The sequence below is a fragment of the Engystomops pustulosus genome, chromosome 6, assembly GCF_040894005.1.
Source record: "Engystomops pustulosus chromosome 6, aEngPut4.maternal, whole genome shotgun sequence".
NCBI classification, from domain to species: Eukaryota; Metazoa; Chordata; class Amphibia; order Anura; family Leptodactylidae; genus Engystomops; species Engystomops pustulosus.
Genome location: NC_092416.1, coordinates 186,075,022 through 186,191,331, shown reverse-complemented (window position 1 = coordinate 186,191,331; position 116,310 = coordinate 186,075,022). Strand labels below are relative to the sequence as shown.

Here is a 116,310-nt window from a genome sequence, read left to right as displayed (position 1 = left end):
ACCACTGTACAGAAAAATAGATAAATAAATAAAGCCGAAACGCGTTTCAGGTCTGAAACTGACTCTTCCTCCTTTTTATTTTACTACTTTTCTAAAGTAAGTGTGTCATTTCTTATAATACCATTTATACTATTATATATACGGTACTATAATATATACCATTATATACTTTAATGCACTACTTCAGTGATGGCGAACCTTTTAGAGACCGAGTGCCCAAAGTACAACCAAAATCCACTTATTTACTGTAAAGTGCCAACATGGCATTTTAAGCAGTGACTTATTACTACCTGTTCTTCCACATCTTTCAATTGTATTGCCCCCCCTGAGGCCACTAATAAAGTTGAAAGAAGGTGGGCAAATTCAGACCATTATTGTAGCTTCTCTACAGGTCTCCCTGTACATGAAGAATGAAGGGTCCAGCAGGAGGACCTACATAGATAATGCAGTTCTATCAACACCTTCTCACTTTTCAAGCAGTTCCAAACAGCCAATGAAGTGTCGATGTAATAGCGCTGAGTGCAGCATCTCATAGGTTGCCTGGGACTGCAGCAAGATTTGATGGATTTGGTCCTGTTTGGTGAACTCTGTCCTGGAGTGATGGCCTGAGTGCCTGAAGAAAGGGTTCTGAGTGCCACCTCTGGCACCCGTGCCATAGGTTCGCCACCACTGCACTACTTCAAAGTATGGTATATCCCTTTTTTGGTAAATTTTCAATTTCTTTACACCTTCGAAGTATTTTATACTATTCTTACCAGACATCCCTAAGTATCTCTACCATAGGAAACTGGAAATATTAGTACAGGCGGTCCCCTACTTAAGAACACCTGACTTACAGACGATATATTTGGATATTGATAATTTACAGTACTTTAGCCTTCGGCTACAATCATCAGCTGTAACAGTTATCACTGGTGTCTGTAATGAAGCTTTATTGTTACTCCTGGTTCTTATGACAACCCAACATTTTTAAAATCCAATTGTCACAGAGACCAAAAAAATTTTTGACTGGGGTTACAATTATAAAATATACAGTTCCGACTTACATACAAATTCAACTTAAGAACAAACCTACAGACCCTATCTTGTGTGTAACCCGGGGACTGCCTGTATATATGAAGTACATTTTTTGCAATTTTTTATTTTCTAAGGAAAATAAGATATTTTAGTGTTTTATTATAATAGTATTCTTGACAGAAATATCATAATTTCTCAAAAAGTACCTAATGTGCTCTCAGGTGTGTTCATACACAGATATCTTGCAGAAATTGTTGGCACTTTCCTGTACATCTGTCAGGATCAGTGGATCCTCTGGACCACAGCGGGAGATGGAACTAGCCGACACCTGGGACCGGAGCCCAAGCGGCACCTGGTTTTCACCAGAGCCCGCCGCAAAGCCTCTGGCTCCCACGACTTTTCTTCAGGCCCGAACCCCCTCCAGTCAACCAAGAAGAACGCTTCCTCCTCACCGTCTTCATGTCCAAGATCTCTTTTACCTCATAGGTGTTGGTAGAGTCCGCCACTGGAGTAGGAGGAGGATCTTGCTGGGAGAAGCGATTCAAGATGACAGGCTTGAGCAGGGAGACATGAAAGGAGTTCGGGATGCGCATGGTGGGAGGAAGGCGCAGCTTATAGGCCACAGGGTTAATACGCTTCAGCACCTCAAATGGACCCAGATAGCGAGGGCCAAGCTTGTAGCTGGGAATCTTCAACCGGACATATTTTTAAGACAGCCACACTTTATCCCCTGGAGAGAAGACGGGAGGAGACCTGCGTTTTTTATCGGCCTGAGTCTTGGTGTGGGCAGACGCCCGAAGCAGGGACTGACGAGTCTGTTCCCAAATAGCTTTAAGATCTGCTACCAACTCTTCCACAGCAGGAACATCAGCAGACACGGAGAGAGGTAGGGGTGGACGTGGATGTCTTCCATATAGAACAAAGAAAGGTGATGCACCAGCAGACTCCGAATCCAGGGAGTTATATGAGAACTCTGCCCAAGGTAGCAAAGTGGACCAGTTGTCCTGACAGGCAGAGACAACGTGACGCAGGTAACAGCCCAAAGTCTGGTTAACTCTTTCAACCTGTCCATTAGACTGAGGATGGTACGCAGAAGAGAAGTCCAGTTTTATCTGCAGCTGATTACACAGGGCTCGCCAGAAGCGGGAGACAAACTGGACCCCTCGGTCCGAGACGATGTGCAACGGAAGTCCATGTAGGTGAAAGATGTGGGTGAAGAACTGGCTGGCAAGGTGTGGAGCAGACGGCAGGCCTGGCAGAGGAACAAAATGAGACATTTTCGAAAAACGGTCGGTTACCACCCAGATAACGGTATTGCCAGATGATGGTGGCAGATCTGTAATAAAGTCCATAGCCACGTGAGACCACAGACAGGTAGGCACGGGTAACGGCAACAGAAGACCAGCTGGTTTTTGTCGTGAGGGCTTATTACGAGCACAAGAGGTACAGGACCGCACAAAATCCCGAACGTCCTTGACCAAATCAAGCCACCAATAGAATCGGGAAATTAGGGCCACAGAGCGTTGCACCCCAGGGTGCCCAGCCACACGAGAAGAATGTCCCCAGGTCAGGATCCTCTTTCGAAGTCCAGGTCGCACATAAGTTTTGCCGGGAGGTAATTGCCGGAGGTCCATCGGCGCTGCCAGCACAAGTCTCTCAGGAGGAACGATGTGTCTCGGGGCATAGTCCTCCCCCATAACATCCGAAGCACGGGACAAGGCATCAGCCTTGATGTTTTTCTCGGCAGGACGAAAATGGATTTGGAAGTCAAAACGGGAAAAGAAGAGAGACCACCGGGCTTGACGCGGGTTCAACCGCTGAGCCGACTGTAGGTACTGGAGGTTCTTGTGGTCTGTGTAAATGCTGACTGGAAATCTGGCTCCCTCCAACAGATGACGCCATTCCTCCAAGGCAAGCTTGATGGCCAGAAGCTCACGATCTCCAATAGAATAATTCCTCTCTGCGGTGGAGAAAGTTTTGGAGAAGAAGCCGCAGGATAGAGTTCGGCCCCTAGGCCCCTTCTGAGTAAGGACTGCTCCAGCTCCTACGGAGGAGGCATCAACCTCCACAAAAAATGGCTTCTCGGTATCAGGTCTGGTAAAGACAGATGCAGAAGAAAAAGCAGACTTTAGTCTCGTGAAGGCCTCCTCAGCCGCTGGGGGCCAGACAGGAGAATTGACATCTTTCTTTGTTAGCGCCACCATAGGAGCTACCAGAGTCGAAAAGTGAGGAATGAATTGTCTATAATAATTTGCGTAGCCCAGGAATCTTTGAATAGCCCGCAGTCCCACTGGGCGTGGCCACTGAAGAACCGCAGATAACTTGTCAGGATCCATCTGCAAACCTTTATTGGAAATAATGTAGCCAAGGAATGGAAGGCTTTTTTGATGAAACAAGCACTTCTCCAGTTTGGATGGTTGGCCCTGAGGCGGCTGAGCACTTGCCGTACATGGGAATGGTGGGACTCGAGGTCAGCAGAATACATGAGGATGTCATCCAGGTAAACCACAATACATCTGTACAATAAGTCCCTTAAGATATCGTTGACAAACTCTTGGAAAACGGCTGGCGCATTACAGAGTCCGAAAGGCATAACTAAATATTCAAAATGCCCATCACAGGTGTTAAAGGCGGTCTTCCACTCGTCGCCCCTCCTGATGCGGATAAGATTGTAGGCGAAGATCCAACTTGGTAGAGACTCTCGCACCCCGTAGACGATCAAACAGCTCTGTGATCAGCGGCAGCGGATAGCGATTCTTAACGGTGACTTTGTTAAGACCGCGATACAGGTGCGGAGAGAGCCATCTTTAATGGTGACAAAAAAGAAGCCTGCGCTTGTCGGAGAGGAGGATTTGCGAATGAAGCCTCTTTGCAGATTATCCTGGACATACCCAGACATGGCGGCTGTTTCAGGTACCGAGAGCGGGTACACCCGACCCCGAGGAGAAGATCAAGGCAGCAGGTCGATGGGGCAACCGTAGGGACGATGTGGAGGAAGGGTCTCAGCTTGTATCTTGGAGAACACATCTGCGAAGTCCTGGTACGGAGCGGGAAGCCCCCCCCAAAGGCTTAGAAGACAAGGTAGAAGTCCCGACAGGGAGTGGATGTAGAGCCTTCATACAGTGTGATGAACAATCCGGACCCCAACGGAGAATCTCCCCAGAAGACCAGTCCGGAACAGGGGCATGATGTTGCAACCAGGGGAGGCCCAGCAGGAGAGTGGAAGTGCACTGAGGCAGCACAAAAAAGGACAGTCTTTCTCTATGTACTGCTCCAACTTGCAGGAACAGGGGTTCCGGCGAAATCGGATGGGCAAGGAGAGAATCTGGCCACTGACCGAGGCAATGGACAATGGCTTCTCGAGACGAACCACCGGGAAGTGATGCTGGGAGACCAGGGCAGCATCCACAACGCTCTTGTAGAGAAAGCCGGACTCGGTCCACCTGCATAGTTTCATCAGTAGAAGATTCAGCCGGGGCCTGAAGCGGCTTTTGGAATACAGGTGCCAGGCGAGAAAGACGTCTAACACGGCCTTGGGGGTACTCGGAGCGTAGTTCCTCAGCGCGCTCCTTAAACCGCACGTCAATTTGAGTGGCCAGGGTGATAAGAGTTGACGGCAGGTCCCGCGCTGCCAGCGCGTCCTTGACCTGCGCAGAGAGTCCTTTCTTGAAGGTAGCGATGAGGGCCGCATCGTTCCAGGCAAGTTCGGAAGCCAGGGTGCGGAACTGAACTGCGTACTCTCCCACAGATCAGTTGCAGGTTCAATAATGCAGACTCCGCAGAGGAAGCTCGTGCCGGTTCCTCGAAGACTGCCCGGAACTCTGCCAGAAATTCCTAGAGGGTAGCGATAACCGGGTCATCCCTGTCCCAAAGAGGAGTAGCTCAGGCCAGGGCCTTCCTTTGCGGAAAATTGCGACGGCATGAGTTCTATGTGCAGGGAGCACTGGGTGATGAAGCCCCTGCACATCTTGGGATCCCCATCATACTTGCCGGGCAAAGAGAGACGTAGCCTGGGTTCAGCAGCAGGAAAATAAGCCAGGGTAGCAGGAGTCGCAGCGGCCACCTCAGGAGACAGGTTGCTGATGCTGGGTAGCTAACAGCTGTTGCAGCATGGCGGTGACTTGCTCTAGTTGATTCCGCTGTGCGGCAATCTCCTGGGACTGGTGGATCACTATGGTAGCGATGTCTGGCTGACTGGGAGGCGGAACCTCGGCGGGATCCATGGCCGGATCTTACTGTCAGGATCAGTGGATCCTCTGGACCACCGCGGGAGATGGAAGTAGCCGACACCTGGGACCAGAGCCCAAGCGGCATCTGGTTTTCACCAGAGCCCGCCGCAAAGCGGGTTGGACCTGCTGCGGCAGGATACCACTAGGTCATTCCAGAGGTGCGACCAGCCCGCGGTGGCAGCCGAGGTCGAGGTACCTTAGCGGATGACAATCTCGTAGTCAGGTCCAGGCACAGGGTCAGGGCAGGCGGCAGAGATGCAACGTCAAGTCCAAGGTGCCGCACGCGCGCCCTAGCACAGCGGAGGGGAGCGAGCCAGGAGCCGGGACGGGTGAGATGCGCTGGCGGGGGCAGGGCAGCACAGGTTACCCCGCGACCCGCGATGTGGGTCGCGGGACCACCCGTGACAACATCCCAATAATTTCTGAGATAAATGTGATGTTTTCCAATTTCTCCCGAGGTAAGTTTTATCTCCCTCTACAATTGTGAAGTAAATAAGATCATTCACTAAATTTCTGATATAAACTACATAATTATATGTCCTCCACTTTCTAAATGCTTTATTGAGTTGTGTATAAAAAAACCTTAGGCCGTCTTCACACAATAGGCTCATTTACTAAGGGTCCGCGGACCGCACCAACGGCAGATATTCCGACGTCTTCCAATTTGCACCACATTTAAAAGGGGATTGGGTTGCATGCGATCGGATTTTGGTGCAATCGTGTCGGCTTTCATGTGTCAGAAATCGGGGGGCGGGCCGTCGGACAATCTGACTAATTCGGACTGAGAGCGTGATTTAACTTTAAAATTGTGTCGCAAGACAATGCACTTACATGCACCAGGAAGAAGAAGGTGAACTCCGGGGACCTGAGCGGGGAAGTGACACATGCAGGATATCGGGGCATGATCTTAGTGACTCCCCGCACAGCGCATTATACAAGGACAATGCACTTACATGCACCAGGAAGAAGAAGGTGAACTCCGGGGACCTGAGCGGGGAGCGACACATGCAGGATATCGGGCGCAGGATCTTAGTGACTCCCCGCACAGCGCATTATACATGGACAATGCACTTACATGCACCAGGAAGAAGAAGGTGAACTCCGGGGACCTGAGCGGGGAAGCGACACATGCAGGATATCGGGCGCAGGATCTTAGTGACTCCCCGCACAGCGCATTATACATGGACAATGCACTTACATGCACCAGGAAGAAGAAGGTGAACTCCGGCGGACCTGAGCGGGGAAGCGACACATGCAGGATATCGGGCGCAGGATCTTAGTGACTCTCCGCACAGCGCATTATACACAGACAATGCACTTACATGCACCAGGAAGAAGAAGGTGAACTCCAGGGACCTGAGCGGGGAAGCGACACATGCAGGATATCGGGCGCACGATCTTAGTGACTCCCCGCACAGCGCATTATACACGGACAATGCACTTACATGCACCAGGAAGAAGAAGGTGAACTCCGGCGGACCTGAGCGGGGAAGCGACACATGCAGGATATCGGGCGCAGGATCTTAGTGACTCTCCGCACAGCGCATTATACACAGACAATGCACTTACATGCACCAGGAAGAAGAAGGTGAACTCCAGGGACCTGAGCGGGGAAGCGACACATGCAGGATATCGGGCGCACGATCTTAGTGACTCCCCGCACAGCGCATTATACACGGACAATGCACTTACATGCACCAGGAAGAAGAAGGTGAACTCCGGGGACCTGAGCGGGGAAGCGACACATGCAGGATATCGGGCGCACGATCTTAGTGATTCCCCGCACAGCGCATTATACACGGACAATGCACTTACATGCACTGGGAAGAAGAAGGTGAACTCCGGCGGACCTGAGCGGGGAAGCGACACATGCAGGATATCAGGGCACGATCTGAGTGAATCGCGCCACAATGCATGATCGTCGGACATTCCGGATCAGGGACTGACGTGGACAGGTAAGTAAATGTGCCCAATGTGCTTGAATTGCAATATGTAATTACCAAAAAAAGGTAAAAAGTTTTATCCAAGGTGCTTGAAATAAAAGGCGAAATACACGTTGCTACTTACTGAATGCCAGTGTTTTGGTCCTATGTGTTCAGGGTGGATTTTCTCCTAAGGCGCTTGAGGGTGCGTTCACACGTTCAGTTTTTCAGACGCAGTTTCCAATGTCTAAACCAGGGGTGGAGTAAAAAAAAAAGTGGAGAAGCAGTTTCTCTGAGGGCGCAGTCACACGCTGCAGTTTTGAGGTGGTTTTAGTTGCAGTTTTGTTAACAGGCGAAAGATATTTGTGGAACAGGTTTCCCCATCAAAATCAAATCCACCCGTTCAGTCCATGTCTTTCACCTGTTAAATCGCGCCCTGAAATCTCCCTGCTCTGGAGTTGCCTTCAGTTTTCCAATACCTCCAGCTGGACCATAAGTATTAGTGGTCACAGGACCCACTGACGCAAATCAGTGGCCTTGGCAGGTTTGGTTGATGATGATCTGAGGTCTCTGATTGGCCAAAGTTAGTCCCATGACTGCCAACACTTCAAAGGGTTACTCACTCTTTTACATGAGTTGCCCATGTGCCTTTATTGCCTTGTGGATAATCCCTAAATTTTCAAATGATTCATCAGTCCTCCTTCTTACTTCTGTGCTGTGTGCAGACTCTCAGTGTTTCTTTGTTTACATCATCTTTATAGCACATAGTTCATATCTAGCTGCAGCTGTGAGATACATTTTATTTTATACATTCCAGGTAAATCTGAATTATCAACTGCATTTCTGAGGCAAATCACATTTTTCAGCGACATCTTTGTGGTGAATCTGATAAGTCACAACATTTATAACGTTCATTTTATTTTTTCACATCATTTCTGTGGTAAATTTGGTATTTTTCAATACATTTGTCGGGTGAATTAGATTTTTTAATTATATTTCTCAGGTAAATTTGACATTTCACAGGTAAATCTGAATAAGCAACTACCGTATATACTTGAGTATAAGCCGAGGCCCCTCATTTTAACACAAAAAACTGGGAAAACCTATTTACTTGAACATAAGGCGAGGGTGGAAATGCATTGGTCACAGCCCCCCAATATATAGCCTTCCTTCCAGCCCCTGTAGTATATAACCTGCAAGCCCTGTCCCCCCCAGTATATAGCCTGCAGCCCTGCCCTCCCCAGTATATAGCCTGCAGCCCTGCCCCTCCAGTATATAGCCTGCAGCCCTGCCCCCCAGTATATAGCCTGCAGCCCTGCCCCCCCAGTATATAGCCTGTAGCCCTGCCCTCCCCAGTATATAGCCAGCAGCCCTGCCCTCCCCAGTATATAGCCTGCAGCCCTGCCCTCCCCAGTATATAGCCTGCAGCCCTGCCCCCCAGTATATAGCCTGCAGCCCTGCCCTCCCCAGTATATAGCCTGCAGCCCTGCCCTCCCCAGTATATAGCCTGGAGCCCTGCCCTCCCCAATATATAGCCTGCAGCCCTGTCCTCCCCAGTGTATAGCCTGCAGCCCTGCCCCCCCAGTATATAGCCTGCAGCCCTGCCCCCCCAGTATATAGCCTGCAGCCCTGCCCCCCCAGTATATAGCCTGCAGCCCTGCCCCCCAGTATATAGCCTGCAGCCCTGTCCTCCCCAGTATATAGCCTGCAGCCCTGTCCTCCCCAGTATATAGCCTGCAGCCCTGCCCCCCAGTATATAGCCTGCAGCCCTGTCCTCCCCAGTATATAGCCTGCAGCGCCTGTCCTCCCCAGTATATAGCCTGCAGCCCTGCCCCCCCAGTATATAGCCTGCAGCCCTGTCTTCCCCAGTATATAGCCTGCAGCCCTGTCCTCCCCAGTATATAGCCTGCAGCCCTGTCTCGCCAGTATATAGCCTGCAGCCCTGTCCTCCCCAGTATATAGCCTGCAGCCCTGCCCCCCCCAGTATATAGCCTGCAGCCCTGTCCTCCCCAGTATATAGCCTGCAGCGCCTGTCCTCCCCAGTATATAGCCTGCAGCCCTGCCCCCCCCAGTATATAGCCTGCAGCCCTGTCTTCCCCAGTATATAGCCTGCAGCCCTGCCCTCCCCAGTATATACCCTGCAGCCCTGCCCTCCCCAGTATATACCCTGCAGCCCTGTCCTCCCCAGTATATAGCCTGCAGCCCTGCACCCCCCCCCAGTATATAGCCTGCAGCCTTGCCCTCCCCAGTATATAGCCTGCAGCCCTGCTCTCCCCAGTATATATCCTGCAGCCCTGCCCCCCTAGTATATAGCCTGCAGCCCTGCTCTCCCCAGTATATATCCTGCAGCACCTGCCCTGCCCAGTATATAGCCTGCAACCCTGCCCCCCCCCAGTATATAGCCTGCAGCCCTGCTCTCCCCAGTATATAGCCTGCAGCACTGCCCTCCCCATTATATAGCCTGCAGCACCTGCCCTGCCCAGTATATGGCCTGCAGCCCTGCTCTCCCCAGTATATATCCTGCAGCACCTGCCCTGCCCCCCCAGTATATAGCCTGCAGCCCTGCCCTCCCCATTATATAGCCTGCAGCACCTGCCCTGCCCCCCCCCCCAGTATGTAGCCTGCAGCCCTGCCCCCAATATAATGCCTGTAGGGAAAAAACAAAAAGTGTACCCACCTTCCGACGCCCCCCGGCAGGTCCTCTTCTATCCATCATTAGACGGCCCTGTGTCCCCGCGTGGTCTATTGCAGGCATCATAGTGTGTACCGGTGCTGGTGCACACACAGGAATGTCAGCGGGCGGCTGACGTCACGATGCCTGCCACGGACCATGCAGAGACACGGAACCGATCGAGTATCGATGGATTGAAGGGACTTTTCTTCTTGACTCGAGTATAAGCCGGGTTAGGGTTTTTCAGCAGGCTTATATTCGAGAATACATGGTACATTACTGAGATAAATTTGATATTTTTCACTACATTTCTGAGGTAAATATAATTCTTAGCTACATAGCTCTCTACATTTCTGAGGTAAACTTGACTTTTTTTCTTCATCTTTGAGGTGAATTTGATATTTTACATCACATTTCGGAGATAAAGTTGAATTTTTGAAAATTTCTGAGGTAAATTTGACCTTTTTTCTACACCTCTAGGGTGAATTTGATATTTTACATCACATTTCTGAGATAAATTTAATATTTTGCACATTCCTGAGGTAAATTTGACTTTGTTCTACATCTCGAAGGTGAATTTGATATTTTACATCACATTTCTGAGGTAAATTAGATTTTTCAGCTGCATTTCTGAGGTGAATTTGATATTTTTCACATTTCTGAGGTAAATTTGATATTTTACACTACATTTCTGAGGTGATTGTGCGATTTCAGTGCATCCCTGAGGTAATCGTACATTTATTGTGCATTTCTCATGACACAGGATTACTGTCAGCCATTTCCACCACTGGCTTGGTAAATCATGTCGGATTGCAGCGCTCCCGTGTGCGATGTATTTCCCTGTCAGACCCGCTCCGGGTCACAGCCGGCTCCGGGAGCCTCCTCCTCCTCCTCAGCGGTTTGTTGTTGTTGTTGTGGCCGTGGTTGGTGTGATAGCGGCCCGGCCATGCTACTGCTGTTGATGATAGAATAAACCCCTCCCGTCCACATTGCAGGCCCAGGCCGCTCTCTTCTCTCTATGCCACAACCAACCCCCCAAGTCGTGCTACAACCAAACACGTCCTAGTCCCCGCCCACCGCTGTCATTAACAAGACTCCGGCACGCGTCAACCTATCACTAAGCCCCGCCTTCTTATGACCTCTTCCCAGTCAATGCACGTCTCAACCGAACAGCTACGAGTCCACCCCCTTAGGTGACGTCTAGCAAGCCGGCCCCTCCTATTGGCTGCCGCCCGTCGGCTGCGTGCGCTTCACGTTAGGCTGCGCCTCCCCCTTTCCTTTTCTCTCGCTGGCCGCCGCCGCCGCCGGTCCCCGGAGCTCCTGTCAGCCGCCCCCGGGCGCGCGTCCGTCCGTCCCCTCCCTCCCCTCCGTGTGTGCTGACAAGATGGCGGCGGTGGTGATGAGCGGCGGGGTGTCGGTGGTGGCCCGGCTGGAGGGCCGAGAGTTCGAGTACCTGATGAAGAAGCGCTCGGTGACCATAGGCCGGAACTCGTCGCAGGGCTCCGTGGATGTCAGCATGGGGCACTCCAGCTTCATCTCCCGCCGCCACCTGGAGATCTTCACCGCCGGGGACGAGGAGGAGGGCGGCGGGGAGTTCTACCTCCGCTGCCTGGGCAAGAACGGGGTGTTCGTGGACGGCGTGTTCCAGAGGAGGGGGGCCCCGCCGCTGCAGCTGCCCCGAGTGTGAGTACCCGGGAGGGGGGAGTGACAGCACAATGATCGGCCTGTCACTGGGGGGTGGGGCGGCCATGGCGGCCTACTGCTGGGGGGCTGTAGTCGGGAGACGGAGGGGGAGCAGGGCAGATGTGCTGGGATACATGATGGGGGGGAGATAATGCTGTATTGTGTATGGAGGGAGGGGGAGCAGGGGCACATGTGTGGGGGCTACAAATGTTGGAAGGCTTATGGGGGCAGATTATTAGGGCTATTGTGCAGGGACACAAACATGGGGCAAATGCATGAGGGTAGGTAATTGTGGAAATTGTATTATGACTCTATATGGGGTAGGTCATGGAGGATTATCCCAGGGCAGAGCTTGTACAGTGGCAGATGTACGGGGGTAGGTCATGGGATTGTGCAGGGGCAGATGTACGGGGGTAAGTCATGGGATTGTGCAGGGGCAGATGTATGGGGGTCGGTCATGGGATTGTGCAGGGGCAGATGTATGGGGGTCGGTCATGGGATTGTGCAGGGGCAGATGTATGGGGGTAGGTCATGGGATTGTGCAGGGGCACATGTATGGGGGTCGGTCATGGGATTGTGCAGGGGCAGAGGTATGGGGGTCGGTCATGGGATTGTGCAGGGGCAGATGTACGGGGGTAGGTCATGGGATTGTGAAGGGGCAGATGTACGGGGGTAGGTCATGGGATTGTGCAGGGGCAGATGTGTGGGGGCCGGTCATGGGATTGTGCAGGGGCAGATGTGTGGGGGTCGGGCATGGGATTGTGCAGGGGCAGATGTGTGGGGGTCGGGCATGGGATTGTGCAGGGGCAGATGTGTGGGGGTCGGGCATGGGATTGTGCAGGGGCAGATGTGTGGGGGTCGGGCATGGGATTGTGCAGGGGCAGATGTACGGGGGTCGGGCATGGGATTGTGCAGGGGCAGATGTACGGGGGTCGGGCATGGGATTGTGCAGGGGCAGATGTACGGGGGTCGGGCATGGGATTGTGCAGGGGCAGATGTACGGGGGTCGGGCATGGGGTTGTGCAGGGGCAGATGTACGGGGGTAGGGCATGGGGTTGTGCAGGGGCAGATGTACGGGGGTAGGGCATGGGGTTGTGCAGGGGCAGATGTACGGGGGTAGGTCATGGGGTTGTGCAGGGGCAGATGTACGGGGGTAGGTCATGGGATTGTGCAGGGGCAGATGTATGGGGGTCGGTCATGGGATTGTGCAGGGGCAGATGTATGGGGGTCGGTCATGGGATTGTGCAGGGGCAGATGTATGGGGGTCGGTCATGGGATTGTGCAGGGGCAGATGTATGGGGGTCGGTCATGGGATTGTGCAGGGGCAGATGTATGGGGGTCGGTCATGGGATTGTGCAGGGGCAGATGTATGGGGGTAGGTCATGTACAGTATACGGGGCAGGTAATGGGGGCAGATATATTTGGGGTGTAGATGTATAAATGATGTGGCGCTTCTGTAGGGGAGAAGAGTTTGGGAAATCAAGACAGAAAGGGACCATAGAAATCGGTGTGCTGGGGCAGTTACTGTGACACCCAGAGCTATGGCTGCGGAGGCTGCTGGGAATATTGGGGTGATTAGAGAAGCCGGCTGTGTTGCAGTGATTGGACCCAGATAGAGGAGGCGGGTACTGATATTATTGGCTGGGGGAATGTTTACACCTGGGTTGTTTATAAACACAAGTGTCATTACTGATAATCAGATGTAGGGGGCGCCCCCTGTGTGCGTGTGTAACCCATCAGGTCTCCAGTGACCCCTCCCTCTTCCCCCGGGGCAGTGTCGTTACAATGTACAGAATGTCACATGTGTCACTCGTCTTCTGAACTGTTTGTTTATACTTTTGAATCCTGCAACAATGTAACGTTTACCACCAGGGGGCGGGGCTCGAGGAGGAACCAGGATGTGTGTATAGGATATACTGCACTATGGTATGTGAGGGGATCGGGGATGTTCCCTGCAGAATGACAGTCTGTAAATTAATTCACAGCAATTTTATCATATAGTAACTACATCCCTGCAGAATCACAGATCAGTGACTGATTATTGTGGACTATTACTCTCTGTTATCAGCCATTACATCCCGGGGAGAGGAGACTGTACAGGGGGGATACAATCTATTACTCTCTGTTATCAGCCATTACATCCCGGGGAGAGGAGACTGTACAGGGGGGGGATACAATCTATTACTCTCTGTTATCAGCCATTACATCCCGGGGAGAGGAGACTGTACAGGGGGGGGGGATACAATCTATTACTCTCTGTTATCAGCCATTACATCCTGGGGAGAGGAGACTGTACAGGGGGGGGGATACAATCTATTGCTCTCAATGATCAACCATTGGCTGTGACTGTACAGGGGGTACAATCAATTGCTCATCTGATTTAGGGGATGTACCAGACATTGCAGCTTTGATGAGATCACTTGCTGTATATCGTTCGTTGTTTCCTCACAGTTTATATCCTCGATCTGTCAGGACATGTTGGGAGTTGTAGTTTAGTTGGTCTAGGCCTTGAGTATGGGACTCTACATCCTCCCCATCTGCACCCGCTCCCTGACCTGGTGCCTCCCGGCTCCTTATTCTGCAGTTGCTGGGAATCCTCCTGTTCCGCTGCCTCGAGCTCCTCCATTCATTACTGGCAGCACTTTGTTTACATTCCCATCTCCCATGATGCTTTGTGCTCCTGGTATATCTGCCAGCACATCTATAATCTCGCACACATTGTCTGCTCTTTTTCCTTGTGTTTGAAACTTGTGTGAAAGTTTTATCAGCTTGTAAATATTATTATATGGTTATGCTAAATACATAGCAAGTGCAATGTAGGCGGGGCCTGATTCTTCCTTGCAGAAACTGGTGCATTGGTCGTCCTCTGAAATATTGCCACCTTTTAACTATTATTTCCTTTCTTAATATCTGTTAGTCCATAGCCACCTCAGGCTCGCTGGTCCCGCCTCCTGTGCACTTGCCGGATTCTGTCTTTGCATTACATTATGGCTATGTGGCTGTTGAAGGCTGTTTTTGCTCCTGAAAAGGCCCTACATGATGCTCTTAGTGGGACCTGATGACTGCAGCATTGTAGGATCATCCATGTTGGTGGTGCTGTGAGGGTTAATAGTGTATTCCCCGGTGCCGGATGCAGTTTGGAGACCTGTTTTCCAGCTATTTTTATCCCTCTGGTTTCTTGCTGAGCCTTGATTACAGCATTTACATACGTCTGAGCTGTGTAAATACATGCGTAGTCTGAACAGGGACCACACATCTCTCATGGGCCTTAGATGCAAAGCGGCAAGTCCCCATTGTCAGGCATTGTGCTAGGTGCTGCCCCCACTAGGTTACTGGCTGTAATAACACTGTGACCATAGATCATTACTTGGACAGTGTAATGGGGGGGCTGGGGGGCTTGTGCTGTAGCCCGTTGCCTTACAGACAGGTAGAGGCCTCATGTAACTTATATTCTATGGTTTACTTCACTGCCATGAAATTTCTGATTTATAAGGGGCTCCCTATAGGAGAACGTATGATGGAAGTGGAATGTCCCCTTCTGGTGCCACCCTATTATAAGGCTCGGTGAGCTCATCGGGTCTCATCAATGGGTCACCAACACCTCTAGGCCACAGCCCATAACCCCACACCTAGAGCCGAATTCTGAAGTGTCACTCTAAGAGCGTGTCCATTTACTTCTGTAGCATCGCTTGTTCACAGCTGAAGATTTGCTGCAGTTGTATCCAGTCCAGATTACAGAATGAAGGGACGATTACTATTGCAACAAAGCTGCAGCTGTGCAGAAGGATGCTTCCATTCTATGATTGCAAGAGCTGAGATTACAGGAGGGGGGTCACAATGACTACTCCCCCCACATTGTCTATGCTGCCTTATCTATTTGTGCTAAGGTAATAGTATAAATGCAGCTCTGGATGTGACTAGAGTTATGACATGTCATGAAGTGTTTAGCAGTTATAGTCTGCTTGCTGGAAGTGAATAGAAACTTTGTTCTGCAGTCATAACACTTGTATCCACTCTAAACCGTTCTCTAGGCTTCTGAGCCTCGACTGGATACAACTGTAGCAAAACCTGAGCTGTGGAAAGTCTTGGATCAGGATGGTCCTGCAGTAGTGTGAGATGAAGTGATTAACCTGAGGCCGTGTCGGGCCGGCTCCCCGGATTATCCTCTCCTCTTTGCTCTCTGCCCTTGTAAGTCCCATAAGCGCAGAGCGGGATTATGGGGAGAGGGGCCGGTGTACAGGTAGGGATCAGCAGGGCACAGGCTGTATGATCTCTGCCATGTATTGTACAGGACCATGGTCAGTCCCTATAGAGGTGCTTGGACGCTAGCTATGGATGGATGAAGCACTATATGGCGGCATAGTGCTCTGCCTATGGTGATCCTACAGTGACAGTGTCCCAGTGCCTGGTGACGGAGGGGGCTGTTATTTCATCAGCATCTAATGTTTTATTTTGCATGACATTGTACCAGCAGGAAGCTGTGATTGTTGTGAAGGGCCTTGAAAATCCTCCTCTTCCTCTGAGCTCGGCAGATGAGGAGCACGTGTGCGCTGACATCAGGGCTGGAGGGAGCTGCATGCATCCAGACTGGCCCTGCACCGACACATTGTAACAGACCGCCAGGACAGGAGTTAGGCTTATGTTGCAGATAATGTTCTGAGCTAAATGTATCTTAAATGGAAACTGCAACAAACCCTCAGTTGTGCAAAGATCTGTGCAGATGATCAGTCATTGCATGTAAACCCGAGCAAGTAGAAGGGGATCGCCCCAGATCCGCAATTAAATCTTATTGTTTTATGTGATGAAAAGTCCTACCGTTTTCCAATATACTTTCTGTATCAATTCCTCTCTGTTTTCTGGATCTCTGTTTGTTGTCATTTTATAACTTCTGTGTTTACATCCTGCGGATAAACGCCGGCCCCCGGTCATGTGATGTCACACAGGTGCGCATCACAGACTAATCAGAGCTGTGCGCCTGTGTGACATCACATGACCGGGGGCCGGCGTTTATCCGCAGGATGTAAACACAGAAGTTATAAAATGACAACGAGCAGAGATCTAGAAAGCTGTTATATTGTATATTGGAAAATTATAGAAGTTTTTTGAAGTTGTAGAACTCTAGTTCAACCATCAACATATTGGGCAAGCAAACAATACTGAATGTACACAGTGACTGCACCAGCAGCAGAATAGTGAGTGCAGCTCTGGAGTATAATACTGGATGTAACTCAGGATCAGTACAGGATAAGTAATGTCATGTATGTACACAGTGACTGCCCCAGCAGCAGAATAGTGAGTGCAGCTCTGGGGTATAATACAGGATGTAACTCAGGATCAGTACAGGATAAGTAATGTCATGTATGTACACAGTGACTGCACCAGCAGCAGAATAGTGAGTGCAGCTCTGGGGTATAATACAGGATGTAACTCAGGATCAGTACAGGATAAGTAATGTCATGTATGTACACAGTGACTGCACCAGCAGCAGAATAGTGAGTGCAGCTCTGGGGTATAATAGTGTAATGTATGAATCATTATATATCGCCATCATGGGGCACAGCGCATTACAGATCATGGGGGACATATTGATATAAAATAAGACATTACTTAGTCTTATTTACTTATATTAAACAATGGGAGTGAGGCCCCTGGCTGGAGGAGCTTACACTCTATGGGGAGATGTATATATAGGTGATACCTTTGTTCCTGTATGGGGGGGGGGGGGTTTCTGCGTTTCTCTCCTGTAGTTTGGTTTGTATTTGGTTTCTGTGTCAGATATTACTTCAAATCTATTGAACAACCACAAAGCCGTGTCATGTGTTTGTTCCCCCCGGGCCTCACGTAGGGATATGACCCGGTGGATGTACCTGGTCCGGTCCGGTTGGTGGTCGGGTCCTGTGTAGTGTTTGGCGGCTCATGGGCAGTGACTGGTTGACATTTGCACTATATTTGGGCACATAACATTAGTGTATCTGTACAGTATGTGACCCCATGAGCTGAGGAGTCTTCTCTCCCATGTGGTCAGAGCAGCGCCTCCATTCATCCACTGATGGTACTGCAGTCTGTATATGTGGGGGTCTGTTATGTTGGAGCTCCATCCCCCGCTGGGGTCATGATGGTGTGTAGCAGGGCGTCTTCTCTCCTCTGGGACGGCCCTGGGTCACGTTCTGTTTACAGACATTTTCTGCAAGCTTGTAGCTTCAGGCTGCGGACCCCCGACCTGTTTACTACATGCAGCGGGGAACGGGACCAGAGCAATGGCTGCTGTGGACAGTCCTGTAACTTTCCTGTATCGTCCTGTCTCAAGTCTTCACTCTGCAAGAATATGCAGATGGTAAAAACTAATCCCGACCTGGGGCTTTTTTTTTTTTTTTTGCATGTGTTTGTTACAGTGTGTCAGTATAAGTCCAGAGAGACTTGGGCTTTAAGATGAGAACATCTTCCAATCTAGTAGTTTTTATTTTTGGAGCTGGTAGGTCCCTACTGTTGTATCCAGTCTCTGGCTGACAGGTCCCTCCTATTGTATCCGCTCTCTGGCTGACGGGTCCCTACTGTTGTATCCAGTCTCTGGCTGACGGGTCCCTCCTATTGTGTCCGCTCTCTGGCTGACAGGTCCCTCCTATTGTGTCCGCTCTCTGGCTGACAGGTCCCTCCTATTGTGTCCGCTCTCTGGCTGACAGGTCCCTCCTATTGTGTCCGCTCTCTGGCTGACGGGTCCCTCCTATTGTGTCCGCTCTCTGGCTGACGGGTCCCTCCTATTGTGTCCGCTCTCTGGCTGACGGGTCCCTCCTATTGTGTCCGCTCTCTGGCTGACGGGTCCCTCCTATTGTGTCCGCTCTCTGGCTGACGGGTCCCTCCTATTGTATCTGCTCTCTGGCTGACGGGTCCCTCCTATTGTATCCGCTCTCTGGCTGACAGGCCCCTCCTATTGTATCTGCTCTCTGGCTGACGGGTCCCTCCTATTGTATCTGCTCTCTGGCTGACGGGTCCCTCCTATTGTGTCCGCTCTCTGGCTGACAGGTCCCTCCTATTGTGTCCGCTCTCTGGCTGACGGGTCCCTCCTATTGTGTCCGCTCTCTGGCTGACGGGTCCCTCCTATTGTGTCCGCTCTCTGGCTGACGGGTCCCTCCTATTGTATCTGCTCTCTGGCTGACGGGTCCCTCCTATTGTATCTGCTCTCTGGCTGACGGGTCCCTCCTATTGTATCTGCTCTCTGGCTGACGGGTCCCTCCTATTGTATCTGCTCTCTGGCTGACGGGTCCCTCCTATTGTATCTGCTCTCTGGCTGACGGGTCCCTCCTATTGTGTCCGCTCTCTGGCTGACGGGTCCCTCCTATTGTATCTGCTCTCTGGCTGACGGGTCCCTCCTATTGTATCTGCTCTCTGGCTGACGGGTCCCTCCTATTGTATCTGCTCTCTGGCTGACGGGTCCCTCCTATTGTGTCCGCTCTCTGGCTGACGGGTCCCTCCTATTGTGTCCGCTCTCTGGCTGACGGGTCCCTCCTATTGTGTCCGCTCTCTGGCTGACGGGTCCCTCCTATTGTGTCCGCTCTCTGTATAATTTGCACAGACACTTTAATGAACGGACAATGTTTCATGTTTCTGGATTGTCACCGCTAAGCACAGGAATATTAGGTAGTTCCATGTTGTATCCAATGCTATGGACTTCAGGTTCTGATACTTGTCTGCGCTGACACTTTGTAACAAACCCTCAGCACAGGAGAGACGCGAGTGTTGCACACCCTGTCCCAGTGCCAGGATTACCCCGTGGCCCGTGCCATGTCCACTACATGACGCCTGTTTACACCCATCATTGAGGAAAAGCAGCTGCGGAGGGGAACAATGGGATTGTTTACATCCGCGGCTCTTATCAGGGAGCTGTGCACCGGGGGATTACAGCCGCTGCCTCCATATTTATATCCAGAGATGTTTTCATTCCTGTCCTCCTGGAAGAGTGGAAATTTCCATCCGGGCTCTAAGGAGCTGCGGTATGAACCTTCCACAGGCCCTGTCCAGTAACCATAGAGGCAACACATTCACAAAAATCCGACCCCCACGACTATATGTAACATGGTACAGTCTGATCCGACAATCAATGCTGATCAACTGCAAGTCAGGGATTGATATCCAGGTCCTGTTATCTTCCCTCTGTACTGAATGACTTATTATTATAATGGGCTGTCACCTCCAGGACCCTCTGTGGGCCTTTAGGCTTACGATGCTGCAGTTTCTGCACAATGTTACTATGTGTGGCCGGGCGGCTGTCAGTCATTCTGTGTAAGTCGGACCCCAATGATCATGAATTCAGACTCTCCTTGTCCAGGACTGGTTGTCATATAAGATGATGCTAATAGATGTCAGCTCCTGATCATTGTATAGACACAGTGAGAACCGGTATCTATTGTCAGGACTGGATACATTGTAACAAACATAACATAAACATTTCCTTTCACTGACCACAAACTGAGATGGACGGGAAACGTAGTTCTTCAATAAGTTTCTGCTTGTTTTGGTTTGGAGGGGGAGGTTGCAGGGGGATGGAAGTCTAATTCATTTTTAGCCTCTGCACTCTACAGCGCCCCCTGGCTGCTGTTGTCATGATCGGCTTCTGTATGGACAGCGTGCGCCCTTGCGGTTACCTCCGCTTCTGTTCTGACCTCTCCTGTAACTTCGGGTGTTATGGGTGTCAGAGTCTCCTCTTTTGGGTTGACTCATCGCCCCATAATATTTACTTCCTATACAGTGACTTGGCTCTGACCATAGTCACTCCCCCCCCCCCCCCCTCCTCCTCCTCCTGGTGATTGCTCCATTCATAAAATTGTCACTTGGACTTTGCTCGCTGTGTGTGACCCTGGAGAGGAAGCGTCACCCTCCTCACACTGTAAACACTGTGTATATATATATATATTTTATAGTTTGCTTTGGGTTGTTATCTACAAGACTGCACAGGATTTGTTTGATTTTGGTGTCCTGTTTTGTTTTTGTAGTTTGATGTATTGTTTCCCTTCTTATGTTTTGTATTTTTCTCTACTTAATTTTTTGTATCCATTTTTTTTTTTTTAATCATTTTATAACTTTTTTTTTTCTTCTATCTATATATAATTTCCCCAAATTTGCCTCCCATTTGTTTTAATGGAAGGTAAATACATGTTATTAACCCTGTTCTGTTAAATAAGGCCCAACGTGTCCCGTTTTCAGGTGGATTCTGTGCAGATTACGGGAATGGATTTTTCAATCTGTAATGTCCTTTGATAACATTCGCTCGGGGTATATTCACAGGGTTTGAATCCTAGATATTTGTCTGGACCACAGCGGTCGACCTCCCATTTAAATCGGCATGAGGTGCATTTGTTTTTTTTATAACCCCGCTGTGTGAATGCAGCCCTAATAATCCTTTGTGGGTTAGTTTATAGCTCCCTGGCATCTCCTTGGGAACAGACTACAAACATCCCCACAATGTAGTCGGTGCAGTCATATATGGAGGGAGCTGTTACCAAAGAGACATTCAGCCTTCACGTTCGTAGCGCCCAATTCTCTGCTGTAGTTGTGTAAGTAGCGGAGCGTCGCCCCTGGTGTTAGTAGTTGTAGTCGCTCTCCAGTCTTTGCACTGATGTTGATCCTCTCCCCGTGTTATGTTTGGCGCTGCCAGCTGGTGTATTACATGCCAGTCCCGTGTGGCACCTCCCTTTCCGAGCAGCCGCAGCAGATCTTGTGTTGACAAGCCGGCGGCGGGCTGGTCCGGGCCTGCGCTATTTTCTCCCTTTTTGGCGGCAGTTTCTCGTCTTCTCGTCCTTGTTTCACCCAATGTGCGCGGCAGGTACGGTGCCAGCTGGAGGCGCCAAGACACAAAGTCCAACAGGACTCACAGCCTGAATATTCTCTCCCCTTCTTACCAGTTTTGTCCGCCTGCTGATTGTCGCCCCTTCCTGGCATTGAGCGGAGACAGACCCCAACTCTAAAAGAGGGGCCATTGCTAGATGATTGTGGGTCTGTAAGGTGTAGTAGTAGTCATGGATGTGCACCACCCCTCCATTATACCCCAGGGTAGTGCAGCTTCGTCTCATAACACATCTTCAAGGCTGGGGGGGACGGGGACTAGTTTGGGAATTACTGTCGCCCCTTTCACACCGTACGCGGTATGGTGAGCGCACAAAGTCCCTCCGCCTCTCCAGTCGAACGTGTGTCCGGCCGGGGGGGGGGGGGGGGGTTGAGGGGGCATTTATTTCCTCCTATAGATATCAGATGGTGAAAATGTCCGGAAAGTTCAGAAAACTGACTTGACATCAAAATAAAATATTCTAAATCAAATTACTCAAAAACTCACCACCCGTTTGGTGTATGCAGCACCCGTGCAGAGCTTTTTCTCTCAATAGTAACTGATTACATGCCCCCCCTGTTGTCGGATACTGCAGCTCCCCCCCCCCCCCCCCTAATTATTCACAACCTGTTTGTTTGCAGGACGTACAAGACAGAAGGGAAGATGACGACAGGATCTGACTACAGAGGGGGTGCTTGTAGTCTGATACCATGGGGACCCCATCCCAGCTGGGACTGATAGAGATGGGGGGCAGGGGGGGTTACATGGACTTTAAATGGTGAATGTGGAAACCGCCCAGTCCATGTTATTGGGTGGGCACTCTAATCATACGTTCTGTTCCGTTATCTCTGCTTGCTGTCAGTGAGTTGGAACATTACTTCTCTACAGCAGCATTAAAAAAAACCTGTCCCATTCGCGGCTCCTTGACCAGTGTGAACAGGTCTCCGGGGAGAAACCTTAGAATTCGGTGAAAATAAATTCCAGAATTTCCCGTTCTGCACGGATGAGGCTGTAGATGGCGGAGTCCATCCTAGCCTCCCCCCCCCCCCCCCCCCCCGGCCTCTCAGTAGCGCCCCCTCCCTTCCCGCTGATGACCGGATGGTAACCAGTGACGTAGCACTGGAAATATTCGGCAGGATCCACTGAGATCAGCGTCCGGTCTCTGTGCCGCCCCCGCTCCTTCCACTTCTAGGAACCAGCACCAGGCTCGTAGTGTGTACCCAAAACAGTGACCCCTCCCCCCCCCCCACTACCACTGGGTCTCTAAGACCCCCCTGAAGGAGGTCATAGGACCCCACCATGTGTGTCAGTGTGTACGGAGACTCCCATTCCAGTCCTCCCAGTGTCACTCCAGCATCTAACTTTGTCTTGGTGAAGAAGGTGGCTCTGGATGAACAGAGCTTTAATCCTTTTCCGCTGTCATTCTGTAAGTGAACCCGAAGGCTCTGGATGAACAGAGCTGAAGCTATTCTATCCTCTTTGATTAGATTAGGCAACTATTGTATCGTGCTGGTGAACCAGGTGGCTCAGGATGGGCAGTCCCTTGGGCCCTGTATGAGCTCATGGGAGAAGATGATGGTATAGTGTCCTGTACGTGGCGCCTGCAGTGTAAAGCATGGCGGTTCCTGCTATTGGTGACTTTGAAGAACATTACTGGAAAGCATGAGCGCAGCGCTGCGGTCTCCCCCCTACGCAGAGCCGCGCGCCGCTGTCTGCCATATCCTTCCTGCTGCGGTTTCCCCTAATGTAGAGGTGGGGTGTCGTCACAGTGTGTTTCCCCCCAGCCTGAGAGCAAAGCAAGACAAATAGAAACCAATGATATTAGTCTGCTCATGCACCAGGGAGATCAGGATGAGCTCTCTGGGTCATTCAGTGGTTTCACATTCTGCCAGTGAGTCCAGGAAAAGCGATAGATCTAGAACGGATTATATCCTGCCATGCACCAGGAGGATTAGGATGAGCAGTCCCATACTACACACAGACCTTGTACATGGATGTGATGGATGCTGCACCCTGAAGACCACCTGGACGCTGACCCTCCCTCAGTCACGTACTCCAGGCCCCCAGCATGACCCCTGACCTCCCCACCCCCTATATCAGCAGTCACTGCCTGCACATGGCCGCCATTGCCTCCATCCAGCTGTATGAATGTCTGGGCAGTGTCCACCATTGTCCATGTCAGTGTAAGTGACAGCTCCATGTGCATCGTATTCTACAGAGAGGACGGGGATATTATCCCATAGGAGGAGTAACCTGCGAGTATTTATACTGCACCGTCCTGTGTCATACCACATGTTATTATTTATAGTGATGCAACCAAACGCCACAGGGCGGCATTACATAACTACATCCTCTAATACTGTACCGCACAGCAGCCATAGGGGGCGGTATTATAGTAGTTATATTCCTGTACATAGGGAGCAGTATTATAGTAGTTATATTCTTGTACATAGGGGGCAGTATTATAGTAGTTATATTCCTGTACATAGGGGACAGTATTATAGTAGTTATATTCCTGTACATAGGGGGCAGTATTATAGTAGTTATATTCCTGTACATAGGGGCAGTATTATAGTAGTTATATTCCTGTACATAGGGGGCAGTATTATAGTAGTTATATTCCTATACATAGGGGGCAGTATTATAGTAGTAATATTCCTATACATAGGGGGCAGTATTATAGTAGTTATATTCCTGTACATAGGGGGCAGTATTATAGTAGTTATATTCCTATACATAGGGGCAGTATTATAGTAGTAATATTCTTGTACATAGGGGACAGTATTATAGTAGTTATATTCCTGTACATAGGGGGCAGTATTATAGTAGTTATATTCTTGTACATAGGGAGCAGTATTATAGTAGTTATATTCCTGTACATAGGGGGCAGTATTATAGTAGTTATATTCCTGTACATAGGGGACAGTATTATAGTAGTTATATTCCTGTACATAGGGAGCAGTATTATAGTAGTTATATGCCTGTACATAGGGGGCAGTATTATAGTAGTTATATTCTTGTACATAGGGGGCAGTATTATAGTAGTTATATTCCTGTACATAGGGGGCAGTATTATAGTAGTTATATTCCTGTACATAGGGGGCAGTATTATAGTAGTTATATTCCTGTACATAGGGGGCGGTATTATAGTAGTTATATTCTTGTACATAGGGGGCAGTATTATAGTAGTTATATTCCTGTACATAGGGGGCAGTATTATAGTAGTTATATTCTTGTACATAGGGGGCAGTATTATAGTAGTTATATTCCTGTACATAGGGGGCAGTATTATAGTAGTTATATTCCTGTACATAGGGGGCAGTATTATAGTAGTTATATTCCTGCACATAGGGGGCAGTATTATAGTAGTTATATTCTTGTACATAGGGGGCAGTATTATAGTAGTTATATTCTTGTACATAGGGGGCAGTATTATAGTAGTTATATTCCTGTACATAGGGGACAGTATTATAGTAGTTATATTCCTGTACATAGGGGGCAGTATTATAGTAGTTATATTCCTGTACATAGGGGGCAGTATTATAGTAGTTATATTCCTGTACATAGGGGGCAGTATTATAGTAGTTATATTCCTGTACATAGGGGCAGTATTATAGTAGTTATATTCTTGTACATAGGGGGCAGTATTACAGTAGTTATATTCCTGTACATAGGGGGCAGTATTATAGTAGTTATATTCTTGTACATAGGGGGCAGTATTATAGTAGTTATATTCCTGTACATAGGGGGCAGTATTATAGTAGTTATATTCCTGTACATAGGGGGCAGTATTATAGTAATTATATTCCTGTACATAGGGGGCAGTGTTATAGTAGTTATATTCGTGTACATAGGGGGCAGTATTATAGTAGTTATATCCCTGTACATAGGAGGCAGTATTATAGTAGTTATATCCAGTACATAGGGGGCAGTATTATAGTAGTTATATTCTTGTATAGGGGGCAGTATTATAGTAGTTATATTCCTGTACATAGGGGGCAGTATTATAGTAATTATATTCCTGTACATAGGGGGCAGTGTTATAGTAGTTATATTCGTGTACATAGGGGGCAGTATTATAGTAGTTATATCCCTGTACATAGGAGGCAGTATTATAGTAGTTATATCCAGTACATAGGGGGCAGTATTATAGTAGTTATATTCCTGTATAGGGGGCAGTATTATAGTAGTTATATTCTTGTATATAGGGGGCAGTATTATAGTAGTTATATTCCTGTACATAGGGGGCAGTATTATAGTAGTTATATTCTTGTACATAGGGGGCAGTATTATAGTAGTTATATTCCTGTACATAGGGGGCAGTATTATAGTAGTTATATTCCTGTACATAGGGGGCAGTATTATAGTAGTTATATTCCTGTACATAGGGGGCAGTATTACAGTAGTTATATTCCTGTACATAGGGGGCAGTATTATAGTAGTTATATTCTTGTACATAGGGGGCAGTATTATAGTAGTTATATTCCTGTACATAGGGGGCAGTATTATAGTAGTTATATCCCTGTACATAGGGGGCAGTATTATAGTAGTTATATTCCTGTACATAGGGGGCAGTATTATAGTAGTTATATCCCTGTACATAGGGGGCAGTATTATAGTAGTTATATTCCTGTACACAGGGGGCAGTATTATAGTAGTTATATTCCTGTACATAGGGGGCAGTATTATAGAAGTTATATTCTTGTACATAGGGGGCAGTATTATAGTAGTTATATTCCTGTACATAGGGGGCAGTATTACAGTAGTTATATTCCTGTACATAGGGGGCAGTATTATAGTAGTTATATTCGTGTACATAGGGGCAGTATTATAGTAGTTATATTCGTGTACATAGGGGGCAGTATTATGGTACTTTGTGTAGCTCTGGGTCTCTTTCCGGTTCCGTCTTCCTGACCCACTTTGCTCTCAGTACTAGGCAGTGGATTATCTGTGTTGTCCTGGGGAATGAGATGAGGTCTCGGTGGATGTGGGGGAGGGGGCGGGGGTCCTGGTCCTGGTCGGGGCCGGGGTTGGGGGCTCTGGTTGGGGTACATGTAGGAGCTGCTGTTATCTGCGTCGTCTCCTCGCTGGTTGCTCGGTGAGGCTGTAGAATTAGGAACAATGTCACCATAGAGCCGCAGCGGAGAGAATGAAGTCTCTATAGCAACACTCGGCCTCTTCTGACATTGTGGAAGCAGATTCTTAACCCCTTACAGATCTGTAGCTGCAGCACATAAATTATTGTTACTTTGTCTTTACTGTTTTCAAGTGTGTATATATTATTTATTATTATTATTCTTGATACTCCTGCATCCACTATGATTGCTATATATAGCGACCTGTAACAGATCTGGATCTGCTCCTGTGTAGCGCCCTCTAATGGCTAAGAGGAAGCGTGCACCATTACATCACTGCAGAGCTTATCCTGTGCCTGTACATAGTTTCCTGCTGTGCTCTCTGCAGTCAGTGTTATGTATTGTCCCTGGAGAGATGTGTAATCAGACCTCACACTGCTGTGCTCTCTGCAGCCAGTGTTATGAATTGTCCCTGGAGAGATGTGTAATCAGACCTCACACTGCTGTGCTCTGTGCTCTCTGCAGCCAGTGTTATGTATTGTCCCTGGAGAGATGTATAATCATACCTCACACTGCTGTGCTCTGCGCTCTCTGCAGCCAGTGTTATGTATTGTCCCTGGAGAGATGTGTAATCAGACCTCACACTGCTGTGCTCTGTGCTCTCTGCAGCCAGTGTTATGTATTGTCCCTGGAGAGATGTATAATCATACCTCACACTGCTGTGCTCTGCGCTCTCTGCAGCCAGTGTTATGTATTGTCCCTGGAGAGATGTGTAATCAGACCTCACACTGCTGTGCTCTGTGCTCTCTGCAGCCAGTGTTATGTATTGTCCCTGGAGAGATGTGTAATCATACCTCACACTGCTGTGCTCTGTAATCTCTGCAGCCAGTGTTATGTATTGTCCCTGGAGAGATGTGTAATCAGACCTCACACTGCTGTGCTCTGTGCTCTCTGCAGCCAGTGTTATGTATTGTCCCTGGAGAGATGTGTAATCATACCTCACACTGCTGTGCTCTGTGCTCTCTGCAGCCAGTGTTATGTATTGTCCCTGGAGAGATGTGTAATCATACCTCACACTGCTGTGCTCTGTACTCTCTGCAGCCAGTGTTATGTATTGTCCCTGGAGAGATGTGTAATCATACCTCACACTGCTGTGCTCTGTGCTCTCTGCAGCCAGTGTTATGTATTGTCCCTGGAGAGATGTGTAATCAGACCTCACACTGCTGTGCTCTGTGCTCTCCGCAGCCAGTGTTATGTATTGTCCCTGGAGAGATGTGTAATCAGACCTCACACTGCTGTGCTCTGTGCTCTCTGCAGCCAGTGTTATGTATTGTCCCTGGAGAGATGTGTAATCAGACCTCACACTGCTGTGCTCTGTGCTCTCTGCAGCCAGTGTTATGTATTGTCCCTGGAGAGATGTGTAATCATACCTCACACTGCTGTGCTCTGTTCTCTCTGCAGCCAGTGTTATGTATTGTCCCTGGAGAGATGTGTAATCAGACCTCACACTGCTGTGCTCTGTGCTCTCTGCAGCCAGTGTTATGTATTGTCCCTAGAGAGATGTGTAATCAGACCTCACACTGCTGTGCTCTGTGCTCTCTGCAGCCAGTGTCATGTATTGTCCCTGCAGAGATGTGTAATCAGACCTGTGTGTATGTTGTAAGTAGCAGCAGGGCTGTGGATATGGATTAGTTATAGTATTATCCTGATGTGTCCTCACACTGCTGTGCTCTGTGCTATATCTCACAGCAGTGGTGTTGTCCTCCCCATCTTCTGTATGCTGGGGCCCGGTTTCTGCAGTTTCGGTTGCCCCTGCTGTGCCCCTTCGCCTTTCATTGTGCGTCTCCGGCTCCTTGTGAATTCCTTCACTCTCCAAGTACATTCATTATCTCTCCGCAGCTCTAACGCCTCCTCCTGGGGGATCCTCGCTATTGCAGATGGGGGGGGCAGCTTATTATTGGGGGAGAGATGTAGAACTTATCACTGAAGTGGCTGATAACAGAGAGCAGCAGGTTAAACCCCCTGTGTTGCTCGTTGCTTTCTACAGCACCTCCTGAATACGACTACTTTATCTTCTCCATTCAAGATGCAAGTAATAAGTGATAAATGTGTCTTCTGGTCAGGATATGAGAAAAGCTGGGTGACCAGCTCTAGAGCCATTGTGTAAGGATGGGTCATGGTGGACATGTGCGCAACCGCCAAATGTTTCCCCCAATCACCATCGAGGAGGAAATGAATTATCCAGCAGGAATTCTGCAGAGCGTTGCGGCTCTTCTCTCCCAGGGATGATCCCTGCCGAGGGGGTGACGTCTCCCCTCTACATCTCCTGTGCACATTGTGAATGCAGCTTTAGAGGTGACTGGAGGACTTGGTGTAAGATGCAGTCAGTTTGCAGCAGATTTGTATGTGACTGGAGAAGTGAGTGTCATCAGTGTCTGAGGAGCAGCAGAGGATTATCCGAGGTTTAATCCGGAGTCTTCCGAGGAAGTCATTAAGTTGCTGTTTCCATTCACTAATCCTGTGCTGTGATTGGCCGGAGGGTTTTAATCTTAAAGGAGCCAATCACTACTCGTATCTACTGCTACCTCCATTCTGATGTCTGTAATGACCAACACCGAACATTCCCTACACCCCCGATCCTAACCCCGGGATCACCAACTTGTCATCTTCTGGCCCCTCCCACTTTGGGCCCTGCCATAAAGCGCAGCCCTTCGGTGCACTCACTGTGTACATACATGACATTACTTATCCTGTACTGATCCTGAGTTACATCCTGTATTATACTCCAGAGCTGCACTCACTATTCTGCTGCTGGTGCAGTCACTGTGTACATACATGTCATTACTTATCCTGTACTGATCCTGAGTTACATCCTGTATTATACTCCAGAGCTGCACTCACTATTCTGCTGCTGGTGCAGTCACTGTGTACATACATGACATTACTTATCCTGTACTGATCCTGAGTTACATCCTGTATTATACCCCAGAGCTGCACTCACTATTCTGCTGGTGCACTCACTGTGTACATACATGACATTACTTATCCTGTACTGATCCTGAGTTACATCCTGTATTATACTCCAGAACTGCACTCACTATTCTGCTGCTGGTGCAGTCACTGTACATACATGACATTACTTATCCTGTACTGATCCTGAGTTACATCCTGTATTATACTCCAGAGCTGCACTCACTATTCTGCTGGTGCAGTCACTGTGTACATACATGACATTACTTATCCTGTACTGATCCTGAGTTACATCCTGTATTATACCCAGAGCTGCACTCACTATTCTGCTGATGGTGCAGTCACTGTGTACATACATGACATTACTTATCCTGTACTGATCCTGAGTTACATCCTGTATTATACCCCAGAGCTGCACTCACTATTCTGCTGCTGGTGCAGTCACTGTGTACATACATGACATTACTTATCCTGTACTGATCCTGAGTTACATCCTGTATTATACCCCAGAGCTGCACTCACTATTCTGCTGGTGCAGTCACTGTGTACATACATGACATTACTTATCCTGTACTGATCCTGAGTTACATCCTGTATTATACCCCAGAGCTGCACTCACTATTCTGCTGCTGGTGCAGTCACTGTGTACATACATGACATTACTTATCCTGTGCTGATCCTGAGTTACATCCTGTATTATACCCCAGAGCTGCACTCACTATTCTGCTGCTGGTGCAGTCACTGTGTACATACATGACATTACTTATCCTGTACTGATCCTGAGTTACATCCTGTATTATACCCCAGAGCTGCACTCACTATTCTGCTGCTGGTGCAGTCACTGTGTACATACATGACATTACTTATCCTGTACTGATCCTGAGTTACATCCTGTATTATACCCCAGAGCTGCACTCACTATTCTGCTGCTGGTGCAGTCACTGTGTACATACATGACATTACTTATCCTGTACTGTTCCTGAGTTACATCCTGTATTATACCCCAGAGCTGCACTCACTATTCTGCTGCTGGTGCAGTCACTGTGTACATACATGACATTACTTATCCTGTACTGATCCTGAGTTACATCCTGTATTATACCCCAGAGCTGCACTCACTATACTGCTGCTGGTGCAGTCACTGTGTACATACATGACATTACTTATCCTGTACTGATCCTGAGTTACATCCTGTATTATACCCCAGAGCTGCACTCACTATTCTGCTGCTGGTGCAGTCACTGTGTACATACATGACATTACTTATCCTGTACTGATCCTGAGTTACATCCTGTATTATACTCCAGACTTGCACTCACTATTCTGCTGCTGGTGCAGTCACTGTGTACATACATGACATTACTTATCCTGTACTCATCCTGAGTTACATCCAGTATTATACCCCAGAGCTGCACTCACTATTCTGCTGCTGGTGCAGTCACTGTGTACATACATGACATTACTTATCCTGTACTGATCCTGAGTTACATCCTGTATTATACCCCAGAGCTGCACTCACTATTCTGCTGGTGATGGGTGTTGTACATATATTAGTGGGGGTTGGTTGAGGATCTTCTGTATGGATACACTGTTTCCTTCCATCTTCTGACATTAACCCTTTCCTTTCTCTCTCTCCAGTTGCACCTTCAGGTTTCCCAGCACAAATATTAAGATCACGTTCACTGCTCTCTCATGTGACAAGAAGGAGAAGCAGGAAGCCCCCGAATCCCCCATCAAGCCTGTGCAGCCGCAGATCTCCCCCCTGACCATAAACATTCCAGACAACATGGCGCACCTGATCAGCCCCTGCCCTCCCCTACAGGAACCATCAGGTAAGTGCCACAGGGTGACCTACATAGACTGTGGATGTTTCATCCTACATTCAGCTGTTACTGTATCATAGAAATCTCCCTTCAGCCCCTGCTTGTTCAGTGTCTGCATGTTTCTTGCTCTAGTGCTAGGGATCTCTGGAGTGTTTCCTGCTTGTTCGGTGTCTGCATGTTTCTTGGTCTAGTGTTAGGGATCTCTGGAGTATTTCCTGCTTGTTCAGTGTCTGCATGTTTCTTGCTCTAGTGATAGGGATCTCTGGAGTATTTCCTGCTTGTTCAGTGTCTGCATGTTTCTTGCTCTAGTGCTAGGGATCTCTGGAGTGTTTCCTGCTTGTTCGGTGTCTGCATGTTTCTTGGTCTAGTGTTAGGGATCTCTGGAGTATTTCCTGCTTGTTCAGTGTCTGCATGTTTCTTGCTCTAGTGTAAGGGATCTCTGGAGTATTTCCTGCTTGTTCAGTGTCTGCTTGTTTCTTGCTCTAGTGTTAGGGATCTCTGGGGTATTTCCTGCTTGTTCAGTGTCTGCATGTTTCTTGCTCTAGTGTTAGGGATCTCTGGGGTATTTCCTGCTTGTTCAGTGTCTGCTTGTTTCTTGCTCTAGTGTTAGGGATCTCTGGGGTATTTCCTGCTTGTTCAGTGTCTGCATGCTTCTTGCTCTTGTGTTAGGGATCTCTGGAGTATTTCCTGCTTGTTCAGTGTCTGCATGTTTCTTGCTCTAGTGTTAGGGATCTCTGGGGTATTTCCTGCTTGTTCAGTGTCTGCATGTTTCTTGCTCTAGTGTTAGGGATCTCTGGAGTATTTCCTGCTTGTTCAGTGTCTGCATGTTTCTTGCTCTAGTGTTAGGGATCTCTGGAGTATTTCCTGCTTGTTCAGTGTCTGCATGTTTCTTTCTCTAGTGTTAGGGATCTCTGGGGTATTTCCTGCTTGTTCAGGGTCTGCATGTTTCTTGCTCTAGTGTTAGGGATCTCTGGAGTATTTCCCCCTTGTTCAGTGTCTGCATGTTTCTTGCTCTAGTGTTAGGGATCTCTGGGGTATTTCCTGCTTGTTCAGGGTCTGCATGTTTCTTTCTCTAGTGTTAGGGATCTCTGGGGTATTTCCTGCTTGTTCAGGGTCTGCATGTTTCTTGCTCTAGTGTTAGGGATCTCTGGGGTATTTCCTGCTTGTTCAGGGTCTGCATGTTTCTTGCTCTAGTGTTAGGGATCTCTGGGGTATTTCCTGCTTGTTCAGTGTCTGCATGTTTCTTGCTCTAGTGTTAGGGATCTCTGGAGTATTTCCTGCTTGTTCAGTGTCTGCATGTTTCTTGCTCTAGTCTTAGGATCTCTGGAGTATTTCCTGCTTGTTCAGTGTCTGCATGTTTGGTCTTTGGTTCTATGTGCACTGATCTGTCCATGTTCTCTGGTCCCTAGTGCTGCAAATTCGTGCCCCTCCAGTCCTCGTGGCGCCGGCTCATCAGGGTATAAAATGGGCCGGGTCATCGCTGCGGACCTACACCTCATGGCCGACAACAACCAGCTGGAAAATGACAAAGAAGCCTCTGGTGGAGACAGCCCAAAGGTAGGTGACCCCTGACCCTGAGCCTCCCGTCAGCACGCAGGGTGCACCAGGTAACGACCTCTGCTTTCTGTACATTGCAGGATGACTCTAAGCCCCCCTACTCGTACGCACAGCTCATAGTACAAGCAATCACCATGGCCCCCGACAAGCAGCTCACACTCAACGGTATCTACACTCACATCACCAAGAACTACCCCTACTACAGGACGGCCGACAAAGGCTGGCAGGTGGGTGCCACGGGGGAAGGGGGCGCGGCATCCAGGGGGATGGGAGGTGGATGCCACGGGGGAAGGGGGCGCGGCATCCAGGGGGATGGGAGGTGGATGCCACGGGGGAAGGGGGCGCGGCATCCAGGGGGATGGGAGGTGGGTGCCACGGGGGAAGGGGGCGCGGCATCCAGGGGGATGGGAGGTGGGTGCCACGGGGGAAGGGGGCGCGGCATCCAGGGGGATAGGGATGGGAGGTGGGTGCCACGGGGGAAGGGGGCGCGGCATCCAGGGGGATAGGGATGGGAGGTGGGTGCCACGGGGGAAGGGGGCGCGGCATCCAGGGGGATAGGGATGGGAGGTGGGTGCCACGGGGAAGAGGGCGCGGCATCCAGGGGGATAGGGATGGGAGGTGGGAAGACAGATAGGGATGGAGAAGGGGGCGGGAAGACGGATAGGGTTGGGGAAGGGGGGGGCGGCAATTTGGGACGGATAGGGTTGGGGAAGGGGGGGGCGGTGTGGGACGGATGGGGTTGGGGAAGGGGGGGCGGTGTGGGACGGGTTGGGGAAGGGGGGGCGGTGTGGGACAGGTTGGGGGTCGGTGTGGGACGGGTGGGGAGGGAGGGGGCGTGGTGGGAACAGGTTGGGTGAAGGGGGGTCGGTGTGGCGATGGGGTGGGGAAGGGGGGCGGTGTGGGACGATTGGGGTTGGGGAAGGGGGGTGCGGTGTGGGACGGATTGGGGTGGGGAGGTATGGGGGGCGGTGTGGGACTGGGGTTGGGGAAGGGGGGGCGGTGTGGGACGGGTTGGGGAAGGGGGGCGGTGTGGGACGATTGGGGTTGGGGAAGGGGGGGCGGTGTGGGGACGGATTGGGGTTGGGGAAGGGGGGGCGGTGTGGGACGGATTGGGGTTGGGGAAGGGGGGCGGTGTGGGACGGATTGGGGTTGGGGAAGGGGGGGGCGGTGTGGGACGGATTGGGGTTGGGGAAGGGGGGGCGGTGTGGGACGGATTGGGGTTGGGGAAGGGGGGGGCGGTGTGGGACGGATTGGGGTTGGGGAAGGGGGGGGCGGTGTGGGACGGATTGGGGTTGGGGAAGGGGGGGGCGGTGTGGGACGGATTGGGGTTGGGGAAGGGGGGGGGCGGTGTGGGACGGATTGGGGTTGGGGAAGGGGGGGGCGGTGTGGGACGGATTGGGGTTGGGGAAGGGGGGGGCGGTGTGGGACGGATTGGGGTTGGGGAAGGGGGGGCGGTGTGGGACGGATTGGGGTTGGGGAAGGGGGGGGCGGTGTGGGACGGATTGGGGTTGGGGAAGGGGGGGGGCGGTGTGGGACGGATTGGGGTTGGGGAAGGGGGGGCGGTGTGGGACGGATTGGGGTTGGGGAAGGGGGGGGCGGTGTGGGACGGATTGGGGTTGGGGAAGGGGGGGGGCGGTGTGGGACGGATTGGGGGTTGGGGAAGGGGGGGGGCGGTGTGGGACGGATTGGGGTTGGGGAAGGGGGGGGCGGTGTGGGACGGATTGGGGTTGGGAAGGGGGGGGGCGGTGTGGGACGGATGGGAATGGGGAGCGGTGTGGGACGGATTGGGGTTGGGGAAGGGGGGGCGGTGTGGGACGGATTGGGGTTGGGGAAGGGGGGCGGTGTGGGACGGATGGGGAAGGGGGGGGCGGTGTGGGACGGATTGGGGTTGGGGAAGGGGGGGCGGTGTGGGACGGATTGGGGTTGGGGAAGGGGGGGGCGGTGTGGACAGGTTGGGGAAGGGGGTCGGTGTGGGACGGATTGGGGTTGGGGAAGGGGGGGGCGGTGTGGGACGGATTGGGGTTGGGGAAGGGGGGGGGCGGTGTGGGACGGATTGGGGTTGGGGAAGGGGGGGCGGTGTGGGACGGATTGGGGTTGGGGAAGGGGGGGGCGTGTGGGACGGATTGGGGTTGGGGAAGGGGGGGGCGGTGTGGGACGGATTGGGGTTGGGGAAGGGGGGGCGGTGTGGGACGGATTGGGGTTGGGGAAGGGGGGGGCGGTGTGGGACGGATTGGGGTTGGGGAAGGGGGGGGGGGGGGGCGGTGTGGGACGGATTGGGGTTGGGGAAGGGGGGGGGGCGGTGTGGTACGGATTGGGGTTGGGGAAGGGGGGGCGGTGTGGGACGGATTGGGGTTGGGGAAGGGGGGGGCGGTGTGGACGGATTGGGGTTGGGGAAGGGGGGGGGGCGGTGTGGGACGGATTGGGGTTGGGGAAGGGGGGGGGCGGTGTGGGACGGATTGGGGTTGGGGAAGGGGGGGGCGGTGTGGGACGGATTGGGAATGGGGAGCGGTGTGGGACGGATTGGGGTTGGGGAAGGGGGGGCGGTGTGGGACGGATTTGGGGTTGGGGAAGGGGGGGGCGGTGTGGGACGGATTGGGGTTGGGGAAGGGGGGGGCGGTGTGGGACGGATTGGGGTTGGGGAAGGGGGGGGCGGTGTGGGACGGATTGGGGTTGGGGAAGGGGGGGGGCGGTGTGGGACGGATTGGGGGTTGGGGAAGGGGGGGGCGGTGTGGGACGGATTGGGGTTGGGGAAGGGGGGGGGCGGTGTGGGACGGATTGGGAATGGGAAGGGGGGGGCGGTGTGGTACGGATTGGGGTTGGGGAAGGGGGGGCGGTGTGGGACGGATTGGGGTTGGGGAAGGGGGGGGCGGTGTGGGGACGGGTTGGGGAAGGGGGGGCGGTGTGGGACGGATGGGGAAGGGGGCGGTGTGGGACGGATTGGGGTTGGGGAAGGGGGGGGCGGTGTGGGACGGATTGGGGTTGGGGAAGGGGGGGGCGGTGTGGGACGGATTGGGGTTGGGGAAGGGGGGGCGGTGTGGGACGGATTGGGGTTGGGGAAGGGGGGGCGGTGTGGGACGGATTGGGGTTGGGGAAGGGGGGGCGGTGTGGGACGGATTGGGGTTGGGGAAGGGGGGGCGGTGTGGGACGGATTGGGGTTGGGGAAGGGGGGGCGGTGTGGGACGGGTTGGGGAAGGGGGGGGGGGTGGTATGGTATAGAGTTGGGGGAGAGGGTACATGTATCTTACCCCTTACATTCGCTCTATGCGTTGCCGTGTTTGGTCTCCGTTCACACACTTTCTCTCTATTTCCCTGCAGAATTCTATCCGTCACAACCTTTCTCTAAATCGATATTTCATCAAAGTCCCGCGGTCCCAGGAAGAGCCCGGGAAAGGCTCCTTCTGGAGGATAGACCCGGCCTCCGAGAGCAAACTCATAGAGCAAGCGTTTAGGAAACGAAGGCCCCGGGGCGTCCCCTGCTTCAGGACCCCTCTAGGACCGCTTTCTTCAAGGTACGGACAGAGACCCGTAGTAAGAGGTGCAGGGTCCACCACACCCCGGCCCTGTCCTATCAGCAGCATACTCACTGTGCCCAATGCTCTGCACCCGGCACAGAATATGTGCCGTCCATTCACATGACCACTGATCCGGCTCCCATAGACCCGGCCCCCCGCTGAGGCCAGTGACTGGTGCAGGGGTCACAGCTGCAGGAGCTGCACTCAGTCTTGTGCATGTGACCACTGAGCCTGTCCCACGTCTGAATGTAAAGGCCACATGGCTCAGTGGTCACTAACACAGTCATCACTTCCAGCACCGCGCGCCCCGGTGATCCTACAGGGGGAAGCTTTTATTTTTTTCTATTTTACAAATAATAAACCTTCCCCTTGTGATGTGTAAATGTCCTGTGATATTAGTGGAGAAGCCGCTGCAGATCCTGGAGAGGATTGGGTTGCCTCGTCCTCCATCAGAGCGCTTACACTCCGGCTTTTGTCCGCTCGTCTCCTGTTTCTCTCCAATTATCCCTTCCCAGGCAACCGCTTAGTCATCCGTGCCTGGCATCCAATCCCTCCGCCCCTCACCGGCTCCTCCTGGTGGCAGGAATCGGAATGGCAGAGAACAGATGCAATGTGGTATAGAGGTTGTACCAGGGAGGGGGTGGTAGATGTGACCCTTCCTCCTTCATGGTGTTATTATAAAGCCTTTGGGGTTTCTATGTGAATTCTGTGTCCTGCGGCTATGTGATGTGGTTTATTATCTCCTAGGAGTGCACCAGCGTCTCCCAACCACTCGGGTGTCTTGTCTGCACATTCAAGTGGTGTCCAAACTCCAGAGAGCCTGTCCAGAGAGGGCTCCCCTGTCCCCATGGATCCCGAACCCAGCACCATCCAGCCAAAGCTCGCAGTGATCCAGGAAGCCCGGTTTGCCCAGAGCGCTCCAGGTAGGACTGAATACCCGGATCTGACCCAAACTTACAAGCTGACACCCCCCCCCCCCCCTTAGTACAGGTAGCGGCGCAGCAGCTGGACCCCATGAGAAACACTGCGCTGCTGAGGCGCCGCTCATTTTGCGCTGCTCATTTTGATTAATTTCTTGTATTTTGTGGATTATTTTCCAGGGTCCCCGCTCTCTAGCCAACCGGTCCTCATCACTGTGCAGCGGCAGCTCCCGCAGACTATAAAGCCGGTTACCTACACGGTGGCCACGCCGGTCACCACCTCCACGTCCCAGCAGACGGTAATGCAGACCGTGCACGTGGTCCACCAGATACCGGCTGTGTCGGTCACCAACGTCACGGGCCTGGCTCCCGTCAACACCTACACGGTGGGCGGTCAGGCGGTAGTAGCACAAGCTGCGGTGGTCACCCAACCCAAAATAGAACCTCAAGAGAACGGAGACCACAAGGAGGTCAAAGGTCAGTAAAGATCCCCTCAAAGGACATCTACCACCAGAATGAAAGACTACATGCACATGAGCCTGAGGGGCTTCGGGCTCCATTAACATCTATGGAGCCTGGAGCCCCTCAGACTGATTTTACATACAGACCCTCATCCTGGTGGTAGATGATGCCCTTTATGATGGAGACTGCTTGCTGTCAGTGAATGGCATCAGACTGATCTATTCTGTCTCTCCCTGCAGTAAAAGTAGAAGCAATCCCTGCGATCAGTCACGCCGCCCTCAGCACGGCGAGCCGGATCATCCAGACCTCAGCATCTGCCCCCCTGCAGACCGTCACCATAGTGCAGCAAGCGCCTCTAGGTCAACACCAGCTCCCCATCAAAGCGGTGACACAGAACGGCACCCACGTCGTGCCCATCACCACCGCTATCCAAGGACAGGTCACCACAGGTGAGAGAGGTGCCTGACCCACCAATCGGGTCCCCCCCCAATCTAGTTATATCCCAAACGTTAAAGGGGCATTCCAAATTAAACTCTTAACATCCCCTTTAAGTCTTTGTACACACAGACCCAAAGGTTGCAGCCTGGGACCTGATACCCCTCTTGTCTCAGTATCTTTTGATCCATGTCCCCCCAACTAATCACATGTCTAATCACCTGACCCCGCCCCCCTGACAATATTGATAAGTCTTGCCCGGGACAGTTGATTGGTCCCGTCTTCAGATATGGAACTTGAGCTGGGTGTGTTTTTTCAGCGAACTCCTGCTACTCCCCGATTGACAGCCCCTGGCAATGGAGAGAAAATGGAGCCAGAGGTAGGATCAGCTGTGTCTGTCTTGTGTCCCTGTAGTTGTCACTGCAGCCTGGGGGCGGAGCTATGGTATGACATCAGAGGCCACGCCCCCAAGGAGCATCTTCATCTGACCTATTACTGAAATGGGAGTGTCACTGGTGGATGAATCTTAAGGGTCTGTGGACCCCCTAGGGGCCTAATGGAAGTCACTTTGAATCAGTTTTTAGGGGTGGAGAAATATTTTGTGTGCGCCCCTTTTTTATTCCATAATACTGTTAATATATTATACACGGTCCATTATGGCCGCCTTGACATTCCCTGGTCACCTCCTTCCATGTTTCCCCTTTTGGTGGGGACTTCAGGATCTGACTACATACAGTCACTTTGTAGTCTGTTACCATGGAAGCCGATTAGAATAGTTCAGCATTTGTTACATTTTGATACATTGATAGAATACTCAGTAGTGGTAGAGGGCGTGTCCTTTTAGCTTGGCCCCTTATAAGGAACACATTTTGGGGGTGGGACCATAAACGTTGTGCTGGCTTGTCACATGACTTGTTCTCTTGTCCCCCTCTCGCAGCTGCAGCTAGCCCCCTGCACATGCTGGCCACCCACGCCTCGGCGTCCGCCTCCCTCCCCACCAAGAGGCAGAACGGAGACCAGAACGAGCAGCCGGACTTCAAGAGAAGCAAAACGGAAGAACGCGAGGCGCTAGTCATATCCGTAAACGAGAGAGCCCAAACGGAGGGGACCGCGGCGTCCAATGAACAAGACGGCAACCAAAAATAGGAAAAACCTCCTCCCGCACCCCCCAAAAAATATCCAATTCTTTTTCTTTTCTTCGTTCTTTTCCCCTCGTGGTTTCCGCCCCCCCTCCGATCCTGGAAGTGACAACACACACAATTTCAGAGGTGCCAAAAAAAGTCTCATTAGTACGAAACGGGGGGGAGGGGGGAGACGGGCCCTGAGAAGAGACGCGACTTGGCCGGACAGCACTGAATGGGCGCAGGCGGCCTTACATCATTTGTTACAAGACTAGGAATTTTTTTTTTTTTTTCCAGGCCTCTACCTGTTAAACCTCCTTCAAATGTGCGACGATCTGCAGACCTGGACATGGGTCAGTGGACACGCCCCCTCTGAGCCTCCGCCCAACTTTTTTGTTTATTCCCCGCCTCCTCCCCAGGATATTTATGGTCATCCCAATGTGCTCATTGTGGACCGGATCCCGAAATTCAGCGATTCAGCGCCTGCTCCTTTAAAGGGAAACTGTATTCAACAACTGGCAGCTAGCCCCTCCCTCCTCCCGCCCCTGCGGAGCCGCACAAGACGGAAAGCTTCCCCTCATTGTGAATTATTTTTTGTTTTGCAGTAAAAAAAAACCCAATAATTTACAAAAACATCTACAAAACTACAGCAGGTCAATGGGTCTTACATTTCAGAATTTCCAGCCACTTCAATTATTCTGATAAAAAAAAAAATTCTGCCGTTTTTTAGAAAATTTTGGTTTTTTTTTTTTTCAGACTGAATGTAGTTTGCTTTTTCTGTTTAATTTTTTTTTTTTGGTTTGTACCCTTCTTATGTTGGCAAATTTTTTTTGTTCCTTCAATTTTTAACCTTTTTTTTTTTTTTTTTTTTTTTTTTTCTTACCTCGTGTGGTGATGAAATTTTTTTTTTTTGAGCGTTTGCATGTACCCGAAAGAAGAAAAGAAAAAGAAATTCAGAGACGTTTAACAAATTGTAAAAAAAAACAACAAAAAACTAAAAACTGCTATCAGTTTTGATCAGAGCTGCACTTAACTCCTTATCCTTCCCCCCCCCCCCCCCTTCCCTTCCTCCTTGTTCTGTGCCCTGGCCTAATTTACCCTCCTTAACCCCCCCCCCCCTATCATTCATCCCCCCACCCTCCTCCACCCGAAAAAAACTTAAGGTAAAAAAAAAAAAGAAAAAAAATTAACAAAAATATCTTGCTTAATATTGTGTATGTTTCAATGGCGAAGGCTGCTGTTTAAAAAAAAAAATCCCATTTAGAAAAAGGAAAGAAAAAAAAATCCAAACCTCAAGAAGGAAACAAAAAATAAACAAGAAAAAAAAAATAGCAAAGCAAATTGTGTCGGGGGTTAAATTTTCAGAAAATAATTTACCAAAAAAAAAAAAAACACTGCTCAGAACACTGGAAATATATAAACCCGTTTCTCCCGCAGCGTTTGATTTTGGTTTCCGTTATTGTGGGATTTTTAGTAAAAATTTATTTTTTATTTTTTTTTGGTCCCCTCCTCCCCCCCTTATGTTCCCGTGAAGGCACATAAATCGCTGCTTTAAAGGACAGCGCACACAATTTCCGTAAATTTTTGTAAGTTTTTCCGGTATATTTTTTGTTTCCCGTGGCGCACTGTTCTCGCTTCCACTGCATTTGTTTTTGTTTGTTTTCCGTGTTTATTTTATTTTTCTAGGATATAATCACAATTATTTTCCTTGTAACCAATGACTGGCGGCCATGACGGAGAATGGAGATTGGACGATGGAAAAAAACGGTGGCTTTTATTTATATAAATATATAATTTTTTTTTTTTTTTTTTTTTGTTAAAGGCACCAGGAAAATATTTATAATCTTGACAATTTAATAAACCTCGGAGTATGAGATTTTACATGAAACCAAAGGAAAAATGTTCTGGTTTTTATTTATGTGCAGTTTAAAAAAAAAAAACAAAAAAAACCTTTTCACCTCTTCTGACTCGTATTTTTCTGAATTTTATTTTTTAATTTATTCCTCCTGGAAGTTTTTGGAACTGACTGCCGATTCATTATCTGTGTTTTTTTTGGCATCGGAATCATTTGTACAAAAATCCTCCTATTGTTTACAAAAAAAAAAATTTAAAAGCAAAGAAAAAACATCCCTGAAAAAAACAAAAAATATTAATAATTTGCTGGTTTGTTCACTTGAGTAACAATAATAGATGACTGTTGCTCGGAATCGCTTAAAGTTGTTGCCCCGTGACCTTTCCCTTTTTGCAGGGGTTTCCTTCAGTCTGACTCTTATCCAATCAGACTGGATGTTATCAGACACGCCCCTTTGACAAAATGGATTTGATAACGCCCAGATGTCGATATAGGCCAAAAATTTCCAGGGGGAATAACGAGATCTGACACAAAGTTCTAAGAAAAGATTCTCCAAGTTGTTACTTCACTTTTTTTTCCATTGCTTTATTTTTATTTTATTTTTTGGATAGTTTTTTTATTTTTTGTTTGAGTCTTCAGTAAAACCTTGGTGGAAGCCAAAGACTTTGCGGGTGACTCCTGTGCTGGACGCTTGTGTACAAGGACTGCTGTAGATTTCCTGCTCCGGAGGCCTCTGATCCGTTCGTGGACATCGGAATGTTACAGGAGATGAGATTGGACCCGATCCTCGGCCGCCGCTGGTATTGGATTACATATCGTGTTCTGATCCGTCCCAGTTACACTTCATGCAAAATTTCATACTCCTTGCTGCCCTCGGCCCAAGAATATAAATATTTTTAGTAATGTTTTTGTTGTGTTTTTCGTTGTTTGTGGGGGGTCATTGGTTGAGACAGAAGTCAATAACGGGCCAGTTAGTTCTATGGGAAGTCCTGAGTGGACCTGCTTTGTTCTGTAACGACTTTTGGGTAATTTTTTTTTTTTTTTTGTTTCTTCTTTCCTGCAATAATTGTAGCTCGGAAAATTTTTAAAGGGGTTGTCCATCGGTTGAAAAACAAGGCTACAATCTTCCAAAAAACAGCGCCACACGTGCCCGTGGTCTGTGCCGGTATTGCAGCTCGGTTGTATAGAGATGAATGGAGCTTGGGTTGCATTGCTGGGTCAGGTGTGGAGCTGTTTTTGGAATGTTTTTAACCTCCGCACAACTTGTTTAAGGCCACAAGATGTGACCCCATTAATCTCTCAGCCCCCTTATTTCGGGTGATACAATGTTCTTTCTAGAATTCCCACTTTTACATGAAGTCTCACCAGTCGTAACTAATTAATCTTGTGACAAAGAGCAGATAAGAGTCATGTTTAGAAGCTTCTGGAGGAAAGTCAATTCAGGCTCTTGGGTTCTATAAACGGCTAGAACTCTGGTTCTGGTATCAGATTAAAGATCAGAATCTATTCTTTCAGATGGCATCAGGACTGTGGTTCTGTGAGCTACGGAGCTAGACACACAGGGGTTGTCCCAATTTAGGAAGTTCTCACCAATCCACAGGATAGGGGGTCACTTCCTAGTACAGAAGATTGGGGGCGTCTAAAGTGATCCTCTACATTCTCTAAACTTAACTCATCTGTGGTAAAAATGACTCTTCTCTGCTCAATTTCAATGACATGAATATTTTTTTTTCCCCCAATGGGATAAGATTTCAAATAAAAGATGGAATTCTAAAAAAAAACAAAACTTTTTTTCTCCCTGGTGACTGGTTCTTTCTAACATTCAGCCTTAAAGGACATTTCCACCAGGATGAAGGACTGTATGCAAATGAGCCTGAGGGACTCCAGGCTCCATAGGGTTAATGGAGCTTGGAGCCCCTCAGGCTCATTTGCATACAATCTATCATCCTGGTGATAGGTCTCAATTACAACTTAAAAGGAGATCTATGTGTTTCCCTTGGTAACAGACTACGAGTCCTGGTGTAGTCAGATTCTGCACTCATCTGCCCTATAATTGAGGGGGCGAACGTTACACGCGGCTCTGTGTAAGAGCTGCAGACATTAAACGGGAGCCCTAGAAATAATTATTTATTAAGGGTACATAGAAGCCGTATGACTGGGTTTCAGTTTATCACTACAACATCTGCTTGCTGTCAGTGAATTGGAATATTCTCATTTATAGCTATAGGCTGAGCTGTAATATTTGTTAGAGCTGATGTGTTGCTACAGTGTATCCTGTTGGTTATCTGTCTGATACATTGGAAGAGATTGGACAGGGAATAGTCACACTAGACAGAGTCTTATCCTCTATGCTGCTGAAGGGTGGCCCCAGCCTCTTGTCATTTAATGACTGTGAGCACATGCGCTGTAAGATTTGATGGGTCTAAGAATCGCATAAACCCCCTGCCCCCCCCCCTGATATTATGTGGGTCCCCTGCACAGCTGCTATGCAATGCACAGAGACTGCAGCGCTCACCTGATCTTGACCCCTTAAAGGAAATCTACCAGTGCTTTTTATGCATTATAAACCAAACATATATTGAGAATGCTGTAGCAACACTGCTGCAGAAACATATCTTGTTTAATCCCTTATTTGATTGATTGTTAAAAAAAAAAAAAAAATCAGGACTTTGGGAAAGCTGGGTGCAGCCTGGCTGCATTACACACACACACTGTCCAGACAAGACTAATCAACCTGAGCTTGATGACTCCTACACAGCAGTTCGGGGATGGTGCAGTGATTGATTACTTCTGCCTGTCAGGGACAACACAGTGATTACATCATTTTCTGGAGCAGTGCATAACTAATGTCAGAGGAGAAGCACCAGAGCCTCATTATCATCATTTTGTCATTTATTTTATTTATTTATTTATTTTTTTAGTAAAACCACTCAGGTCAGGGATTAAACAAGATAAGTTTCTGCACCAGTGTAGCTACAGCATTCTCAAGGTATTTGGTTCACAATGCATAAAAGCATTTATCCACACAGAACAATTTCCTTTATTCTACCTACCTGACATCTGCCAGCCTCTTAAAGGGATGGTCTCTGTGTTTCTCCCTTCGTTAGTCACCAGTCACAGCCACTACTAAAGAGAAAGCCGCTGTGTCTGGTAATAAATAATTACTGTTCTCCCAGGAGCAGCTTGGGCCTTTTAATTAGCTGATTGGAAATGGGGACCCCCCCACCCTTACAGCTGCGGGGGCATTATGGGAAGATTGAAGTAGATGTGTTTTTAGGGAAGGTAAAGTCCTAACCAATCCTGCATCATATACAGGAGGGGGATGAAGCAGCAGCATCTTTTCCAATGTGTGAGTAACACTATGCTGTGATAGGGGAGGAGGCGCAGCAGCGTCTACGCTTTGTGTGTTGTCAGGGGGTAGGATTAACGGCAGAAGCTTCTAACAGGCCTATGCAGGAGCAGCATCTATTCTGTGTGTAAGGCAATGCTATGTGAGAGGAGGGGCAGCGGTATGTCTTCACAATTGCTGTGAGAGGGGGAAGGAAAAGCTGCAGTATCAATTACACCATCTATGTGAGAGGACCATCATCTTATTTACTGTCTGTGAGCCAAGAGGAGTAGCAACATCTTTCTCACTATGCTGTGAGAGGGGAGGAGCAGCAGCATGTTATAATAATAATTTCTGTCCTCGAGTCTATGCTGCGAGAGGGGAGGAGGAGCACCAACATATTTGCTTTCTTTGAGTCTCTGCTGTGAGAGGGGAAGATGGAAGAGCATCCGCATAGTCAGTGTCTGAAAATCTATGCTGTGAGAGGGGAGGAGGATCTGCTGCAGCAGTATTTTCTGTCTGTGAGTTTATGTTGTGAGAAGGGAGGAAGAGCAGAATCTTCAACATCTGTGAGACTGCTGTCAGAAAGGAGCAGCAGCATATTTTCCAGTCTGAAACTATGCTTTAAGAAGAGCAGCAGTATCTTCACTGTGTCTAAGGTTATGCTATGTGAGAGGAGGAGCAGCAGCAATATGGCTGTGATAGGGGAAGGAAGAGCTGCAGTATGAATTACACTGTATGTGAGAGGAGCAGCAACAGGATGCTTTCTACACAGAGGGGAGGGAGAGCAGCTGCAGTATCTAGTTCACTGAGGAAGGAGGAGAGCAGTAGCAGTCTCTTGCTTTGAGTCTGTGCTGTGAGAGGGTAGAATGGGCAGCAGAAATAATATTTTTCACTAAGATTTTGCTCTGAGAGTTGGAAGTGTAGCTTTTTCAGTCTGTAAAGTAAGTGGTATCATCTTCACTGTCTGCATCTAAGGTGTGAGAGGGGAAGGAGGAACAACAGCTTCAAATTGTTGTCTGAGTCTGCTGTGAGAGGGGAGGAGGAATAGCAATTTTGATTTTTACTATGTCTATGAGGTTGGAGCACAGTCCCACAGTCAGAGTCTACACTGTGTGAAGGGAGGAGGAGAAGCAATATCTATTTCACCACGCCTCTGAGAAGGGGAGGGAGGGGCATCAAAATCTATTTCCTGTGAGTCTATGCTGTGAGAGGGGAGGAGGAGCTGCAGCCTGTACTTCCCTGTCCAAGAGCAGAGGTGGTAAGGAATATGCAAATCAGTTTCCTAGGATGAGGAAAGGAAATCTGGATCCTCTGGTGCCAATTAGAGGGGAGGAGCAGACACAACCCCCTCCCCAGAGTAGTTCTTCCCCATACACCACTGTATACAAACTTGTGATTTGGTTGTTGATGGGTTGTTTTTTTTTATTAAAAAGCATTAACATATCTTACAAACAGTAGTGCAAAACAAGAAAAAACAAAAAAATATCCATGATTAATTGCACTAAGCCACATGCAGAACCAAAAAACGCCCAAAGGGAAGAAAAATCTACATAAAAAGTTTAGTATTAAAGGTGGGGGTTACAGGAGTGCCCCCTCCCCCACTGTAACAGCACCACAAGTGCCGCTCCAAGATTAGTGGTTGGGTTAGTGTCGCATGGTACCAGAAACAGCGCCACTTAGATGCAGAGGCCGCGTCTGGTACTGCAGCTGCAATACCACACAATGGCCTCCAGTCACAAGTGGCGCTGTGCTGTAATTTGACCCCCCGCTTGTTGATTAACTGAACCAGTAACGACCCAAACGTAGCGTCGCAACCAAAAAACTAAATCACAACCAATCACGGCTCATCCTTCCAGGGGCGTGTAATCGATCGCCCACCAAATTTATTAGAAATAACTGATTAATACTGCAGGGGGCGACGTGGAGCGACTGCTGTCACAACGTCCCGAGTCTATGATAAAACACAGCAGCTGCACAAACCTTCTACGGTCATGGACTGATACACTGTAACGAACCATCAGCAGTGAGAGCAGGACTAGGCCTCCCTCCTATACGTTGCATTACTTCCGCTGTCAATACTGTGACCTGCACCTTATCCGGAACGTTCTGGAACGCGCAGAATCTTCTTCATCTACGAGAGTTACACTTTATATCAATGCAGTCTATGGCAGAAATTAAAAAATAAGGACCGCCCACAAGGCCGGCCCCCGACGTTTCCATTCTGTGGGGGGGCGGAGCAAGTGATGTCATAGATAAAATATGATGAGAACTGAATAGATTGCTAAAAAAAAACAAAAAAAAAAAACACAAGAAGTTTTCCGTCAGTTCTCGGGGTTGAAGCAGCTCCACCCCTCCCCCGCACCTCAGCCCCCAACATGGAGTCCGTTCCCTCCGGGCGGAGACTCAGAGCTTGTCGTCCGTCATTTCTAAAAACTGGGCGTAGACGTCCCTCGTGCACTCCCCCTTCTGGTTGAAGCCGAATTTGTAGTAGCTGCCGTCCGCACAAATAGCTGCAAGAGGGAAAAGGGAGAGATCAGTTGTGCTGTAGTCGTAGTCAGAGCTGCAGGAAGTCCGGCAGAATTGTGTCACGCGCCCAATGGTAAAGGTGAACAAAAGAAATAAAAGTGGTGCCCTCTGCTGGCGATTCATAGAGAACAAGTGCCAGGAATCCCGAATGTGGCGCCCCCTGCACACCACACAGGACACTGCACTGTTCTCCGGAAATGAGCCGCATCTACAGCTGCTCTGAGTAGTAGCTACAGCAAGCTTCTACAACAGCAGTCATTCAGAGCCGAGGGGAGGGGCTGAGGAGTCACACAGTGCCACCAGCAGTGGCCATGGAGGAGCTACAATCCTGGAATATAGATTCATATTTCACAGTCCTGCTGCTACTAAATACATACACATCCCTCCAGGGACAGTACATAACACTGGCTGCACAGAGCACAGCAGTGTGAGGTCTGATTACACATCTCTCCAGGGACAATACATAACACTGGCTGCACAGAGCACAGCAGTGTGAGGTCTGATTACACGTCTCTCCAGGGACAATACATAACACTGGCTGCACAGAGCACAGCAGTGTGAGGTCTGATTACACGTCTCTCCAGGGACAATACATAACACTGGCTGCACAGAGCACAGCAGTGTGAGGTCTGATTACACGTCTCTCCAGGGACAATACATAACACTGGGTGCACAGAGCACAGCAGTGTGAGGTCTGATTACACATCTCTCCAGGGACAATACATAACACTGGCTGCACAGAGCACAGCAGTGTGAGGTCTGATTACACGTCTCTCCAGGGACAATACATAACACTGGCTGCAGAGAGCACAGCAGTGTGAGGTCTGATTACACGTCTCTCCAGGGACAATACATAACACTGGGTGCAGAGAGCACAGAGCACAGCAGTGTGAGGTCTGATTACACATCTCTCCAGGGACAATACATAACACTGGCTGCAGAGAGCACAAAGCAGAGCAGTGTGAGGTCTGATTACACATCTCTCCAGGGACAATACATAACACTGGCTGCAGAGAGCACAGAGCACAGCAGTGTGAGGTCTGATTACACATCTCTCCAGGGACAATACATAACACTGGCTGCAGAGAGCACAGAGCGCAGCAGTGTGAGGTCTGATTACACATCTCTCCAGGGACAATACATAACACTGGCTGCAGAGAGCACAGAGCGCAGGAGTGTGAGGTCTGATTACACATCTCTCCAGGGACATAACACTGGCTGCAGAGAGCACAGAGCACAGCAGTGTGAGGTCTGATTACACATCTCTCCAGGGACAATACATAACACTGGCTGCAGAGAGCACAGAGCACAGCAGTGTGAGGTCTGATTACACATCTCTCCAGGGACAGTACATAACACTGACTGCAGAGAGCACAGAGCGCAGCAGTGTGAGGTCTGATTACACATCTCTCCAGGGACAATACATAACACTGGCTGCAGAGAGCACAGAGCGCAGGAGTGTGAGGTCTGATTACACATCTCTCCAGGGACATAACACTGGCTGCAGAGAGCACAGAGCACAGCAGTGTGAGGTCTGATTACACATCTCTCCAGGGACATAACACTGGCTGCAGTCGGTGTGGTCGTAGTATTGTGCGCCCCCCCCCCCCCTGACACCATGCCAGCTCCTCATCCCCCACTCACCTATGACAGAGTTTGGTTCTGTTCCAAAGGCACAAACACAAGGCGATCCGGAGGGAACCTGAAACTTGGAGAAGCTCCACTTGGAGCTGAAGTACTTGGGGAGGAAACTGGCGGAGGCCAAACTGCAACGAGACAAGAGGTGACGGGGAGAGTGACAGAGAAACATCTGCCGGACAGGAGCCCTCAGCACATGCACCCCCTGTACTGCGCACCCACCCTTACACCTGGTGACCCCAAATCTAATAATGACATCACTAGGGGGAGCTCCCTGCATCCGGCTCATTATGTAGTGGCTCCACCTAGTGGTGTAAATCTATAAATCACTATATATCGTCATACATAGGAGAGATGAGGGCAGAACTGTGAGTGCAGCTCTGGAGGAGGCACAGGATGTTGGATCATGTTCTCCATGTATAATAAGGATACGTGCAGCGCCCCCTACATGAGCGCTATGTGTGCAGGCCCCTCCCCCTCACCTGGACTGTTTGTTTCGCTTGGGATCTTCTGCTGCAAAGATGTGCACCGTCCCGTGATCGCTGGAGACGCAGATCAGAGAGGCGTCCTCATTGAAGTTTATGCTGCAAGATGAGAAGGAAGGATGAGCCGCTTCCACTCCTGCCCCGTTACCCAGCATCCCCCTCTCCCCTCCCTCTCATCATCTCACCAGCTCTCCCCTCCCTCTCATCATCTCACCAGTAAATATTGGCGGCCTGTGACCCTCGCCGAAGCTCCTGGATTAAGTGTCCGGAAGTTGTGTCGAATATTCGGATGAGAGTTCCCTGGAATGACAAGAGCGGAGATAGATTGGTCATGCCTGCCCTGTATGGAATGTGCGGGACACAATGTATCCTGTGTGTGTATCCAGACATTACTAATCGATGGTGCAGGGCAGATTCAGGCATCGGTCACCTTCTCTGATGCGGTGGCGATTCTGGTCCCTTGTAGGTTTAATGCGATGCAGCTCAGGACCCCCTCGTGTGCCGGGATGTCCACGGGGGGCTTCTCCGTGCTGGCCAGGTCCACGATCTGCACGTGGCCGGTGTGAGCCCCCGGGAAGGCCAGGAATGAATTATTGCTGTTTGGACACAAGACGCACAGACCTGCGGGGGAGAAGCGCACAGAGGATGATGGGAGGAGTTGTCCTATTAGGAGGAAGTCCGACTATCAGACCCCTATTCCTCACCTTTAGGGTTGTAGCAGGTCTCAAAGACGTGAAGCTGGTGGGGGTTGTGGGTGAAGGTGAAGACCTTAATCATAGAATCCAGGACCACCACAATCCTACAACACAGAGAGCGTCAGTCACTGACCCAGCCCCCCCCCCCGGGCTGTGTGACACCCCCCTCACACACCCCGAGCCAGGGACATGTGACTACCCCCCTCACACCCAGAGCCCTGACCCTGTGATAACCCCCCCCCCCCAACTCCTGCCCCCCAGACCCTGTGAAAATTCCCCCCCTGCTCCCAGACCCTGTGAAAATTCCCCCCCTCCTGCCCCCCAGACCCTGTGATACCCCCCTGCTCCCAGACCCTGTGAAAATTCCCCCCCTCCTGTCCCCCAGACCCAGTGATAACCCCCCCTCTGCTGCCCCCCAGACCCTGTGGTAATTTCCCCCCACACTCCTGCCCCCGAGACCCTGTGATACCCCCCCCCCTCTCCTGCCCCCCAGACCCTGTGATAATTTCCCCTCACACTCCTGCACCCCAGACCCTGTGATACTCCCCCCTCTCCTGCCCCCCAGACCCTGTGATACCCCCCCCTCGCTCCTGCCCCCCAGACCCTGTGTTAACCCCCCCCGCTCCTGCCCCCCAGACCCTGTGATACCCCCCCTCGCTCCTGCCCCCCAGACCCAGTGATAACCCCCCCTGCTCCTGCCGCCCAGACCCAGTGATAACCCCCCCTGCTCCTGCCCCCCAGACCCAGTGATAACCCCCCCCCCCCCGCTCCTGCCCCCCAGACCCTGTGATAACCCCCCCCCCCCGCTCCTGCCCCCCAGACCCAGTGATAACCCCCCCCTGCTCCTGCCCCCCAGACCCAGTGATAACCCCCCCTCTCCTGCCCCCCCAGACCCTGTGATACCCCCCCCTCTCCTGCCCCCCAGACCCTGTGATAACCCCCCTTCCCCCCTCACCTGTCTCTGCGCAGCTTCACAGCCTTCACCTCGGTGGAGAACTCAATCTCAATCACAGTTTTCTTCTTCAAGTCGTCCCAGATCATCACTGGAAGAGACCGAAACCGGATCAGCGCGGCATCGGGGGTCACAGCGTTACGTCACCTGGGACCCCGCACTAGAGGTGCATGAGGGGGGGGGGGGGGCGCACACTCTCGCTACCCCCAGGGCTGGAAGGATACTACCAGTGTGGGGTCCACATGACCTTTGTGCAGGGGTCACCCCAATAGTTTGAGGGTCTCACCTTTGTTGGGGGGGTATTTGGGCTTCTTCCCTCCCCCGACAAGAGCCAAGTAATTACATCGGAATAACATCTCCACGTATCCAATGCCGCCTTCCATGAACTCTGCCAAAAGATCAAGGGGTTAATATCAGATGAGGTCATGGACAGGAGGGGGGGGGCACACATGCAGAGGGGGGATGGGGGATGGGACACACACACGCATGCAGAGGGCAAGGCAAGGGGGGGACGGACACACGCATGCAGAGGGCAAGGGGGGGGGGACGGACACACGCATGCAGAGGGCAAGGGGGGGGGCACACGCATGCAGAGGGCAAGGGGGGGGGGACACACGCAGAGGGCAAGGGGGGGGGGACACACGCATGCAGAGGGCAAGGGGGGGGGACACACGCATGCAGAGGGCAAGGGGGGGGGGACACACGCATGCAGAGGGCAAGGGGGGGGGACACACGCAGAGGGCAAGGGGGGGGGGACACACGCAGAGGGCAAGGGGGGGGGGACACACGCAGAGGGCAAGGGGGGGGGACACACGCAGAGGGCAAGGGGGGGGGACACACGCAGAGGGCAAGGGGGGGGGACACACGCAGAGGGCAAGGGGGGGGACACACGCAGAGGGCAAGGGGGGGGGACACACACACGCAGAGGGCAAGGGGGGGGCACACACGCAGAGGGCAAGGGGGGGGGGGACACACGCAGAGGGCAGGGGGGGGGGGACACACGCAGAGGGCAGGGGGGGGGGACACACGCAGAGGGCAGGGGGGGGGGACACACGCAGAGGGCAAGGGGGGGGGACACACGCAGAGGGCAAGGGGGGGGGACACACGCAGAGGGCAAGGGGGGGGGACACACGCAGAGGGCAAGGGGGGGGGACACACGCAGAGGGCAAGGGGGGGGGGACACACGCAGAGGGCAAGGGGGGGGGGACACCCGCAGAGGGCAAGGGGGGGGGGACACACGCAGAGGGCAAGGGGGGGGGGGACACACGCAGAGGGCAAGGGGGGGGGGGACACACGCAGAGGGCAAGGGGGGGGGGACACACGCAGAGGGCAAGGGGGGGGGACACACGCAGAGGGCAAGGGGGGGGGACACACGCAGAGGGCAAGGGGGGGGGACACACGCAGAGGGCAAGGGGGGGCGGACACACGCAGAGGGCAAGGGGGGGCGGACACACGCAGAGGGCAAGGGGGGGGCGGACACACGCAGAGGGCAAGGGGGGGGGACACACGCAGAGGGCAAGGGGGGGGGACACACGCAGAGGGCAAGGGGGGGGGACACACGCAGAGGGCAAGGGGGGGGGGACACACGCAGAGGGCAAGGGGGGGGGACACACGCAGAGGGCAAGGGGGGCGGACACACGCAGAGGGCAAGGGGGGGCGGACACACGCAGAGGGCAAGGGGGGCGGACACACGCAGAGGGCAAGGGGGGGCGGACACACGCAGAGGGCAAGGGGGGGCGGACACACGCAGAGGGCAAGGGGGGGCGGACACACGCAGAGGGCAAGGGGGGGGGGTTGTTACCTTGTTTCTCCTTCTCCTTCAGCGGGTCGGTGTTATAGACCCGGAAGCCGTTCTCCATCCCACAGGCGAAGCATCCTGCAGGGAGAGGGGACACGTCATGGGGTGTAAGGAGGAGAGCACCAGGACCCCCACACAGGGTGAGAGACAGAAGGAGCCGGGGGAGGGAGGAGACACGGGGGCAGCAGCAGAGCCCACCAGCTACACCAGGACCGGGGGCTCAATGTAAAGGAGGAACATTTAGATTCATTGTCACTAGAAGTAAGAAAGGAGGAGACCCCCCCAGATTCATTGTCACTAGAAGTAAGAAAGGAGGAGACCCCCCCCCCATCCCCTGTGCCCCCCCCTCCAAAGTCATGACCCCCCCCCCGATACGTGCCCCCCCTCCAGAGACATGACCCCCCCTCCTTCTCCTGATACATGACCCCCCCCATCCCCTGTGCCCCCCCTCCAGAGACATGACCCCCCCATCCCCTGTGCCCCCCCTCCAGAGACATGACCCCCCCATCCCCTGTGCCCCCCCTCCTTCTCCTGATACATGACCCCCATCCCCTGTGCCCCCCTCCTCCCCCTGATACATGACCCCCCCTCCCCTGTGCCCCCCTCCTCCTCCTGATACATGACCCCCCCATCCCCTGTGCACCCCCTCCTCCTCCTGATACATGACCCCCCATCCCCTGTGCCCCCCTCCTCCCCCTGATACATGACCCCCCCACCCCCTGTGCCCCCCTCCTCCCCCTGATACATGACCCCCCCACCCCCTGTGCCCCCCTCCTCCCCCTGATACATGACCCCCCACCCCCTGTGCCCCCTCCTCCCCCTGATACATGACCCCCCCATCCCCTGTGCCCCCCTCCTCCCCCTGATACATGACCCCCCATCCCCTGTGCCCCCTCCTCCTCCTGATACATGACCCCCCCCATCCCCTGTGCCCCCCTCCTCCTCCTGATACATGACCCCCCCATCCCCTGTGCCCCCTCCTCCTCCTGATACATGACCCCCCATCCCCTGTGCCCCTCCTCCCCCTGATACATGACCCCCCCATCCCCTGTGCCCCCTCCTCCTCCTGATACATGACCCCCCATCCCCTGTGCCCCCCTCCTCCCCCTGATACATAACCCCCCCATCCCCTGTGCCCCCCTCCTCCCCCTGATACATGAGCCTCCCATCCACTGTGCCCCCCTCCTCCCCCTGATACATGACCCCCCCATCCCCTGTGCCCCCCTCCTCCCCCTGATACATGACCCCCCCATCCCCTGTGCCCCCCTCCTCCCCCTGATACATGACCCCCCCATCCCCTGTGCCCCCCTCCTCCCCCTGATACATGACCCCCCCCATCCCCTGTGCCCCCCTCCTCCTCCTGATACATGACCCCCCATCCCCTGTGCCCCCCTCCTCCTCCTGATACATGACCCCCCATCCCCTGTGCCCCCTCCTCCTCCTGATACATGACCCCCCATCCCCTGTGCCCCCTCCTCCTCCTGATACATGACCCCCCATCCCCTGTGCCCCCCTCCTCCCCCTGATACATGATCCCCCCATCCCCTGTGCCCCCCTCCTCCCCCTGATACATGACCCCCCCATCCCCTGTGCCCCCCCTCCTCCCCCTGATACATGACCCCCCCATCCCCTGTGCCCCCTCCTCCTCCTGATACATGACCCCCCATCCCCTGTGCCCCCCTCCTCCTCCTGATACATGACCCCCAATCCCCTGTGCCCCCTCCTCCTCCTGATACATGACCCCCCCATCCCCTGTGCCCCCCTCCTCCCCGATACATGACCCCCCCATCCCCTGTGCCCCCCCTCCTCCCCCTGATACATGACCCCCCCATCCCCTGTGCCCCCCCTCCTCCTGATACATGACCCCCCATCCCCTGTGCCCCCCTCCTCCCCCTGATACATGACCCCCCCACCCCCTGTGCCCCCCTCCTCCTCCTGATACATGACCCCCCCACCCCGTGCCCCCCTCCTCCTCCTGATACATGACCCCCCCATCCCCTGTGCCCCCTCCTCCTCCTGATACATGACCCCCCATCCCCTGTGCCCCCCCTCCTCCCCCTGATACATGACCCCCCCATCCCCTGTGCCCCCCTCCTCCTCCTGATACATGACCCCCCATCCCCTGTGCCCTCCTCCTCCCCCTGATACATGACCCCCCCATCCCCTGTGCCCCTCCTCCCCCTGATACATGACCCCCCATCCCCTGATACATGACCCCCCCATCCCCTGTGCCCCCCTCCTCCCCCTGATACATAACCCCCCCATCCCCTGTGCCCCCCCTCCAGATACATGACCCCCCCATCCCCTGTGCCCCCCTCCTCCCCCGGATACATGACCCCCCCATCCCCTGTGCCCCCCTCCTCCCCCTGATACATGACCCCCCCATCCCCTGTGCCCCCCTCCTCCCCCTGATACATGACCCCCCCATCCCCTGTGCCCCCCTCCTCCCCCTGATACATGACCCCCCCATCCCCTGTGCCCCCCTCCTCCCCCTGATACATGACCCCCCCATCCCCTGTGCCCCCCTCCTCCTCCTGATACATGACCCCCCCATCCCCTGTGCCCCCCTCCTCCTCCTGATACATGACCCCCCATCCCCTGTGCCCCCCTCCTCCCCCTGATACATGACCGCCCCACCCCCTGTGCCCCCTCCTCCTCCTGATACATGACCCCCCCATCCCCTGTGCCCCCTCCTCCTCCTGATACATGACCCCCCCATCCCCTGTGCCCCCCTCCTCCCCCTGATACATGACCCCCCCATCCCCTGTGCCCCCCTCCTCCCCCTGATACATGACCCCCCCATCCCCTGTGCCCCCTCCTCCTCCTGATACATGACCCCCCATCCCCTGTGCCCCCTCCTCCTCCCCCTCCCCCTGATACATGACCCCCCATCCCCTGTGCCCCCTCCTCCCCCTGATACATGACCCCCCCATCCCCTGTGCCCCCCCTCCTCCCCCTGATACATGACCCCCCCATCCCCTGTGCCCCCCTCCTCCTCCTGATACATGACCCCCCCATCCCCTGTGCCCCCTCCTCCTCCTGATACATGACCCCCCATCCCCAGTGCCCCCCTCCTCCTCCTGATACATGACCCCCCATCCCCTGTGCCCCCCTCCTCCTCCTGATACATGACCCCCCATCCCCTGTGCCCCCCCTCCTCCCCCTGATACATGACCCCCCCATCCCCTGTGCCCCCCCTCCTCCCCCTGATACATGACCCCCCCATCCCCTGTGCCCCCCCTCCTCCCCCTGATACATGACCCCCCCATCCCCTGTGCCCCCCTCCTCCTCCTGATACATGACCCCCCCATCCCCTGTGCCCCCTCCTCCTCCTGATACATGACCCCCCATCCCCAGTGCCCCCCTCCTCCTCCTGATACATGACCCCCCATCCCCTGTGCCCCCCTCCTCCTCCTGATACATGACCCCCCATCCCCTGTGCCCCCCTCCTCCTCCTGATACATGACCCCCCCATCCCCTGTGCCCCCTCCTCCTCCTGATACATGACCCCCCATCCCCAGTGCCCCCCTCCTCCTCCTGATACATGACCCCCCATCCCCTGTGCCCCCCTCCTCCTCCTGATACATGACACCCCATCCCCTGTGCCCCCCCTCCTCCTCCTGATACATGACCCCCCATCCCCTGTGCCCCTCCTCCCCCTGATACATGACCCCCCCTCCCCCTGATACATGACCCCCCTCCCCCTGTGCCCCTCCTCCCCCTGATACATGACCCCCCATCCCCTGTGCCCCTCCTCCCCCTGATACATGACCCCCCCTCCCCCTGTGCCCCTCACCCCTGATACATGACCCCCCCTCCCCCTGATACATGACCCCCCCTCCCCCTGATACATGACCCCCCTCCCCCTGTGCCCCTCCTCCCCCTGATACATGACCCCCCCTCCCCCTGTGCCCCCCTCCCCCTGATACATGACCCCCCTCCCCCTGATACATGACCCCCCATCCCCTGTGCCCCCCTCCTCCTCCTGATACATGACCCCCCCATCCCCTGTGCCCCCTCCTCCTCCTCCTGATACATGACCCCCCCCATCCCCTGTGCCCCCTCCTCCTCCTGATACATGACCCCCCATCCCCTGTGCCCCCTCCTCCTCCTGATACATGACCCCCCATCCCCTGTGCCCCCCTCCTCCTCCTGATACATGACCCCCCATCCCCTGTGCCCCCCCTCCTCCTCCTGATACATGACCCCCCCATCCCCTGTGCCCCCCTCCTCCCCCTGATACATGACCCCCCATCCCCTGATACATGACCCCCCATCCCCTGTGCCCCCCCTCCTCCTCCTGATACATGACCCCCCCATCCCCTGTGCCCCCCTCCTCCCCCTGATACATGACCCCCCATCCCCTGTGCCCCCCTCCTCCCCCTGATACATGACCCCCCCCATCCCCTGTGCCCCCCTCCTCCCCCTGATACATGACCCCCCCATCCCCTGTGCCCCCTCCTCCTCCTGATACATGACCCCCCCATCCCCTGTGCCCCCTCCTCCTCCTGATACATGACCCCCCCATCCCCTGTGCCCCCCTCCTCCTCCTGATACATGACCCCCCCATCCCCTGTGCCCCCCTCCTCCCCCTGATACATGACCCCCCCCATCCCCTGTGCCCCCCTCCTCCTCCTGATACATGACCCCCCCATCCCCTGTGCCCCCCTCCTCCTCCTGATACATGACCCCCCCATCCCCTGTGCCCCCTCCTCCTCCTCCTGATACATGACCCCCCCCCATCCCCTTTGCCCCCTCCTCCTCCTGATACATGACCCCCCCCATCCCCTTTGCCCCCTCCTCCTCCTGATACATGACCCCCCCATCCCCTGTGCCCTCCTCCTCCTCCTCCTGATACATGACCCCCCCATCCCCTGTGCCCCCCTCCTCCCCCTGATACATGACCCCCCCATCCCCTGTGCCCCCCTCCTCCTCCTGATACATGACCCCCCCATCCCCTGTGCCCCCCTCCTCCTCCTGATACATGACCCCCCATCCCCTGTGCCCCCTCCTCCTCCTGATACATGACCCCCCCATCCCCTGTGCCCCCCTCCTCCCCCTGATACATGACCCCCCCATCCCCTGTGCCCCCCTCCTCCCCCTGATACATGACCCCCCCATCCCCTGTGCCCCCCTCCTCCCCCTGATACATGACCCCCCCATCCCCTGTGCCCCCCTCCTCCCCCTGATACATGACCCCCCCATCCCCTGTGCCCCCCTCCTCCCCCTGATACATGACCCCCCCATCCCCTGTGCCCCTCCTCCTCCCCCTGATACATGACCCCCCCATCCCCTGTGTCCCCCCTCCTCCTCCTGATACATGACCCCCCCATCCCCTGTGCCCCCCCTCCTCCCCCTGATACATGACCCCCCCATCCCCTGTGCCCCCCCTCCTCCTGATACATGACCCCCCCATCCCCTGTGCCCCCCTCCTCCTCCTGATACATGACCCCCCATCCCCTGTGCCCCTCCTCCCCCTGATACATGACCCCCCCATCCCCTGTGCCCCTCCTCCCCCTGATACATGACCCCCCATCCCCTGTGCCCCTCACCCCTGATACATGACCCCCCTCCCCCTGATACATGACCCCCCCTCCCCCTGATACATGACCCCCCCTCCCCCTGATACATGACCCCCCCTCCCCCTGATACATGACCCCCCCTCCCCCTGATACATGACCCCCCCCTCCCCCTGATACATGACCCCCCCTCCCCCTGATACATGACCCCCCCTCCCCCTGATACATGACCCCCCCTCCCCCTGATACATGACCCCCCCTCCCCCTGATACATGACCCCCCCCACCCCCTGTGCCCCCCCTCCTCCCCCTGATACATGACCCCCCATCCCCTGTGCCCCCCCTCCTCCCCCTGATACATGACCCCCCCATCCCCTGTGCCCCCCTCCTCCTGATACATGACCCCCCATCCCCTGTGCCCCCCTCCTCCTCCTGATACATGACCCCCCCATCCCCTGTGCCCCCTCCTCCTCCTGATACATGACCCCCCCCATCCCCTGTGCCCCCCTCCTCCTCCTGATACATGACCCCCCCCCATCCCCTGTGCCCCCCTCCTCCTCCTGATACATGACCCCCCCATCCCCTGTGCCCCCCTCCTCCCCCTGATACATGACCCCCCCTCCCCCTGATACATGACCCCTCCTCCTCCTGATACATGACCCCTCCTCCTCCTGATACATGACCCCCCCATCCCCTGTGCCCCCCTCCTCCTCCTGATACATGACCCCCCCCCATCCCCTGTGCCCCCTCCTCCTCCTGATACATGACCCCCCCATCCCCTGTGCCCCCCTCCTCCTCCTGATACATGACCCCCCCATCCCCTGTGCCCCCCTCCTCCTCCTGATACATGACCCCCCCATCCCCTGTGCCCCCTCCTCCTCCTGATACATGACCCCCCCATCCCCTGTGCCCCCTCCTCCTCCTGATACATGACCCCCCCATCCCCTGTGCCCCCTCCTCCTCCTGATACATGACCCCCCCATCCCCTGTGCCCCCTCCTCCTCCTGATACATGACCCCCCCATCCCCTGTGCCCCCTCCTCCTCCTGATACATGACACCCCCATCCCCTGTGCCCCCTCCTCCTCCTGATACATGACCCCCCCCATCCCCTGTGCCCCCCTCCTCCTCCTGATACATGACCCCCCATCCCCTGTGCCCCCTCCTCCTCCTGATACATGACCCCCCCCATCCCCTGTGCCCCCCTCCTCCTCCTGATACATGACCCCCCCATCCCCTGTGCCCCCCTCCTCCCCCTGATACATGACCCCCCATCCCCTGTGCCCCCCTCCTCCCCCTGATACATGACCCCCCCTCCCCCTGATACATGACCCCTCCTCCCCCTGATACATGACCCCTCCTCCCCCTGATACATGACCCCCCCATCCCCTGTGCCCCCCTCCTCCTCCTGATACATGACCCCCCCCATCCCCTGTGCCCCCTCCTCCTCCTGATACATGACCCCCCCCATCCCCTGTGCCCCCCTCCTCCTCCTGATACATGACCCCCCCATCCCCTGTGCCCCCTCCTCCTCCTGATACATGACCCCCCATCCCCTGTGCCCCCTCCTCCTCCTGATACATGACCCCCCCATCCCCTGTGCCCCCTCCTCCTCCTGATACATGACCCCCCCATCCCCTGTGCCCCCTCCTCCTCCTGATACATGACCCCCCCATCCCCTGTGCCCCCTCCTCCTCCTGATACATGACCCCCCCATCCCCTGTGCCCCCCTCCTCCTCCTGATACATGACCCCCCATCCCCTGTGCCCCCCTCCTCCTCCTGATACATGACCCCCCATCCCCTGTGCCCCCCTCCTCCTCCTGATACATGACCCCCCATCCCCTGTGCCCCCCTCCTCCTCCTGATACATGACCCCCCATCCCCTGTGCCCCCCTCCTCCTCCTGATACATGACCCCCCATCCCCTGTGCCCCTCCTCCCCCTGATACATGACCCCCCCTCCCCCTGTGCCCCTCACCCCTGATACATGACCCCCCTCCCCCTGATACATGACCCCCCCTCCCCCTGATACATGACCCCCCCTCCCCCTGTGCCCCTCCTCCTCCTGATACATGACCCCCCCATCCCCTGTGCCCCCCTCCTCCCCCTGATACATGACCCCCCCATCCCCTGTGCCCCCTCCTCCCCCTGATACATGACCCCCCCATCCCCTGTGCCCCCTCCTCCCCCTGATACATGACCCCCCCATCCCCTGTGCCCCCTCCTCCCCCTGATACATGACCCCCCCATCCACTGTGCCCCCTCCTCCCCCTGATACATGACCCCCCCATCCACTGTGCCCCCTCCTCCCCCTGATACATGACCCCCCCATCCCCAGTGCCCCCTCCTCCCCCTGATACATGACCCCTCATCCCCTGTGCCCCCTCCATCCCCAGTGCCCCCTCCTCCCCCTGATACATGACCCCCCATCCCCAGTGCCCCCCCTCCTCACCCTGATACATGACCCCCCCATCCCCAGTGCCCCCTCCTCCCCCTGATACATGACCCCCCCATCCCCTGTGCCCCCTCCTCCCCCTGATACATGACCCCCCCATCCCCAGTGCCCCCTCCTCCCCCTGATACATGACCCCCCATCCCCAGTGCCCCCCCTCCTCCTCCTGATACATGACCCCCCCCATCCCCAGTGCCCCCCTCCTCCTCCTGATACATGACCCCCCCATCCCCTGTGCCCCCTCCTCCTCCTGATACATGACCCCCCCATCCCCTGTGCCCCCCTCCTCCCCCTGATACATGACCCCCCCCTGATACATGACCCCCCCCAGTACAGGACCCTCCTCCCCTCTCACCGTGGTCCTGGTTGAAGCCGGCGTACAGGAGGCCGTTCCCGTGCGGGTTGGAGGGCAGCAGGTTCATGGCTGCGGTCCCGGTGTCGGTGTTGGGGCCCGGGGCTGCGCCCGTTACATCATCACCGGGAGACACTGACGTCTCTCCGACAGCAGCGGCCACTTCCGGCTTCCGCAGGCCGCACAGCAGAGCGCCGAGCACAGGACGCGCCCAGTCATGTGATGGAGCAGGAGGAGCGCCGAGATATCGATCTCATTATATCATTATCACTGAATAATAAGAACATAATCATAGAAATATAATAATGTGACCAGAGGAGAATCATAGATAGAACATCACCAGGAGAGGAGGGACACACACACACAGAGATAGATGCTGAGCACAGTGCAGAATAGTGAGTGCAGCTCTGGAGTATAATACAGGATGTAACTCAGGATCAGTACATGATAAGTAATGTCATGTATGTACACAGTGACTGCACCAGCAGCAGAATAGTGAGTGCAACTCTGGAGTATAATACAGGATGTAACTCAGGATCAGTACAGGATAAGTAATGTCATGTATGTACACAGTGACTGCACCAGCAGCAGAATAGTGAGTGCAGCTCTGGGGTATAATACAGGATGTAACTCAGGATCAGTACAGGATAAGTAATGTCATTTATGTACACAGTGACTGCACCAGCAGCAGAATAGTGAGTGCAGCTCTGGAGTATAATACAGGATGTAACTCAGGATCAGTACAAGGATAAGTAATGTCATGTATGTACACAGTGACTGCACCAGCAGCAGAATAGTGAGTGCAGCTCTGGAGTGTAATACAGGATGTAACTCAGGATCAGTACAGGATAAGTAATGTCATGTATGTGCACAGTGACTGCACCAGCAGCAGATAGTGAGTGCAGCTCTGGGGTATAATACAGGATGTAACTCAGGATCAGTACAGGGTAAGTAATGTCATGTATGTACACAGTGACTGCACCAGCAGCAGAATAGTGAGTGCAGCTCTGGGGTATAATACAGGATGTAATTCAGGATCAGTACAGGATAAGTAATGTCATGTATGTACAGTGACTGCACCAGCAGCAGAATAGTGAGTGCAGCTCTGGGGTATAATACAGGATGTAACTCAGGATCAGTACAAGATAAGTAATGTCATGTATGTACACAGTGACTGCACCAGCAGCAGAATAGTGAGTGCAGCTCTGGGGTATAATACAGGATGTAACTCAGGATCAGTACAGGATAAGTAATGTCATGTATGTACACAGTGACTGCACCAGCAGCAGAATAGTGAGTGCAGCTCTGGGGTATAATACAGGATGTAACTCAGGATCAGTACAGGATAAGTAATGTCATGTATGTACACAGTGACTGCACCAGCAGCAGAATAGTGAGTGCAGCTCTGGAATATAATACAGGATGTAACTCAGGATCAGTACAGGATAAGTAATGTCATGTATGTACACAGTGACTGCACCAGCAGCAGAATAGTGAGTGCAGCTCTGGGGTATAATACAGGATGTAATTCAGGATCAGTACAGGATAAGTAATGTCATGTATGTACAGTGACTGCACCAGCAGCAGAATAGTGAGTGCAGCTCTGGGGTATAATACAGGATGTAACTCAGGATCAGTACAGGATAAGTAATGTCATGTATGTACACAGTGACTGCACCAGCAGCAGAATAGTGAGTGCAGCTCTGGGGTATAATACAGGATGTAACTCAGGATCAGTACAGGATAAGTAATGTCATGTATGTACACAGTGACTGCACCAGCAGCAGAATAGTGAGTGCAGCTCTGGGGTATAATACAGGATGTAACTCAGGATCAGTACAGGATAAGTAATGTCATGTATGTACACAGTGACTGCACCAGCAGCAGAATAGTGAGTGCAGCTCTGGAGTATAATACAGGATGTAACTCAGGATCAGTACAGGATAAGTAATGTCATGTATGTACACAGTGACTGCACCAGCAGCAGAATAGTGAGTGCAGCTCTGGGGTATAATACAGGATGTAACTCAGGATCAGTACAGGATAAGTAATGTCATGTATGTACACAGTGACTACACCAGCAGCAGAATAGTGAGTGCAGCTCTGGGGTATAATACAGGATGTAACTCAGGATCAGTACAGGATAAGTAATGTCATGTATGTACACAGTGACTGCACCAGCAGCAGAATAGTGAGTGCAGCTCTGGAGTATAATACAGGATGTAACTCAGGATCAGTACAGGATAAGTAATGTCATGTATGTACACAGTGACTGCACCAGCAGCAGAATAGTGAGTGCAGCTCCGGAGTATAATACAGGATGTAGCTCAGGATGAGTAATTAGAGATGTATGTGGTGACGCTCTCTGTATTGTGTGGTGTTGTATTACTCTGCAGTTATCTAGGGGTGGGGGGGGGGCACATACTTTCTGCAGATGTTGCCCCCTCCCATTTCCTCGGATCACTTCTCTCCATTCACCTTTGTTATTATTCTGTCACTTATCTGCATGCGGAGAATAAAACATGTTTTCTGTCCGGTTTTGCAGTTTCCATGGATACTCCTTGTGCCGGAACATTCCTGGATGAGTGGGAAACAAACATTGTAAACCCGTTAGCGCAGCGTCTTACAGCCGCAATCCAGATATCACCAGATGATGTGAGACCCTTCTCCCAGAAACTGCGCCCCCCTAATCCCCCCCCCCTGCTTTGCTTGTGTCTGATCAGCTACATTTCAGCCACGCTGCAGTACCACACACAACCTGAGAGCAGGGGTGGTGCTGTTTCTTGGAAAATCCAGCAGTTTATTTATTTTTAAGGGAGAAACCCTTTAGACAGTTGTGTTCTTTTATTTTTAGTGATCAAACTACAAACTCCATGATAAATTATAGAGATGGATTTCCATACGGGGGGTGGAGTCAGCACTAGAGAACATTGACCCCATAATGTCAACTTTTGTGGTCAAAATTTTGCATAGAAAGTCCCTGAGGCCTCTCTAGATGCAGAACACGTAATAATCCGGCATCCTATGAACTTTAATACATTGTTATATAAAAAAAAAAATAGCAATTTACGTAATGAAAGTTCTGCAGGGGTGGAGCCTATTTAAATCTCTATAGTTCCACCTCCAAAGATCTCACATTACATATAATCCACAGACTAGAGGAGAAGAAGCTGCTGCCGTATACACCAGGACTGCAGCTCCTTCCTCAGAGGATGGGATACAGATTATTATACAGTAATTCACACCCTTGGATGTCCCCTCCACCTTGTAGTCACACCCTTGGATTATAACTCCGTACATTTCCTCCCCCGAGTAGTCACACCCTCGGACATCCCCACCTCCAAGTATTCACCCCCCCCCCCCCCCGACGTCCCCTCCCCCGCGTAGTCACACCCATGGATTATAATTCCGGACATCCCCTCCCCCGAGTATTTACCCCCTTGTACGTCCCTTCCCCCGCATAGTCACACCCTTGGATTATAACCCCGACATCCCCTCCCCCGAGTAGTCACACCCTCGGACATCCCCACCCCCAAGTATTCTAACCCCAGACATCCCCTTTAAGCGGCACACACAGACCTCACAACCTTTATAGACATTTATTTTTCTCCTTAAATATCGTCTCTTCTTCTCTTATAAAACATTTCTTCACATTGAAAGTCACAAAACGCGTCGATGCAGAGAAAACGTCTTCACGATCCAAACACGTCTTTGGCATTTGGGACGGGGGAAACGGGAAGTTTTTTTTTTTAAGTTTTTTTCTTGTGTTTTTTTTTTTTTTAAACTCTGCGACTCTTCTTACATCTGGTACAAAATATTCAGTTTTACAGAAATAGAAGCTCATTTATAATATATATCATTGTCATCACAGAGAAATCCCAAAAAAGTATTAAATAACATAAAAAACAAACAAAAAAAAAAAACAAGTCCTCATACTTTTCCTCACACAAAAATAAAAATCCTGACGCGTTGCGAGTGCGGCTCTGGAGCAGCCTGTGTTGTGGTGGGGGGGGATGGGTGGAAGGGGCGGAGCTTGGTACCTACGGTGCTTTTGCAAGCATAGGGGGCGCTCACCTTGGGGGGGGGGGTTCAATACTTTTTAATAAAAGGAACACAAATTCACATAAGATTCAGCATTGGGGGGTGAAAAGAATGAGGGAATAGTGGGGGAGGGGGTCCTGATGCTTGCAGCACACAAAGGGTTAATAATAATAAGGGGGAGGGGCCATGCAGACAGAACGCAGCGACGTCATGGGATGTCCAAAATCAAATAGAAAGCAGCATCATCTCGGGAGACCTAAACTTCCTGAAGCAAAGAGGCGTTACCAACGTCCAGTCACTTTCCAGCTTCCTCGGGGGGAGGAGTATTGACAGCCCCGCCCCTGAGGATCGCTCCATGGCTCTGGCTTAGGATATCTTGCAGCTGTTCCTTGTGCAGTTCTTGGGGGGCTCTGCGGGGGGCGGATGATCTTGGCTTTTTTCAGGCTGTGCCTCTTGTTGTAGTTGTTGGCGGTGAGCGAGTACGAGCGGCCGTGCATCATCCTGGCGTTCAGGCCGTTCGCCATGGAGAAGGACTTCAGATGGCTTCGTAAGGCAACCGGGAGCGGGAGCTTGTCCACCAGGTGGACGGGGGTGCAGGACACGATGGCGCGGCAGCACAGGTCCTGTAGGCTCAGTACTGGGGGAGATACAAGGGGGGGACAGGTCAACATGAGGTCAGGGCCCAATACTACTGCCAGAGGCTGCAGTGCTACATGGCGGCCACACGGGGGCAGTGCTGCGATATCCTGCACATACTCATGGCTGCTCTTACACACAGTGACCTGCAGGGGGCAGCACAGGTCCTGTAGGCTCAGTACTACAGTGCTACATGGCGGCCACACGGAGGCAGTGCTGCGATATCCTGCACATACTCATGGCTGCTCTTACACACAGTGACCTGCAGGGGGCAGCACAGGTCCTGTAGGCTCAGTACTACAGTGCTACATGGCGGCCACACGGGGGCAGTGCTGCGATATCCTGCACATACTCATGGCTGCTCTTACACACAGTGACCTGCAGGGGGCAGCACAGGTCCTGTAGGCTCAGTACTACAGTGCTACATGGCGGCCACACGGGGGCAGTGCTGCGATATCCTGCACATACTCATGGCTGCTCTTACACACAGTGACCTGCAGGGGGCAGCACCGGACCACCACTCGTTACCCGATTAGTCACAACGAAACGAAGGATTCAAGGCGCAGGAATTATTTCCCGCCATCATAGCGAGGCACCACGTACCCCGTGCCTCAGGGACAGGACTACGCGGGGTGTTACTGCATCTCTACCATCTGTTCCGGGGAAAGCTGGGTGGCCACCACTGTGCTGGAATGGAAGTTCCATTGGTTTTAACCCAGCTTTTCCAGGTTCCTAAATGTAGTAAAGGTTCCTTCACTGTCTTATTGAAGGCAGAGAGACCGTTCCTCCTACGCTATCCATTTTTGGGAAAGCTGGGTGATGGTCTGGGACCTCTGGCTTCTAATATCAGTTCTCTGAAAGCTGGATGGGCAGCCTAGGACACTGACTTCTCTCTCTCTGGGAAAGCTGGGTGGACAGCCCAAGAATGCCTCTGGGAAAGCTGGGTGGGGAGCCTTAGAACACTGACTTCTCTCAGGCTGCCCACCCAGCATTCCCAAAGCCAGAGAGAAGTCGTCATTGTTAGGCTACCCCATTCAGCTATCCCAGAGCTAAAGAATACAGACTTCTCTCCGCCTCTGGGAAAGCTGAGTGGGCAGCCTAAGAACACTGACTTGTCTATGCCTCTAGGAAAGCTGGGTGCGTACCTTTGTTGGGCCTCCAGAGCCGGTCCATGCCGTGCCGCATCAGCACGATCCTCGCCAGCTCGGTGAAGGACTCGGTGATGTTGAAGTTGCAGAGGGGGGAGACCTCGAAGAAGGTCATCCCCAGGCGCTCGGCGTAGCTCTGCGCCTGCTCCGTGGACACCTGACGCTTGAACGCCAAGTGCAGACGGTTCCCCACCAGGATCTTGGGCACCCCCGGGGCATGCTGGGAAAAAAAAAACACAAAAATATCACAATGAGAACATCCATAACTGCGAAATATCTGCACCTGGGAAAGCTGAGTGACCTGCAATATGGCCGCCATTACAGCTTTTTACAGACACCCATCTTTTCCTGCCTCCTGACTGGTAAAATAATAAGGGAACAAGGATCCAGAGAATTTAAAACTTAACAGAGAGATTTCATATTTTTACTTTCCTGTTCAGGACTCTAGAAAAGCTGGGTGACTACCATGCTGGAAACCGTACTGGCAGCCATGTTGGTTGTTACTCAGCTTTCCCAGTCTCCTAAGCATCGGATAGGTAGTCACAAGCTCACAGCTTTATTTGCCTCTTTGACCCCTGGAAAGCTGGGTCACCGCTTCACTGGCAGCCGCTATGATGGTCACCCAGCTTTCCTAGTTCACAGATTGATGGATCTTCCTGGTAAATCTGCGGCTCAGGACTATAGAAAGCTGGGTGGTCCCCTCTATGGGAGCTGTACTGGGATAGTAGTCACTCAGCTTTCAAAGTCTCCTAAGCATCAGATAGAAAGGGGGTGCAGGCATAATGGGACCCAGCTTTACCCGGGCCCTGCACACCTTGATAGATCTGCTGTTCAGGGCTCGGGTAAAGCTGGGTGTAGGTGTAGCGGTAGCGGTGCCCCTAGTGTCTCACCTCATCGATCTCCTTGATCCATCGGTCGATGCCGTCGAATGACCAGCGGTTTGTGATGTCATAGACCAGGATGACGCCCTGAGGGGAGAACACAACATTAGGGGGTCATCGCCCCAAAGACACAGCTCCGCCCACTACAGGGAGACTATGGGTAGACTTCCCCTTTAAATCTGACATAGAACACCAAGTCCCGGGAGCTCGGCCAGCTCTGCTACATCAAAGCGGCCCGGACCCTCACCTGCTCCCTATCCTGCAGCCAGCCCCCCCCCCCTCACCTGCTCCCTATCCTGCAGAACAACCCCCCCCCCCCCCGGACCCTCACCTGCTCCCTATCCTGCAGCCTCACCCCCCGGACCCTCACCTGCTCCCTATCCTGCAGCCTCACCCCCCCGGACCCTCACCTGCTCCCTATCCTGCAGCCTCACCCCCCCGGACCCTCACCTGCTCCCTATCCTGCAGCCCCACCCCCCCTGGACCCTCACCTGCTTCCTATCCTGCAGCCTCACCCCCCCCCCCCCCCGGACCCTCACCTGCTCCCTATCCTGCAGCCTCACCCCCCCCCCCCCCGGACCCTCACCTGCTCCCTATCCTGCAGCCTCACCCCCCCCCCCCCCGGACCCTCACCTGCTCCCTATCCTGCAGCCTCACCCCCCCCCCCGGACCCTCACCTGCTCCCTATCCTGCAGCCCCCCCCCCCGAACCCTCACCTGCTCCCTATCCTGCAGCACCCCCCCCCCCCGGACCCTCACCTGCTCCCTATCCTGCAGCACCCCCCCCCCCGGACCCTCACCTGCTCCCTATCCTGCAGCCTCACCCCCCCCCGGACCCTCACCTGCTCCCTATCCTGCAGCCCCCCCCCCCCCGAACCGTCACCTGCAGCCCCCCCCCCGAACCCTCACCCGCTCCCTATCCTGCAGCTCCCCCCCCCGAACCCTCACCTGCAGCCCCCCCCCCGAACCCTCACCCGCTCCCTATCCTGCAGCTCCCCCCCCCCGAACCCTCACCTGCACCCTATCCTGCAGCCCCCCCCCCCGAACCCTCACCTGCACCCTATCCTGCAGCCCCCCCCCGAACCCTCACCTGCTCCCTATCCTGCAGCCCCCCCCCCCCTGGACCCTCACCTGCTCCCTATCCTGCAGCCCCCCCCCCCCGGACCCTCACCCGCTCCCTATCCTGCAGCCCCCCCCCCCTGGACCCTCACCTGCTCCCTATCCTGCAGCCCCCCCCCCTGGACCCTCACCTGCTCCCTATCCTGCAGCCCCCCCCCCCGGACCCTCACCTGCTCCCTATCCTGCAGCCCCCCCCCCCCCTGGACCCTCACCTGCTCCCTATCCTGCAGCACCCCCCCCCCCCGGACCCTCACCCGCTCCCTATCCTGCAGCCCCCCCCCCGAACCCTCACCCGAACCCTCACCTGCACCCTATCCTGCAGCCCCCCCCCCCCCCGAACCCTCACCTGCTCCCTATCCTGCAGCCCCTCCCCCGAACCCTCACCTGCTCCCTATCCTGCAGCCTCACCCCCCCGGACCCTCACCTGCTCCCTATCCTGCAGCCCCCACCCCCCCCCCTGGACCCTCACCTGCTCCCTATCCTGCAGCCCCCCCCCCCTGGACCCTCACCTGCTCCCTATCCTGCAGCCCCCCCCCCCCCCCCGAACCCTCACCTGCACCCTATCCTGCAGCCCCCCCCGGACCCTCACCTGCACCCTATCCTGCAGCCCCCCCCGGACCCTCACCTGCACCCTATCCTGCAGCCCCCCCCCCCCCGGACCCTCACCTGCACCCTATCCTGCAGCCCCCCCCCCCCGGACCCTCACCTGCACCCTATCCTGCAGTACCCCCCCCCCCCAACCCTCACCTGCTCCCTATCCTGCAGCCCCCCCCCCCCCGGACCATCACCTGCTCCCTATCCTGCAGCCTCACCCCCCCGGACCCTCACCTGCTCCCTATCCTGCAGCCCCCCCCCCCCCGGACCCTCACCTGCTCCCTATCCTACAGCCTCACCCCCCCGGACCCTCACCTGCTCCCTATCCTGCAGCCTCACCTCCCCGGACCCTCACCTGCTCCCTATCCTGCAGCCTCACCCCCCCGGACCCTCACCTGCTCCCTATCCTGCAGCCTCACCCCCCCCCCGGACCCTCACCTGCTCCCTATCCTGCAGCCTCACCCCCCCCCCCCCGGACCCTCACCTGCAGCCCCCCCCCCCCGAACCGTCACCTGCAGCCCCCCCCCCCGAACCCTCAACTGCTCCCTATCCTGCAGCCCCCCCCCCCTGGACCCTCACCTGCTCCCTATCCTGCAGCCCCCCCCCCCCCCCGGACCCTCACCTGCAGCCCCCCCCCCCCGAACCCTCACCCGCTCCCTATCCTGCAGCCCCCCCCCCGAACCCTCACCTGCTCCCTATCCTGCAGCCCCCCCCCCGGGCCCTAACCTGCTCCCTATCCTGCAGCCCCCCAGGACCCTCACCCTGAGGAAACGCTGTATCCCGCATGTATAAATCAGCGCGTTATCGGACCCCGAGGACCCCCTCAACACCCCCCCCTCCTCCTCTATGTGTGCACCTGCCATATAAACACATGATATCCGGGACACTCCGCCCCCTCTAACAATGGCTCAGAGCCCCGCCCCCTCTAACAATGGCTCAGAGCCCCGCCCCCTCTAACAATGGCTCAGAGCCCCGCCCCCTGCCTGTCATGTGACCTCACCTGAGCTCCTCTGGAATATGAACGAAAAATAGTGCAAAATCGTCCTTGTCCTGAAGTGTCCCTGCAAGACAAGAGGCAGAGGGTGGGGTTGTGCTCCTCCGTGTTGTGCTGCGCTCCTGTGTCCCCCTTTATCCTGATCCGCTCCATGTGAGGGGATTACACCCGCAGGAGGACTACACGTCCCAGAATGCCCAACAGGGAGGAGTGCAGGGAATTATGGGATATTAACATTCCAGGGAGATTTCTGGGATTATTACCGGATACAGCGCCTGTGATGTGGTAGCAGAGCCCAATCACCCGCTCTTAAAGGGATAGTCCTGCAAAACTCCCGGGGTCACGGCCCGTATTCACTTCCTGCTTCCTCTCGACACACAGGAAATGACGGCTCAGCCAATCACTGGCCGCAGAGGAGAACAGTCTCAGCCTGTGATTGGCTGAGCGGTAACTTCCTGTGCCTCAAGAGGAAACAGGAAGTGAAGCTGAGCAGGAAGCGGGAAGTGTCCAGGGAGGGGTCGGGGAGGAGGCAGGGAGGAGCCAGGGAGGGGCCGGGGGCCAAGACACATAAAAATAAAGAATTTCAACGTTTTATTTACTTTATGTATTTTTCCTTTCTCACACTAATTGGGGTAAATAATAATTGGTTATTTTATCCTTTTTTCTCCCCATTTGTTTACAATTATTTGGTGTAAAAATGTGATTATGGATTATTATACTTTTTCCCCTGCAGTTACATACATTCTTCCTGTTATTATATACTTTCTTCACATTTCCCTTCTGCTTTGGCCCCACCCCCTGCCAGAGGCTCAGACCCCTATAATTACAGGCTGCAGGGGGCGCTGCACACAGTGGTGCGGGATGGTCACATCACAGCAGGAAGAATTCCCACTAAAATACAGCCGCCCCTTTAATAGGGTAATGATGGCCTGGCCTGAGGACATGGGGGTCCTGTGTTATTAGCAGGTGGGGGGGGGGGGGGGTCACACTGATGCATGGGGGTCCTGTGTTATTAGCAGGTGTGGGTGGGCCGGGGGTCACACTGATGCATGGGGGTCCTGTGTTATTAGCAGGTGAGGGTGGGCCGGGGGTCACACTGATGCATGGGGGTCCTGTGTTATTAGCAGGTGAGGGTGGGCCGGGGGTCACACTGATGCATGGGGGTCCTGTGTTATTAGCAGGTGTGGGTGGGCCGGGGGTCACACTGATGCATGGGGGTCCTGTGTTAGTAGCAGGTGTGCGGGGGCCGGGGGTCACACTGATGCATGGGGGTCCTGTGTTAGTAGCAGGTGTGCGGGGGCCGGGGGTCACAATGATGCATGGGGGTCCTGTGTTATTAGCAGGTGTGGGTGGGGGGGGGGGGGGGTCACACTGATGCATGGGGGTCCTGTGTTATTAGCAGGTGTGGGTGGGCCGGGGGTCACACTGATGCATGGGGGTCCTGTGTTATTAGCAGGTGTGGGTGGGCCGGGGGTCACACTGATGCATGGGGGTCCTGTGTTATTAGCAGGTGTGGGTGGGGGGGGGGTCACACTGATGCATGGGGGTCCTGTGTTATTAGCAGGTGTGGGTGGGCCGGGGGTCACACTGATGCATGGGGGTCCTGTGTTATTAGCAGGTGAGGGTGGGCCGGGGGTCACACTGATGCATGGGGGTCCTGTGTTATTAGCAGGTGTGGGTGGGCCGGGGGTCACACTGATGCATGGGGGTCCTGTGTTATTAGCAGGTGTGGGTGGGGGGGGGGGTCACACTGATGCATGGGGGTCCTGTGTTATTAGCAGGTGAGGGTGGGCTGGGGGTCACACTGATGCATGGGGGTCCTGTGTTATTAGCAGGTGAGGGTGGGCTGGGGGTCACACTGATGCATGGGGGTCCTGTGTTATTAGCAGGTGAGGGTGGGCCAGGGGTCACACTGATGCATGGGGGTCCTGTGTTATTAGCAGGTGAGGGTGGGCTGGGGGTCACACTGATGCATGGGGGTCCTGTGTTATTAGCAGGTGTGGGTGGGCCGGGGGTCACACTGATGCATGGGGGTCCTGTGTTATTAGCAGGTGTGGGGGGGCCGGGGGCGACACTGATGCATGGGGGTCCTGTGTTATTAGCAGGTGTGGGGGGGCCGGGGGTGACACTGATGCATGGGGGTCCTGTGTTATTAGCAGGTGTGGGGGGGTCGGGGGTCACACTGATGCCTGAGGACATGGGGGTCCTGTGTTATTAGCAGGTGTGGGTGGGCCGGGGGTCACACTGATGCATGGGGGTCCTGTGTTATTAGCAGGTGTGGGTGGGCCGGGGGTCACACTGATGCATGGGGGTCCTGTGTTATTAGCTGGTGTGGGTGGGCTGGGGGTCACACTGATGCATGGGGGTCCTGTGTTATTAGCAGGTGTGGGGGGGCCGGGGGTCACACTGATGCATGGGGGTCCTGTGTTATTAGCTGGTGTGGGTGGGCTGGGGGTCACACTGATGCATGGGGGTCCTGTGTTATTAGCAGGTGTGGGGGGGCCGGGTGTCGTGTGGACATGGGGGTCCTGTGTTATTAGCTGGTGTGGGTGGGCCGGGGGTCACACTGATGCATGGGGGTCCTGTGTTATTAGCTGGTGTGGGTGGGCCGGGGGTCACACTGATGCATGGGGGTCCTGTGTTATTAGCAGGTGTGGGTGGGCCGGGGGTCACACTGATGCGTGTGGACATGGGGGTCCTGTGTTATTAGCAGGTGTGGGGGGGCCGGGTGTCGTGTGGACATAGGGGTCCTGTGTGATGCGGTGCAGGGGTCTCACCAGAGCTGGAGCTTTATGCGGCGTCCGTCCAGCAGGATGGTCGTCGTCTTGTAGTCGATGCCTGAGGGAGAAGAGAGAAGACGACGGTTATTTACAGAATGTCTGAGCGCTGCATGCTGGGAGTTGTAGTCCCATCCCATGGGGGGGGGGCACACAGGGGAGTAGCGGAGGGGTGTGTTACCAGTAAACTCTGTACACGGCTGCTAATTTTATCCTCCGCAGGAAGGTAACGCAGCAATTCCCTGCTCTCCTCTGCGTGTGACAGGAGTGCGGGGGCGGAGGGGGCGCTGCAAGACATCATGGGGGGGCCCACACCTGACATAAGGGGCGCAGCATGACATCATGGGGGGGGGGGGCCACACCTGACATAATGGGCGCAGCATGACATCATGGGGGGGCCCACACCTGACATGGGGGCGCTGCATGACATCATGGGGGGGCCACACCTGACATAAGGGGCGCAGCATGACATCATGGGGGGGGGCACACCTGACATAGGGGACACTGCATGATATCACAGGGGGTACTAGATAATATGGGGGGCCCCACACCTGACATAGGGGGTGTCATCACAGATGATACACCCCCGGATGTTCTGTCCCAGGGACATGAATCATTGCATTTATTATCAGGCAGTGGTTATTTATACCGGCCCCCGGGTGCAATGTGCTGCAGAATCCCAACAAACATCCCTGCAGGGGGATGGGGAGGGGAGCCGGGCGAGGGCTGCAGTGGAGGAGTTCCCCCTTTTTCACCAATAATCTGTGCTCCTTGCAGTACCATTTTCCACCACTGGTGGTGTCAGGAAGACGAACTGCCCCTTTAAATCCTGATGCCATGGCCTCACTGCAGAACTTTTGGGGCTCTGCAGACCGTCCCATTCATGGCCCCATCAGCCTCACACACTACACAAGCTGCAAGCAGATTTTTTTTTTTTTTTCGCCTCCTCGATGCGACTTCTCCCACAATGCCACACAGCAGAGATCACTCTACAAGACGCCGAGGGCATGAAAGACCAGCATAGAATTGTGAAAGCTGCTTTGGATGTGACTAGAGTAGTCATCTGGACGTATGGAGATGATCAGGGCAGAGGGCATGCTGGGTAACACGAGGGCCATCGCTTATCCAATCCAATCAGACACAGCAGAGCGCGGTGGGGTAGATTCTGTTATGAATGCAGCTTTAGATGTGACTAGAGTAGTCATCTGGACGTATGGAGATGATCAGGGCAGAGGGCATGCTGGGTAACACGAGGGCCATCGCTTATCCATCCAATCAGACACAGCAGAGCGCGGTGGGGTAGATCCTGTTATGAATGCAGCTTTAGATGTGACTAGAGTACCAAACTCTTCATTGTTGTCAGATGGCATTCTGGGTAACAACTATTGTCCGTGGCCATGGGAAACGAGTCGGCTCCTCTGCGTGAGAACCCGGCTCCAACCCTTAGGGACAGTGATCCGATCCCACTAGAGAGACCTCCAGAGTCGCTGGAAGGCAGATTCATAACTCTGTCCTTGGGAAAGCTGGGTGACAATGATTACAACAGCTATTACAGCTCCCCAAAGTGTTACCCAACTTTCCCAGTCCACTGAAAAAAAAAAAAAATGAATTTGCCACATCCAGGAAAGTAGAGTGCGACACCATAAAGAAGTTTCATCGGTGGCCATGTTGTTCAGCACCCAGCTTTCCTAGCACCCTAACTGAAAGTCTACCTGCAGTAATACAGGAAGAAAGGAAAAAAAGTATGGATGCTTAGATGTGCTCTTCAGGGGCCTTGGACAGCTGGGTGGTAGCCATGGACTTGCCCTTCTAGAAAGGGAAAACAAAACTAATTTCAACTGCGAATAGGTTTTTGGAAAAGCTGGGTGAGAACCATAGGGGGGCCATTGTTACTTGAGTTGAAGATACTTTATGGTATCTGGAAAAGCTGAGTGACAAGTATTTGGCAGCCATTATGGCTGCTATGTGGGTGTCACCCAGCTTTCCTGGAGCCCTGTAATGAAAATCTGTTCATTTATCTAGTAATACAGGACAGAGAAATGACACATAAGATGTGCCATTCAGTAGCCTTGGACAGCTGGGGCCACCCTAGGTTTTTCACCCAGTTTTTCCATAAATTCATATTCCCATAAAAAAGACAAGCTGTATCTATTCCTGGAAAAGCTGGGTGAAAACCATGTGGCTCTAAAAACCCCTCCCCAGCTTTCCTATAGGAGCCACATCTCTCGGCTTCTCACCCAGCTTTCCCACTTACAGTTACAACACTGGATGATCAGACACTTGGATTGGGCTGTACCCCCTTTCCCTTTAAGGGGGCGTATCGGTCCGGGAGCATCTCCCCGGCCTCAGCTGTGGCAGCAGAGTTAGTATTCCCCTCAGGTCACCGTCAGCGTCGTCTTCTTGTTTCCCAGTTATTCTAGAAGTGACACTGGACATGAGCCGAATATTTTAGGTCCGGGGGTCTTGTCGTACATACGGAGCAGGGTTATCCAATCATGCGCCGCCATCCCTTTAAAGATGACGCCATCAAGTGACCCACCAAACCTACCTCCATGATGGGAGGGAGGCTTCTGCCCCATTGTTTGGATTTGTTTATTAATAATAAGAAAATGGAGTATAACCTGACTACACCGGCTCTGCTCGTAGTCTGTAACCATGGCGTCACACTGTTCTGCGCAGAATGGTAACTTGTTTTTTTAAAGGGGTTTCCATGAATGACCTATACAGAAGGTAAGTGATGAGTTTCTGACCGCTTGGACCACCACCACTCATGAGAACAGGGTTCCTAATTTAAAAAAAAATTTTTTTGACGCGCTGCTGATCTATTTAAAGTCCACAGAACCGATGACAAGAACTTGGCGATTCCGCTTCTATACACTAACATATCACAGCGCCCACAACTCATGATCAGTCTGGAGGTTCTCCCTTATCCCGTGTATAGGTAACAATTTCAGGACATCCCCTTTAAGCAGGACTAGCTGCAATTTTTAAAGGATATTGGTTGCAAAATTCTCCACGCCCCCTTAAGAACAGCCTTAACCGCTCCGGATTCAGACAAGAAGGGGACATTTCATGTCTGAGCCGTAAGATCTGTGATTAGCCGGAGCAGGACACGGCCGCCGGGGGCTTAGCCGGGGTTAGAGGTCAAGAACGTGCGGTCCGGGGGAAAATCGGGAGGAGGGTAAACAAATCCTCCAGCCCTGGTCAGGAATAGAAAGCTGGATGCGCAGTGGAGACTGACACCTGCACAGACAGAGGAGAATGGCGCTGCAGGGCTATAGTGATGACAGGAGCCGCTCTCCCTCGGCTCCAGGGCTCATGAAATATTCAGCGTCTGCCTCACTCACAGATCTATTATTAATGGCGCAAACTGCGCTCACACATGTCCGTGTCTTCACCGCCGCCTTCGCCAGGGCTCATCACGGCGTTTCCTAAACGCCAACAAGGCTTCGGTAGCTCTTCTTAAAGGGATATTCTACTAGGGTTAGCAGCAGTATTGTCACACGGCTTTTCCAGTACCCCGAATGGAAGCAGGTCTGCCAACCGCCATATCGATAGCTTCCGGGGAAAGCTGGGTGACTATGACTCAATGATTTGGGGTGTGATAAATCCCAGATGCCCCCGTTCCTTGGCGCTCACCCGCATTGGGGTTGCAGGTGCCCGTCTGCCGCCCACATTCCTCTTCCTCAGAAATCAAAACACTTTTAAGATGGTTCTCATTCCAGAGCAGCAAGAAAAACACACACGGACGTCTCCAGACATTCCTGCAGAGGAGGGACGATCCTTAAAAGGATCCCTGTGCCGCCATTTTGGTTTTAGACTCCTCCCCACACACACAAAACAACAGGGATTTTATTCATCGACTGCAATCCGATTGGCTGATATGATCTACCGAAGCGCCGCCATTTTGTGTTGTGCTCCTCGCGACAGATCCGATTAGATCAGTGGCGATTGGTTGCAATAGAGAAATCGCTTACTTAAAGGGGCTGTCCACTTAGAATGGCTGGAGTAAGGAAAAGTTATACAATTTTACAACATACTTTCTACATCAATTCCTCACAGTTCTCAAGATCTCTGCTTGCTGTCCTGCTATAGAATCTTCTATGTTACTTCCAGTGATGGACAGGTGGGTGATTATTCAAACTATAAATCAAATTGTTTGCTGAAAGTGGACGACCCCTTTAAGGCCTACACAAACTGGTTGAGTCAACTGATTGGCCAACCAATCAGAGTACTGCTATCATTTTCCCGCTCCAGCTAGAAAAGTGAAAGCTGAAACCTGATTGGATGGTCGCTATGCACACCGGGGCCTGTCACTTCTGTCACAAGGGTCACCTTTGCCACCATTTTGTTCTCTACCCACACTGTTCCCTAGTGACCAATTTAAATCAGTTATTTCATTATCTAAATAAATCCTGGTTGTAATTTAGTTAGTGGATCCTCTATAGCAACCAATCAGGAGACCTCTTCTATTTTTAAACTTGACCTGGAAAAATGACAGCTGGGACCTGATTGGTTGCTGTGCTCAGGGCTCTCCAGGGCCGCCATTTTGTCCCCTTCCCCCTAGCAACTGATGTTATACTGTGCATTCATCCGTGTTACCTCAGATAATCTGATAATCAGGCCTCATAGATACCGAAATTAAAGGCATTTTACTGTTTATATAAAACATGGGAATCCATTATTCTTGGATCCGGGGTGGGATGATGGATCGCAGCTTTCAGGGTCCAAACGCTGAGGTGTAGGAGGATAGGATCACTTACCACCATGACAGGGCTCTGGAAGCCATCTTATTAGCGCCACCGTATTGACCTATCACCTCAGGAGGCCTTGGAGCAAGCTCCGTGATGCTCCTCCACATCCTTCCATGTGTTACCAGCACAAAATGGTTAACTACCACGCGTGGGTGCTTAGGAGGACCCCCCATTACTCCCATAATCATCATCATGGCTGCCCCCGCTCCTGTCACACATAATTACTGCAGCGGCCATCTGTGGAGAAAACGCGCACACAATCTGCTGGAAATCCTCCTGCTCCTGCCAGGGGGGCATCTACTTAAATTGATCACTACAAAAAACATATAGGACATCTGCTTGCTGTCAGTGAATGGACGCATTCGTGTTTGTACTTCCTTGGGGCGGTGCACAAAGCGAAAGACGCTTCAGCTGAATATAAAGGAATGTGGGGGAGCAATAGAAAAATTCTGTATGTCCTATTAGGGGTTAATAAATCTGCTTATCAATATAATTAGGCAATCAGTAGCGATCGCCAGGCTGTAATTATCCGGAGCGGGGGGGGGGGGGGGGGAAATGCGTGTCAGCGTTACCCGGGGAGGCTGCTGCGAATATATAATCACCCCACCACCCCCTGACTGCAGCCACCGCCCCCATTACCACTGCGGGGGCCTACGTGTGTGTGAATAGAGGGCCACGTTACCCCAGAACATGTGAATCACGTGCACAACAAGGCGAGGAGGAATAAAACGAAGACACTTGGTGGCAGGGTGAGAGGAGTTCATCAAAACGTTATGTAAGAACTGCAGGAGGAGGCGAGCGACACGAGATGGAAAGACGGAGGGGACAATGAGGGGGCGGATAATGGAGAGAACAAGCGCGGTGATGGCGACAAAAAAAAAAAAAAAAAGTACAGGTAATTTTATCTGTCAAAAATGCGGGAAATAATCAGCAAGCAATTAGTCAGGTCTTAAAAGTTCACGCATTAGAAACAAAACACACGGGCGGTCGCAAGGACATTTGTGACTAACAAGGCGCTAATTGTGAGGGTAACGACCCTCAGAGATACGGACCGATGTTACAGAAGAGAAACTGCCATGATAGAAAGGTGTCAGGACACACAGGACATGGCAGCTCGCTGTGTATGGGGGGTGTAGTCACAGAGGTGTCAGAGCGCCCATGCTGACCCCTGACCACTGCTGGCTATGATAGAAAGGTGTCAGGACACAGGACATGGCAGCTCGCTGTGTATGGGGGGTGTAGTCACAGAGCGGTCAGAGCGCCCATGCTGACCCCTGACCACTGCTGGCTATGATAGAAAGGTGTCAGGACACACAGGACATGGCAGCTCGCTGTGTATGGGGGGTGTAGTCACAGAGCGGTCAGAGCGCCCATGCTGACCCCTGACCACTGCTGGCTATGATAGAAAGGTGTCAGGACACAGGACATGGCAGCTCGCTGTGTATGGGGGGTGTAGTCACAGAGGGGTCAGAGCGCCCATGCTGACCCCTGACCACTGCTGGCTATGATAGAAAGGTGTCAGGACACACAAGACATGGCAGCTCGCTGTGTATGGGGGTGTAGTCACAGAGGGGTCAGAGCGCCCATGCTGACTCCTGACCACTGCTGGCTATGATAGAAAGGTGTCAGGACACACAGGACATGGCAGCTCGCTGTGTATGGGGGGTGTAGTCACAGAGGGGTCAGAGCACCCATGCTGACCCCTGACCCCTGCTGGCTATGATAGAAAGGTGTCAGGACACACAGGACATGGCAGCTCGCTGTGTATGGGGGGTGTAGTCACAGAGGTCAGAGCGCCCATGCTGACCCCTGACCACTGCTGGCTATGATAGAAAGGTGTCAGGACACACAGGACATGGCAGCTCGCTGTGTATGGGGGGTGTAGTCACAGAGAGGTCAGAGCGCCCATGCTGACCCCTGACCACTGCTGGCTATGATAGAAAGGTGTCAGGACACACAGGACATGGCAGCTCGCTGTGTATGGGGGGTGTAGTCACAGAGGGGTCAGAGCACCCATGCTGAACCCTGACCACTGCTGGCTATGATAGAAAGGTGTCAGGACACACAGGACATGGCAGCTCGCTGTGTATGGGGGGTGTAGTCACAGAGGGGTCAGAGCGTCCATGCTGACCCCTGACCACTGCTGGCTATGATAGAAAGGTGTCAGGACACACAGGACATGGCAGCTCGCTGTGTATGGGGGGTGTAGTCACAGAGAGGTCAGAGCGCCCATGCTGACCACTGCTGGCTATGATAGAAAGGTGTCAGGACACACAGGACATGGCAGCTCGCTGTGTATGGGGGGTGTAGTCACAGAGGGGTCAGAGCTCCCATGCTGACCCCTGACCACTGCTGGCTATGATAGAAAGGTGTCAGGACACACAGGACATGGCAGCTCGCTGTGTATGGGGGGTGTAGTCACAGAGAGGTCAGAGCACCCATGCTGACCCCTGACCACTGCTGGCTATGATAGAAAGGTGTCAGGACACACAGGACATGGCAGCTCGCTGTGTATGGGGGGTGTAGTCACAGAGGGGTCAGAGCACCCATGCTGACCCCTGACCCCTGCTGGCTATGATAGAAAGGTGTCAGGAACGCCAGAAACTTTTCCTGTGCTTGTGGTTGCACTGGAGGGAACATTATATTTTGCAGTAATCTCCATCTTCCCGGATGATCCCATCAGATCTTCACCGCATAAACTCCGCGTTTCGTCACCATCTGCACAACGTGATCCCGGCTCGTCCTCCAGAGATGAATCCTCCATCCAAGTGCAAAGTGGATAATTGTCCCAGAAACCGAGGAATATTGGAAGCAGCCGGAGTATCACGTCTGCAAACAAACTAAGGAAAGCAGAAAACACGGAGGATCCGGATCCAGCGCCTGGCGAGCCCAGAACATGGTGGACCGCGCTCAGGTCTGTACTGTGCTGCAGCTCTCTCCTACTCCAGGAGAAATTCTTCTAATGATGTTATATACCGGTGGCTGTCAGGGATTTGGAGGGGGCAGCTTTGGGTGTAACTAGAGAAGGATAAAATGGGGATCCGTTTATGTAGATGGCGCTGGAGTCATACGGATCTACGTGTTGTCGCACTTCTCCTACGGCTCTGGATTTAGCTGCCACCTCCACACAGATCTACATTATTCCTCAATGTCACGCACCTCCGAGGAAGAAAATGGGGCTGCGGAGGGTGAGGGGTTAATCCTCTAGGCTGACTAGTAATATCCTGATATATCGGGTCTCACCTGGGCCGGCAGGTTCTGGGGAGCACCGGATCCTGTACACACATTGCAGCACAAATACCAGAAAACTTATAATCGGGGGCCACAGGGACCATAAATGTCCTCAGGGCCCAGCACCAGGTACAAGGCAATGACCGACCCAGTTCCAACAGATGGGGGGCTCAGCAGTCCCAAAGTGCCAGCATACAGGGGGGGCTCAGCAGTACCAACAGATGGGGGAGGGTCAGCAGCCCCAAAGTGCCTACAGATGGGGGCACAGAATGCAAATTGTTGGCACCAGAGGGATTTAGATTTCTTGCGTTCCTGTGGGGTGGGGGCTGCTGTTTTGGGGTGCATACGGTTTGTAGCACCCTGGAGGACACAGATATTGGGGTACACGAGGTGCAGGGTCCTGGAATACACTGGTCACGTTCCCTGGAATCTGCTTTATCCGTCCTGGCCCCCGACCAAGTTCTATCTTAGGGAAGTATTTCCATGTAAATAACACCGCCCCGGTGCATCCTGGGATAGCGAGGCCGCTCACTGCACTTAAAGGGACGGCTCCACAGCGAGCGACTCTATGTAATACAAAGGCTAAGATCTCTGCTTGCTGTTAGTGAATAGGAACTCTTAACTATTCATATGCTAAAGGATGAAGACTTGTGCAGCCCTAAGAGTTGCAGCAATCGGTCCCTCCCAGTAATGCGGCTCCCAAGTATTCCGGATTACGGGAATCTGCCTGAACAAGTGTGAAGCTTCTGGATTTTCGGGCATTGGATGTGGCGATCCGGATCCAAACTCCCGGAACCACTAATGTATAAAAGACACCAACCTCTGGAATCAGGGGTCTGTAGCGCCCCCTTAACACCGTTTATTGCTATAACAACCCCCCTATATGATTACAAATTCCTCTGGTGATCCGGCCCGCCCCTTTAAGTCCCATTAATAACGCGCTGGTATATTCCTTGGTGGTGGGTGATGAAAGGCGGATGACAGCTCCGGAGCGGTGAGGACCGGCTAATTATTCCGTGTGAGCTCCCGCTCCGCAGAAATCTCTCTCTTTGTGCCAATGTGGCAGGAACAGAGGTAGGTGGGCGAGCGGGACGGAACGTGCAATTTCACAAATTACTTTCTTGGCAGCTGCCGCGGCTTAAAGGGGAAGGGTTCCAGCATGTTGAGGAAGCGCAAGCTGAGCGATTGCTGGGCGACAGGTAGCGGAGGGGGAGGGGGCGCTCCTGGCAAAACTGCAACCTCTAATATTGGATTCCTCACAAGATCTCCGCTTGCTGTAATTCAATAGAAACCGTGTTTACCTGAGCTGCAGCCATATGTCACCAGATACAGGAGAAGGGAAACTAGTGACACCCCACACTACAACCCGCTGCCTGCGGCGCCTCACCCGCTGCAACCACCACACAACGTGTTACACCCCACCCCGGGGCAGGCGGCCGGGGGGCGCAGCACGTCACACACCGGGGCAGGCGGCCGGGGGGCGCAGCACGTCACACACCGGGGCAGGCGGCCGGGGGGGCGCAGCACGTCACACCCCGGGGCAGGCGGCCGGGGGGGCGCAGCACGTCACACCCCGGGGCAGGCGGCCGGGGGGGCGCAGCACGTCACACCCCGGGGCAGGCGGCCGGGGGGGCGCAGCACGTCACACCCCGGGGCAGGCGGCCGGAGCGACGCAGCACGTCACACCCCGGGGCAGGCGGCCGGAGCGACGCAGCACGTCACACCCCGGGGCAGGCGGCCGGAGCGACGCAGCACGTCACACCCCGGGGCAGGCGGCCGGAGCGACGCAGCACGTCACACCCCGGGGCAGGCGGCCGGAGCGACGCAGCACGTCACACCCCGGGGCAGGCGGCCGGAGCGACGCAGCACGTCACACCCCGGGGCAGGCGGCCGGAGCGACGCAGCACGTCACACCCCGGGGCAGGCGGCCGGAGCGACGCAGCACGTCACACCCCGGGGCAGGCGGCCGGAGCGACGCAGCACGTCACACCCCGGGGCAGGCGGCCGGAGCGACGCAGCACGTCACACCCCGGGGCAGGCGGCCGGAGCGACGCAGCACGTCACACCCCGGGGCAGGCGGCCGGAGCGACGCAGCACGTCACACCCCGGGGCAGGCGGCCGGAGCGACGCAGCACGTCACACCCCGGGGCTGGCGGCCGGGGGGCGCAGCACGTCACACCCCGGGGCAGGCGGCCGGGGGGCGCAGCACGTCACACCCCGGGGCAGGCGGCCGGGGGGCGCAGCACGTCACACCCCGGGGCAGGCGGCCGGGGGGCGCAGCACGTCACACCCCGGGGCAGGCGGCCGGGGGGCGCAGCACGTCACACCCCGGGGCAGGCGGCCGGGGGGCGCAGCACGTCACACACCGGGGCAGGCGGCCGGAGCGCGCAGCACGTCACACACCGGGGCAGGCGGCCGGAGCGCGCAGCACATTACACACCGGGGCAGGCGGCCGGGGGGCGCAGCACGTTACACACCGGGGCAGGCAGCCGGGGGGCGCAGCACGTTACACACCGGGGCAGGCGGCCGGAAACGTGCGTTGGTGCTGATAGTAAAGTGTAAACACGAGACAAGATCTGGATTATCTAAACTCGGCGTCCAAAGTCTTCTGGCCGGGGGGAGGGCTCAGGACGTGGGCGGGTGTAGTGTGCACTGCCCGACGTGCCAAGAGCCGCCAGATACAAGTTATCACAGCGCTGCCTCCCTCTCCACAGCACTGCCTCCCTCTGCACAGCGCTGCAACCTGCAGGAAACCAACATATCATGAATATACTCCCTGCAGACTGCAGCCAGTGCTATGTATGGTGCCTGCAACGCTGTATAGGCCGTACAGGTAGGGGGCAGCATTCTGGAGTGGACATAATTTGTATCTCCAGATCTTCCCGTTTCCTCCTCAGTAATTGCCCATTTCCCGTCTTGCTCTCGGATTGTTTCCTTTTCCCATTTCCACGTTCCTGCCGCACACATGCGCCGCACACTCCGTCCTGAAACTTTGTTACAATGTCTCAGTACATGTAACATGCATCGTCCCGGACCAAACGCTCCAAAGTATAAGGATTGTTCAGGTGTCTGGCCGATGATCCCTGAGGTTTCTATTCACTGACATCAAGCGCCTGGCGAGGAAAGTGAATCACACCAGAGACTAGAAAGTCACAGAACCTTTTGTTCTGCTCTTGAGTCATAGGACAGAAGTAAAGATAGTGAATAAGTGTCTATGCTGGTACTTGTAGTTCACCACCCGCCCCCAAGGAAGAATCAGGAGCGTGAACGAGGAGGAGGAACGAGGAGTGGGGCCGGCACCAAGGGAAGAACGCCAGAAACCGGACATAAAAAGCGGAAAGAACAGGATGAGCAGACATTACTAATCAATCCTGCATCATGGCACCGTGATCCCTGTATATGAAGTATCCATAGGTGGCAGACACGGCTAATCAATCCCACATGGTTTCAGTATGATCCTTGTAGATGAAGTATCCATAGGGAGCAGGCATGACTAATCAATCCAGCAGGGGAGTCTCAATATGAGGCTTGTATAGCTCCATCTATAGGGGACGGCACTGAGCGCGCTCAGCTCAATCTCAGACCTCCCCTTTAATTCTATCAGGCCGGCGTGATTTATAGGGAATCTCATGGGAGAAGAACAATCCCGTCTGTTCCCACGGAGGTGACGGCAACAAGTCCGGGCAGGTAAAAGTCAGAGGAGACGGAGGTGACATCATGGAGTCTGGAACCGGTAGAGCAGGTTCTGTGTGGGGTGCAGTGTGAATAGCGGCCAGGACGATGCTCTGCTGATAAGCTGGGAGCGCCGACATATCACCAAACACTCCGGGACCATCACCCCCATCATCACCTCCAACACCAAGATACTGCCGCCAGGGGAGAGCTTATAACACATGAGCCCTGTATGATGTGTGAGCCATCACGTGTGCTGAGAGATGTGTGACATGATGTGTAATGGAAGTTATCATATATACTCTCACCGGCCACTTTATTAGGTGCACCATGCTAGTAACGGGTTGGACCCCCTTTTGCCTTCAGAACTGCCTCAATTCTTCGTGGCATAGATACAACAAGGTGCTGGAAGCTCCTCAGAGATTTTGGTCCATAGTGACATGATGGCATCACACAGTTGCTGCAGATTTGTCGGCTGCACATTCATGATGCGAATCTCCCGTTCCACCACATCCCAAAGATGCTCTATTGGATTGAGATCTGGTGACTGTGGAGGCCATTTGTGTCCAGTGACCTCATTGTCATGTTCAAGAAACCAGTCTGAGATGCTTCCAGCTTTATGACATGGCGCATTATCCTGCTGAAAGTAGCCATCAGATGTTACAGGGTACATTGTGCTCATAAAGGGGTGGACATGGTCAGCAGCAATACTCAGGTAGGCTGTGGGGTTACCAAGGGGCCCAAAGACACCATGACACCACCACCACCAGCCTGACCCGCTGATACAAGGCAGGATGGATCCATGACACCACCACCACCAGCCTGACCCGCTGATACAAGGCAGGATGGATCCATGACACCACCACCACCAGCCTGAGCCGCTGATACAAGGCAGGATGGATCCATGACACCACCACCACCAGCCTGAGCCGCTGATACAAGGCAGGATGGATCCATGACACCACCACCACCAGCCTGACCCGCTGATACAAGGCAGGATGGATCCATGACACCACCACCACCAGCCTGACCCGCTGATACAAGGCAGGATGGATCCATGACACCACCACCACCAGCCTGAGCCGCTGATACAAGGCAGGATGGATCCATGACACCACCACCACCAGCCTGAGCCGCTGATACAAGGCAGGATGGATCCATGACACCACCACCACCAGCCTGAGCCGCTGATACAAGGCAGGATGGATCCATGACACCACCACCACCAGCCTGAGCCGCTGATACAAGGCAGGATGGATCCATGACACCACCACCACCAGCCTGAGCCGCTGATACAAGGCAGGATGGATCCATGACACCACCACCACCAGCCTGACCCGCTGATACAAGGCAGGATGGATCCATGACACCACCACCACCAGCCTGAGCCGCTGATACAAGGCAGGATGAATCCATGCTTTCATGTTGTTGACGCCAAATTCTGACCCTACCATCCGAATGTCGCAGCAGAAATCGAGACTCATCAGACCAGGCAACGTTTTTCCAATCTTCTACTGTCCAATTCCGATGAGCGTCCTCATCCCGGCCAATCCAGCGCGATGGCGGATCCGCACCCGCTGTGTGACAGGAGGATGATGGTGGTGGTGGAGCCTCCGGCCTTGTAGGATGACACCGCACACCCGAATGCAGGATTGAAGAACGGTAGGACAACCCTGGTAATCCGGCAAATATAATCCCGGATTTACCGGCATTCAGCAAATCCTGGAGGACGATCCTTAAAGATTAGGATACTGGAAGGATGGAAAGTGGAGGGACGTCAGCGACTCCAAGACGTGTGAAGATCAGGAATATCCTCCCTGGGGCCGGATTATCAGAGATTATATATGGGATTATAGAGGGGGATCTCTGTAATAATCCTTCTGGTGGAGACATCAGGTGGTCTAATGTTTACCTCCGACACCAGACGACAATGTAATACCTCGTATGATCAACGTGGCGCCACCCCCGGCTCTATAGAGCGGTGACTCTCTGGGCTAGGTTTCTTTTAGGGCAAACAAGCCCGGGCATGGAAACAGATGTAGTCCTACAAGAGGCCCCCATATCTGCAGAATGTGACTCCCCCAGACGCCCCCCCTAGGGTGCATCAGAGGGATCCACCCCCTCAAGAGACACCCGAGGACACTGCACCTTGACCTCTGACCTGCAGAGCTGACACTCAGAAACCTGACCCACTAAGTGGTGACCCAACATTACATAACAGCAGCTGATACCAGACTGTGCAGGAATTGGGTTACCTGTGCGGCACCACGCCTCGTGCGCTGGCGGCTCAGGGTGTCGCCCTCCATGGGATCACTTGTGGGAATGTTACTGCGGCCAAGAAGCTCGCGGCAGGTACACAATACAGCCCTGTTCACACGGCTGAGGGTTTGTTACATTGTATCAGTCTAATTGATCAGAGATTAAACAGAATTACAACAAATCTCTTCTCTGCTTCAGACTGATACATTGTAGCAAACCTCCCAGCTGTGAGATCAGGACTAGAGGCCGGGATGGATCATTATCACATGCATGGTCTGCAGATTACTGACTACAACTCCCAGCATGTCCTGACCATGTGTGGCATCAGGGAGGAGGCCGAAGATAGGAGAAGGTATTTGTATCTATAGCAAAGCCTGAACCATACAGCATTACACAGAGAGGATCGCCCAAACATTAACCCCCCGCTGCCTGGAGGACTGTCACTCATCCCCAACATGACAAGACAGGGAGGAGCTCAACCCCGTCCACCGCAAATACCTCAATACTACAAGACACAACAACAGCAGCACCAGAGTGACCCGAAGACGTCACAAGAATCCAACCATCTGCTGAGTAATAACCCCAGAGGAGGAGATGTACAAGAGAATAACTACTGTAATACTGCCCCCTATGTACAAGAATATAACTACTATAATACTGCCCCCTATGTACAGGGATATAACTACTATAATACTGCCCCTATGTACAAGAATATAACTACTATAATACTGCCCCCTATGTACAAGAATATAACTACTATAATACTGCCCCCTATGTACAGGAATATAACTACTATAATACTGCCCCCTATGTACAAGAATATAACTCCTATAATACTGCCCCCTATGTACAAGAATATAACTACTATAATACTGCCCCCTATGTACAGGAATATAACTACTATAATACTGCCCCCTGTGTACAGGAATATAACTACTATAATACTGCCCCCTATGTACAGGGATATAACTACTATAATACTGCCCCCTATGTACAGGAATATAACTACTATAATACTGCCCCCTATGTACAAGAATATAACTACTATAATACTGCCTCCTATGTACAAGAATATAACTACTATAATACTGCCCCCTATGTACAGGAATATAACTACTATAATACTGCCCCCTATGTACAGGAATATAACTACTATAATACTGCCCCCTATGTACAAGAATATAACTACTATAATACTGCCCCCTATGTACAGGAATATAACTACTATAATACTGCCCCCTATGTACAGGAATATAACTACTATAATACTGCCCCCTATGTACAGGAATATAACTACTATAATACTGCCCCCTATGTACAGGAATATAACTACTATAATACTGCCCCCTATGTACAAGAATATAACTACTATAATACTGCCCCCTATGTACAGGGATATAACTACTATAATACTGCCCCCTATGTACAGGAATATAACTACTATAATACTGCCCCCTATGTACAAGAATATAACTACTATAATACTGCCCCCTATGTACAAGAATATAACTAGTATAATACTGCCCCCTATGTACAAGAATATAACTACTATAATACTGCCCCCTATGTACAGGAATATAACTACTATAACACTGCCCCCTATGTACAAGAATATAACTACTATAATACTGCCCCCTATGTACAGGGATATAACTACTATAATACTGCCCCCTATGTACAGGAATATAACTACTATAATACTGCCCCCTATGTACAAGAATATAACTACTATAATACTGCCCCCTATGTACAAGAATATAACTACTATAATACTGCCCCCTATGTACAGGGATATAACTACTATAATACTGCCCCCTATGTCCAGGAATATAACTACTATAATACTGCCCCCTATGTCCAGGAATATAACTACTATAATACTGCCCCCTATGTACAAGAATATAACTGCTATAATACTGCCTCCTATGTACAAGAATATAACTACTATAATACTGCCCCCTATGTACAAGAATATAACTACTATAATACTGCCCCCTATGTACAAGAATATAACTACTATAATACTGCCCCCTATGTACAGGAATATAACTACTATAATACTGCCCCCTATGTACAAGAATATAACTACTATAATACTGCCCCCTATGTACAGGAATATAACTACTATAATACTGCCCCCTATGTACAGGAATATAACTACTATAATACTGCCCCCTATGTACAGGAATATAACTACTATAATACTGCCCCCTATGTACAAGAATATAACTACTATAATACTGCCCCCTATGTACAGGAATATAACTACTATAATACTGCCCCCTATGTACAGGAATATAACTACTATAATACTGCCCCCTATGTACAGGAATATAACTACTATAATACTGCCCCCTATGTACAAGAATATAACTACTATAATACTGCCCCCTATGTACAGGAATATAACTACTATAATACTGCCCCCTATGTACAGGAATATAACTACTATAATACTGCCCCCTATGTACAGGAATATAACTACTATAATACTGCCCCTATGTACAGGAATATAACTACTATAATACTGCCCCCTATGTACAGGGATATAACTACTATAATACTGCCCCCTATGTACAGGAATATAACTACTATAATACTGCCCACTATGTACAGGAATATAACTACTATAATACTGCCCCCTATGTACAGGAATATAACTACTATAACACTGCCCCCTATGTACAGGAATATAACTACTATAATACTGCCCACTATGTACAGGAATATAACTACTATAATACTGCCCCCTATGTACAAGAATATAACTACTATAATACTGCCCCTATGTACAGGAATATAACTACTATAATACTCCCCCTATGTACAGGAATATAACTACTATAATACTCCCCCTATGTACAGGAATATAACTACTATAATACTACCCCCTATGTACAGGAATATAACTACTATAATACTGCCCCTATGTACAAGAATATAACTACTATAATACTACCCCCTATGTACAAGAATATAACTACTATAATACTGCCCCCTATGTACAGGAATATAACTACTATAATACTGCCCCCTGTGTACAGGAATATAACTACTATAATACTGCCCCCTATGTACAGGAATATAACTACTATAATACTGCCCCATATGTACAGGAATATAACTACTATAATACTGCCCCCTGTGTACAGGAATATAACTACTATAATACTGCCCCCTGTGTACAGGAATATAACTACTATAATACAGCCCCCTATGTACAGGAATATAACTACTATAATACTGCCCCCTATGTACAGGAATATAACTACTATAATACTGCCCCCTGTGTACAGGAATATAACTACTATAATACAGCCCCCTATGTACAGGAATATAACTACTATAATACTGCCCCCTATGTACAGGAATATAACTACTATAATACTGCCCCCTATGTACAGGAATATAACTACTATATAGATAGTTATACTATAGATAACGGGATTACATGCCGTTGCTGTGCTGTATAGGACTTACCCATATTGTATCCATACGGTGACTCGGTGGCGCCGTCCTGCAGGCTGGCCAGGATCTCCCCTTTCCCAACATCACTGTCCCCAACGAGCAGAAACTTGAGCAGGAAGTCGTAGGCTTTTACCGGGCTGGCTCTGTGGGTCATTCTCATTTCCTATAGACCATATAGGTGGGGGCCCCCCTAGCCCATCATGAGGTGCGGGATGTGGGGGTCACAGTGATGCGGCCGGTGGGAGACTCATCACCAGGATCCAGAAAAAAGTCTGAGAGACCAAAGAAGAGAAAGTGTGAGCCCAGAACATACAGAACCAGAACCACATCACCTACAGATCCAAAGACATAGGGGCCCGGTACATACAGACACCATATACAGTATATACCCCCCCCTCTCCCCTCCATACACTGTATATACCCCCCTCCCCTCCATACACTGCATATACCCCCCTCCCCTCCATACACTGCATATACCCCCCCTCCATACACTGCATATACCCCCCCTCTCCCCTCCATACACTGTATATACCCCCCTCTCCCCTCCATACACTGCATATACCCCCCTCCCCTCCATACACTGTATATACCCCCCTCCCCTCCATACACTGCATATACCCCCCCTCTCCCCTCCATACACTGTATATACCCCCCTCTCCCCTCCATACACTGCATATACCCCCCCTCCATACACTGCATATACCCCCCCTCCATACACTGCATATACCCCCCCTCTCCTCCATACACTGCATATACCCCCCCTCCCCTCCATACACTGCATATACCCCCCCTCTCCCCTCCATACACTGCATATACCCCCCCTCTCCCCTCCATACACTGCATATACCCCCCCTCTCCCCTCCATACACTGTATATACCCCCCCTCCATACACTGTATATACCCCCCTCCCCTCCATACACTGCATATACCCCCCCTCTCCTCCATACACTGCATATACCCCCCCTCTCCCCTCCATACACTGCATATACCCCCCTCCCCTCCATACACTGCATATACCCTCCCTCTCCCCTCCATACACTGCATATACCCCCCCTCTCCCCTCCATACACTGCATATACCCCCCCTCTCCCCTCCATACACTGCATATACCCCCCCTCCCTTCCATACACTGCATATACCCCCCCTCTCCCCTCCATACACTGCATATACCCCCCCTCTCCCCTCCATACACTGCATATACCCCCCCTCTCCCCTCCATACACTGCATATACCCCCCCTCTCCCCTCCATACACTGCATATACCCCCCCTCCCCTCCATACACTGCATATACCCCCCCTCTCCCCTCCATACACTGCATATACCCCCCCTCTCCCCTCCATACACTGCATATACCCCCCCTCTCCCCTCCATACACTGCATATACCCCCCTCTCCCCTCCATACACTGCATATACCCCCCCTCTCCCCTCCATACACTGCATATACCCCCCCTCTCCCCTCCATACACTGCATATACCCCCCCTCTCCCCTCCATACACTGCATATACCCCCCCTCTCCCCTCCATACACTGCATATACCCCCCTCCCCTCCATACACTGCATATACCCCCCCTCCATACACTGCATATACCCCCCCTCTCCCCTCCATACACTGCATATACCCCCCTCCCCTCCATACACTGCATATACCCCCCTCCCCTCCATACACTGCATATACCCCCCCTCCATACACTGCATATACCCCCCCTCCATACACTGCATATACCCCCCCTCTCCCCTCCATACACTGCATATACCCCCCTCCATACACTGCATATACCCCCCCTCTCCCCTCCATACACTGCATATACCCCCCCTCTCCCCTCCATACACTGCATATACCCCCCCTCTCCCCTCCATACACTGCATATACCCCCCCTCTCCCCTCCATACACTGCATATACCCCCCTCTCCCCTCCATACACTGCATATACCCCCCCTCTCCCCTCCATACACTGCATATACCCCCCTCCATACACTGCATATACCCCCCTCCATACACTGCATATACCCCCCTCTCCCCTCCATACACTGCATATACCCCCCCTCTCCCCTCCATACACTGCATATACCCCCCTCTCCCCTCCATACACTGCATATACCCCCCCTCTCCCCTCCATACACTGCATATACCCCCCTCCATACACTGCATATACCCCCCTCCATACACTGCATATACCCCCCTCCATACACTGCATATACCCCCCCCTCCCCTCCATACACTGCATATACCCCCCCTCCCCTCCATACACTGCATATACACCCCCCTCTCCCCTCCATACACTGCATATACCCCCCCTCTCCCCTCCATACACTGCATATACCCCCCCTCTCCCCTCCATACACTGCATATACCCCCCTCCATACACTGCATATACCCCCCTCCATACACTGCATATACCCCCCTCCATACACTGCATATACCCCCCTCCATACACTGCATATACCCCCCTCCCCCCCATACACTGCATATACCCCCCCTCCCCTCCATACACTGCATATACCCCCCCTCTCCCCTCCATACACTGCATATACCCCCCCTCTCCCCTCCATACACTTCATATACCCCCCCCTCTCCCCTCCATACACTGCATATACCCCCCTCCATACACTGCATATACCCCCCCTCTCCCCTCCATACACTGCATATACCCCCCCCTCTCCCCTCCATACACTGCATATACCCCCCCCTCTCCCCTCCATACACTGCATATACCCCCCCTCTCCCCTCCATACACTGCATATACCCCCCCTCTCCCCTCCATACACTGCATATACCCCCCCTCTCCCCTCCATACACTGCATATACCCCCCCTCTCCCCTCCATACACTGCATATACCCCCCCTCTCCCCTCCATACACTGCATATACCCCCCTCCATACACTGCATATACCCCCCTCCCCTCCATACACTGCATATACCCCCCTCCCCTCCATACACTGTATATACCCCCCCTCCATACACTGTATATACCCCCCCCTCCATACACTGTATATACCCCCCCTCCATACACTGTATATACCCCCCCCCTCCATACACTGTATATACCCCCCCCTCCATACACTGTATATACCCCCCCCTCCATACACTGTATATACCCCCCCTCCATACACTGTATATACCCCCCCCTCCATACACTGTATATACCCCCCCCTCCATACACTGTATATACCCCCCCCCCCTCCATACACTGTATATACCCCCCCCCCTCCATACACTGTATATACCCCCCCCCTCCATACACTGTATATACCCCCCCCTCCATACACTGTATATACCCCCCCCCTCCATACACTGTATATACCCCCCCTCCATACACTGTATATACCCCCCCCCTCCATACACTGTATATACCCCCCCCTCCATACACTGTATATACCCCCCCCTCCATACACTGTATATACCCCCCCCCTCCATACACTGTATATACCCCCCCCTCCATACACTGTATATACCCCCCTCCCCTCCATACACTGTATATACCCCCCCTCCCCTCCATACACTGCATATACCCCCCTCCCCTCCATACACTGTATATACCCCCCCTCCATACACTGTATATACCCCCCCTCCCCTCCATACACTGTATATACCCCCCCCCCCTCCATACACTGCATATACCCCCCTCCCCTCCATACACTGTATATACCCCACTTCCATAGACTGTATATACCCCCCTCCCCTCCATACACTGTATATACCCCCCCTCTCCCCGCCATACACTGTATATAACCTCTCTCTCACCTTTCTCGTCTTCCCGGTGTCTCGGGGCCGCGCTCCGTTCTCTCTCCTCTTCTCAGTGTCCCCGGGCTCCGCTCCTCTCTCACCTCTCTCGTCTCCAGCTGCAGCCGTTCTGCCAGACGTGGAGAAGTCCTCTCAGGATGACAGCTCGCGCCCGGCCTTCCCGCGCCTCTGATTGGCCGAGCTGACAGTTGCTATGGGATCAGTCTTCCCTCACTGGCCCTTTCGGCCATCCATCACTGTGTGGGCGGAGCCTTCTCCCACTCTTCATTTCGCCTCCAGGTAAGGGAAAAAGAGGGCGTGAGCATGGAGAGAGGAGGGCGGGGAATGGGAGGGGTTTTCCTTGTTTACAAACGCGCGTTGAGCTGTTGGCGCATGCGCCGTGGGTGGATTGCCGCATTCGCGACCCCGCTGGTACACTGTACCGGAATGTCAGCTGACTGTCCTAACACATACATGATGTGAATGTGTCAGCAGTGATACCTGGTGGTGTGTATCACTACTCTGCTCACAGACCCTTCTTATAGCCTCCAGTCATGGCTTCTATAGCGCCATCATATGCCGCAGCGCTGTACAGATCATGGGGGAAAAACTATGAGGATGAGGGAGTGACACAAGATCTTACAGTCTATGAGGATGAGGGGGTGACACAAGAGCTTACAGTCTATGGGGATGAGGGGGACACAAGAGCTTACAGTCTATGAGGATGAGGAGGTGACACAAGAGCTTACAGTCTATGAGGATGAGGGGGGACACAAGAGCTTACAGTCTACGAGGATGAGGGGGGACACAAGAGCTTACAGTCTATGAGGATGAGGGGGTGACACAAGAGCTTACAGTCTATGGGGATGAGGGGGGGACAAGAGCTTACAGTCTATGAGGATGAAGGGGTGACACAAGAGCTTACAGTCTATGAGGATGAGGGGGTGACACAAGAGCTTACAGTCTATGAGGATGAGGGGGGACACAAGAGCTTACAGTCTATGAGGATGAGGGGGTGACACAAGAGCTTACAGTCTATGAGGATGAGGGGGTGACACAAGAGCTTACAGTCTATGAGGATGAGGGGGTGACACAAGAGCTTACAGTCTATGAGGATGAGGGGGGACACAAGAGCTTACAGTCTATGAGGATGAGGGGGTGACACAAGAGCTTACAGTCTATGGGGATGAGGGGGGGACACAAGATCTTACAGTCTATGGGGATGAGGGGGTGACAACAGCTTACAGTCTATGAGGATGAGGGGGTGACACAAGAGCTTACAGTCTATGACGATGAGGGGTGACACAAGAGCTTACAGTCTATGGGGATGAGGGGGTGACACAAGAGCTTACAGTCTATGAGGATGAGGGGGTGACACAAGAGCTTACAGTCTATGAGGATGAGGGAGGACACAAGAGCTTACAGTCTATGAGGATGAGGGGGTGACACAAGAGCTTACAGTCTATGAGGATGAGGAGGTGACACAAGAGCTTACAGTCTATGAGGATGAGGGGGGGACACAAGAGCTTACAGTCTATGAGGATGAGGGGGTGACACAAGAGCTTACAGTCTATGAGGATGAGGAGGTGACACAAGAGCTTACAGTCTATGAGGATGAGGGGGTGACACAAGAGCTTACAGTCTATGAGGGTGAGAGGGGGACACAAGAGCTTACAGTCTATGAGGATGAGGGGTGACACAAGAGCTTACAGTCTATGAGGATGAGGGGGTGACACAAGAGCTTACAGTCTATGAGGATGAGGGGGTGACACAAGAGCTTACAGTCTATGAGGATGAGGGGGTGACACAAGAGCTTACAGTCTATGAGGATGAGGGGGGGACACAAGAGCTTATAGTCTATGAGGGTGAGAGGGGGACACAAGAGCTTACAGTCTATGGGGATGAGGGGGTGACAAGAGCTTACAGTCTATGAGGATGAGGGGGTGACACAAGAGCTTACAGTCTATGAGGATGAGGGGGTGACACAAGAGCTTACAGTCTATGAGGATGAGGGGGACACAAGAGCTTACAGTCTATGAGGATGAGGAGGAGACACAAGAGCTTACAGTCTATGAGGATGAGGAGGGGACACAAGAGCTTACAGTCTATGAGGATGAGGAGGGGACCCAAGAGCTTATATTCCATGAGGATGAGGGGGTGACACAAGAGCTTACAGTCTATGAGGATGAGGGGGTGACACAAGAGCTTACAATCTATGAGGATGAGGTGGTGACACAAGAGCTTACAGTCTATGAGGATGAGGGGGGGACACAAGAGCTTACAGTCTATGAGGATGAGGGGATGACACAAGAGCTTACGGTCTATGAGGATGAGGGGTGACACAAGAGCTTACAGTCTATGAGGATGAGGGAGGACACAAGAGCTTACAGTCTATGAGGATGAGGGGTGACACAAGAGCTTACAGTCTATGAGGATGGGGGGGTGACACAAGAGCTTACAGTCTATGAGGATGAGGGGGGGACACAAGAGCTTACAGTCTATAAGGATGAGGGGGGACACAAGAGCTTACAGTCTATGAGGATGAGGGGGTGACACAAGAGCTTACAGTCTATAAGGATGAGGGGGGACACAAGAGCTTACAGTCTATGAGGATGAGGGGGGGACACAAGAGCTTACAGTCTATGAGGATGAGGGAGGACACAAGAGCTTACAGTCTATGAGGATGAGGGAGGACACAAGAGCTTACAGTCTATGAGGATGAGGGGGGACACAAGAGCTTACAGTCTATGAGGATGAGGGGTGACACAAGAGCTTACAGTCTATGAGGATGAGGGGTGACACAAGAGCTTACAGTCTATGAGGATGAGGGGGTAACACAAGAGCTTACAGTCTATGAGGATGAGGGGGGGACACAAGAGCTTACAGTCTATGAGGATGAGGGAAGGACACAAGAGCCACAATATGAGGGGGAAATGGGAGGCCACAATATAAGGGGGAGATGAGAGTCCAAATACTAGGGGGAGATGGTTCAGAATATGAGCAGGAGATGAGGGGCCACAATATAAGAGGGAAATGAGAGGGACCCAAATATCTGAACACAATATGAGGAGGAAACTTGGGACCACAATATAAGGCTAATATGAGATGGGCCACAATATGAGGCCGAGATGAGAAGGGCCACAACATGAGGAGGAGATGAGAGGCCACAATATTAGGGTAAGATGAGAGGTGCAAGACCAAAAAACAAAGAGCTTAAAGAATAATAGATGTGCTTTATTTACATACAAATAATGATACAAGTAAACAACTTCCAGTGAATATGGAGCCACAATATGAGGGGGAGAGGAGCCACAATATGAGGGGGAGAGGAGCCACAATATGAGGGGGAGATGAGAGGCCACAATATGAGGGGGAGATGAGAGGCCACAATATGAGGGGGAGATGAGAGGCCACAATATGAGGGGGAGATGAGAGGCCACAATATGAGGGGGAGATGAGAGGCCACAATATGAGGGGGAGATGAGAGGCCACAATATGAGGGGGAGATGAGAGGCCACAATATGAGGGGGAGATGAGAGGCCACAATATGAGGGGGAGATGAGAGGCCACAATATGAGGGGGAGATGAGAGGCCACAATATGAGGGGGAGATGAGAGGCCACAATATGAGGGGGAGATGAGGGGGCACAATATGAGGAGGAGATGAGAGGCCACAATATTAGGGGGAAGATGAGAGGCCACAATATTAGGGGGGAGGTTAGAGGCCACAATATGAATATATGAGAGGCCACAATATGAGGAGAATATTAGATGGGCCACAATATGAGAAGGAGATGAGTTAAAAGGGCCACAATATGAGGGGGGGGGTGAGAGCCACAATATGAGGATATGAGAGGCCACAATATAAGGGGGAGATGAGAGGCCACAATATGAGGAGAATATTAGATGGGCCACAATATGAGAAGGAGATGAGAGGGGCCACAATATGAGGATATGAGAGGCCACAATATTAGGGGGAGATGAGAAGGGCCAGAATATGTGGGGAGAGCGAGAGCCCACAATATAAGGAAATGAGAGGCCACAAAATTAGGGGGAGGTAAGAGGGGGCAGAATATGTGGGGGGAGTGAGAGGCAGCAATATGAGTGGGATATGAGAGGGGACACAATATGAGGAGAATATAAGATGGACCACAATATGAGGAGGAGATGAGAGGCCACTATATTAGGGGGAGATGAGGGGCCACTATATTAGGGGGAGGTGAGGGGCCACTATATTAGGGGGAGGTGAGGGGCCACAATATTAGGGGGAGATGAGAGGCCACAATATGAGGAGGAGATGAGAGGCCACAATATTAGGGGGAGGTGAGAGGCCACTATATTAGGGGGAGATGAGGGGCCACTATATTAGGGGGAGGTGAGGGGCCACAATATTAGGGGGAGATGAGAGGCCACAATATGAGGAGGAGATGAGAGGCCACAATATGAGGGGGAGATGAGGGGCCACAACATAAGGCGGAGATGAGAGGCCACAATATTAGGGGGAGGTGAGAGGCCACTATATTAGGGGGAGATGAGGGGCCACTATATTAGGGGGAGGTGAGGGGCCACAATATTAGGGGGAGATGAGAGGCCACAATATGAGGAGGAGATGAGAGGCCACAATATGAGGGGGAGATGAGGGGCCACAACATAAGGCGGAGATGAGAGGCCACAATATTAGGGGGAGGTGAGGTGCCACAATATTAGGGGGAGATGAGAGGTCACAATATGAGGAGGAGATGAGAGGCCACAATATTAGGGGGAGGTGAGGTGCCCCAATATTAGGGGGAGATGAGAGGTCACAGTATTAGGGGGAGATAAGAGGCCACAATATGAGGGGGAAATGGGAGGCCACAATATGAGGGGGAGATGACACTTGTTGCTACTTACTAGATGCAAGTGTTTAGTACACCTGCGTCTCCTGATGCGGTGGAAATGTTCTTTAAAACGCAATCCAATCTTGTGGACATTGCCTCGGGCTGCGTTCACACTACGGCCCAGAAATATTAGTAGTGGGGCACCACGTGAACGCTCCAATCTGGCTTCAACTAAGTGCAGCAGCTATTCCCTGGTGCAATCAGTTAATCTAGCGACCTCCACATTTCTGTCGGATCAGCACCAGAACCCCCCTTTAGGCAGACAGTGTGCAGCCGCGACAAGAAACTGGTGCAAACACTTATACATGTGTAGTGCATGGCAGAAACCTGGCGCAGCCGCTATAATAAATGTGGCGCCGTGTGTCCAGCATTTATGTGTGTCATGCGTTTTGTTATAAAACACAATGGGGCTCATTTACTAAGGGTCCGAATCGCACATTTTCGCCGGGTTTACCGAATATTTCTGTTTTGCGCCGAATTGCCCCGGGATTTTGGCGCACACAATCGGATTGTGGCGCATCGACGCCGGCTTTCACGCGACGGAAATCAGGGGGGCGTGGCCGGATTCAGAAAAAACGCTGAATTTTTAAAAAAAAATTAAGGTCGTGCGCCTGATATCCACCAGGTGTCGCTGCTGTGCTGAAGTCCACCGGAGTTCATCTTCCTCGTCCCGGTGCATGTGAGTGCTATTCTTGCAACACAATTTTTTTTAAAAATTCCGCATTTTTTTCCGAATCCGTTGGGTTTTCCGACGGCCACGCCCCCCTGATTTCCGTCGCGTGAAAGCCGGCCTCGATGCGCCACAATCCGATCACGTGCGCCAAAATCCCAGGGCAATTTGGCGCAAAACGGAAATATTCGGTAAACCCGGCGAAAATGTGAGATTCGGACCATTAGTAAATGAGCCCCAATGAAAACGCTTGGTGTGAATGCGGGTAATATTTGCGTGCAGCAGTAGGTGGGCGCTGAGCCCTCAGTCTGACCCTGTGCGGGGGGCCGCGGTGATTAGTCAGGAGTCAGACGCTCGTTCTGTGGTCACCACCGGATCAGTTCCCGGAGACCCCTCAGATTATCCGGATATTTCCAGCCCCCCCATACATGGAATTTACAAGGGCAGACAAATATTTTTGTTTGCAGATTGGAGCGGCGGCCCCCGGGCTCAGCTGGTACAGCAGGTGGGGGCACATTTATAAGTGGGGGCATCAGCCGGACTCTCATTTTAAGACGCTGTTCCTTTAAATCGGTCCCAGGATGAAGGTTATGTGCAATGTGAGGAGATTATAGGTGACCTGCAGTGACCCCAGCATAGCCTGACCTCATCACCTTACATCGCTCTGCTGGGGGGCTGCATACCACTCACCACTATGGAGGGAGGGCACTATAACCCCCAGCATCCCCCAGGACAGTGTGTCCCTGTGCAGCCACGAGGATTCATCACCGCAAGATTACGAGATCTGACCCCAGAATACAGTCACATGATGGGATTAGATACACAGCTCAGCAGAGTATCACACAGGATGGGATTAGATACACAGCTCAGCAGAGTATCACACTGGGGATGATTAGATACACAGCTCAGCAGAGTATCACACTGGGGATGATTAGATACACAGCTCAGTAGAGTATCACACAGGAGAGGATTAGATACACAGCTCAGCAGAAAGTATCACACAGGATAGGATAAGATACACAGCTCAGAAGACAGTATCACACAGGATAGGATTAGATACACAGCTCAGCAGACAGTATCACACAGGAGATGATTAGATACACAGCTCAGCAGACAGTATCACACAGGATGGGATTAGATACACAGCTCAGCAGACAGTATCACACAGGATAGGATTAGATACACAGCTCAGCAGACTGTATCACACAGGATAGGATTAGATACACAGCTCAGCAGACAGTATCACACAGGAGAGGATTAGATACACAGCACAGCAGACAGTATCACACAGGAGATGATTAGATACACAGCTCAGCAGACTGTATCACACAGGATGGGATTAGATACACAGCTCAGCAGACAGTATCACACAGGATAGGATTAGATACACAGCTCAGCAGACAGTATCACACAGGAGATGATTAGATACACAGCTCAGCAGACTGTATCACACAGGATAGGATTAGATACACAGCTCATCAGACAGTATCACACAGGAGAGGATTAGATACACAGCTCAGCAGACAGTATCACACAGGAGAGGATGAGATACACAGCTCAGCAGACTGTATCACACAGGAGAGGATTAGATATAAAGCTCAGCAGTCAGTATCACACAGGAGAGGATGAGATACACAGCTCAGAAGACAGTATCACACAGGAGAGGATTAGATACACAGCTCAGAAGACAGTATCACACAGGATAGGATTAGATACACAGCTCAGCAGACAGTATCACACAGGAGAGGATTAGATACACAGCTCAGCAGACAGTATCACACAGGAGAGGATGAGATACACAGCTCAGCAGACTGTATCACACAGGAGAGGATTAGATATAAAGCTCAGCAGTCAGTATCACACAGGAGAGGATGAGATACACAGCTCAGAAGACAGTATCACACAGGAGAGGATTAGATACACAGCTCAGAAGACAGTATCACACAGGATAGGATTAGATACACAGCTCAGCAGACAGTATCACACAGGAGAGGATTAGATACACAGCTCAGCAGACAGTATCACACAGGATAGGATTAGATACACAGCTCAGAAGGCAGTATCACACATCATGGGATTAGATACACAGCTCAGCAGTCAGTATCACACAGGAGAGGATTAGATACACAGCTCAGCAGACAGTATCACACAGGATAGGATTAGATACACAGCTCAGAAGGCAGTATCACACATCATGGGATTAGATACACAGCTCAGCAGTCAGTATCACACATCATGGGATTAGATACACTGTGGCTGAGATTCCTTGACCCTGTCAGTATTGTGAAGGTATATTTAGCTCCGGGGTCCCTGGTATCTGTGTCTCGGGGGTCTCGGACAAGGTGCCGGCAGCTGTGACATTCCTGGAGTGATTCCTCCGGTGATGAGTCCGCAAATAATTCCCAGGAATAATTGGAAGTCGCAGTTGTTGTGTCTATATACAGCAGCGACTAGAATCAGCGCCTAATACCGGAGGAATCTGCTCCAATCTGTCACCCGGCCCCCCATTTACACTTCTTCCCGGGCCCCCCGATTTACACTGCTCTCTGGGGCACCCCATATACACTGCTCGATGGGGCCCCCCACAAATACACAGCTTCCTGATCCCCCCATATTCACTGCTTCCTGGGGTCCCCCATTTACACTCCTTCCTGGGGCCCACTCATATACACTGCTCCCTGGGCCCCCCATATTCACTGCTCCCTGGGGCCCCCTTCATATACACTGCTCCCTGGGGACCCCCATTTACACTACTTCCTAGGGCCCCTCATATATAATGCTGCTTGGGGGCCCCATATATACTGCTCCTTGGGGCCCCCCATATACACAGCTCCCTGGTGCCCCCATAAACACTGCTCCTTGGGCCCCCATATACACTACTTCCTGGGGCCCCCCATTTATACTGCTCCTTGGGGCCCCCATATGCACTGCTCTCTGGTGCCCCCATATACACTACTTCCTAAGGCCCCCAATTTATACTGCTTCTTGGGGCCCCCATATACACTACTTCCTGGCGCCCCCAGTATATACTGCTCCCTGATGCCCCCTTATACTCTGCTTCCTGGGGCCCCTCATATCCACTGCTCCTTGGGGCCCCCATATACACTTCTCCTTGGGGCCTCCGTATACACTGTTCCTTGGGGCCCCCCATATACAATGCTCCCTGGGGCCCCCATATACACTGCTCCCTGGGCCCCCATATACACTGCTCCCTGGAGCCCCCCATTTACACTGCTCCCTGGGGCCCCCCATATACACTTCCCCCTGGGGGCCCCTATATACACAGTTCCAGCATCACATAACAGTACCGCAGCTTCAGCATCACTCAACAGCACTGCAGCTCCGGCATCACTCCAATGGAAAAAGACACGAAGAGGACATGGAGGTAGGTGAGTAATTATTTTTTGGTGCAAGATGACTGTTTGCTACTGTGGGAAACACTGTGACAAGGCTACCGTGGAGGGGATTTTGAATTGTTGTGCTTCTGTGGTGGTCACTTTTAATATATTGGCTACGGGGGAGGCACTATGACAATTGGCTGCTGTGGTGGTCACTACTGTGGTGGCTACAGTAGAGGCACTGTGACTATTGGCTGCTGTGGTGGTCACTAATGTGGTGGCTACGGGGGAGGCACTATGACAATTGGCTGCTGTGGTGGTCACTACTGTGGGGGTTACAGTAGAGGCACTGTGACTATTGGCTGCTGTGGTGGTCACCACTGTGGTGGCTACAGAAGAGGCACTGTGACTATTGGCTGCTGTGGTGGTCACTACTGTGGTGGCTACAGTAGAGGCACTGTGACTATTGAGTTTTACAGTTACTATGTAGTAATCTTAGTTATAGTCCTGTATTTAGGTAATAAACTTGGTTCTGGTTTCGTAACTTTTCAGTAACCTTGGTTCTGGTAATGTATCTATGCTGAAATTTTGGTTTTGGCACCTATAGCTTGGTTCTGTAGGTAGTAAGCTTGGTTCTGGTAACATATCTATGTAGTTATCTTGGTTCTGCTAATATTTCTATGTTGTATTCTTTGTTTTATTAATACATTTGTGTAGTAACTGTGAGTTCCATTGCTTTATCTATGTAGTAAGCTTGGTTCTGGCATTGTATCTATGTAGTAAGCTTGGTTCTGGCAATGTATCTATGCAGTAAGCATCATTTTGGTACTGTATCTATGTAGTATGTTTGGCTCTGGCATTGTATCTATGTAGTAATCTTGGTTCAGGCAAAATATCTATGTGGTAATGTATCTGGTTATGGTTTTTGGTAATGTATCTTTGCAGTAAGCTTAGTTCTGGCACTGTGTTTATGTAGTTGGCTTGGTTCTGATAACATATTGATGTAATAAGCTTGGTTCTGGCAATGTATCTATGCAGTAAGCTTGGTTCTGGCAATGTATCTATGCAGTAAGCTTGGTTTTGGTAATATATCTTTGCAGTAAGCTTGGTTAAAGTGCAGTATCTATGTAGTAAGCTTGGTTTTGGTAATGTATCTATGCAGTAAGCTTGGTTCTGGCAATGTGTCTTTGCAGTAAGCTTGGTTCCAGTGCAGTATCTACCTAGTAAGCTTGGTTCTGGCAATGTAACTATGCAGTAGACTTGGTTCTGGCAATGTACCTATGCAGTAAGCTTGTTTCCAGTGCAGTATCTATGTAGAAAGATTGGTTTTGTTAATGTATCTTTGCAGTAAGCTTGGTTCTGGCAATGTGTCTTTGCAGTAAGCTTGGTTCCAGTGCAGTATCTACTTAGTAAGCTTGGTTCTGGCAATGTATCTATGCAGTAAGCTTGGTTCTGGCAATGTATCTATGCAGTAAGCTTGGTTTTGGTAATATATCTTTGCAGCAAGCTTGGTTCCAGTGCAGTATCTATGCAGTAAGCTTGGTTTTGGTAATGTATCTATGCAGTAACCTTGGTTCCAGTGCAGTATCTATGTAGTAAGATTGGTTTTGGTAATATATCTTTGCAGCAAGCTTGGTTCCAGTGCAGTATCTACTTAGTAAGCTTGGTACTGGCAATGTATCTATGCAGTAAGCTTGGTTCTGGCAATGTATCTATGCAGTAAGCTTGGTTCTGGCAATGTATCTATGCAGTAAGCTTGGTTTTGGTAATGTATCTTTGCAGTAAGCTTGGTTCCAGTGCAGTATCTATGTAGTAAGATTGGTATTGGTAATATATCTTTGCAGCAAGCTTGGTTCCAGTGAAGTCTTGGTGTAGTAAGCTTGGTTCTGGCAATGTATCTATGCAGTAAGCTTGGTTTTGGTAATATATCTTTGCAGCAAGCTTGGTTCCAGTGCAGTATCTATGCAGTAAGCTTGGTTTTGGTAATATATCTTTGCAGCAAGCTTGGTTCCAGTGCAGTATCTATGTAGTAAGCTTCGTTTTGGTAATGTATCTATGCAGTAACCTTGGTTCCAGTGCAGTATCTATGTAGTAAGATTGGTATTGGTAATATATCTTTGCAGCAAGCTTGGTTCCAGTGAAGTCTTGGTTTAGTAAGCTTGGTTCTGGCAATGTATCTATGCAGTAAGCTTGGTTTTGGTAATATATCTTTGCAGCAAGCTTGGTTCCAGTGCAGTATCTATGCAGTAAGCTTGGTTTTGGTAATATATCTTTGCAGCAAGCTTGGTTCCAGTGCAGTATCTATGTAGTAAGCTTCGTTTTGGTAATGTATCTATGCAGTAACCTTGGTTCCAGTGCAGTATCTATGTAGTAAGATTGGTTTTGGTAATATATCTTTGCAGCAAGCTTGGTTCCAGTGCAGTATCTACTTAGTAAGCTTGGTTCTGGCAATGTATCTATGCAGTAAGCTTGGTTCTGGCAATGTATCTATGCAGTAAGCTTGGTTCTGGCAATGTGTCTTTGCAGTAAGCTTGGTTCCAGTGCAGTATCTACCTAGTAAGCTTGGTTCTGGCAATGAATATATGCAGTAGGCCGGGTTCTGGCAATGTATCTATGCAGTAAGCTTGTTTCCAGTGCAGTATCTATGTAGAAAGATCGGTTTTGTTAATGTATCTTTGCAGTAAGCTTGGTTCTGGCAATGTGTCTTTGCAGTAAGCTTGGTTCCAGTGCAGTATCTACTTAGTAAGCTTGGTTCTGGCAATGTATCTATGCAGTAAGCTTGGTTCTGGCAATGTATCTATGCAGTAAGCTTGGTTTTGGTAATATATCTTTGCAGCAAGCTTGGTTCCAGTGCAGTATCTATGCAGTACGCTTGGTTTGGGTAATATATCTTTGCAGCAAGCTTGGTTCCAGTGCAGTATCTATGCAGTAAGCTTGGTTTTGGTAATGTATCTATGCAGTAACATTGGTTCCAGTGCAGTATCTATGTAGTAAGATTGGTTTTGGTAATATATCTTTGCAGCAAGCTTGGTTCCAGTGCAGTATCTACTTAGTAAGCTTGGTTCTGGCAATGTATCTATGCAGTAAGCTTGGTTCTGGCAATGTATCTATGCAGTAAGCTTGGTTTTGGTAATGTATCTTTGCAGTAAGCTTGGTTCCAGTGCAGTATCTATGTAGTAAGATTGGTATTGGTAATATATCTTTGCAGCAAGCTTGGTTCCAGTGAAGTCTTGGTGTAGTAAGCTTGGTTCTGGTAATGTATCTATGCAGTAAGCTTGGTTTTGGTAATATATCTTTGCAGCAAGCTTGGTTCCAGTGCAGTATCTATGCAGTAAGCTTGGTTTTGGTAATATATCTTTGCAGCAAGCTTGGTTCCAGTGCAGTATCTATGCAGTAAGCTTGGTTTTGGTAATGTATCTATGCAGTAACCTTGGTTCCAGTGCAGTATCTATGTAGTAAGATTGGTTTTGGTAATATATCTTTGCAGCAAGCTTGGTTCCAGTGCAGTATCTACTTAGTAAGCTTGGTTCTGGCAATGTATCTATGCAGTAAGCTTGGTTTTGGTAATGTATCTATGCATTAAGCTTGGTTCTGGCAATGTATCTATGCAGTAAGCTTGGTTCTGGCAATGTATCTATGCAGTAAGCTTGGTTTTGGTAATGTATCTTTGCAGTAAGCTTGGTTCCAGTGCAGTATCTATGTAGTAAGATTGGTATTGGTAATATATCTTTGCAGCAAGCTTGGTTCCAGTGAAGTCTTGGTGTAGTAAGCTTGGTTTTGGTAATGTATCTATGCAGTAACCTTGGTTCTGGCAATGTGTCTTTGCAGTAAGCTTGGTTCCAGTGCAGTATCTACTTAGTAAGCTTGGTTCTGGCAATGTATCTATGCAGTAAGGTTGGTTTTGGTAATGTATCTTTGCAGTAAGCTTGGTTCTGGCAATGTATCTATGCAGTAAGGTTGGTTTTGGTAATGTATCTTTGCAGTAAGCTTGGTTCTGGCAATGTATCTATGCAGTAAGCTTGGTTCCAGTGCAGTATCTATGTACAATTTTAAGGAACTAAACAGTAAAACATTTAAATACTGTAGACCATTGGGGAGGTCACAATCTCTTTACAGCCGGGGTCATAAACTACAACTACGACTACACTGCACATCAGATGGGAAACTAATGTGTGCGGGGAGTGGGGGGCACAACATTTACCATTCAGGGGTCCTGAAATTCCTTGTAGTGGTCCTGAACTGAACAGTATGATGACATATCTTCAAGACAAGACTAGCTGCAGGGAACGCAGAGCACAGCAGTGAGAGGACATTGTCCCGGTGGAGAAGCTGAGGAAGAGGAAAACAATAATTTAGGGAATATGGAGGGGGGGGGGGGTCAGACCCGGGATAAGGTCCAACCTTAAGAACACAGGCGTCCAGGACTGGTCATAGTAGCTGCTTGGGTCAACCTCCAAAGGGGTCACAGCTCGCACAGGACCTTGTAGCCCCTCATTGTCTGGTCAGAGGGGGGTCACAGCTCGCACAGGACCTTGTAGCCCCTCATTGTCTGGTCAGAGGGGGGGTCTCAGCTCTCACAGGACCTTGTAGCCCCTCATTGTCTGGTCAGTGGGGGGTCTCATCTCTCACAGGACCTTGTAGCCCCTCATTGTCTGGTCAGAGGGGGGGTCTCATCTCTCACAGGACCTTGTAGCCCCTCATTGTCTGGTCAGAGGGGGGGGGTCACAGCTCGCACAGGACCTTGTAGCCCCTCATTGTCTGGTCAGAGGGGGGGGGGGTCACAGCTCGCACAGGACCTTGTAGCCCCTCATTGTCTGGTCAGAGGGGGGGTCTCATCTCTCACAGGACCTGGTAGCCCCTCATTGTGTGGTCAGAGGGGGGGTCTCAGCTCTCACAGGACCTTGTAGCCCCTCATTGTCTGGTCAGTGGGGGTCTCATCTCTCACAGGACCTTGTAGCCCCTCATTGTCTGGTCAGAGGGGGGGTCTCATCTCTCACAGGACCTTGTAGCCCCTCATTGTCTGGTCAGAGGGGGGGGGTCACAGCTCGCACAGGACCTTGTAGCCCCTCATTGTCTGGTCAGAGGGGGGGGGGGGTCACAGCTCGCACAGGACCTTGTAGCCCCTCATTGTCTGGTCAGAGGGGGGGTCTCATCTCTCACAGGACCTGGTAGCCCCTCATTGTGTGGTCAGTGGGGGGTCTCAGCTCCCACAGGACCTTGTAGCCCCTCATTGTCTGGTCAGTGGGGGGTCTCAGCTCACACAGGACCTTGTAGCCCCTCATTGTCTGGTCAGAGGGGGGGTCTCATCTCTCACAGGACCTTATCGCCCCTCATTGTCTGGTCAGAGGGGGGGTCTCATCTCTCACAGGACCTTGTAGCCCCTCATTGTCTGGTCAGAGGGGGGTCTCAGCTCTCACCGGACCTTGTAGCCCCTCATTGTCTGGTCAGAGGGGGGGTCACAGCTTGCACAGGACCTTGTAGCCCCTCATTGTCTGGTCAGTGGGGGGGTCTCAGATCTCACAGGACCTTGTAGCCCCTCATTGTCTGGTCAGAGGGGGGGGTCTCAGCTCTCACAGGACCTTGTAGCCCCTCATTGTCTGGTCAAAGGGGGGGGTCACAGCTCGCACAGGACCTTGTAGCCCCTCATTGTCTGGTCAGTGGGGGGGTCTCAGCTCTCACAGGACCGTGTAGCCCCTCATTGTCTGGTCAGTGGGGGGTCTCATCTCTCACAGGACCCCACAGGGCAGGAAAGAGGAGGTCACAGGGATCATATAAGCTGAAAACTTATAATCCTCTCCCTCTCGTCTAGCACCTATAGAGGGGCCCGGGTGGTCTGAAGGGTGGGGGGCTCCTGCAGCAGGACAGGAATCACATCTACTGCGTCTTTCCGCCATCTTGTGGCTGATGCACATACTGCAGATATGATAGCGCCAGACATGAAGACATTTAAGGGGTCATCACCATCAGCGACCCCCGGCCTAGCTCCACATCTAAGCCGTGACACTAAGACTCAATAAGATCAAGCGGCCACTTCCAGTGTGGGACCCCCAGATTCAGGACGAGGGGGCTTCACAGGTGACACAGATCCTGTCCTGTAAGAGTAAACTAAGGTGGAGAAGACCTTTAAGCCACCATTGGAGGTCCTACAGAGGACACAACATCTCACAACAAGTTTATATTTTATTTTGTCTAATATCGAGTCCAGGACTTCCCATAAAAAACCCCAATAACTTCCCCCGGTCCTTCCACTTTACCCCTACTATACACTTATATTATAGTAACCCAGGTCTTCTAGTCCAATTCAAGAATGGGCTGGCACCTAAAATACCCAAAGGCCATCCTCAACAGGGGACGGGACAGAAACGGGCTCAGTACAAGATGCAACTCCAAAAATTACTGGACAGGACTCGAAAATCTTCAAAAATAATTCAAAAATATCATCTACAACTGGGGGTGTAACTCAAAAATACTGTCCATAGTGGGGGGGGGGGGGCAGAGTCAGACTAAGGATCCTTGGGATCCCGAGAGAGAACCTTTAGGAAACCTTATGAAATAGACCCTAGTGGGTTGTCCTGATGGATCTCTGGGGTCTAGTTTTGGGTTAGAGCCTGAGCCCACTGGACAATCCTCTAGTACAATGGTGGACCATCAGTGACTATAGGGCTATTTGGCCTCTTGACATACTGACCAGGAATGGGGCCAAAAATTCCAGCTAGGTGGAAACCCTACTCCTAAACCATATAAGATAAAAATAATGTAAAATTCCTGCAGTCCACGATCTGATAATCAAAAAATGTTAGAAGCCAAGACGTAGAAGAACTTCTTCACAAGATCTGGAGGAGGTATCTCATGAGGTCCAAGGTGCTTCTCCTGAATGCCGAACCAAAGTGGTTCCAGTTATTCAGGGAGTGGAAGAGCTGGTAGAGGGGTTGTCGCAGCTCAAAACCAGGGGATTTGGGGATTTTTCTATGATAGGCCTCATAAAATTCACCGCAGCGATCTCCAAACATGTCACCGATGGACAACTCATATTCCGAGTGGCCGTAGAAAGAGCCAGGGTCGAAGAGAACGGGTCCACGGTCATCCTCTCCAACATTGGCTTCCCATAGATCCCCGTGTAGGAGGGCTGGAACGATTGTGGTGTCTCTGAAGGCATTGGGGACCTTACGCTGTGAAGAATGGAGACAACACAATGGTTAGAGCATCACTGAAAGATTATCTGAGATTATCCAGACTGTTTCACTACTGGGATCTCCTGTGATCAGCGGTGATCAAAGAAGGACCAGGCCACAAGTGATCAATTCCTCTACACTGACACCTCAGGACAAATGGGGAATTGCAAGTTGTCCATGGAGTCAATGGGGCAGATTTACTTACCTGGTCCATTCGCGATCCAGCGGCGCGTTCTCTGCTCTGGATTCGGGTCCGGCCGGGATTTATGAAGGTAGTTCCTCCGACGTCCACCAGGTGGCGCTGCTGCGCTGAAAGTCATCTCATCGCGCTGGAATGCACCGAGCTGGTCAGGTGAAGGTAAGCGCTCCCCAAGCGACACTTTTTCGGTTTTTAAATGCAGTGGTTTTTCCGAATACATCGGGTTTTCGTTCGGCCACGCCCCCGATCTCCGTCGCGCGCATCCCGGCGCCGATGCGCCACAATCCGATCGCGTGCGCCACAATCCCGGGGCAATTCAGGTACAATCGGCGCAAATCGAAAATATTCGGGTAACATGTCGGGAAAACGCGAATCGGGCCCTTAGTGAATGACCCCCAATGGGTTTTCTGTATAAAACATGGGTGTATCAGGTCCCCCAGGGTGACAGACCCTCTGGGAACTGTAAGAAAGGGGGATAGGGGTCAACTATTATAACTTTTATATGGGATGTGGCCCCTTTACTATAGGTGCAGTACACACCTCCGCCATACCTGCAGCTCAGACCACAGTCCCAGCAATGTCCGGTCCCCATAGTCCCTCTCGATCATCCTGATCTGTGGCTGCAGACGCTGAGACGTATAGAAGGTCACCCAGTCCTCCTGCCATGCGTTCTCCTGCAATAGGACGTATCCGTATCAATCCCCCACAATTACTGTGGCCTCCAATGGCTTGTTACACCCAGACTGTTGCCTGTCAGCGTAACACTGACAGCCACGGCCCAGTGAAATATTTCAGCCTTGCACTGTATTACATAGATAAAGATTAATTACTACTCCCCTCAACTAAAAAAAATAATGAAAATTAAAAGTTAAATCAATAAAAAATGCAGGATTAGATTTTTCCCAATAAAATGCTTAATCATGTCAAAAAATAATAAAAAAAAAAAAAAACATATAGGGGCTCATTTACTAAGGGTCCGAACGGCGCACTTTCGTCGGGTTTCCCAAATATTTCCGATTTGCGCGGAATTGCCCCGATATTTTGGCGCATCGACAGCGGCTTTCACGCGACAGAAATCGGGTGGCGTGGCCGTTGGAAAACCCGACGGATTCTGAAAAACCGCGGAATTAAAAAAAAATTGTGTCGCAAGATCAGCACTTACAAGCAGCGGGAAGAAGAAGGTGAACTCCGGCGGACCTTGGCGCAGCAGCGACACCTGGTGGACATCGGGCGCACAATCTTGCGGCAAACCTGAATCCTCGTCGGACAACGCGCCGCGGGATCACGTCAGGACCGGTGTCAAATAAAAAATAAATTTATACTTATAACAAAAAAAAACAAAATGCTCTTGCAAAAAACAAGCCCGCGTGCAGATCCCTCACATAAACCTACAAATATTTGGGATCGTCCTATCCGTAGAAACCACAGAGTAAAGGGAACATGGTTTCATCTATGCGGAACAAATGATGAAGAATTAAAATGCTAAAAAAACATTGAGGGTCCCATAAAAAACGTGAATAATCCTTCAAAAAACAAGTCCGAGTAAAACTGTGTCCAAAACAATAAAGCGGAGGCCAGTGGTGAGAAGGTTCACAGAAATGGTGCAAAGTGGTTACATTGCAGCAGAACCTCAGCTGTGAGATCCATGGGTTTTCAGACTGATAATTCATCATCTTCTTAATAACATTATGGGAGACTCCCGCTCCGTCTGCTCACCTGTGGGATGTATCCGCAGCAGGTCGTGGTGTGAAACCCAAAATTCTCCACCGCTCCCGGACTTTCAGGATATTTTCCTGTAAAAAAATAGAATTGTCTGTACATGGAGGCAGATCTCCTGGCACCCCCTGCCTGTTCAGTGTCTGCTGGGATTCCATATCTTCTCACCTATGATCCCCACGGTTTTCTGCATTTTTGATTGCATTAACCCATTGTAGGCATGGAGATCTCCCAGCTGCTCCCCCAGTCTCCTGGCAAACCTAAAAAAAAGATATCCATCAATAAAATCCATCATCCACACATCTCCATGTGATGACACCGAGATTACCTTCTAATAGGTCTCAACTCCAAGTACTTCATAACAAGTACAGCGCCACCCGCAGGAAGCTCAGCCAAGGTGATAGGACGGGGCACACGCACAGTGCAGGTCCTTCTGATCGCCTCCAAACTAGAAATCTCCCCACCGAACATAGTCACTGCCTGCAATGGAGGAGGAAGACAAATCATAATGAAATACTGCCCCCTATGTATAGGAATATAACTACTATAATACTGACCCCTATGTACAGGAATATAACTACTATAATACTGCCCCCTATGTACAAGAATATAACTACTATAATACTGCCCCCTATGTACAGGAATATAACTACTATAATACAGCCCCCTATGTACAGGAATATAACTACTATAATACTGCCCCCTATGTACAAGAATATAACTACTATAATACTGCCCCCTATGTACAGGAATATAACTACTATAATACTGCCCCCTATGTACAGGAATATAACTACTATAATACTGCCTCCTATGTACAAGAATATAACTACTATAATACTGCCCCCTATATACAGGAATATAACTACTATAATACTGCCCCCTATATACAGGAATATAACTACTATAATACTGCCCCCTATGTACAGGAATATAACTACTATAATACTGCCCCCTATGTACAAGAATATAACTACTATAATACTGCCCCCTATGTACAGGAATATAACTACTATAATACTGCCCCCTATGTACAAGAATATAACTACTATAATACTGCCCCCTATGTACAGGAATATAACTACTATAATACTGCGTCCTATGTACAGGGATATAACTACTATAATACTGCCCCCTATGTACAAGAATATAACTACTATAATACTGCCCCCCTATGTACAGGAATATAACTACTATAATACTGCCCCCTATGTACAGGAATATAACTACTATAATACTGCCCCCTATGTACAGGTATACAACTACTATAATACTGCCCCCTATGCACAGGTATATAACTACTATAATACTGCCCCCTATGTACAGGAATATAACTACTATAATACTGCCCCCTATGTACAGGAATATAACTACTATAATACTGCCCCCTATGTACAGGAATATAACTACTATAATACTGCCCCCTATGTACAGGAATATAACTACTATAATACTGCCCCCTATGTACAAGAATATAACTAGTATAATACTGCCCCCTATGTACAAGAATATAACTACTATATTACCGCCCCCTATGTACAAGAATATAACTACTGTAATACTGCCCCCTATGTACAGGAATATAACTACTATAATACTGCCCCCTATGTACAGGAATATAACTACTATAATACTGCCCCCTATGTACAGGAATATAACTACTATAATACTGCCCCCTATGTACAGGAATATAACTACTATAATACTGCCCCTATGTACAGGAATATAACTACTATAATACTGCCCCCTATGTACAGGAATATAACTTCTATAATACTGCCCCCTATGTACAGGTATATAACTACTATAATACTGCCCCCTATGTACAAGAATATAACTACTATAATACTGCCCCCTATGTACAAGAATATAACTACTATAATACTGCCCCCTATGTACAGGAATATAACTACTATAATACTGCCCCCTATGTACAGGAATATAACTACTATAATACTGCCCCCTATGTACAGGAATATAACTACTATAATACTGCCCCATAATTACAGGAATATAACTACTATAATACTGCCCCCTATGTACAGGAATATAACTACTATAATACCGCCCCCTATGTACAGGAATATAACTACTATAATACTGTACCCTATGTACAGGAATATAACTACTATAATACTGCCTCCTATGTACAAGAATATAACTACTATAATACTGCCCCCTATGTACAAGAATATAACTACTATAATATTGCCCCCTATGTACAGGAATATAACTACTATAATACTGCCCCCATGTACATGAATATAACTACTATAATACTGCCCCCTATGTACAGGAATATAACTACTATAATACTGCCTCCTATGTACAAGAATATAACTACTATAATACTGCCTCCTATGTACAAGAATATAACTACTATAATACTGCTCCTATGTACAGGAATATAACTACTATAATACTGCCCCCTATGTACAAGAATATAACTACTATAATACTGCCCCCTATGTACAAGAATATAACTACTATAATACTGCCCCCTATATACAAGAATATACCTACTATAATACTGCCCCCTATATACAGGAATATAACTACTATAATACTGCCCCCTATGTACAGGAATATAACTACTATAATACTGCCCCCTATGTACCGGAATATAACTACTACAATATAACTACTATAATACTGCCCCCTATGTACAGGAATATAACTACTATAATACTGCCCCCTATGTACCGGAATATAACTACTATAATACTGCCCCCTATGTACAAGAATATAACTACTATAATACTGCCCCCTATATACAGGAATATAACTACTATAATACTGCTCCCTATGTACAGGAATATAACTACTATAATACCGCCCCCTATGTACATGAATATAACTACTATAATACTGCCCCCTATGTACATGAATATAACTACTATAATACTGCCCCCTATGTACAGGAATATAACTACTATAATACTGCTCCCTATGTACAGGAATATAACTACTATAATATCGCCCCCCTATGTACAAGAATATAACTACTATAATACTGCCCCCTATGTACAGGAATATAACTACTATAATACTGCCCCCTATGTACAGGAATATAACTACTATAATACTGCCCCCTATGTGCAAGAATATAACTACTATAATACTGCCCCCTATATACAGGAATATAACTACTATAATACTGCCCCCTATGTACAGGAATATAACTACTATAATACTGCCCCCTATGTACCGGAATATAACTACTATAATATAACTACTATAATACTGCCCCCTATGTACAGGAATATAACTACTATAATACTGCCCCCTATGTACCGGAATATAACTACTATAATACTGCCCCTATGTACAAGAATATAATTACTATAATACTGCCCCCTATGTACAGGAATATAACTACTATAATACTGCCCCCTATATACAGGGATATAACTACTATAATACTGCCTCCTATGTACAGGAATATAACTACTATAATACTGCCCCCTATGTACCGGAATATAACTACTATAATACTGCCTCCTATGTACAAGAATATAACTACTATAATACTGCCTCCTATGTACAAGAATATAACTACTATAATACTGCCCCTATGTACAGGAATATAACTACTATAATACTGCCCCCTATGTACAAGAATATAACTACTATAATACTGCCCCCTATGTACAAGAATATAACTACTATAATACTGCCCCCTATATACAAGAATATAACTACTATAATACTGCCCCCTATATACAGGAATATAACTACTATAATACTGCCCCCTATGTACAGGAATATAACTACTATAATACTGCCCCCTATGTACCGGAATATAACTACTACAATATAACTACTATAATACTGCCCCCTATGTACAGGAATATAACTACTATAATACTGCCCCCTATGTACCGGAATATAACTACTATAATACTGCCCCCTATGTACAAGAATATAACTACTATAATACTGCCCCCTATATACAGGAATATAACTACTATAATACTGCTCCCTATGTACAGGAATATAACTACTATAATACCGCCCCCTATGTACATGAATATAACTACTATAATACTGCCCCCTATGTACATGAATATAACTACTATAATACTGCCCCCTATGTACAGGAATATAACTACTATAATACTGCCCCCTATATACAGGGATATAACTACTATAATACTGTCTCCTATGTACAGGAATATAACTACTATAATACTGCCCCCTATGTACCGGAATATAACTACTATAATACTG

The 116,310-nt window shown here is 51.6% G+C and overlaps 4 protein-coding genes across 5 annotated transcripts in view; 1 reads left to right on the top strand and 3 right to left on the bottom strand.

Moving 5' to 3' along the window:
* The first annotated feature begins 11,050 nt into the window (after positions 1–11,050).
* Positions 11,051–41,973, top strand: FOXK2 (forkhead box K2). The gene is given in 10 exon segments (XM_072112700.1): positions 11,051–11,522; positions 31,023–31,183; positions 31,186–31,216; positions 32,617–32,764; positions 32,845–32,991; positions 36,080–36,273; positions 37,024–37,199; positions 37,377–37,673; positions 37,898–38,107; positions 39,031–41,973. Coding segments are annotated over 10 exon segments (1,872 nt in total). The 5' UTR covers positions 11,051–11,223; the 3' UTR covers positions 39,240–41,973.
* A 4,271-nt stretch (positions 41,974–46,244) lies between these two features.
* Positions 46,245–61,016, bottom strand: WDR45B (WD repeat domain 45B). The gene is made up of 10 exons (XM_072112698.1): positions 60,815–61,016; positions 52,495–52,569; positions 50,980–51,081; positions 50,697–50,784; positions 49,751–49,845; positions 49,477–49,667; positions 49,261–49,346; positions 49,044–49,145; positions 48,568–48,689; positions 46,245–46,907 (listed from the first exon to the last, which is right to left on the bottom strand). Exons 1-10 carry the CDS (start codon positions 60,879–60,881, stop codon positions 46,801–46,803), a joined length of 1,035 nt encoding a protein of 344 aa, XP_071968799.1. The 5' UTR covers positions 60,882–61,016; the 3' UTR covers positions 46,245–46,800.
* A 3,379-nt stretch (positions 61,017–64,395) lies between these two features.
* On the bottom strand, positions 64,396–94,401 carry RAB40B (RAB40B, member RAS oncogene family). The gene is given in 8 exon segments (XM_072112697.1): positions 64,396–65,262; positions 65,265–65,489; positions 66,634–66,856; positions 67,527–67,604; positions 70,230–70,290; positions 73,001–73,061; positions 90,397–90,656; positions 94,131–94,401. Coding segments are annotated over 7 exon segments (840 nt in total). The 5' UTR covers positions 90,545–90,656; positions 94,131–94,401; the 3' UTR covers positions 64,396–65,218.
* Positions 94,402–109,223: 14,822 nt separating this feature from the next.
* Positions 109,224–116,310, bottom strand: part of LOC140066200 (ketosamine-3-kinase-like) — a 9,080-nt gene continuing 1,993 nt past the window's right edge. Inside the window, exons 2-6 of one of the 2 annotated variants that reach the window (XM_072113732.1) lie at positions 112,409–112,560; positions 112,249–112,340; positions 112,081–112,157; positions 110,916–111,038; positions 109,224–110,162 (exon numbers count right to left, since the gene is read on the bottom strand). In XM_072113732.1, the coding sequence (XP_071969833.1) occupies positions 109,818–110,162; positions 110,916–111,038; positions 112,081–112,157; positions 112,249–112,340; positions 112,409–112,560 (789 nt within the window). In that variant the 3' untranslated portion in view covers positions 109,224–109,817. The remainder of the gene's footprint in view (positions 110,163–110,915; positions 111,039–112,080; positions 112,158–112,248; positions 112,341–112,408; positions 112,561–116,310) is intronic. The other variant, XM_072113733.1, reaches the window with a different exon arrangement.

What these genes read in the sequence shown, in the direction of transcription:
- WDR45B (XM_072112698.1), bottom strand. Translation starts at nt 60,881, where the DNA reads ATGAACCTGCTGCCCTCCAACCCGCACGGGAACGGCCTCCTGTACGCC. An exon ending in CAGGCCGCCAATATTTACTG is followed by an intron (nt 49,146 to 49,260) that starts GTGAGATGATGA and finishes CTCATCTTGCAG; the next exon opens with CATAAACTTCAATGAGGACG. An exon ending in AAGCGAAACAAACAGTCCAG is followed by an intron (nt 48,690 to 49,043) that starts GTGAGGGGGAGG and finishes GTCTCGTTGCAG; the next exon opens with TTTGGCCTCCGCCAGTTTCC.